This window comes from Phyllobates terribilis, unplaced genomic scaffold (assembly GCF_046119375.1).
Source record: "Phyllobates terribilis strain yellow unplaced genomic scaffold, ASM4611937v1 Scaffold_13__5_contigs__length_258822181, whole genome shotgun sequence".
NCBI classification, from domain to species: Eukaryota; Metazoa; Chordata; class Amphibia; order Anura; family Dendrobatidae; genus Phyllobates; species Phyllobates terribilis.
This window is the reverse complement of record NW_027362773.1, coordinates 105,629,235-105,773,413: the sequence shown is the minus strand read 5'-3', so window position 1 is coordinate 105,773,413 and position 144,179 is coordinate 105,629,235. Positions and strand designations below refer to the sequence as shown.

The 144,179-nt window shown below is 45.4% G+C and overlaps 1 protein-coding gene across 3 annotated transcripts; it reads right to left on the bottom strand.

Annotated features, from left to right (window-relative positions):
• Positions 1-42,927: 42,927 nt before the first annotated feature.
• On the bottom strand, positions 42,928-122,422 carry LOC141173864 (protein-glutamine gamma-glutamyltransferase 5-like). Of its 3 annotated transcripts, none has more exons than XM_073658380.1 (13): positions 122,292-122,422; positions 96,778-96,954; positions 86,772-87,014; positions 86,047-86,165; positions 83,475-83,603; positions 82,099-82,276; positions 75,886-76,024; positions 72,199-72,302; positions 66,766-67,011; positions 63,197-63,505; positions 59,720-59,880; positions 57,223-57,356; positions 42,928-45,561 (listed from the first exon to the last, which is right to left on the bottom strand). In XM_073658380.1, exons 1-13 carry the CDS (start codon positions 122,299-122,301, stop codon positions 45,387-45,389), a joined length of 2,124 nt encoding a protein of 707 aa, XP_073514481.1. In that variant the 5' UTR covers positions 122,302-122,422; the 3' UTR covers positions 42,928-45,386. The 3 variants fall into 3 exon arrangements, with proteins under 3 accessions (XP_073514481.1, XP_073514480.1, XP_073514482.1); XM_073658379.1 differs by lacking the exon at positions 122,292-122,422 and adding an exon at positions 105,880-106,035; XM_073658381.1 differs by lacking the exons at positions 57,223-57,356; positions 122,292-122,422 and adding an exon at positions 105,880-106,035 and having other exon boundaries at positions 45,385-45,561.
• Between the last annotated feature and the right edge of the window lie 21,757 nt (positions 122,423-144,179).

Genomic DNA, 144,179 nt, shown 5'->3' with positions numbered 1-144,179 from the left:
TTCCTTCATGTAGTCTGATGCGTTCATCATCACTATTGCACCACCCTTGTCAACAGGTTTAATGATGATTTCTTTGTTGGTTTTCAAAGATTGTATGGCCTTTCAGTTGTTCTCACAAATGTTCTTCTGTGTGATCCAAACACCTCAAACTTTGATTCGTCTGTCCATAAAACTTTTTTCCAATTTTACTCTGTCCAATGTCTGTGTCTTCATTTCTAAGAACAAGAATAGACTGTCGAGTTTCACATGAAAGTTCTCTTTTTCTGGCCATTTTGAGAGTTTCATAGAACAAACAAATGTAATTCTCTAGATTCTCAACTAGCTCAAAGGAAGGTCAATTTTATAGCTTCTCAAATCAGCCAAACCGTTTTCAGCTGGGCTAACATACTTGTGCAAGGGTTTTCTAGGGTTTTCTAAACATCCATTAGCCTTCTTACACAGTTAGCAAACACAATGTACCATTAAAACACTGGAATGGTGGTTGTTGGAAATGGGCCTCTATACACCTATGAATTGTATATATATATATATATATATATATATATATATATATATATATACAGTATATATATGTATATATATATATATATATATATATATATACACTACCGTTCAAAAGTTTGGGGTCATTTAGAAATTTCATTATTTTTGAAAGAAAAGCACATTTTTTTTCAATGAACCTAACATTAAATGAATCAAAAGTACACGCTATACATTGTTAATGTGGTAAATGACTATTGTGGCTGCAAACATCTTGTTTTTTTTGCAATATCTACATAGATACAGTTATATGAAAAAGTTTGGGCACCCCTATTAATCTTAAGCTTATTGTTTTATAAAAATTGGTGTTTTTGCAACAGCTATTTCAGTTTGATATATGATATATAATTCCACATGTGTTAATTCATAGTTTTGATGCCTTCAGTGTGAATGTACAATTTTCATAGTCAGGAAAATACAGAAAAATCTTTAAATGAGAAGATGTGTCCAAACTTTTTGTCTGTACTGTATATACACACTGTATATACATACAGTATTTAATTCAAATAGTAGTTCTTTATATAGTTATACTGTATATAGTTACTTTTTTCAGTAATATTCAATATTCTTTTCAGTTAGGTCATTTGATCAGTGATCTGCTGCAAATTACATGCCTTTATGATCTCTAAGAGGAGTCACCACCCCAGTAATCAGAGGTTCATTGGAGGAAATTGCGTGTACTGTACAAATAAAGTTCCCTACAGAGGAAAAGACAGAAGCTCCTATCACAGATTATGATGATTACTGCACAGCTCCTGTCACAGAATTTTGATGTAGGAAATCACAGTTTAATCTTCGTGTGCTGTCCCCCAGATATAATTGCTATTCGGCAGTTCAGTTTGTATAATTGATAGTAAAGTTTGCATTGCTTGTCTTTAGTTACTTGTAATATTATTGTTAGTCATAATGCTATGCTACCACCTGCTGGCCAATATGTGTTACTTATTGTATCTATAATTTAAATTATTCATAATGCGTGTGTTTTCACTGCTGTTCATGGGTCACTTCCTCTCAGCAGCCATCTTTTTTCCTTTTCTCATGCTTTTTTTTTATTCAAAATTTTTTTATTAAATTTTTAAGTAGAATGAAAAAAAATATATATATAGATTTCATACAAACAGTACATATATAGAGAAATAGAGGTACACAAGTAAACAAGGTGAATACCGTCGTAAACCTGAAATTATTCGGTTGGTGATATGATTCATAGCTTTAGATACGTAAGCTATATCTTATAGGTGCATTTTATAGACGGGTAACTTGGTTGATTCGTTCATAACATAAGTTGCCGAGGTATACAAAGATAACTAGTTACATATTTGGAAGTACACAGAAATGTTTCAGGAAAACCAGAGAGAAGGGAAAATCGGATGGTGATATTAAGACACGATATGCCCGCTATGACTATCCAGTAAGTTAGATACAATTAGATGAATGAGGATGATGAGTCGCGTTACATTGAGAAGACTAATATAGTCTTAAACAACGCTAAGGTCTCTACGGTGAATGTTTTGGAATCATAATAGAGTTCCAATCCTCCCATTTTCTGAAGTATTTTTTTTAAAGATTGTTTCTAAGGGCGTATGTATATTCATACGTGTTGTGGCATGCTAATTTTTCTATAGTTTTTTCCACAGTTGGGGAAGAGGGTCTTTCCAAAGGGCGGCAATATTGCTTTTTGCTGTAAGGAGTATATGAGTGATGACAGGTCTGTATCTGCATGGGAGGGTTTCAGGGCCCAAAAGGAGGAGCACCAGTTCTGGTGAAAGATGTATGTTTAAACCTGTGATGTTGTTAATTAAGCATTCAATTCCAGACCAGTATGATTTGAGAGCTTTACAGCTCCAAAAGATGTGTCAGACTGCCAGTAGCATTACAATTCCTCCAGCAAAGGGGGGAGTTAGTGTTCTGAATTTTATGAAGTTTAAGCGGAGTAAAATACCAGCGTGTGTAGATCTTGTAGTGGGTTTCTACAAGGGATGAGCAGGGAATGTCAGTATAGATAGATTCGAAGACTTTGTGCAGAAGATCGGTCGTAATTTCTATACTTAATTCTTTTTTCCATGCTTCTATATTTGTTGTATGTGGAAAGTGAGCGCCTTGGTTGAAGTTCTGATATATGTGACCAGTTTTCCAGAAAAGGGACGTTTGTGGGTATTTGAACATCTGAGCTAGATTTTGAGAGAGAAAAAAGTTTAGGTTGTGAGAGTTGAGGATGTTTTGAATCTTCTTCCATGTCTTTTCTTCTAGAATGTTGAGTTTGAATTTATCTCTACGAGATTGAAAAGGTATGAGTTGTTTCTTCTCATCCATTATATCTGAGATAAATTTAATGCCTAACTTCTTCCATGAATCTAGTTTGATTCTTGAGGATAACAGTTCAAGAATATCTACAACTATCCAGGTTGGAGAAACTGTGGGGTAGCTTTTGTGAGATAGATTTAGCAGTAATCTCCAAGAGAGAATTGCAGATTTAACTGTGATTTCTTCTGGAAGTCTCTTAGTTTTGTCCCATAAGTAGGAGAGGGTGATTAGGCTAAGTCTGCCACTGGGTTTCAAAGGTTCTTCTAGGGCTATCCAGGTCGGCTTTTCTTTTTCTGCCCACCAATTCTGGCTAAGTTTGATTAAGGTGGCGTGGTAGTAGGCAGTTAAGTTGGGCAAGGCGAGTCCACCTCTTCTTTTGTTCTTTTCTAGGACAGACCTAGCTACCCTAGGTTTCTTTTTAGCCCAGGTAAAGGTGACCAGCTGTGTGTGAAATTTTTGTAGCCACTTCTTCGGGATTTTTAAAAAGGGGATAGATTTAACGATGTACAGGAGTTTTGGTAAAAGGCTCATTTTGTAGGCATTAATTTTGCCAAGCCAGGAGACTTCTAGTTTAGCTATATGCATATGACGCGCCCCCTGGGCCATATTCAGGGGATACCCGGAGCCGGATCTGGATAGGGGTAGTAGTCCTTGTGGCGGTGACCCGGTCCGTGCCCAGGGAGTCAGACTAAGTGGCGGTCTATGGCAGTAGATGTTAACTTGATCGACTACGCCACCCGTTGAGTGCGGCTTTGAAGCCGCCGCTGCAGAACAGTCCACTGAGGCCAGGTGTATGAGGATGTGCAGCGTGGTGGTATAACCCCCAACGGGAGGGGTATGGCCTCAGGGCAGCAGGGATGGATGATGGGGGTGATGGTGGTACACGAGCGCAACAAAGACAACTCGGAGTCTTGGTGGTGCAGTTCAGGGTCTTTACTCACGGTTACTCGGTTACTGCTCCAGGCCACCGCTGCAGAGGTGGCCGCCTGTGTCGCGCTGTGCTCACCAGGTGAGGGGCTCGGTTAACTCCCAGGTCTTTCTGGAGTGCTTTGCAGGACCCCCTTTATGTCCCCTGTCTCTGGTCTTCAACCCCACGAGTGACCACGCTTATGTCCAGCTGCCTCGGACCTTCTTGGTGGGCAAACGTTGGCCTGCGTTTCCCAGGTCCTATGTGGTGCCTTTCTAGCGGGTGTGGTGAGGGGCTGCTCCACATGTAATGTCGCAGCCTCCGGTTCTTAGTTGAGGGTAGTTTCTCTTTCTCCACTAATTTGGGATCCGGTACCCATCTTCTTGACCTGACCCCCCTACTCAGGTAGCGGCGGGCGTGTGGTGGCTACCAGCCAGTCCACACCCCTGGGGTCCCCTCTGTCCTTCCTGGAGCCCAGTCTGCTCCTCTTCCTCCTTCTTCCCTCCTCCAGGCTCAGGCCTCCTGACAGGGCCTGCCTGTGGAGCAGAGCCCATAAAGCAGCTCTGCTCCCTGTCTTCTCCTCTCTCAACTCACTCCCTTTCCAAGATGGTGCCTCCCTTTATACTCCTGTACAGAGTGCACCCAGGATCTACTTCCCCCACGCACACACTACCGGGTTCCCTTCTCTAGGTGTTCCCTCCCCCCACTCCAGCCAGGGACATGCTCACTCGTGCCTGCATAACTAATGGGAGCACCGTCGAGCTGTCCCCCGGAAATGTGGTGTAGTGCATGTGGGTGTTAGGGTCCTGAGCCACACTCCATCCTTACCTGGAAGTGAGATATCGCACATCTGGGTGAGATGCAATACCTCTGTAGCAACCGAACCCTCGGGGTGCTACATTCCCCCCTGGCAAAACCCAGCACGTCCGCGGGCTGGAACTGAGCAAAAGACAGGGTATACATTAGAACATGCAAATTTTTCATAAACAACAAGTATAACAGGTATCAACATTCAGTTTCCCTTTATGGGAACGGCTCTCTCTTAAACGGTATAAGTGCATGTGTACTGTTCTGGAACTCTTTTTCATAGTAACACATTCTAGCATATAAATTTTTCATATAAAACATTTCTAGCAGCAGATCCACGAAGAAGTCTCTTTATAACAGGTCACAGTTTATTCTGCAACCAGGTGTCCATTTTCCTAAAACAGGGAGACGTAACCAGGTAGGGGTCTGTCCTGCCCCGAGTCCTTAACAGTCTTTTAGTCCATCCTGGGTTACGCTCCACTAACTGTACAAAGGATTCCCGGTAAATCCACCAAGGACTCCTATACATTACTAGAAACACATAATTATTTACAGGATATGGCCGCTCTCAGTCCTCGGCCAGGTAGGGGTGGCTGTTCTCAGTCCCCAGCCAGTTAGAGGGAAAAAGGGGTGGCTGTTCTCAGTCCCCAGCCAGGTAGGGGGTAAGGGAAACAGTTCTCTTTCTGTCCCAACGGGGACCACACTCTTAGTGGAAACAGTCCCACAACAGTCCTTATACCCGGTCGGGTAACTATTTACATCTCCTCTTTTACCGTTTACGATTAACGGTGTGCTCCACACGCTCCTTTCTCTTTCTCAGGTTCAGACCCGTCCGGGCCCTCTTGGTACTCGGGGTCTGAGTGGTACTGTTAATGACGCCCGGGGTCAGGGGGTGCGACTTTGGGCCTGGGCGCGGGCTGGTGGTGGCAGTGCCCAGGTCTGGAGGGCTCGGCTGCAGGGCTTGTTGCGGGGTCCGGAGCAGGTCTGCGTCTGCAGCGCCCGGGATCGGCGGCTCCACCGGGTGGCCCGGGAGCAGGCTGACGCTGGCAGCGTCCGGGACAGGGAGACTCCTCTTACCTGCTCCCGCGACCGCTCCTGCGTCACGCGTCTTCTCCTGGTGCTGGTCGGGGCCCGCGACGGCTGGGGCGCTGCCGATGCTGGGCAGCTTAGTCTGCTGCCGGTCCGCCATCTTGCTGTCCGTTCCTGGTGTCCTCCTCCCCCCTGGTGGACCGTGGCCTACCTGGCGATGATCCTCTTCCGTAGGCCGCGGCTCCGCAGTTGATCATCAGGGTCGAGGACCTTCCGTCGCGCTCCAGTGACGTCGGCGTCTGCTGGGCTCCTTCCAGGACCTTACGCAACGTCCGGACGTGAGGCGGGGCGTCAGTTCTCGCGCGCTTTCGGAGTCCACGCCCCTCTTCTTCCCGCGCGGTGTCCTCAAGATGGCGCCCAATGGCGGGAAAACTCCACAGATGGCGGGAAGAAAGCTGAAGATGGCGCCGGATGGCGGGAATCTTCACGGATGGCGGGAAGAAGGCTGAAGATGGCGCCGGATGGCGGGAAAACTTCACGGATGGTAAGTTTTAAAAGTCTCTTTTTCAGGCACGCAGTACCCGGTAGTTGCGGGCACGAAATCCTGCCGACTACGCCAAAAGTTGACGCGCCCCCTGGGCCATATTCAGGGGATACCCGGAGCCGGATCTGGATAGGGGTAGTAGTCCTTGTGGCGGTGACCCGGTCCGTGCCCAGGGAGTCAGACTAAGTGGCGGTCTATGGCAGTAGATGTTAACTTGATCGACTACGCCACCCGTTGAGTGCGGCTTTGAAGCCGCCGCTGCAGAACAGTCCACTGAGGCCAGGTGTATGAGGATGTGCAGCGTGGTGGTATAACCCCCAACGGGAGGGGTATGGCCTCAGGGCAGCAGGGATGGATGATGGGGGTGATGGTGGTACACGAGCGCAACAAAGACAACTCGGAGTCTTGGTGGTGCAGTTCAGGGTCTTTACTCACGGTTACTCGGTTACTGCTCCAGGCCACCGCTGCAGAGGTGGCCGCCTGTGTCGCGCTGTGCTCACCAGGTGAGGGGCTCGGTTAACTCCCAGGTCTTTCTGGAGTGCTTTGCAGGACCCCCTTTATGTCCCCTGTCTCTGGTCTTCAACCCCACGAGTGACCACGCTTATGTCCAGCTGCCTCGGACCTTCTTGGTGGGCAAACGTTGGCCTGCGTTTCCCAGGTCCTATGTGGTGCCTTTCTAGCGGGTGTGGTGAGGGGCTGCTCCACATGTAATGTCGCAGCCTCCGGTTCTTAGTTGAGGGTAGTTTCTCTTTCTCCACTAATTTGGGATCCGGTACCCATCTTCTTGACCTGACCCCCCTACTCAGGTAGCGGCGGGCGTGTGGTGGCTACCAGCCAGTCCACACCCCTGGGGTCCCCTCTGTCCTTCCTGGAGCCCAGTCTGCTCCTCTTCCTCCTTCTTCCCTCCTCCAGGCTCAGGCCTCCTGACAGGGCCTGCCTGTGGAGCAGAGCCCATAAAGCAGCTCTGCTCCCTGTCTTCTCCTCTCTCAACTCACTCCCTTTCCAAGATGGTGCCTCCCTTTATACTCCTGTACAGAGTGCACCCAGGATCTACTTCCCCCACGCACACACTACCGGGTTCCCTTCTCTAGGTGTTCCCTCCCCCCACTCCAGCCAGGGACATGCTCACTCGTGCCTGCATAACTAATGGGAGCACCGTCGAGCTGTCCCCCGGAAATGTGGTGTAGTGCATGTGGGTGTTAGGGTCCTGAGCCACACTCCATCCTTACCTGGAAGTGAGATATCGCACATCTGGGTGAGATGCAATACCTCTGTAGCAACCGAACCCTCGGGGTGCTACACATAATGTCGATCTGTATGGTTTTGTAAAAATCATTTAAATTTGTGTTTATGATTGATGTTAATGGTTTGGTGAGTTTTATTCCAAGATAGCTGATATTATTATTTTCCCAGGACAGTTCAAACTCCATTTTAAGAGTTTCCAAGATTTGTGGATCAAGGTTTAGGTGGAGGACTTGGGTTTTAGTCAAATTTATTTTGTAATATTAAATTTTGGAGAAGTGTTTAATTGTGTCCAGTAGATTTCTAATTGAGTTAAGTGGGTTTGAAAGAGTTATAAGAATATCATCTGCGAACAATGAAATTTTGTATTGTCTCTGATGTATCTGGATACCACTTATTAGGGGATTTGCTCGAATTTTCTCAGCCAGAGGTTCTATATAGAGATCGAAAAGGGTGGGAGAAAGGGGACAACCTTGCCTCGTGCCATTGGTAAGTGCAATTCCATCTGATAGAACATTGTTGGTCAGAATTTTTGCTGAGGGGCAAGAATAGAGAGATGTGATAGCATTTAGGATATTTCCCTCAAATCCAAATTTTTTTACAGTTTGAAAGAGGAAGCCCCAGTGGACTCTGTCAAACGCTTTTTCTGCGTCGACAGCGACCACCAGGGTGGGAGTTTTAGTTTTTTCAATATAGGATAGCAGATTAATGGCACGTCTAGTAGCATCAGACGTTCCCCTTCCAGGGATAAATCCCACTTGATCTTTTGATCTTTTTGAAGAAGCCAAGGGGAGATTTTTTGAAGTCTTGAGGTAATAGTTTTAGCGATGATTTTTAGGTCTGTATTTAGAAGTGAGATATGGCAGTAGTTGCTGACATTCTCGGTGTCACCCTTGTTTTTGGATGTCACCGTGATTATTGTCTCCTGCATTTCTGCTGGGAAGGCGTCATGGCATGTAGTGGAGGAGTTGATAAGTTTAGTAAGGAAGGGAGCAAGAGAGTATTTAAAGTTTAGGTAATATTCGTTCTGTAGGCCGTCTGGACCGGGAGATTTGCATTTTGCTAATGAATTGATTGTCGCCAAAATTTCTGTTTCAGTAAAGGGGGAATTGAGAAAGTTCAAGTCTTCGTTTGAAAGAGAGGGGAGTTGGATAGAGTCTAGGAATTTGTCTATGTCAGATTTTGAGGGAGAGATTTCTGTTGGGTCTTCTTTCAGATTATAGAGCTTTCTATAGAAACTGGCAAAAACATTTGAGATGTCTTTCGGGTTTTTATGTATTGAGTTTTGCTTATCTTTGATTTTGAGGATTCTAGTTTTGTGTTTATGAATCTTAATTTTGTTGGCAAAGAGTTTAGATGGTTTGTCCATGCAGTTGTGGAAATTGCTTTTGATAGTACGGATGTATTTGTCATATTCAGATGTTAGCAGATTCTTTAGTTGAACTCGCAGTTGAAGGATTTCTGTGTGAGTTTTCTCATTAGGGGACATTTCTAGTTGGATCTCTAAGTTTTTGATTTTTTTAATAATGTTTTCAGAATTTTTAATGTTGTCGCGTTTTAGTCTAGAGTTGAGTTGAATTAGGTGGCCTCTTATTACCTCTTTATGAGGGGCCCAGAGGGTTGAAATTGCGATGTTTTCTAAATCGTTCTCCTGAAAATAAAGATTTATAGAATTTTGTATTGCTTCTCTATATTGTGGGTGGTGGAATAGGTAAGAGTTTGCTCGCCAGAGCTTTTTTGCAGAGTGGGTGGGGCCATGGGTGACTTCGAAAATGATCGGCGAGTGGTCAGACCACGACCTGGAAAGGATATTAACAGATTTAATGTTTTGAAGTGTACGGATATCAGTTAAGAGTAGGTCAATTCGGGCAAATGATTTATGGGTATCAGAGTAGTGGGTGTACTCAATTGAGGAAGAATTAATGCAGCGAAAGGCGTCAAAAAGTTCCTCTCTATTTAACCAGGGATCGAGTGAAGTGTTTAAATTCCTAGATTTGTTGGAAGAATCCAAGGAAGGGTTAGGTACTGCATTAAAGTCTCCGAATAGCATGCATCATTAATTTTGCAGATAAGAATTAGAAAGCGGCCATCTTCATCTTTAATTAAGTTGATTTTTTCAAATTTAACAGTGTCTTTGACAATGATAGCTACCCCTGCCCTTTTCTTTTTATTAGAATATAAAAAAATATTTAGGTGGATTATCAATTGAAAACTTAGTTTCCTGTATGCCTGTCAATATTTAATTTTGTAAGTTCTTTCCATATTAGGAATCGTTTCTGGGGTGAATTTAGACCTTTAACGTTGTAGGATAAGAATTTGTTAGCCATAGTCTGAGTCAGGTGCTTGGGTAGCAATGTGGAATTTTTGGTAAGATAGAGTGCATAGGGGCATAGGGGTAACATTTTGAGATAGTAATTCTGTGACTTCCATTTTCAAGAGGGGTTAACTGTAAATGAACGGTGAATGAACAACCGGGTTCAGAGGCACCAGTAAATTTTAAGGGACTCGTAGGTCACTAAAGAGCAGGTAGAGCGGAAGGGTCAAAGCAAATGTAAAACTTCCGAGGAGACTAAAGTTTTAGCCTTTGTGCCTAGCCTGGACCTTAGGTAGAGAGAAATGGGTTAAGTGCTTAGGTGTGATATGAAGCTTCATGTATTGGATATATGGAGATCCTTAAGAGTTTTTAATCCCGCTGCTGTCTCGTCAATTGTAATCATCTTTTGTTTAAAAGAGAAGATGACATTAGTGGTTGGTCGTCCCCATCTGTACGGAATTTTTTTCTCTTGGAGGATATCATTGATCGGTTTCAGTGGCTTGCGTCTAGTCATAGTCTCTTTTGATATGTCTGTGAAGACTTTAATTTTCTCGAATGGAGAGGGCAATGTTTTATTGATCCTTAAGAAGTTGGTGATCTGGTCCCTCGTCTGATAAAATGAAAATTTTACTATGACATCTCTAGGGATATCATTGGGTAGATGGGATGGCTTGGGTAGTCTATGTGCTCTTTCAAATGAATATTGGATATCCGATAAGGTGGGAATTGTTGTTTTAATCAGGTCTTTCATGAAGGACATGAGTTCGGGGTTTTTGACTAGTTCCGGAATTTCTCTAAATTTGAGGTTGTTGCGGCGGTCTCGATCCTCTCTATCCGCTAGTTTCTCTTTCAGAAACTTTATTTCTTCTCTCATCTGGTCTTGTCCTTTTTTGAATTCTTTACTTTCCTTCTTCAGGTCAAGTACTGCTCTCTCATTGTTTTCTGTTCTGGAGGCAACTGTCGCTTGTGTGTATCGCATGTCATCAAACTGTTCTGTGAGGTCTTCCTTTAGAGACTGCTTGAAAGCAGAGAAGAGTTTGTGAAAAAAGTCTCTATCCATAGGTTGACCCACGTTGAAGTTCAGTAAAGGGTCATCTTCAGAGTTATCCTTTCTTGATCTTCGTCGAACTGGGCTTTTGAATTTAGTGTCATCTTCAGAGTCAGTATCACCTGGAAGACTGTAATTTAGGTGAGGTTTGGTCTGTATTTCTCTTTCTTTACATTTAGTGATGAGTTGTGAATTTTCGTATGCCATCAAGTCTTCAAGGGATGATCTTTGATTTTCTGGATGAGTTTCAATTATTTCTGAGTTGCCTTCAGGTTTTAGGTGAGTGATACTTTGAACCGTAGAACCGTAGAGGTTGATTTGAGTTTTTGTTGATCTTTACCTGAATCGGTTGTTTGGTCGTTATTAGCTGGTTTATTATTAAGATTGGATTTTGTTTTTGAAGGCATTTTATTTGGATTAGTGTTAGGGAGATCGCTTTAATCGGGATCGATATTTGGAGTTACAGATCTTGGACCGGAAGTAGTGAGAAACAGTTGAATGATTTAGAAGGAGATCAAGAGTACGTTATGTCTAGTTATAGAAATATGTGTGTAATATTGAGTAGCTTATTACAAGAAAGTAGCGTTAGATGATGGCTAGGTTGTAATATGTAAGATTTTTTGTGTGGGGAGGAAGGAGAGGTGAAGGTGGACAGTAGTAGGGAGGGTTTGTAATTGTCGTAGCTTATATATGTGAGGTTTTGGGTTTGCGCTGGGTGTCTTGGCTCTGTAGAGGTGGCAGAGCTCTCAGTAGCATTAATAGGTACTTAACAGTACAATTTACTTTACAATAATAGTTATTTCAGTAACAATGTAAAGAAGAGGAACGGCACTTATACAAGTAGTAGTAGTAGAAGTAGGATATACAATCAGCAGATAATACACATAAACATAGTTAGTATTGCTGTCCAGAGATTTGACAGTAGCTATAAAACACTAGTGAAGCAGACCTGTAAGAGGCAAAGTTACCACCATTAATATAATAAAGGAAATGTTGGGGTGTCCTATGGTCTCTTCTGTCTGCGTAGCTTGGGCACGAAGGAGGCCTCTCAGCCTCACTTGCTAGTAGAGTCGATCTAATCTGGACGAGGGATCAGCTGCTTGACCCAACAGAAACAGTCTGTCTGCAGGATCCAGCACTTGTGGTCTTCAATGTTACCCGTGCTTTTGGCCAGCACTGAGGGAGTTAATTGCAGAGTCTGCTACCTGGGAAGCTGTTTGAGCTCACCCTGCACTTAGTTAAAATTACTGTGCTCTCCTGCTTGTGTGCTGAAGTGCTACACTGATGATATATGTACAGAGAGCTGAGATCTGGTCTGTGTGGCTTGTGTATGGTGCAGACTCCCAGGTCTATTTTCTATGTCTAATGGCCTTGTGTGACCATGCATTTACATTTTGCATGCACATCAATTTACGTTTCAGTTCAGACCTCCAGCTATTTTCTATGGAAGTTGCTGCAGGAGCTGTTCCATAGAGACCTCTGCTGACATCACCAGTGCGCACGTCAGCTAGCTGCAGAACTTCTTTGTGGCTGTAGATCCCTCCACCAACACTTCTTGTTAAGTGTTTCAGGAGCCGGAAAAATAGTTCCTCAACGGGGGGGGGGGGCGACAAGGAATATATCAGAAGGAGATGACAGAAATTCTCCTTAAGGTCAGCAAGGTATTCTCCCATAAGGGGAAGATACATAACAGATGGCACTGATCCTCCACTTCAGTCTGATCTCCTGCTGTGCTTTGTCACAATGATTTATTGATGCAGGCACTAGTGTTACCAGTTGGAAACCGGAGAATGTACAGTGGGCTCACCTGGATAAGCTTGGGAGTCCTGTGCTTGTAATAAGTTCATTTCTGCCTCTCTTGTTAGGAGAAGAGTGGGAGACATGGAGATGTTGCAGCCAGTAATGGCGTCTGTGGGTCTTGTCCCGCAGCAGGCTTGAGCTTCAGAGGAGCTGTTTTGTTATGAATATTTCTCCAAGATAGGTCAGAAGTGGATCAAAATGATCCCTGAGGTTTCCTAGATCGGTCAAGTAGCTTTGATAAGGTACTTTTGCCTTCAAAAAGGCAATTTCCCCCAGTTGCTTTGTATACAGCACAGGAGCACACAAATCTTACATTAGGCTGCAGGCCACTCTCATGCTTTGAAAAAGACATCTACTGGCTTGTGAAAGCAACAGTTTCTGACTACCAAAACACACATCAACCTGTGTCAGCGACTTTAGAGAAAGTTACTACATTGTACCCACAAGTATAGTGCTGTATCTGGGTTCTAATAAACCAAGATTTGGATAGAAACAACGCTGTGGTTTACATTGAAGTCTATGGACTCTGAGCATAGATGTAATGGTCCTGTCTGCTTCACTTCAATGATACGAATGTAATAACTCTCACAGCCTCTTATCACCCAGGCTCACCTTCATTCGCCTTATGTGGAGACAGAACACTTCAGACTTTTTGCTTATAACAGCTTATTTAGGAGAATATAGAAGGAAGGACCCCAGCATGCATGCATAATACTCATATAGATGGTACTGACTCTTGATGGTCATGTGATAAAGTACTGCTGACGTATCATGGGATTGATAGGACAATGTGATAAAAGGCAGGATGTGGGCTTGGAATCAAGATGGAAATTGTAGGAAAGAAAACAGACGGCTGAACTGCATGGAACTAAGTACACTATACATAAACGAAGTATGGAGTATGATAAAAAATCAGGTGTGGGTGCATTTATAGAAAAATAAAACTCTGTGTCCTTTCTGCCAGTCTCTTCACTGGATATCCACTGCTTAGAGAATTAAAGTTAAAATACTGGGCCTAGTAGTGGCTTCACATCCCAACCTAGCGTGAAGATTCTTGGAGTTTCAGCTTGTGGCGGCGGTAAGAAGAGTAGCTGAGGACTGGGCAGTGGACAGCAAACAGCCGAGGTGGTTGGAGAGGTGAATCGGGAAGTGAGTATTACTTTTGTTTGTTTTCTTGATAACCTTTTTGCCTGACCTCAATAGTTCAGCACAATGGCACAAGCCACCATTTTTGCTGAATATACGTGGAGTATATTACAGAGAACTCCACTCAAATTTGCCCATATCTACTTACAATGCCATCCATAGAATTGTCCCTTTCATAAATTACCGATGTAATCTTCCTTCACCTCTCAATATGTGATATTCGGACTGCCTTCTTTTGTCTTCCCTGGTTTGCTCTTTCCGCAGCCGTCTTCGAGATTTTTCCCACGCTTTCCCCAAATTTCCCCAAAATCTGGAACGTACTACCCCTAACAAGTTATACTTTCTAACACATTTGAAACCTTCAAACACAACCTGAATTCTCACTTCTTCAAGATTGTATATGCAATTGCCTCTTCAGAGAAAAAGAGGACTTGTACTCTATAGCGCCACCTATTGGAAGTAGCGATCCTACAAGTCACAATCAACCCTTTAACGCAGGGGTCTCAAACTCGGCTGGGTATATGGGCCGCACATGGAAAAAATTTGAATTTGGGGGGCCGCATTCTTTGTTCAATGTGACATTTTTAGTGATACCATTTTTTTTGTATACACCTTTTGAACATTTTTGCCGTGTTTATTTTTTTATGGCTTGGGTCGTTATGGATGTGGCGATAATAAACGTGCACTTTTTTGTGTTTACTTTAGTTTACATATAAAACAGCATTTTTAGTGCCCAATATTTTTTCATGCTTTATTTTATTTTTTATTTTTTTTACAATTTTATTTCCCCCAATTGGCCACATACAGTAATATTGTCTTACAATTAGCATCATATAGTAATAATGGAAAACATCTTGTAGTAATGTTCCCCATCCAAGTCCCCATCTTGTACTAATGTGCCCCATCCAGGTCCCCATCCTGTGGCTATGTGCCCCATCCAGGTCCCCATCCTGTGGCAACGTTCCCCATCCTGGCGCCCATCTTGTACTAATGTGCCTCATCCAGGTCCCCATCTTGGGGCTATGTGCCCCATCCAGGTCCCCATCCTGTGGCAATGTGCCCCATCCAGGTCCCCATCTTGTGGCTATGTGCCCCATCCAGGTCCCCATCTTGTGGCTATGTGCCCCATCCAGGTCCCCATCCTGTGGCTATGTGCCCCATCCAGGTCCCCATCCTGTGGCAATGTGCCCCATCCAGGTCCCCTCTTGTGGCTATGTGCCCCATCCAGGTCCCCATCTTGTGGCTATGTGCCCCATCCAGGTCCCCATCCTGTGGCTATGTGCCCCATCCAGGTCCCCATCCTGTGGCTATGTGCCCCATCCAGGTCCCCTCTTGTGGCTATGTGCCCCATCCAGGTCCCCTCTTGTGGCTATGTGCCCCATCCAGGTCCACATCTTGAGGCTATGTGCCCCATCCATGTCCCCTCTTGTGGCTCTGTGCCCCATCCAGGTCCCCTCTTGTGGCTATGTGCCCCATCCAGGTCCCCTCTTGTGGCTATGTGCCCCATCCAGGTCCCCTCTTGTGGCTATGTGCCCCATCCAGGTCCCCATCCTGTGGCTATGTGCCCCATCCAGGTCCCCTCTTGTGGCTATGTGCCCCATCCAGGTCCCCATCTTGTGGCTATGTGCCCCATCCAGGTCCCCTCTTGTGGCTATGTGCCCCATCCAGGTCCACATCTTGAGGCTCTGTGCCCCATCCAGGTCCCCTCTTGTGGCTCTGTGCCCCATCCAGGTCCCCTCTTGTGGCTATGTGCCCCATCCAGGTCCCCTCTTGTGGCTATGTGCCCCATCCAGGTCCCCTCTTGTGGCTATGTGCCCCATCCAGGTCCCCTCTTGTGGCTATGTGCCCCATCCAGGTCCCCTCTTGTGGCTATGTGCCCCATCCAGGTCCCCTCTTGTGGCTATGTGCCCCATCCAGGTCCACATCTTGAGGCTCTGTGCCCCATCCAGGTCCCCTCTTGTGGCTCTGTGCCCCATCCAGGTCCCCTCTTGTGGCTATGTGCCCCATCCAGGTCCCCTCTTGTGGCTATGTGCCCCATCCAGGTCCCCTCTTGTGGCTATGTGCCCCATCCAGGTCCCCTCTTGTGGCTATGTGCCCCATCCAGGTCCCCTCTTGTGGCTATGTGCCCCATCCAGGTCCCCTCTTTTGGCTCTGTGCCCCCTGTGCTGTTCTTCACACACATAAAATAGAAAAAAAAAAAGATGATTCTCACCTGTCCTCCGTTCCCTCGGCGGCCTTCCTGCAGATGTGGCCCGCAGGCACCACAGAGTCCGACCCCTTGACGATCCCGACCTGGTCCAGGAGGAGCCGCCGACAGCAGCGCTGCATTGCCGCACAGAGACTGTCTCCCAGCACAGCATTTTCAATGTCAGCCGCCGGCCAATCAGAGGCCAGCAGCTGACATCTGCATATGGCAATGACGTTATACTCGCCGCGCCGACACGCAGATATCAGCTGCTGGCCTCTGATTGGCCGGCGGCTGGCATTGGAAATGCAGTGCTGGGAAACAGTCTCTGTGCGGCAATGCAGCGCTGCTGTCGGCGGCTCCTCCTGGACCAGGTCGGGATCATCAAGGGGTCTGTGCCTGCGGGCCGCATAAAGCAGCCTCAGGGGCCGCATGCGGCCCGCGGGCCGCGTGTTTGAGACCCCTGCTTTAACGAGTCGTGCAATGTGACTTAGGATAAAAGCCAAATCAGAATCTCAATTTGCAGGCGCTACAAGTCCTCTTTTTCTCCGAAGAGGCAATTTGCATATTAAATTTCCCAGAGGAGCATTGCATGGCGAATAAGCTTCCTTACCTTGACATGCCAGAGCTGGTGTGTTACTCTCCATAAGGAGAAACGCTACCCCTTATTCTTCAAGATTACAACCTTCAATACTCCTGCAGCTACCTCACTGCCATATTAGCAGCTTCTGCTCTCACGTACTGTCTCTGTTCCCCTCTTCCTCTAGATTGTAAGCCATTGTGGGTTGGATTTCCCCTATTGCAGATACAGTCCCAGTCAACCAACACCGTTTCACATGAACACACGCTTTCTCAAGGCCCCTTGAGAAAGCGTGTGCTTTTGCGAAACAAAGTTGACCAACTGGGACTGTCTGCCCGGCCTATCTGACTGATGTTTTTATAAGGCTGTGTGCCCACGATGCGTTTTTTAACCGTTTCCGCAGTGGCAATTCCGCTGCAGAAACTCTTAAAAAACGCTTGGTAGAATGTCTGCAATGTTCCCCAATGATAATCTGCATGTGCTGTGCATATGCTTCGGAAATTTCCGCTGCGGATTATCATTGCGGAAAAATCCGCAGCACTACCAATTATTTTGCGGAATCGCTGCGTTTTCGCCGCCATTGACTTGCATTGAAACGCATGGAATCCGCATCATTGCAATTGTACATGCGGAATCCAAGCGTTTCAATATGCGGATGGTACCCGGGTCTGCAGAAGAGGAGACTCTCCTCCGGACCCGGGTACCATAGTACCTGTAAAAAAAAGAATAAAATAAAAAATAAATATTATACTTACCTTCTGATGGCCCCTGGTGTCTTTGTCTTGGCTTGCCAGCAGATCGCGGTGGACTCAAGGACCTGCGGTGATGTCATTTAGTCATGTGATGGGTCACTTGACCGCTGACGTCGGCAGGTCCTTAGTGTACCGCCAGCTGCCGGCAAGCCGAGACGCATCGGATAAAGACACCGGGGGCCATCAGAAGGCAAGTATAATATTTATTTTTTAACATTCTTTCGGACACACTATATAAATCCATGCCGGTTGCATGGATTTATATAGTGTGACCAAGTTGTCAAGCACTTTCCAAGTGATGCTCAAATCGCTTGGAAAAGCGCTTGATAACCCGCATGCAGAAATGCATGTGAAGAACGCTTCACTTACGCTTGTCCCTGGCAGGAAAACGCATGTACAATCCACATGTACAATCCGCATGTACAATCCGCATGTACAATCCGCATGTACAATCCGCATGCTTTTTTTTCTGCCAGGGAGATGCATAAACGCTCAGGAAAAAATCCGGAGCATTTCCGCATCGTGGGCACATAGCCTAAAAGTTTAGCAATTCACATTGGTATGGAGTGGCGCTAATTTCTGGCTTGGATTATATTCAATAATAGATTTCACGCACCAATTCCATCTGCACCACTCGCTAAAACACATAATTGCATGTGGAGAGATTTGTACTTTTTGTTTTTGCAATGATAGTTAGTGATGAGGGAGTATGTTATATTAACCCTTTCGCCGAGTATGCTCGGGCCGAGCTCCGAGTATTTACAGCTGATCGGTGATGAGGTTAAATCGCTCCCGTGTGCATGATTTGCGACTGTTTGACAGCTTTAATACATGTGAGGAATGTCTATTTCTTACACATTCCTCACATGTATTAAAGCTGTCAAACAGTTGCAAATCATGCACACGGGAGCGATTCAAACATAACACCGAGCAGCTGTAACTACTCGGTTCTCGCCCGAGCATACTCGGCGAAAGGGTTAACAAAACATACTCGCTCATCACTAATGATAGGTACTGCTAATAATATAAATCTATTCCTTCTGATCATTCCACCATTATTCCTGAATCTAGTTATAAACCTGCTTTCATCTTTTATAATAAATTCTACATGAACACCGTGCGAGTCAGCGTTTAATTGTGTCCAATGCGATATATAGACTTTCTTTTTTTATGGTTTCTGCAGTCTATAAGAAGTTTGCAATGGCCGTAGTATTTTCTGTAGTTTTGTCAATAAGACATTTCCATGCATCTAATGGGCTGTGAAACCGAATGGATATTCTGATTATACAATTCTAATGGGAAAGCAAAAATCAAACAGCAGTTTAAATTGTAATGATGGATTCATAGACAAATGAATTAAGGTTATTTATGACTTGGGGAGTCCTGAACATACTTATTTACAAAGTAGCTCACCGGAGACTTCTCATTGTCGAAGACTTTTCTCTATGGTTTTAGTTATCTGAAGTACAAAGATCTTTGTAGACAGAATTAAAATGTATTTTATACAAACCAGACTGTTTTATTTGCTCTCGTCTCTTTGAATAAATTTAGAGATAATTTAGCTGCTTCTAAATCTGTCAGATCTTAGACTTTCACCAGGGATGGACATAGCGCGATTTTTGGTTCCTCTGTATACTAGACCATGGTAGTCAAAGGATGTGTACTGTGTAGTTTTTGCACACTGATGAGTTTTCTCACCTTTGTAGGTTCTCATCCATGGTAACAAAACAATGGGGAAGGGCTCCTTTGACATCCGACGGTGCTCAGGGGATATATTTTGATATTAAAGTGGTTGTCCTGGATGTTAACCTTAATGCCTAGCCTTAGGATAGGTCATCAATATTTGGTTGGGGGTTCGGCACCTGGCACCCCCTCCGATCAGCTGTTCTAGTGGTCTCCGGCGGCCAGAACTGCTCAGTTATGGAACTGAACAGCACAGCTCTGTCATCTGTACAGTGCCCAAATACTACACATCCACCCCCTATTCAAATCAATAGGGGTTAGGTGGGTAGTACTCAGCCACGACCATTATTTTGTCAATGGAGCTGTGCTGTGCAGCTCCGCAACTGAGCAGTACCGACCGCCGCCGACACCTGGAACAGCTAATCGCCTTGAGTGCCGGGTGTCGCACCCCCATCGATCAGACATTGATGACCTGTTCTAAGGATAAGACATAAATGTTAAAGTCCTGGACAACCCCTTTCAATTAATTATCTCCTTTAAAAAATTAAAAAATATATTTTCAAGGATTCAAACTTAGCACCTGTAAACCTGTGATATGGAAGGCAACACGGAGTTCACCAGAGTGACCCGGTCCCAAACCCAACCCCGCTGGTGGTAAATATTTCTTCTAAGACTCTAACCACTACCCAGCTGTCTGTATTACAAAGGGGCCTATCTTTTTGTCCAACAGGGAGATATAACACTTTTCAACCGCTCCATGAGACTTAAGACTCTTTTCATGGGGACAGAATTCCCCTCAACAAAAGACCCGACCACCACGGCAGCTAAGTCTGATGTAGTAATCACATCCCAGAGCCTAGGCTTGTTTAACAGAAGCACATATAGGCCTCCTCATGGCTCACATGCCCTAAAAACCTTCATTGGGTTTGTCGATACAGCCTTTAGAGACGTACGTTCCAGAATAGACAGAGGGAAACTTCACTATGAGCCCAACCTATCTGCACTTGACCAACAGGCACTTACCAGCCTCAAAGATGACAAAGACCTATAAAACCAGCAGACAAAGGAGGGGCCATAGTGATCATGGACAGAGACCTATACATCTGAGAGGTAGAACGCCAACTAAGTGACACTACCACCTATCGACAACTCTCACAGGACCCCACCATCCAATTCAGTAATCATATAAGGACCATAGTTAGTCGGCACATTGAAGCAGGCACCATTGACGGAAAAACAGGCGAGTTTCTCAACAAAACACACCCCATCACTCCGGTATTCTATGTACTACCGAAAATACATAAAGACTTGACAAATCCACCCGGACGACCTATAGTGGCTTCAACCGACTCTATCTTTTCCCCATTATCCAGATTTCTTGAAAAAATCATTACACCCTTGACTCAAAAAAGCCCATCCTTCCTGTTAGACACAGGCGCATTTCTAAAACACTGTCTGACTTGCAACAGGCCCCCCCATTTCTTTACTAGTATCATTTGACGTAAAAAATCTTTACACTTCAATACCGCATGACCAGGGCATTCATACAGTGAAGGCCCTCCTCATTGAATCTAACATCGACCCAAGACTCACTGAACTAACAATTGACCTACTGACCATAGTGCTCAACAAAAATTACTTTTTATTCCAGGACAAGTATTATCTTCAGGTCAAAGGCACTGTCATGGGCTCGAACGTAGCACCACCTTACGCTAATTGCTACATGGCAGCCTTCGAGAACCTGATAGTCTACACTAGCCCTCTCTTCCAGACGCATTCTATACTCTGGAAGAGATATATAGATGACATTTTCTGTATCTGGAATGGTACTCCAGAGACACTGGACACTTTCTTTAATCATCTAAATTCAGCGTGGCCCGATTTAGGCTTTACTGTTACTCATGACCATCAGAGAGTGAGTTTTTTGGACACTGTTGTTAGTAAGGACGAGAAGGGCTTCCTCACTACGGATTTATATTCTAAACCCACGGACCGCAATGGACTATTACATTACTCCAGTAATCACCCAACATATATCAAAAAATCCATTCCAAAATCCCAATTCAAGAGAGTAGAAAGGATAGTGTCAGACCCTGTCATCCGCCAACAAAGGTTACAAGAAATGAGCTCCAAGTTCATTACAAGAGGTTATCCTCCATCCGCATTACAAACCTAACAAGTAGAGTCCCTTAGGCCTCGCACTGACAATTCCGACCGAATCCCATTTGTCCACACCTGTCACCCGTTTGCCTATACTCTACACAAAATAATCCGCAAACACTGGAATATCCTACGCACAGGATATCCATCCATCACCAGTTTCCAAAAACCCTTCATGCCCTACTTCAAGCGTGCTTGCAACCTCAGAGATTCTCTAGTTCGAGCAGACATTGGTAGCACAAAACAAGGACCCGTTCAACGGTTCCTTCAGAATCCAAAAATGGGAACATTCCCATGCCTCCAATGTAGGCAGTGTAACAATGTCCTGAAAGGTAGCACTATCCACCATCCCTACACGGGAAAGAAATTCTGCATCAAGGGCTATTTTACCTGTGAGAGTTCATTCGTAGTTTACCTGATCAAATGCCCGTGCGGTATGATATATATGATATATATAGGGGAGACCACCCAACCCATCAGGGACAGAATCTCAAAACATAAGTCCACAATTCGGTGTAAGAATCTACTACTTCCCATCCCCCACCACTTCATCAACAGTGGAGACAGCATATCTCAGCTAAGGTTCCAGGTTCTAGAACAGATTCAACAACCGCGACGTGGAGGTGACTGTATCCGCCTCCTCAAACAGAGGGAGGCATATTGGATCCACAAACTAGAGTCTCTTTCCCCTAAAGGACTCAACCGCGAATATGATCTCCTCTCTTTTACTTGATAAGGGTCTAACCATAAACTAGGCAGTCATTTCATCTAATCATTCCCTAGTTTACAAATGGTCTCTAATCTGTACATCCAGGTGTATTTATATGTATTGTTATACACATATATGTATGAATATGCATATGTATATTCTATTATTTCTCAGAGGGAAACACTATTAAGGTTACATTTCAGAAAAGGTATTTGGTGTTTACTGTCTCTGTTTATATTATAAGAGTATCATATTGCAGCACTCCTATTGAACTGCTATTACTGTTGTGCTATTTACAAATCATTTAATGACACTGTTTACCATTATCTCTGTTACAGATCCTCCCTCTCCTTGGTCCCTTCCTCAACCATCTCTCCTCACCACTCCGTTGCCTGTCTTAGCGATACCTTTTTCCAGGAAAGCGCCCCATCACCCTCAATAGCGCTTACAACTCCTTCCTGTTTGCTGGTACGCAAGCACACCAACCGTGGAACGCAAACGTCGCGGAGATACGCCACTTCCGGTGACGTCATCCAGCGACTTCCTGTCTCGCGCTCCCAGCCACCACACAGCGTCTGCGCGCATGGCAATCGCCCCCTATAAAAAGATCCCTCCACACACATATGGCCACTACAACAAGCGGTGGATACCGCGTCATGGAGCCTGCCAGGTCTCAGAAATATTAAGGTAACGTCCTCAGCTACTACTAGTTTGTTCCATATGCTCCATAGATGCCATATAGTATGCTCATATGTCCCCTTACCCATAGGTGGTCCTTACCATTGCCTGCTTAACTGATTGAACATCAGTATTCCTAGTCACATTTCGACATTGGTAGGTGTACTCTGCCTAAACCTATTTGAGCATAGATAGCCATCCGCTTTTCTGCCCAAACAACCCCTTTTCCTCTCCCCTTCCCAGTCACAATCCTTATGTTTTACCCCTGTTAAGTTTTCCCTCCCTTGTATCCATGCAATTGAAATTGTAATTGTATTTGTTACCAACTGTTATATTCATGTACTCACATTGTTCTACATCTTGCAGTTAACTGATGAAGGTCATTACGACCGAAACGTTTTATATTTACTTTTGGACTGCAATAAAATTTTCACTGCTTCGAAAAATATTTTGAGCGTCAAGGTTATTTTTACATAGCAACGGGTTCGGCCCCTACTTGAGCACCATTTGGCAGCAGTGCAGCGATTCTTTTGTACTGTTCTAAGGATAAGACATAAATGTTAAAGTCCTGGACAACCCCTTTCAATTAATTATCTCCTTTAAAAAAATAAAAAATATATTTTCAAGGATTCAAACTTAGTACCTGTAAACCAATGATATGGAAGGCAGAAACTCCTAACAGTGAGCCACAGGCTGTACTACCTGTGTGAGAAGATCTACCCTGCCTAAAAACATAACTACTAGTCTTCTTCTTCTTTACAGGTATAATGTACTGGTAAATAGAAAAATCGTTATAGAGATACATCTTCAAATATCAATATATTATTTGTAAAAAAAATGGAAAAGCCAAAAAATGTTTCCCAGAAATACACTAAAAAGTAATTTTGCAAAAACAATTATAATTCATACATTTATGTATGCTTTTTGTTCAAAAAATGTGATACATCTTTGTAATACTGAGAACTCATACGATACAGTCAACATACGCTTCATTGTGACTTCATAAGTGGCATAAATCAAAATGGTGCAATTTATTTTTTTTCCATATTGGTTTAAAGCTAAAATATGAGAAACGCTTGAGGTGGTTTACCACTACGTTTTAATTGTACATCATTATCTGGTCGGTGGAGGTTCAAAACCCGCCAATTAGTTATTACGAGCAGTGACTGGAAGTTATCAATTACTGTCGGAACACAACAGCTCCATCATTTCTATGGTGGTCGCGGGTGGGTACTGCAGATCCAACCCCTTATTCAAATGGCTACCAATAACTTCTGGCCACCAGCGGCAGGGGTGTCGAGTGTTGTACTCCCACACTAATCTGATATAGATGGCATATCCTAAGGATAGGACATCAATAAAATGTAGTTGCCAACCCTTTAATATATGAATAGTAAAATGATACCTAGAAAAACTACAGCTCGTCTCTATTCAAATCCACCTTTATAATGTTGCAAGGAGACCTCTGTTCAGACTGCATCTTATAATGCTTGTGACCTGATGGAAAACGTTCAGAGGAGTAACTCGAAGCTCCTGGGCCCTAATATGTATCTGTAACATGGGCCCAAAATATTATACTCTACAGTACTGATGACCATTTTATTGCCATTATAGGTTCTTGGACCTTGGTACAACAACTAGATCTACACCAATTATAGCTGTACCATTGACAACAACTTGTAGGATAAGTTCACACGTTGCATATTTTGGGCACATTTTTTGACAAGGCATTTATCTGAAGCAAAAAAACTGTTCCTGTTTTGCTTCAAATTTGGTGCAGATTTCACCTGTTCCAATGCAAATCATAAAATCCATGCAGACCTCACAATAAAAATCTGAACCCTGGGTCAATTTATACACAGAAAATATTCGCAATGTGTAGATGAGATTATGCTGCAGATTTTCTGTATTCAAATCTCCGGGGAACATCCACCCCAAATATGCAATGTGTGAACTTAACCTTAACATTTTTGTGTGATCAAATAAAAAAAAAAAAAGTGTGCTCAACATAAATCCAAAAATAATTGGATTCCAATTGGAATTCAGATCCTGGGAGTGTTAACCATTCCCTCTTTGGCCATTTTTTTTCTACTATGGTTATTTTTTTCAAGATCCATACATTTTTTCACCAACATGGGCTTGTTTTATGTAGGATGAGTTGAAATTTTCAATACCATTCACAATTTAATGGCTGAAAATGGGAAAATAATTACCAAAAAAATTTAGATGGTTAGACCTCGGCGAATAACTGCTTAGATGCTGATGTTCCAATTGACCATGGCATCTAAGGGGCTAAACTGCAGTTATTAGAACAGTCAAAACCAACAAAAAGACGAGAAAATAGTCCAAAATGATGAAAAAAAATGTGAAACTTTATTTCTGCGTCTATTGGTCTGTGGCTCCTTTTTAAACACTGCACATGCACTTCCATCATGCACCCTGACAAAGGCTTTTCCGAAACGCGCGTCGAGGCGGACTTGCGGTACCTGCATTTGACATTAAAGGTATTTGTCTAAATTCTGGGCTGGGCACATTGGCAAAGCTGCTTCATGATATTTCATTAGTTTAATGCCCTGATAGATCCAATTATTCATATAACAGCAGGACTATGTATATGATATGACATTTTCTGCGTGCTTGCTGCATAATTGCTTCACATGTTTCATAGGACTACCAGGTGGTTTTTGACCTAATTCTATTTATTTAAAATGTTGATACTTTTCATAAGCTACTACTACTAGTAGTTATTAGAACAGCTAGCACCCGTGGTGTACGGAATGTTCTTAGCTCATAATACATGGGCTACCGACAGGTGACATCAATGTTGGGAAGTTTGCTAGAGAAACTTGTAACGGGTCTGGGAGGTGGAACCTCTGAGCAACTATACAAGGGGGCGGTCCTTGTAAGGAAGCGGGTGGCTCCCAGGGAAGACGGGCAGGTAGTCATGGCAAGTGACAGGGACAGTCTCTGGGTAGAAGGGCAGGTAGTCACGGCAAGTGACAGGGACAGTCTCTGGGTAGAAGGACAGCAGGCAGGTGGCTTGTGAGCGCTCCCAGGTGAGCGGGCGAGAGTTTTTGGACAGGCAGGTGGTCACGGCAAGTGACGGCAGAACCTCCAGGTAGACTAGCAGACAGGTAGCAGGTGGATGCTCCCAGGTGAGCGTGCAAGAGTCTCTGGACAGGCAGGTGGTCACGGCAAGTGACGGCAGAGCCTTCAGGTAGACTAGCAGACAGGTAGCAGGTGGACGCTCCCAGGTGAGCGGGCAAGAGTCTCTGGACAGGCAGGTGGTCACGGCAAGTGACGGCAGAGCCTCCAGGTAGGCTAGCAGGCAGGTAGCAGGTGAGCGCTCCCAGGTGAGCGGGCAAGAGTCTCTGGACAGGCAGGTGGTCACAGCAAGTGACGGCAGAGCCTCCAGGTAGGCTAGCAGGCAGGTAGCAGGTGAGCGCTCCCAGGTGAGCGGGCAAGAGTCTCTGGACAGGCAGGTGGTCACAGCAAGTGACGGCAGAGCCTCCAGGTAGGCTAGCAGGCAGGTAGCAGGTGAGCGCTCCCAGGTGAGCGGGCAAGAGTCTCTGGACAGGCAGGTGGTCACGGCAAGTGACGGCAGAGCCTCCAGGTAGGCTAGCAGGCAGGTAGCAGGTGAGCGCTCCCAGGTGAGCGGGCAGGCTGGTCCATAGACAGACTGACTGGTGTCGGAGGGCAGACCATCGGACAGCAGGCTTGCAAGCAGGTAAGCGGATATCAGGCAGGTATCAAGCAGGAATCTGGCAGGTGACTGGCAGGTAACAGGCAGGAATCTGGCAGGTGACTGGCAGGTAACTGGTAACGGGACCTGAGGGCTGAAGCAGAGTGAAGGCTTTGCAACAACATTGCTCGGGCACCTCCATTTTGGAGGAGGTGCCTTATATATTGTGAAGTCCTCCGGCCATTGGCCGGGGACTCCTTAGGACGGCGCGCGCGGCCCCTTTAAGAGAGGGGGAGCGCTCGCGCGCGCGCCCTAAGCACCGTGGCCGGGAAGCAGCGCGCGCTGCCAGCAGAGCGGGAGGAAGACGCCGGGCACAGAGCGGAGAGGTGAGGGGAACAGCGTCCCTGCCTAGCAGGAGGCAGGGACGCCGACGCTACAGTACCCCCCCTTTAGGCCCCCCCTTTTTTAGGCCAGACAGAAATTTATCAAGGATGAGAGGGGCATGGATGTTCTCCCGGGGCTCCCACGTTCTCTCCTCAGGACCAAACCCCTTCCAATCTACCAGAAAAAAGGTTTTTCCTCTTACCCTTTTGGTGGCCAGAATGTTCTTTACCTCAAACTCGTTCTCAGCGGAAACCGGAGCAGGGGGCGTACCTGTAGACTTGGAAAAAGAGTTAAGTACCACGGGTTTGAGGAGAGATACATGGAAGGAGTTAGGGATCCGTAAGTTGGCCGGGAGTTTCAATTTATAGGCCACCGGATTGATTTGTTTGATAACTTCCAGTGGGCCGATGAACCGAGGCCCTAACTTGTAGGAGGGAATCTTGAGCCGGACATACTTGGACGAGAGCCAGACTTTATCTCCAGGACGGAATTGTGGAGGATCCAGGCGTTTTTTGTCAGCGTGTTTTTTCATCCGCTCGGACGACTGAAGGAGTGCGGATCGGGTACTCTCCCAAATGGAGGAGAATTCGCTAATGAGAGATTCCGCAGCCGGATTGTCCACCGAGGTGGAGACGGGAAATGGGATCCGAGGATGCTGACCGAAGACTACAAAAAACGGGGATTTGGAGGAAGATTCGCTCTCGTGATTATTATAAGAGAATTCGGCCCATGGTAGGAGATCCACCCAGTCCGAATGGTGGGCATTAACGAAGTGCCGGAGGTAACTGGTCAGGATCTGATTGATCCGCTCCACTTGACCATTGGACTGTGGGTGGTAAGCGGAGGAGAAGTCCAGGGTGACGTCAAGCAGCTTACATGTGGCTCTCCAGAAGCGTGAGGTGAACTGAACCCCACGATCCGACACGATGTGGAGGGGCAGGCCATGGAGACGGAAGATGTGGTGGATAAAGTCTTTAGCCAGTTCGGGTGCAGACGGGAGACCCGGCAGGGGAATGAAGTGCGCCATCTTGGAAAAGCGGTCAGTGACCACCCAAATGACCGTACAACCGGCAGAGACAGGGAGATCCGTTATAAAGTCCATAGCTATATGCTGCCACGGGGCAGCAGGTATAGGAAGAGGAAGGAGGCGACCGGCTGGCAGGTGTCTCGGAACTTTGTTGCGGGCGCAGGACACACAGGCTGAAACAAAGTCTATTACATCCTTGTGCAGGGTAGGCCACCAGTAATGCCGGGTAATAAGCTGGAGGGTCTTTTTCTGACCGGCGTGGCCAGCTAGCTTAGACGAGTGACCCCAGAGTAGGACCTTCTTCCGATCAGGTACTGTTACGAACGTCTTACCGGGAGGGAGACGATTTAGATTCACGGGAGCCACCTGCATTACTCTGGCGGGATCAATGATGTGCTTCGGTTCCTCCTCTAGATCAGACACCAGGAAGGATCGGGACAAGGCGTCAGCTTTGATGTTTTTGTCTGCCGGGCGAAAATGAAGAACGAAATCAAAGCGGGCAAAAAACAAGGACCACCGGGCTTGGCGCGGGTTAAGTCTCTGGGCGCTCTGGAGGTAAGCCAAGTTCTTGTGGTCCATGTAAATTATTACCGGGTGAAGAGCCTCCTCGAGCAGGTAACGCCACTCCTCCAGTGCCAGCTTAATGGCCAATAACTCTCGATCTCCTATAGAATAATTGCGCTCAGAAGAGGAGAAGAGTTTGGAGAAGAAGCCGCAAGTTACCATTCTTCCGGAAGGCGACTTTTGGGTAAGTACACTCCGGCTCCAGAGGAGGAGGCGTCAACTTCCAGGAAGAATTGTTTGTTGCCGTCCGGACGATGCAGCACCGGGGCGGAAGAGAAAGCCTGTTTTAAGGAAAGAAAGGCTTCCTCTGCTTCGGGCGGCCATTCTCTGGGATTAGTGCCCTTACGGGTGAGCGCAGAGATTGGGGCAGTCCAGGAAGAGAAGTGCGGTATGAAGAGGCGGTAGTAGTTGGCGAAACCCAGGAACTGCTGAATAGCTTTCAACCCCTCTGGTCGGGGCCACTTCTGGATGGCAGACAGTTTCTCAGGATCCATTCGTAGGCCGGTCTGAGAGATTATGTAGCCCAGAAACGGAAGCGAGGTCTGCTCAAAGAGGCACTTCTCATATTTAGCGTAGAGGTGGTTCTGCCTGAGCCTGAGCAGAACCTGACGAACATCCCTCCGGTGTGTGGGGAGATCCGGAGAGAAGACCAAGATGTTGTCCAGGTACACCACTATGCAGGAGTAGAGAAGGTCCCGGAAGATGTCATTGACCAACTCTTGAAAGACGGCGGGAGCGTTACAGAGACCGAAGGGCATTACCAGGTATTCATAGTGGTATTCATAGTGGCCGTCCCGGGTGTTGAATGCCGTTTTCCATTCATCCCCCTGACGGATACGGACCAGGTTATACGCCCCACGGAGGTCCAGCTTGGTGAAGATTCTAGCCCCCCTCAGACGGTCAAATAATTCCGGAATGAGCGGAAGGGGGTATTTATTCTTCACCGTGATCTGGTTAAGACCTCTATAGTCTATACAGGGACGGAGTGAGCCGTCCTTCTTTTTGACGAAGAAGAAGCCTGCTCCCGCCGGGGAAGTAGATTTCCGGATGAATCCCCGGGCCAGATTCTCCTCAATATATTCTGTCAAGGATCGGGTCTCAGCAGCGGACAAAGGGTAAATGCGCCCACGGGGAGGAGTAGCGCCGGGCATCAGGTCGATTGGGCAGTCGTATGGTCTATGAGGGGGTAATGTCTCTGCCTCCTTTTTATTAAAGACGTCCGCATACGACCAATAAGGAGCCGGAAGACCAGGTAGATTGACTGGAGTAGGAGAAGGACGGACAGGATGGACGGGAACTAAACAAGTCTTATGGCAGTCCTGTCCCCAGCGAAGGACTTCTCCGGTCTGCCAATCAAGCACGGGTGCATGTCTCTGAAGCCAAGGTAGGCCTAGCAAGAGGGCGTGAGAGAGTCCAGGCAGAACATGGAAGAAGATGCTCTCAGAGTGCAGCATTCCCACCTGCAGGGTTATGGATTCGGTGATGAGTTGGATGGGATGTGGTAAGAGGCCCCCATCCACGGCAGCGACAGATAAGGGAACAGCTAGAGGTTTGGTGGGAATGCGGTATTTCTCTACCAGGGACTGAGAAATGAGATTTCCGGCAGCTCCAGAGTCAAGTTGGGCTAGTTCAAAATAACGGTTCTCCCCGCAGATGATAGAGACCGACAGCAACAGAGATGGAGAGGGTTTGCTCTTGTCTAGGATGACCTCTCTGAGCGATCCTAGACACAGGCGTTTCCCGACCTCTCCGGGCAGGAACGGATCCGGTGCTCCTTACTGCCACAGTAGAAGCTCCCCTCGGCTCGGCGTAACTCTTGACGGGTTTTGACCATCTTGGTCTGGTCAACCTGCATAGGCTCAGATGAGTGCGCCTGGGTAGTAACGGGAGAAGTGACAGGTTTCTGGAAGGTAGGGGCTAGACGTGGAAACCTCCTCTCACAGGTGACCTCTTTGGTACGCTCCTGGAACCGGATGTCAATCCGGGTGGCAAGTGTTATTAAGTCGTCGAGAGTGGTAGGAATGTCCCGACCGGCGAGTTCATCTTTAATACGGCCGGACAGACCCTCCCAAAAGACAGACACCAGGGCGTCGTTATCCCAGGCTAGCTCCGAAGCAAGGGTACGGAACCGTATGGCGTATTGGCCCACGGAGAGATTTCCTTGACGGAGGCGTAGCAGAGATGATGCCGATGAGGTCTTCCGTCCTGGTTCGTCGAAGACTTTCCGGAAGGCCGTGAGAAAGGCTGGCAGGTTGGACACCAGGGGGTCTCCTCTCTCCCATAGAGGATTTAGCCAAGCCAGTGCCTCTCCCGTGAGATGGGACATGATGAAGGCTACTCTGGCTCGGTCGCTGGAAAACTGGTGTGTCAACAGTTCGAAGTGCAGAGTGCACTGGTTAATGAAGCCCCGTGCCTGGCTGGGATCTCCGCCAAAACGAGGAGGGGCGGAGAGGCGGGGACCGGGAAGAGATGCCATGGTGTTGATGGGCTGCGGCGGTGCCGGGGTAGTAAGTGTGCGAGTGGAGGCAGCTCCCGAAGAGGTAGTCAATGTGTCCAGGCGGGAGTTAACACCACGCAGGTGACTCAGGATGGACTCCTGTTGGGCCCTCTGACGGGAAAGTTCATGACATAGGTCCGAGAGCGAGAGAGCGAGGGAGCTTGGGTGCCACCAGGTTCCATGGCACGAGCAAACTGTAACGGGTCTGGGAGGTGGAACCTCTGAGCAACTATACAAGGGGGCGGTCCTTGTAAGGAAGCGGGTGGCTCCCAGGGAAGACGGGCAGGTAGTCACGGCAAGTGACAGGGACAGTCTCTGAGTAGAAGGGCAGGTAGTCTCGGCAAGTGACAGGGACAGTCTCTGGGTAGAAGGGCAGGTAGTCACGGCAAGTGACAGGGACAGTCTCTGGGTAGAAGGACAGCAGGCAGGTGGCTGGTGAGCGCTCCCAGGTGAGCGGGCGAGAGTCTCTGGACAGGCAGGTGGTCACGGCAAGTGACGGCAGAACCTCCAGGTAGACTAGCAGACAGGTAGCAGGTGGATGCTCCCAGGTGAGCGGGCAAGAGTCTCTGGACAGGCAGGTGGTCACGGCAAGTGACGGCAGAGCCTCCAGGTAGGCTAGCAGGCAGGTAGCAGGTGAGCGCTCCCAGGTGAGCGGGCAAGAGTCTCTGGACAGGCAGGTGGTCACGGCAAGTGACGGCAGAGCCTCCAGGTAGGCTAGCAGGCAGGTAGCAGGTGAGCGCTAAAAGGTGAGCGGGCAAGAGTCTCTGGACAGGCAGGTGGTCACGGCAAGTGACGGCAGAGCCTCCAGGTAGGCTAGCAGGCAGGTAGCAGGTGAGCGCTCCCAGCTGAGCGGGCAGGCTGGTCCATAGACAGACTGACAGGAGGGCAGACCGTCGGACCGCAGGCTTGCAAGCAGGTAAGCGGATATCAGGCAGGTATCAAGCAGGAATCTAGCAGGTGACTGGCAGGTAACAGGCAGGAATCTGGCAGGTGACTGGCAGGTAACTGGTAACGGGACCTGAGGGCTGAAGCAGAGTGAAGGCTTTGCAACAACATTGCTTGGGCACCTCCATTTTGGAGGAGGTGCCTTATATATGGTGAAGTCCTCCGGCCATTGGCCGGAGACTCCTTAGGACGGCGCGCGCGGCCCCTTTAAGAGAGGGGGAGCGCGCGCGCGCGCCCTAAGCACCGTGGCCGGGAAGCAGCGCGCGCTGCCAGCAGAGCGGGAGGAAGACGCCGGGCACGGAGCGGAGAGGTGAGGGGAACAGCGTCCCTGCCTAGCAGGAGGCAGGGACGCCGACGCTACAAAACTTATTATAACTTTACTCTGATTTTCAGTAACTTTTGGTTTTTTGATTAGCAGCATAAATAAGATTCATAAAGTGGAGCTCATGAATGAGATATTACTTTAAAGGAAAGGAAATGAGATATTGACGTACATGTCAGGAATCCTCTGCCGAGCACAAGATGTACTTAATAATCACAGACTTACCAGGGGAAAAGATTATACATCTGGAATCTATTAAGCACCAAATCCTAAGAGGAGTTGCTAGATGGAAGAACAGATTTCACATCCAGTTTTTCTGTAAAACTGAAAATCTGACATTACAAAATTGGAATTGTTCAGAAGGAAAGTTAAATACGAGGCATCTGTGCACAATCGTGCTACCGTTACTTAAGAGCTACATATGGGGAACAGACATATTAAATCACATCTTTCAAAGTGTCCAAAGCGGGGGTTGTTCACGTCTTCCACTATTAGAGAAAATGCTTGTAGGATGAACTGAAAGGAAGGGACTGCATCTAAACGGTTGATATTTCAAATGTCTCATCATCGAAACATCTGCCCATGACAACTCTTCATAAGAGGACCAATTTGCCATCTATAAAAAGTACCGAAAGCAGCAGATTGAATGTCATATTTGTTTAGAGCAATGTTCTTCCCTGTGCATATGAGATATAGAGAGCAGGAAATGTGTTCTGGATGGTAGCGCGGATTCCCGTTAGAGGATTTCATTTGCTTTCGTAAAGAAAACGGTGATGAAAATGATTCTGCTGTTGACTTTTACATCTTGTGCTTTTATGCTATGCATTATATTTAAAGGGGTTGTCCACTACTCGAACAACCCTTTCTCACTCCCTATGTTTCTCCCAGTAAAATAGTAACACTTATACTCGCCTCCGATGTCAATGCTGTTCCAGCGGTGTTGGCACTGGCTCTCCTGGGGATCACTTGACATTATGACACGCAATACCTACGGCCAAAGAGTGGCTGATTCACTCTCCCCGCCTTAGGACAAATCACATACATCTGGAAGAAGTGAGGAAGTATGACCTCTGGATGTGATTTGGCCAAAAGTGGGGAGAGAAAGCAGCGCTGATTGGCCCCAGGGATTGTGTGACATAACAATGTCATGCGATTCCCGGGAGAGCCAGCATTGACACCGCTGGAACAGTGCCGGCAGCGGAGGCAAGTATAAGTGTTATTATTTTACTGGGGGGAAACAGGGGGTTATCTGAGTAATGGACAAGCCCTTTAAAGAGTTTTTTTTGCTTTCAGAAACCCCTGTCCTCTGGCACAGTTTGGTTTAAAAACAAACAAACTGCCCTTTACTCAACTACTCAAACTCCCCAGGTCCAGTGCTGAGTCTCCACCGAGGCTTCTGGGGTCTGTAATTGTCTGCAACATTGAACTCACATCAACAGTGCTGCAGCCAATCATTGAACTCAGTAGCTTGGAGCATCTTGTACCTTCTATTCAGGCAGAACCATTGAGCTCACTTGTTGGCTGTAGGATTGTCCTAATGACGTCAGCGCTGCAGACAATCACGGATATAGGGAGCAGTGGTGGAGACTCAGAGTTGGACCTAGAGAAGGTGAGTAAATAATTTTGTTATTTAAAAATAAATTGTTCTTTGGAAAGGGGTTTTCTGACAACAGAAAATGCCTAACCTCTTCATATATTAAACAACACAAGTAAAGTTGCAGTCAAAATTATTCAAATATAATTCCATTGCAAATTAGGTTTATTAGTAAAAGTTTATAAGCTTAATTGTTTACTATAAACCAATCAAACAAGAACAATTTAAATAGCTCACTATCAACATAACTAATGTAACAAGTGGTTTCTCCAAATTAATCCAAAATGGCCATGTGAGGGCTTATTTTTTGCGGGACGAGTTGTACTTTTCAACGCCATTACTAGTTTTACCATATCATGTAAGGGAAAACGGGAAAAAAATTCCAAGTGCGGTAAAATTGCAAAAAAAGTGCAATACCACAGTTGTTTTTTATTTATTTTTTTTACCACGTTCACTGAATGCTAAAACTGACCTGCCATTCTTATTCTACAGGTCATTACGAGTTCATAGACACCAAGCATGTATAGGCTCTTTTATATTTAAGTGGTGAAAAAAAATTCCAAAATTTGGTAAAAAAGAAAATAGCGCCATTTTCCGAGACCTGTAGCGTCTCCATTTTTCGTGATCTGGGGCAGGGTGAGGGCTTATTTTTTGCGCGCCGGGCTGATGTTTTTATTTATAACATTTTGGGGTAGATCCGATGTTTTGATCGCCCGTTATTGCATTTTATTGCAATTTTGCGGCGACCAAAAAACGTAATTCTGTCGTTTCTAATTTTTTTCTCGTTACGCCGTTTACCGATCTGATTAATTCTTTTTTTTATATTTATAGATCGGGCGATTCTGAACGCGGCGATACCAAATATGTGTATGTGGCGTTTATTTTTTATTATTTTATTTTGAATGGGGCAAAAGGGGGGGTGATTTAAACTTTTTTATTTTTTTTATTTTTTTAAAAACTTTTTTTTTTTCACTTACTGCATGCTTCAATAGTGTCCTTAGGAGACTAGAAGCAGCAGTTGTCTGATCGGCTCTGCTACATACAGGGGACGAGCAGATCCCCTGCATGCAGCAGAAATGGTCCTGTGCTATGAGCGCCGACCACTAGGTGGCGCTCATAGCGACCAGATCATGACAACCACAGGCGTCTGCTGCAGACCCTGGGTTGTCATGCACGCCCATCGGCGACCCGCGATCACGTGACGGGGTCGCCGGTGGGCAGGGCTTAGGACGCGCTTCCAGGAAGCGTGTGTTAAATGCCGCTGTCGGAGATTGACAGCAGCATTTAACAGGTTAACAGCCGCGGGAGGATCGCGATTCCACCCGCGGCTGTTGCGGGCACATGTCAGCTGTAAGAATCAGCTGACATGTGCTCGGTTCAGTGAGGGCTCAGCGCAGCAGCCCTCACTGAACGGGCAGTACGCAAATGTGCGTACTAAGACGTCATGGGCTCTAAAGGGGTTAAGATAGATCATCAATGTCTGATCGGCCAGGGTCTGACAACCGGGAATCCCACCGATCAGCTGTTATTGTGGCGGTGGCAGGCGCCGGCTGGAAGTACTTACTTGTCGAGCTGGCCATCTACTTGTAGTGGCTGGGGCTTGGTACTGCACATTCGCCTCCTATTGCTTTGAATTTCAAGCCCGGCCACTACAAGTAGATGGCCAAGCTCCGCAAGCAAGTACTTCCGGCCGGCTGCCTCCTCCACTGAAAACAACTGATCAACGGAGGTGCCGGATGTCAGACCCTGGCCGATCAGATATTGATGCCCTATCCCAAGGATAGGGCATCAATGTAAAAGTAGTGGACAACCTCTTTAAGTTCTCAGGCCAATTTGAGTAAATCTATATAAGGATGTGAGCAAATTTGTCGAAATTTGCAAAAGTCCTTCCAAGTCTTCTAAGTAAACAAAAAAACAGGTACAACTTTCTTTCTATGGGATCTTACAAATTGCCATGGCTCTTTGAAACTTATGATAGTATGGAGCTATATTACATCACCTACAGAGTAGGTGTATTTACTAGTGATGAACGAGCACTAAAATGCTCGGGTACTCATTGCTCTTGTCGAGCAAATTGGAATACTCAGGTGCTCGACCCGAGCAACGAGTCCAATGTAAGTTTATGGGAAACTCGAGCATTTTTCAGGCGGCTCCCCCCGGCGGTCTGCAGAGGGCCTAAAAATTGCCCAAATCGATGGGAACAGTGCTCAAATGACATGGGAAGAGCATGGGGAAGACCCCTGGAAGCATTTCTGACTCCCAGATCACTGCTGTCAGCAACGTGGTCAGAGTATTACACCACTTTTACGGACTCACAATAAAACATACAAAAACTAGACCAAAATGGATTTTCCTGGAAAATATGTTAAGGACCATCCTTTCCAGGGTAATGACTTGTATATAAGGCAAAATAAATAACCAAAAGCAAAAATACTCCTCCACAACTTGGGCTATGTTCACACGTAGCATTTTTGATGCGTTTCTGCATTTTTGCATTGCTTTCAACCAAGACAAATGCATTCACCAGGAAATGTCATTTTAACATTTTACAACCTTATCTGGCCATGTGGTGTCTGACACATCATCAGACACATGCATACAGTGCTGAAAAGACATGGGAACAGCATGGGGAAGACCTCTGGAAGCATCTCTGACTCCCAGGTCACTGCCTAAAAGTGTGCCCATCATAAGTGATCCCTGGCGCATGCGAAGATGCCTCCCGCCATGCACCTGTCGTTGCAGACTTGAAACAATCACCGTCCACGTCCTTGTCCTACTGCAGCATTCAGTTGTCCCTACCCCATTCCTTGGAATGCAAGCGCAAGTATGCAGGCAGCCACTCACCCACAGGCTGCAATACTATACTGCCAAATTTTGGACAGCTGCTTGCACTTGCAATGTGGCCTTTTAGGCTCGTGGAGGCGGAAGCTTTTCACAACCTCATGCCGGCGGTGGCCGGGTGTCCATACTCGATCCCCAGCCGCCACTACACTGTGTTCCAAATTATTATGCAAATAATATTTTCTCAGATTTTCCCAAATTACCTATATGAATTGCAGTCATTGTAATTTTCCAGTCAAATAACTATTAAAGTACAATTGAAAGGTTTTTGTACAAACTGCCTATGATAACAGTATATTTAAAAAAAAAATAAAAAACTCAAACTGCATTCAAAATGCATGTTCCAAATTATTATGCACAGCAGAGTTTTCAACCTTTTCATTTTATTAAAGAACAAAAAAATGGTCATTTTTGAAATTATAAGCATTAGCAAGTTATTGCAAACTGAAATCAAACAGTTTTCAACTCAAAACTTTATTCTAGGTGATGTTACATTTGCACATAGAACCGCTTGTTCGAAAGGAGCTTCTGAACTCTCTCGTCCATTGAATTTGTCAGGTTTTGGATGGTTTCTGCTTTAATTGTTTTGCATGAGGACAGAATACCCTCACAGAGCTGTTGCTTAGATGTGAACTGCCTCCTGCCATCATAGACACTCCTTTTGATGATGCTCCAGAGGTTCTCAATGGGGTTGAGGTCAGGGGAGCATGGGTGCCACACCATAAGTTTGTCCCCTTTTATGCCCATAGCAGCCAGAGATGCAGATGTGTTATGTGCAGCATGAGACGGGGCATTATCATGCATGAAATTATCTCGATGGTCCAGATGGATGGAGTGGAGGATGGCTAGTTGATGGACACCCCATGCAAACACGGCTACGGCGCTAACAAGGAGGAGGTGGAGTAATGTTTTGGGCTGGAATCATGGGGAGAGAGATTGTAAGCCCTTTTAGGATCCCTGAAGGGGTAAAGATGAACTCCATAATGTATGTTGAGTTTCTCAAACAGCACTTCCTTCCATGGTTCAAGAAGAAGAACCGTGCATTCCGCAGCAAGATAATTTTCATGCATGATAATGCCCCGTCTCATGCTGCACATAACACATCTGCATCTCTGGCTGCTAAGGGCATAAAAGGGGACAAACTTATGGTGTGGCACCCATGCTCCCCTGACCTCAACCCCATTGAGAACCTCTGGAGCATCATCAAAAGGAGTGTCTATGATGGCGGGAGGCAGTTCACATCTAAGCAACAGCTCTGTGAGGGTATTCTGCCCTCATGCAAAACAATTGGAAGCAGAAGCCATCCAAAACCTGACAAATTCAATGGACGAGAGAGTTCAGAATCTCCTTTCGAACAAGCGGTCCTATGTGCAAATGTAACATCACCTAGAATAAAGTTTTGAGTTGAAAACTGTTTGATTTCAGTTTGTAATAACCTGCTAATGCTTATAATTTCAAAAATGACCATTTTTTTGGTCTTTATTAAAATGAAAAGGTTGAAAACTCTGCTGTGCATAATAATTTGGAACATGCATTTTGAGTGCAGTTTGAGTTTTTATTTTTTTTAAAATATACTGTTATCATAGGCAGTTTGTACAAAAATCTTTCAATTGTACTCTAATAGTTATTTGACTGGAAAATTACAATGACCGCAATTCATATAGGTAATTTGGGAAAATCTGAGAAAATATTATTTGCATAATAATTTGGAACACAGTGTATATTTCTCGGTATCGCCTCCGCCTTCCACAAGCACGGGTCCCACAACATTACCCATGCCCTCCCCAGTGCAGTTACTGGGAAGGACCACCTAACCACAAATACGTGGACAGGTGAATGTGTCCAGGGACAGTACGGAGCCAGTTCACAACTTTTTTTGCTGAGAGTTGTATTTAGCTCAGTGAAAGGACTGGCATAGAGGGAAACCGTATGTACCCTGCGTGTCATTTTTCCCAGGAAGTCCTCTAAAACTGCTTGCACTTGAAATGTGGCCTGAACATTACTGCTGGTACTTTTCTGTGGAAATTTGCTTGCCTCCTACCAGCCTGGAATATTTCCAGCAAACTATGGTACAACGCCATGGTATTAGCACTGCCCCCAGTACCAGTAGCAAAGCCATCCCCAATTTCCTTCTCAAGAATATTATTTGGTAGACTGAGTGGCTGCCCAAATACATTTTCTCACAAAGGAGCTGAAGATAGCGTGGCAGTAGGTGCAAGTTTCTCCAGCCTGTTAGATATTAGAGGGTGAACGGCAGCACATTGGATCAGTGGTTAGCACTGAAGCCTTGCAGCGCTGGGATCCTGGGTTCAAATCCCACAAGGACAACATCTGCAAGGACTTTGTATGTTCTCCCCATGTTTGCGTGTGTTTCCTCCTCAGTAAAAAAGCAGCCATAAAGTGTCCAGGAACCTTCGCACACACTTTTCTTAGCAAGGACTGCTTCTCGGCAGGGTTGAATGGTCCCACCAGAGAATCCTCTAGTGTGCCTTGGCTTCTACCTCAGGAAAGTTCATGATAGCGCTAACTTTGCAGCTGCTATGGGGCTCTTGAGTGGGTGAGAAAGGTTAGCCCTCAGAATCAAATCCTCTGGTGGGCACAATGTTTTTCAATTTGAAAGAGCTTCTAAGTTGGAGTTGTATTTCACCACAGCCATATTCTTTAGCTCGGAGAAAGGACTGGCGTAGAGGGAAACCGTATCTACCCTGGCTGTCATTTCTTCATCACCAGGTTCCACCCATTGTCACACATGACCATGCCTGGCTGTATGTTCAGCGGTGAGAGCCACAGATGAGGCTGCTGTGTTACAGCTTTCAACAACTCTGCAGCGCTGGGCAGTTTGTCAATTAAGCATTAAGCATGTCATCTTCAGCACAGCCTGTTGCCGCTTGGCCAAGGCAGTGCTGCAGTGCTGTCAGCTTGTGACTGATGTGATCATTTCGGAGATGGAGGAGGAGGTGCCTGAGCTGAACAATGTGATTACATTGAGGTTAAATTGGTGATGCTGTTTTTTATACTAAAGAAAAATCCTATTGTTTTGGGTTTTTTACGTTATTTTTTAAGTCAAATGCATTCACAGGGAAATGTCATTTTAACATTTTACAACCTTATCTGACAATGTGGTGTGTGACACATCATCAGACACATCCTTTTTTCTCTATGATGGAGGGACTCTGAAAGTCATAAAGCCTATTTTTATAGGGTCATCAGACGGCCCTTACTATTCTTAAAAGGCCAGCAGTCAGCCCTCGCTATTGTTAGAGAGCCATCAGCCGGCTATGCTTTGTGGTTCTCATTATTAACAAGTGGGTCTCCTATACTGTTATTGCATATACAGTGACTGCAAGGGCTGCCCAAAAAAACCCTTTGAAGAGACATAGAGGTGGGTCTCAGTAAAAAAAAATTTCCCATTATAAAGGATCGTGGTTATGCCCATGCTGTGACTGCAAGGGCTGCCAAAATTTGGGAAAAACCCCACTAAGAATTTAAAGACACATAGAGCAGGGCCACAGTAATGACAAATTCCATTTAGAAAGGAGAGGGTCTGCTATACAGTTATAGGGTATGCAGTGAGTCCAACGGCTGACCAATTTTAGGAAAAACCCCACTAAGAATTTAAAGACACATAGAGCAGGGCCACAGTAATGACAAATTCCATTTAGAAAGGAGAGGGTCTGCTATACAGTTATAGGGTATGCAGTGAGTCCAACGGCTGACCAATTTTAGAAAAAACCCCACTAAGAATTTAAAGACACATAGAGCAGGGTCACAGTAGCAAGGTACGACATGTTCCCATTAGAAAGGAGAGGGTCTATTATACAGTTATAGGGTATGCAGTGAGTCCAACGACTGACCAATTTTAGGAAAAACCCCACTAAGATTTTAAAGACACACTGAGCAGGGCCACAGTAACAAGGTACGGCATGTTCCCATTAGAAAGGAGAGGGTCTGCTATACAGTTATAGGGTATGCAGTGAGTCCAACGACTGACCAATTTTAGGAAAAAACCCACTAAGAATTTAAAGACACATAGAGCAGGGCCACAGTAATGACAAATTCCCATTAGAAAGGAGAGAGTCTCCCATAGTGTTGGCCTATGCAGTGAATGCAAGGGCTGCCAAAAATTTGGAGGCACTTCAATGACCCTTGGAAGAGACATGGAGGAGGGCCTCATTAAATAAATGCTCCCATTAGAAAGGAGCGGGCCTCCTATACTTGTAATGCCCATGCACTAAGTGTAGGGGCTGACAAACATTTACCCCTGGGGGGTATACATGAACATACTGTATAAAAAAATTTTTTACGGGCTTCATAAACAACCTTTAAAAAAATTATGTGGGTGTTGCATCACGGACCACGGTCACCCTGGTGATATGGTGGTGTAGGATGAGGAGAAGGAGGAGGTCAAGAGCAAATAGCCAAAATCAGGAAGAGTATACCCATGTGTGGGTGTGAAAAGGTGCATGGGAATACACTTCCCAAGAAAAGACACTGGATTGGAGTTTATGTTACGCTGCAATCATTCGGTGGTGTTGAGAAGTCTGGCCCAATCCAGCCCTTGTTCATTTTTATAAGAGTCAGCCTGTCAACATTTTCAGTTGACAGGCAGATGCGCTTATCAGTTATAATTCCACCAGCAGCACTAAAAACCCGCTCTGATAAAACGCTGGTGGAAGGGCAGGACAGGACCTCCAAGGCATAGAGAGCCAGTTCATTCCACGTATCCAGCTTGGATACCCAATAAATATAAGGCACAGCAGAATCACGGAGGACTTTGGTACGGTCAGCAAGATACTCCCTCAGCATTTTCCCAAACTTTGCACTCCTTGTGAGAGTACCCCGCGCCTCAGGGCCTGTGCGATGGGAGGGTCTGAGAAAACCCTCCTAGAACTTTGACAGTGTTCCCCTGCCTCTGCTGGATTGAAGTTGTGTCTCTCTCGCCTATACTCCTTGGTTGTGCAACGAAGTGTGCCCTCTGCCGCCAGCATTTTCAGATGGGAATTTCTTTAATAGTTCCGCAACAGGGGCCTTCTGGTACAGCCCCATTTTTGTAGACCTGTCCACCTCAGGAATAAGAGATAGAAAGTTCTCCTTGTAGAGTGGGTCTAGAAGTGTCACAAACCAGTAATGACTGTCACCCAAAATTTTGAGAACGCAAGGGTCATGGAAAAAGCAGCGGAACATAAACTCAGCCATGCGTGCCAGACTACCAACAGGCAAAACTTCTGTGTCCTCACCAAGAGGATGACTGACCATGCTCTCCTCCTCCTGCTCCTCTCTGTCCTCTGGCCATCCACGCTGAACAGACAGTATGACAGCTGTGCAGGTAGTACCGTCTATAGTGCATGAAACTAGCTCCTGTCCTTACTCCTCCTCCTCCTCTTCCTCATTGTCACCCAATCCACATTGGGATGAGATGAGGCTTGTCTGTGTGTAATCACCCTGTTTGGTTCCTTGCTCCATCTCATCATGCTCCGCCTGCAATGCATCCTCTTTGATTGTGAGCAGAGAGCGTTTCAGAAGACAGAGAAGCGGGATGGTGACGCTAATTATGGCGTCATCGCCGCTCACCATCTTGGTGGAGTCCTCAAAGATTTGAAGGATGGTGCATATGTCTGACATCCATGTCCACTCCTGAGGTCTTATGTGTGGAGTCTCAAACTGAATACCAACGGCATTGTTGATGCTGGTACTCAAGAACTGCCCTCTTCTGCTCACAAATCCTTCCCAACATCTGCAGTGTAGAGTTCCAATGCGGAACATCACACACCAGTCTGTGAGCCGGAAGCTGCAAGGGCGGCAGAAGCTGTAGCTGACTTTCTAAAATGGGCACACAGGCGGCGTACTTTAACACGCAGATCCGGCAGCTCCGGGTAGGATTTGAGGAACCATGAGGTTAAGCACATGGGCCAGGCATGGTACGTGTGTGAGATTGCCTAGCCTCACAGCCGCCACCAGGTTACGGCCATTGTCACACACGACCATGCCTGGCTATAGGTTCAGCGGTGTGAGCCACAGATCTGCCTGCTCTTTCAGAGCTGTCCACAACTCTTCAGCATTGTGCAGTTTTTCACCTAAGTATATTAGCTTCAGCACAGCCTGTTGCCGCTTGGCCGAGGCAGTGCTGCAGTGCTTCCAGCTTGTGACTGATGTGGTCATTTCGGAGATGGAGGCTGAAGAGGAGGAGGAGGTTGAGGAGGATGAGGTGCAGGAGCTGTAGACCGTGGGGGCAACCCTGATTAACCTAGGGCCCGCAATCCTTGGCGTTGGGAGGACGCGTTCCGTCCCAAGGTCCGACTGGGTCCCGGCTTCCACTATGTTAACCCAGTGTGCCGTCAGCGAGATGTACCATCCCTGCCCACAAGCACTTGTCCACGTGTCCGTGGTTAGGTGGACTTTACCGGTAACTGCGTTGTTGAGAGCACGGCTAATGTTTTGGGACACGTGCTTGTGTAATGCGGGGACGGCACACCGGGAGAAATAGTAGCGGCTGGGGACCGAGTACCGAGGGACGGCCGCCGCCATCAGGTTGCAGAATGCTTCCATCTCCACAAGCCTAAAAGGCAACATTTCGAGCGCAAGCAGTCGTGAAAGTGAGAATTTAGTAGTGTGGCCTGTGGGGCGTTGGCTCCACATTTGCGCTTGCGTTCCAAGGACTGGGGTATGGACAACTGAACGCTGCGCTGGGACAAGGACATGGACGTGCTTCCTGATGCTTCTACTTGAGAGTGTGCAACGACAGGTGCAGGGCAGGAGGCGTCTTTGCATGCACCATGGACAGGTGATTGGCTTGCATGCACAACAGCGGAAGAAGCAATGGTGCCACCCGCAGACACTGTTCCTGGACCCTGGAGTTCGGCCCACAAAGTTAGGTGCTTTGCTGCCATGTGCCTGATCATGCTGGTGATGGTCAGGCTGGTCGTTTTGCCACCCCTGCTGATGCTGGCCTGGCAGGTGGTGCAAATGGCCTTTTTGGGGTTATCGGCAGAGTCTTTAAGAAACAACGAGACTCGGGAAGACCTAACGGTTGGTTGTACTGGCAACTTCCTTTGTGTTGGTGTTACGGGGAACAGTTGCCTGCCTTCTGTCTGCGGCCACCACACTGCTTCTTCCTGCCTGTTGGGGTGCTCTGCCTCCCTCCCCCTGTGTGCTGCTGTCCTCGCTCTGCATGTCCTCCTGCCAGGTTGGGTCAGTTACTATACCATCCACCACCTCGCCTTCCACTTCCGCACCCTGGTCCTCCTCCTGACTTTCTGGCAATTGTGTCTCATCATCGTCCTCCTCTTGTGACACCTTTCCCACTGTCGCCTTCGTGTGACCGTGGCTGCTCAAATATTTGGGCATCGCTATACACGATCTCCTCTTGCCCCGCTTCAAGTGGACCGGGCGAGAGGCCCGAATCTATAAATGAAAAAGTGAACAGCTCTTCAGAGTGTCCAAGTGTGGGATCAGTTGTCTCTGGGTACTCAGCATGGTGGGAGGAAGGAGGATCAGGGTGAGGAATATGCGGTCCAGACTCACGGCTACTGAGACTTGACCCTGTGGAAGACAGGGTGGTGGTGGTGGCTACGTGACTGGAAGCATTATCCGCTATCCAACCAACAACCTTTTGACACTGCTCTGGGTTCAATAGTGGTGTGCTGCGGTCCCCTAGAAATTGGGAAAGGAAGGTCAGGCGAGAAGATGTGGGTGTTTGTTGTGGCACAATTTCGGCTTGCCCACGGCCTTGTCCTCGGCCTCTGCATACACCATTACCATCACATCCAGTTCCCCGTCCCTTTCCATGCGCCTTGCCCATTTTAAATGGAGGACAGTATCTTCCACACCCACTACAAATGACTGAGTTTGTAGCGAACGTATATATGATCCGTGTGATGGACAAAACAGAATTTTAAATACCTGGCCTGTAGCTAAGTAGTTTGAACAGCAAACTGGTGTGAATTGCTTCAATGACACACTGAAGGAAATTTTTAATGGAGGCCAGAAATAGCAGTATTTTTAAGCAAATAATGAGGATTAAGATCCAAAGAAAAGTATTCCTGGCCCCTGAGACCTGGGCCTTTGTATAGAAATATCTAACAGCAGCAGAAGGCAGAATTGGAATGGAGCCTCTTGTGCTATATGCACTGCAGTCTGCTATATACACCGCCTGCCTATACACCCGGCCTGTCTGATATCTCTGCAGATGGATTAGTCCTCAGAAGGATTGTTTGTTAAGATGGATATGTGTAACGTACGTTTTTTCTCCCTACACTACCTAATACACGATCAAATCTCTCCCTGACACAGCAGCAGCTCTCCCTACACTGTCTGATCCGGAGTGACTGTGACGAGCATGGCGGCGCCAGGTCTGATATAGACCTGATGACGCTGTGCGGCCAGCCAATCACTGTAATGCCCATAACCAACATGGCTACGGCATTACAGTGCATGGCAGGCAATCCCTGCATGTTCATTGGCTCTCTAAAGAGCGGAAAACATGCAGGGAGGGGACCCGAGTTCCCGTCCGAGCAACCCGGAAATACTTGGCAAGAGCCAAGCATCTCGAGCAGTGAGATGCTCGGGCGAGCACCGAGCAGTAGCGAGCATGCTCGCTCATCACTAGTACTTACCTGTTAAATCCCTGCTCGGATTCTTTGGTAATGCCCTGCCAGTCTATACTCACTGACCTTGGTGGTGATGCCAGTATGTGGTGCTTATACAATATCTACAGTAGGATGCTTTCTCCATAACTTGTTTGCCTCTGTCCCATCTAATTTATTTTAAAAGACGCCACATAGAAATATAAGGAGCAAAATCAAAATCAACATTATTTATCTAACATTTTTATGATATAGTAAAAAAAAAACCACAGGAAATCTCAAATCCAAAACCCACTAGAACCTTTAGGTACAAATCAAAACCTAAAAAAAAAATTACAAAGAACCAAGACCTATGGACCTACACACTTCTCTACTAACATTCAGTCATTTTACAATATCTTTTCGATCCATTAGTAAAAAGAATAACAAAAACAATCAACATATTACAAATGTCTGCTTCCCAACTTCAACCCCATTTCATATTAAATCAGATGATAAATGTAGCAACATTGTGCAGTTTTTAGAAGTTGGGCAGATCGACTCTTCGAGGTGATGAAACTTCGATATCTACATTTTCTCTGATGTATTTGATCTTGTCACTGGTAAAAAGCACTTGTAGTGTCTTCTTCCCTCCTTTGTATGGAATCATCTCAACATGGATTGTAAGTCCACTTCCAGGCTTCAAGAATCCCAAACTGTAAAATAGAACATTGGGTGAAATTTACAAAGCAAAACTGCACCAAAGATATATTGCAAAATGCACCAAAGTATGTTGTACACACAGTGGACTAAAGTTATTACCTTCTTTAATATAAATAATCCTGACAGTCATCTACTCAGGGCCGGCGTCAGCACCCGGCGCACCCGGGCAAATGCCGGGGCCCTGAGCAGGCAGAGGGGCCCACTGGCGGTCGCGCACCCCGCTGGGCTATGGGCGGAGGAGAGCGGTGTCAGCGCCCGCCCTTCTCCGCCGCTTGCTCAGGGCCCCGGCAGGCGGATACTTACCTCTCCCCGTGCCTCCGCAGATCAGCTGTCTTCCTGCTCTGCGCTCCCTGTGACGTCTCAGGTCAGAGGGCGCGGTGACGTCTTTACACCGCGTCCTCCCCTGAGCCGTCACAGGGAGTGCTGAGCGGGAAGACGCCGACAACGCTGGAGTTCGGACCCGAGCAGCGAGCAGCGGGCAGCGGGCAGCAGGTAGCAGGTGAGGAGACGGGAGGTGAGTATTTGATTTTTTTTTTTAATGTATGGAGGCATGGGGCAGTATAAAGAGAAGGGGGGACATCCTGCATGGGGTATTATAAAGAGGGGGGGGGGCATCCTGCATGGGGCATTATAAAGAGGAGGGGGGCCATCCTGCATGGGGCATTATAAAGAGAAGGGGGGACATCCTGCATGGGGTATTATAAAGAGGGGGGGCATCCTGCATGGGGCATTATAAAGAGGGGGGGGTGACATCCTGCATGGGGCATTATAAAGAGAGGGGGGGACATCCTGCATGGGGCATTATAAAGAGAAGGGGGGACATCCTGCATGGGGTATTATAAAGAGGGGGGGGCATCCTGCATGGGGCATTATAAAGAGGGGGGTGACATCCTACATGGGGCATTATAAAGAGAGGGGGGGACATCCTGCACGGGGCATTATAAAGAGAGGGGGGGACATCCTGCATGGGGCATTATAAAGAGAGGGGGGGACATCCTGCATGGGGCATTATAAAGAGGGGGATGGTGACATCCTGCATGGGGCATTATAAAGAGAGGTGGGGACATCCTGCATGGGGCATTATAAAGAGAGGGGGGACATCCTGCATGGGGCATTATAAAGAGAGGGGGGACATCCTGCATGGGGTATTATAAAGAGGGGGGGGCATCCTGCATGGGGCATTATAAAGAGGGGGGGTGACATCCTGCATGGGGCATTATAAAGAGAGGGGGGGACATCCTGCACGGGGCATTATAAAGAGAGGGGGGGACATCCTGCACGGGGCATTATAAAGAGAGGGGGGAACATCCTGCATGGGGCATTATAAAGAGGGGGGTGTGACATCCTGCATGGGGCATTATAAAGAGAGGGGGGGACATCCTGCACGGGGCATTATAAAGAGAGGGGGGGACATCCTGCACGGGGCATTATAAAGAGAGGGGGGGACATCCTGCATGGGGCATTATAAAGAGAGGGGGGGGACATCCTGCATGGGGCATTATAAAGAGGGGGGGGGTGACATCTTTCATGGGGCATTATAAGGTGGGGAACAGCCTGCATGGGGCATTATAAAGTGGGGGGGCAGCCTGCATAGTGCATTATGTGGGGGGGAACAGCCTGCATGGAGCATTAAAAGGGGGGGGCCTGTATGGGGCTTTATGTGGGGGGTAACGGCCTGCATGGAGCATTATAAGGGGGGGGACAGCCTGTATGGGGCATTATGTGGGGGGTAACAGCCTGCATGCAGCATTATATGGGAGCAAGTATCCTGTATGGAGCGTTATAAGGGGACCGGTATCCTGTATGGAGCGTTATATGGGGGCAAGTATCCTGTATGGAGTTTTATAAGGGGACCAGTATCCTGTATGGAGCGTTATATGGGGGCCAGTATCCTGTATGGAGCTTTATAAGGGGACCAGTGTCCTGTATGGAGCGTTATATGGGGGCCAGTATTCTGTATGGAGCCTTATATGGGGGCCAGTATTCCGTATGGAGCCTTATATGGGGGCCAGTATTCCGTATGGGGCCTTATATGGGGGCCAGTATTCCGTATGGAGCCTTATATGGGGGCCAGTATTCCGTATGGAGCCTTATATGGGGGTCAGTATTCCGTATGGAGCCTTATATGGGGGTCAGTATTCCGCATGGAGCCTTATATGGGGGCCAGTATTCCGTATGGGGCCTTATATGGGGGCCAGTATTCCTTATGGGGCCTTATATGGGGGCCAGTATTCCGTATGAAGCGTTATATGAGGGCCAGTATTCCGTATGGAGCCTTATATGGGGGCCAGTATTCCGTATGGAGCCTTATATGGGGGCCAGTATTCCGTATGGAGCCTTATATGGGGGCCAGTATTCTGTGTGGAGCGATTCACCGGTTTCTGAGCTATTGTGGAATTTACAATAGATATCACTCATGTAATGTAAGAAGTGAAATCTTTGCATTGTACTATATATATATATATATATATATATTTCTCCGCCGTATCTCTGCATCATGAATCGTGGTATGTGTTAAAGGGGCCCACTGAGACTCTTCCGCCCGGGGCCCAGAAAAACCTGGAGCCGGCCCTGCATCTACTCATGCAATGTTATGAGAGCAGTGCACCTTCGGAAGCGGAAGTGAGAGCACTTTTACTTTACCATATTGTAGCTCAAAGTATTTATGCACACATAACAGACATAAGGTGAATTATTGAAATGTGTCCATGCCAAGTGAGTTGCCAAAGGAGTGTATAAACCACATATCCAAGCCCTTTCCACTTTCTGCCAACTCCAACTCACAAATATTTCCCAGATCCGCACATTCCTCAATCACGAATCTGCAAAAACACCAGTGCATGCCCTCATTATCTCCCACCTCGACTACTGCAATCTCCTGCTTTGTGGCCTTCCCTCTAACACTCTCACATCCCTCCAATCTGTCCAAAACTCTGCTGCCCAACTAATCCACCTGTCCCCCCGCTATTCCCCGGCCTCTCCTCTCTGTCAATCTCATCACTGGCTCCCCATTACCCAGAGACTCCAGTTCAAAACCCTAACCATGACATACAAAGCCATCCACAACCTGTCTCCTCCATATATCTGTGACCTAGTCTCCCGGTAATTACCTGCACGCAACCTCCGATCCTCACAAGATCTCCTTCTCTACTCCACTCTTATCTCCTCTTCACACAATCACATACAAGATTTCTCCCGTGCATCCCCCATACTCTGGAACTCTCTACCCCAAAGCATCTGACTCTCGCCTAATGTAGACAGCGGAGCGGAGGTCGCTCTTCTATAATATTGAGTTGCACAATTAGACACAGTACAGCAAGATATTACAAATATGAATCAGCATAATGGTTCAATTCTCCCATGACTTGATCAACTTGCCAGTTACATGCGGTAATGAGGCACAGAGCTTGGTGGTTACATTACATGAGAAAATGGTAATACAAGGTTTTTACTGATAACAGTAGGAACAGTCTCTTGTATTTTGTAGCAGGTGATTTCCACTAGGAGCAGACATAGCCCAACAGCTTTGGACTCAAGGCAAATAACATGACCCACTTCGAATTATATACTGCTCAAAAAAATAAAGAGAACACTCAAATAACACATCCTAGATCTGAATGAATGAAATATTCTCATTGAATACTTTGTTCTGTACAAAGTTGAATGTGCTGACAACAAAATCACACAAAAATCATCAATGGAAATCAAATTTATTAACCAATGGAGGCCTGGATTTGGAGTCACCCCCAAAATTAAAGTGGAAAAACACACTACAGGCTGATCCAACTTTGATGCAATGTCCTTAAAATAAGTCAAAATGAGGCTCAGTATTGTGTGTGGCCTCCACGTGCCTGTATGACCTCCCTACAACGCCTGGGCATGCTCCTGATGAGGTTGCGGATGGTCTGTGGGATCTCCTCCCAGACCTGGTCTAAAGCATCCGCCAACTCCTGGACAGTCTGTGGTGCAACGTGACGTTGGTGGACGGAGTGAGACATGATGCCCCAGATGTGCTCAATTGGATTCAGGTCTGGGGAACGGGCGGGCCAGTCCATATTTTCAATGCCTTCATCTTGCAGGAAGTGCTGACACACTCCAGCCACATGAGGTCTGGCATTGTCCTGCAATAGGAGGAACCCAGGGCCAATCGCACCAGCATATGGTCTCACAAGATATCTGAGGATCTCATCTCGGTACCTAATGGCAGTCAGGCTACCTCTGGCGAGCACATGAAGGGCTGTGCAGCCCTCCAAAGAAATGCCACCCCACACCATTACTGACCCACTGCCAAATCAGTCATGCTGAAGGATGTTGCAGGCAGCAGATCGCTCTCCATGGCGTCTCCAGACTCTGTCACGTCTGTCACATATGCTCAGTTTGCAGGGCTCTGGCAGTGCTCCTCCTGTTCCTCCTTGCACAAAGGCGGAGGTAGCGGTCCTGCTGCTGGGTTGTTGCCCTCCTATAGCTCCCTCCACGTCTCCTGGTGTACTGGCCTGTCTCCTGGTAGCGCCTCCAGCCTCTGGACACTACGCTGACAGAGACAGCAAACCTTCTTGCCACAGCTCGCATTGATGTGTCATCCTGGAAGAGCTACACTACCTGAGCAACTTCTGTGGGTTGTAGAGTCCGACTCATGCTACCACGAGTGTGAAAGCACAACCAACATTCAAAAGTGACCAAAACATCAGCCAGAAAGCATTGGTACTGAGATGTGGTCTGTGGTCCCCACCTGCAGAATCACTCCTTTATTGAGTGTGTCTTGATAATTGCCAATACTTTCCATCTATTGTCTATTCCATTTGCACAACAGCATGTGAAATTGATTGTCAATCAGTGTTGCTTCCTAAGTGGACAGCTTGATTTCACAGAAGTTTGATTTACTTGGAGTTATATTCTGTTGTTTAAGTGTTCCCTTTATTTTTTTGAGCAGTGTATATACATTTTTAATGGTCGGAACACTAGTATGTCGATGTTAGTGCTCAATTGTAAGAAATATATATAAAGGTATATAGTGAATTAACCACAAAGCTATAACTGCATTTAGAATTTAATAATCCACAACAGGATAAGTGAAAAATATATCAGAATACTCAAAATGATATGTCAGTCCTCCCAGACGTTGTTCACATTAATATTCTGAGTAGAAATGCGACAAGACGAGCAAAGCAAGTAATAGGCCAACGGCGCCAGACGTCCTATTCTGCACTCATTCACACATGTCACTCACCGGTTCACTTGCTCTAGTCATTTGACCACAGTTCCTTCAACCATTAAAAAAGCCTAATAAAGTAGTCTGAATTATACTCTTCTATTCTAGCCTGATAGAACAGTCCACATGCTGTGCAAAGTTCTGTCAGCCACACCCATGACTTGACCTGTGTCCTTAGCCAACCTGCACAACTGTAAGGAGATGGACATATTGCCTACGTTCCCCCTTGAAGAACAAGTGTAATGTGAATAGTGATATGCGTTAATAATGTTTGTTTGTGTAATAATCTGTATTGTTAGTGATGAAGCTCTGCTTTGCCAATCAACAGCTTGTTAACAGGGACAGTTAGAGTTAAGATTAGGACTAGCCCAGAGGGGGAGAGGCTAAGCTGGAGAGACAGAGGCAGTTTCCTGTCAGAACGTCAGATAGGGCGCAGTGTGGGTAGAAAGAAGGCCTAAAGTCTGAAGTAAGCAGTGCCACATGATGTCGGTGTCCCCAACATGAAAAGAGACCGAGACAGAGGATATCCTAGTGGAAAGTAGGAGAGAAGTGACCGAAAGAACAGAGTGATCAATTAGAGATGGAGATGGGTCATGGGTCAGGACGTCTTGCGGTATGGCCCAGAGTTTACAACTCAGAGAGGTAACGGGCCAAGACGGGACAGAATACGCTAGATGAAGAGAGTGCCCTGGGCAGGAGTTTCAGAGCATCAGGAACAGAGAAGATAAGCACCCACCATACTGGCAATATAGTTCCCTAGAGGGGAAAGAAGATGCGGAACCGTGTGTTGAGAATAGGACTCTAGCTAATTGGACTGTAGTACTGAGCTGAGCTGTGGTGAACTAGAGAGGAACGGTAAAGATAGAGAGTAAGCGAGTAAAGAGCAAGGAATTGCAACTGTGTGTGGAAAATGCTATGAAGCGCCCCCTGGGCCATGTTCAGGGGATACCCGGAGCCGGATCTCGATGGGGGTAGTAGTCCTTGTGGCGGTGACCCGGTCCGTGCCCAGGGTGTCAAACTAAGTGGCAGTCTATGGCAGTAGATGTTAATTTGATTGTCGACTACGCCACCCGTTGAGTGCGGCTTTGACGCCGCCGCTGCAGAGCAGTCCGCTGAGGCCGGTGGTATATGTGCAGCAGTGATGGTATAACCCCCAACGGGAGGGGTATGGCCTCAGGGCAGCAGGTGTGGATGATGGGGGTTGTGATGATGCAGAAAGAAGACTCAGAGTCAGGAGATGCAGTTCAGGGTTTTTACTTACTGGTGTTCTTTTGGTCACTCTGGCCTTGAGTGACCACCCGAGCCGTGCCGTGTCCACCAGGTCCTGGACTCGGCCAACCCCCAGGCGATTCCGGAGCGTGGTCCTGAGCTCCCTTCTGACCCTCTCTCTCTGGCCGTTCCCACCAGGGATCCACCTGTGTCCGGCTCCCTCGGGTCTCTTGTTGGTTGAACCTTCCCTGGCTTCCCTGACCCTATGCTCGGTGTGCCATTCTGGTGGATTTGGTGAGGGTCGTGGCAGATCCTGCCCACGACCTCCGGTTCCTGGCTAAGGTTTGTTTTGGCCTCTGCCAGCTTGGGATCCGGTACCCTTGTCCGCCAACCCTTCACCCTTTTGTCTTTATTCTGGGGTCTTGGGGTTCCCTTCTTGTCTTTCTCTCTGGGTCCTTCTTTTCTCCTCTCTCCTCTGCAGGCTTGGCTCTGGAGCTGGGCCCAGCCGGAGCCACAGCTCCCTGTCAGCCCTCCTGGCTGAGCTCCTCTGCTCTGCTTCTCAGGCTAAAAAGACCCTGTCCTAAGATGGTGCCCACCATATATACTCCCTCTATGTGTGAGCCCAGGTGACTAGCACCCAATGAGCTCCTAGCTTTACCCAGACTACTCCCCCTATCTGCCCCTACACTACTGGGATGTTCCACCCCCCTCCCACTCCAGCCAGGGACAGACGCTGTCGTACCTGCACATATACTGGTGGGAGTACCGTTGATCTGTCCCCCGGAAATGGGATGTATGTAGTGCATGCAGCCTACTGAGCTCAGTCCCACACTCCATCCTTACCCGGGAGTGGAATACCACACCTCTGGAGTGAGGTGCAATACCCCTGTAGCAGCCGAATCCTCAGGGTGCTACATTCCCCCCTGGTAAATCACAGCACGTCCTCGGGCTGTAAAAGAGCAAAAACATAAAACATACAAGCTTTTTAAAGTGCACTACATATAAAATATATAAACAGTAACCTTCAATCATCCCTTTATGGGAGGTACTTCTCTTTTAAAATGTTACGGACACATCATAAAATAATATTAACTCTTTCATCCTAATAAAACTTTTCATATAAAACATTTTTGTCCTCTGGCCACTTGTGCAAATTGTGACCAGGTAAGTGCCACAGTCTCTGGTAGAAAAAACAGTTTCCTATAAAACCGGTAGGGGGCGCTTTAGGAAGCGCAACTATGTACAAGGGAAGGTGGCCGCTCTCAGTCCTCGGCCAGTGGGATTAGGGATGGCTGCTCACAGTCCTCAGCCTGTTAAGGGATATGGGACACACTGGAACAGTTCACTGGTCCCAACGGGGACTATAATGGTAACAGTTATTGTACCTTCATGGGTAACTATTTTACAGTTCCATCTACCGTACTTTAGTAGCGGCGTCCTCCTGATGCTTCCTCCCTGTATTCTTCAGACCCGTCCGGGTCCTCTTGCTCCTCCTAACACCTCAGCTCTTTCTCTGTCAGTCGGTGTACATGAAGGGCATAGGGTCCTTTGGCACATTGGTGCCGGGTGAAGGTGACCTCATCACCCAGGTAAAGGTCACGACCTCTGTGTCCCTCCGGTAGGTGGGACTCGACATCTCTTCTGGTCACGAAGACGTCGCCGGGGGTGTGATGATCTCTGATGAAGCCCCAACCGTGCTGCAGTTGGAATTTGATTACAGTCCCGGTGGCACGGGGACCGTGGGCTGCACGGGGGTTCCGTCGGGTCCGGCTCTTCTGTTCTGCACTCCTTACTTGCAGCCGCTCCTCGCGGACCCGTCTCTCTCTCCGTTCTCGCTCAAAGACTTCCAACTGCTGGCGGCAGCACTCTGCACGCTCCGCTGCAGCCGCCCGGGTCTCTTGAGTGAACCCGATGAGGTCTCCTCCTGCGGGGTCCCACGCAAACTGCGCTTCCTCCAGCGAGAGCGGGGTCATCTTGACGGGCGCCGGAACCGGGATTAGGGGCTCATCCAGGGGTCTTTCTTTCCGGAGTCGGGGATGGTGGTACTCCGGCGGCCACACAAAGGGCTGCCCATCCGGGCAAGTGTGCTGGGCAAACAAGTCCTCACCCAGGTGCGGCACAGTGGAAGTTGAGGGCGCGGTGGTGGCAGCGGCGCCCGGGATCACTAGGCCTTGCGACCAGGCTTGGGGTACCCTGAAGGTAAAGGGCACCGTGAAGACGGCGGCGCCCGGGGGCACTCGGCCTTGCGACCAGGCCAGTGGCATCTCCTGCTTGGCCGCGCTCAGGGTTGAGGCGCGTGACGTCACAGGGGGCGTGGTCGCGGCTCCTGCTTGGGGCCTAGTCTGGAGCGGTAGCGGTGCGGCAACGGGCACGATCAGTGGGACTTCGGGCTCTGCGACAGGGAGCGGGGGTAGGCTTACGGTGGCCGGGCTCGGGGTAGTAACGTCCCCTTTACTTGCCTCCGTCTCTTCAGCTCCCTCTGCGGCGTCGTCTCCGGCCTCCGTCCCTTCTGCATCCTCTTCAGGGGCAGGCGTGCTCCTCGTTGCGGGTGGTGTGCTCCGCTGGCGGGTTCCAGCCTGCTGGGCCATCTCCCTGCTCCACTCCATCAGCGTTTCTCGCTGCACCTGGGCCATCCTCCGTGCGAGGCCCTCCAGCGCGGTCTGTGCACGCTCCCGGTCTCGGGGAAGCTGTGCCAGGATCTCCACCAGGTCTTGTGGGGTGGTTGCTTGCATCAGGCTCCTGACCACAGGGTCGGTGCTGCCTGCCTCTCCCTCCATCTCCGGGTACGGCTCCTCTAGACTCCTCCAAGCTGCTCCCATCTTCTCTCTTTTGTTCTGTCTCCGCCCCCATTGAGGGCGGTCCTGGGGCAACTTGGTGATTGACAGCTCCAGGGGCAGTTCTCTCACACTGATGGACATCGCTAGCATCGCAGCCTCTGCTGGTGGGGGCGGTCTTCGTTTTTGGCGCCATTCTTGGTCCTGGCCCACGATGGGAGGTCGTCTCTTACCGCCCTCTGGCACGCCCATAATGGCGTCCGCTCTGCCAGGGCGGGAAATCTTCTCAGATGGCGGGAACCGCTTCCCAATGGCGGGAAACTCTGTGGATGGCGGGAAAAGACTGCAGATGGCGGGCAAACGGCGGGAAACGATCCGTGATGGCGTCCGATGGCGGGGACCCTCCGGAATTGGCGGGAGACTTCTTTTTGAGGTAAATGTGAACTTTTCTTCAGGCACGCAGTACCCGGTGGTTGCGGGCACGTTATCCTGCCGACTACGCCAAAGTTGAAGCGCCCCCTGGGCCATGTTCAGGGGATACCCGGAGCCGGATCTCGATGGGGGTAGTAGTCCTTGTGGCGGTGACCCGGTCCGTGCCCAGGGTGTCAAACTAAGTGGCAGTCTATGGCAGTAGATGTTAATTTGATTGTCGACTACGCCACCCGTTGAGTGCGGCTTTGACGCCGCCGCTGCAGAGCAGTCCGCTGAGGCAGCTGGTATATGTGCAGCAGTGATGGTATAACCCCCAACGGGAGGGGTATGGCCTCAGGGCAGCAGGTGTGGATGATGGGGGTTGTGATGATGCAGAAAGAAGACTCAGAGTCAGGAGATGCAGTTCAGGGTTTTTACTTACTGGTGTTCTTTTGGTCACTCTGGCCTTGAGTGACCACCCGAGCCGTGCCGTGTCCACCAGGTCCTGGACTCGACCAACCCCCAGGCGATTCCGGAGCGTGGTCCTGAGCTCCCTTCTGACCCTCTCTCTCTCTCTGGCCGTTCCCACCAGGGATCCACCTGTGTCCGGCTCCCTCGGGTCTCTTGTTGGTTGAACCTTCCCTGGCTTCCCTGACCCTATGCTCGGTGTGCCATTCTGGTGGATTTGGTGAGGGTCGTGGCAGATCCTGCCCACGACCTCCGGTTCCTGGCTAAGGTTTGTTTTGGCCTCTGCCAGCTTGGGATCCGGTACCCTTGTCCGCCAACCCTTCACCCTTTTGTCTTTATTCTGGGGTCTTGGGGTTCCCTTCTTGTCTTTCTCTCTGGGTCCTTCTTTTCTCCTCTCTCCTCTGCAGGCTTGGCTCTGGAGCTGGGCCCAGCCGGAGCCACAGCTCCCTGTCAGCCCTCCTGGCTGAGCTCCTCTGCTCTGCTTCTCAGGCTAAAAAGACCCTGTCCTAAGATGGTGCCCACCATATATACTCCCTCTATGTGTGAGCCCAGGTGACTAGCACCCAATGAGCTCCTAACTTTACCCAGACTACTCCCCCTATCTGCCCCTACACTACTGGGATGTTCCACCCCCCTCCCACTCCAGCCAGGGACAGACGCTGTCGTACCTGCACATATACTGGTGGGAGTACCGTTGATCTGTCCCCCGGAAATGGGATGTATGTAGTGCATGCAGCCTACTGAGCTCAGTCCCACACTCCATCCTTACCCGGGAGTGGAATACCACACCTCTGGAGTGAGGTGCAATACCCCTGTAGCAGCCGAATCCTCAGGGTGCTACAGCTACGTATTGTGAAGGAAACGTTCATCAAGTTGTGTACCTGCTATCTACTGTATATAATCCTCCCCCAAGCTGTCGTTGAGTAAAAATTCTCGTTCTGTCCAACCAAAGTCATCGGTTACATGCAGCCTGCACGGGTGTAGCGCCTCCACAGCACAAGTCCACACACCCAGCCAGGACACCCACCTTCATGTAACATGCCGAGGCGCAAGAGATGAGTACCCAGTTACCGCGCCACGTTACACATCCACCATCTGTAAGGCTGGTAGTGGTTAATAGTCATGTGCAATAACTACACAGGGAGGCAAAGAATTTGATGGTATCAACAATTTCACAAGAGGCAACAGGTCAACTTGAACAGAGGTAGATAATTGGTGTTGACCACTGTATATTTACATTTGTGACTTGTGCTGAAATTTTCGACAGTCTGCTGGCAATCTCCTCAGCAGCCTCTCCTTCATTCTGTAACAGTCTCTATATCAATGTCCTAGCAGTTCCAGCACACACTCTCTCTGGCTGTCTGAACACCTCTCATGGATTGGTCACCTCTCTTTGCAGCAATATCCTGCAATATTTTGCCTAGAACTTTGCAGCCTACCCTTTAGAGTTAACCAGTTACCTGCCCTCACTCACTAACACCAGTCTCCATTTGAAGATTTATTTTTAATGCTGAGAAAGATAAAACTCTACGTGGTTTACTTTGTGAATGTGTTAAAAAAAAAATTAATAAAGATTGACTTACTCTTTTTGTATGGTTCCCGCCACCAGTCCATTGCCTTCCATAAGCAGTTCACATTCTCTCAGTTCCTCAGTCAGTGGATTGACAAATCTAATTGTAACCCTGCACGGGACTAACAGCATTGCATTTTCTGGCTTCTGCAAAGTGAATGAACTTCATTGTCAGAGGAACTATGTAACATAAAGTTGACGGTTCAAATGTATTTAGTATGTTTCTTAAGTGACGGGATTGTAATCATTACAGTGTTCGCCATGACTAACTTTCTGAACCTGTCTCTTTCTGACATGTCCACTTTTGGACTCTTAAAATGCATCTTAATATTTAGAATTATAGGTCCATTCGGGCACTGAATTTCAGAGTAAATACACCAGCCTTATTAGGTCTACGAGACCTATTTAATAATGTATACACATAATACTGAGAAATCTGCTGACAGATCTGTTTTAAAGGAGTTTCCTCAGGAAAAAAAAAGATAAGGAACTCTGTGTCCTGACGCCTTTTTTTCATAATCAGTAGCAGATTTTTTTAGCTATTTGTACTTTTGTAGCTTTTCTGTGGATCAGACCAGACAGATTAGCTTTGTTTCCCTCACCCACAAAGTGAGCATTAGATGCCCATGACTTACTGTATATCTAATTAATTATCCTTCTTTCTTGGACAACTTTTAGTAAGGTCTAACCATTGCATCCTAAAAAGGTTACACAGAATCTATTTTTTGGAACATGCTCTGACCTAGATATCCCATTATCATATTTTGACCCAAGTCAGTCACCCAGTTCCTAATGCTTGCTAATTTTTACTGCTTCCATGGAAAAGTAAGGGCATGTGCACACATTAAGTATTAACTGCAGACATTTCTACATCAAAAATAAACCTCTTAACAGGAAAAAATGCTGCATAAAAATACACATTTTAGTTGCAGTTTTTTTATGTTTCATAAATGCTTCATCAGGGATGATGTTTATGTTTCACAAATGCTTCATCAGGGGTGATGTTTCTGTTTCACAAATGCTTCATCAGGGGCGATGTTGATCTTTCACAAATGCTTCATCAGTGGTGATGTTTATGTTTCACAAATGCTTCATCGGGGGTGATGTTTCTGTTTCACAAATGCTTCATCAGGGGTGATGTTTCTTTTTCACAAATGCTTCATCAGGGGTGATGTTTATGTTTCACAAGTGCTTCATCAGGGGTGATGTTTCTGTTTCACAAATGCTTCATCAGGGGTGATGTTTATGTTTCACAAATGCTTCATCAGGGGTGATGTTTCTGCTTCACAAATGCTTCATCAGGGGTGATGTTTATGTTTCACAAATGCTTCATCAGGGGTGATGTTTCTGTTTCACAAATGCTTCCTCAGGGGTGATGTTTATGTTTCACAAATGCTTCATCAGGGATGATGTTTCTGTTTCACAAATGCTTCATTAGGGGTTATGTTTATGTTTCACAAATGCTTCATCGGGGTGATGTTTATATTTCCCAAATGCTTCATCGGGGGTGATGTTTATGTTTCACAAATGCTTCATCGGGGGTGATGTTTCTGTTTCACAAATGCTTCATCAGGGGTGATGTTTCTTTTTTACAAATGCTTCATCAGGGGTGATGTTTATGTTTCACAAATGTTTCATCAGGGGTGATGTTTCTGTTTCACAAATGCTTCATCAGGGGTGATGTTTCTGTTTCACAAATGCTTCATCAGGGGTGATGTTTCTGTTTCACAAATGCTTCATCAGGGGTGATGTTTATGTTTCACAAATGCTTCATCAGGGGTGATGTTTATGTTTCACAAATGCTTCATCAGGGGTGATGTTTATGTTTCACAAATGCTTCATCAGGGGTGATGTTTCTGTTTCACAAATGCTTCATTAGGGGTTATGTTTATGTTTCACAAATGCTTCATCGGGGTGATGTTTATATTTCCCAAATGCTTCATCAGGGGTGATGTTTTTGTTTCACAAATGCTTCATCAGGGGTGATGTTTATGTTTATGCTTCACAAATGCTTCTTTCCACTTAATTCTCTTACTATGCCTATCTGACTTTGCAAATGTTAATTAATTTTATGGTATGTGCTTATATTTAATATATCTAGTTACATACATAGGTTGAAAAAGACTTAGATCCATCAAGTTCAACCTTTCTCCACCAATTATATTTTGTCTCTTCTCTTTCTGTGTCAATCCTACTGTAGAGATTTCCCTGTGTGTTTGTTGTGTTGATTACAATTATGCTTTTAATTTATATATAATAAAAGTTAATTCTTATTCAGTTGTAATTACCTTGGTGCTTGAACATTTTTGCGTTATCGGTTTTTGTATTTTGATTCCAAGAGAATCGTTTTTTCTCAGTACTGTTATTTCGATGCTCAGAGTATAACATATATTGCTCGGAATTTAGTACTAAAACCCCCTATCCTACTGTGTCATCATTAATAGATTTTCTGTTTTGCATCCCATAATCTCATATATCCAACCGAGAGACAAGTCTGGTAAAATTCTTACTTCAATCTTTAGAGTTGGGGAATCTAATGTGATATTTCTTTCAGCCAACAGCTTCTCTTTTGTGTCCGTCAGTTCTCCCACCGCAGAGACTTTTAGGAGATTACTCTCAATAAGGCTCGTCTTGTACAGTGAATAGGGAACCAGGTAAATGGCAGAGTGCTCTGTGGGTAAGAAGTGAACGCGTGCAGAGTAATTAATTATGCAATACACTTGGAGGAAATTTATGCAATACGGGTTGATTTATTTTTGTAATAACACTTGTTTACGGCATATAAATGATACAAATTCTGGCTCTTGAGCAAAACATCCTACACATTCTGCCATATGTTTGACACATCCAAATAGGTTGTAATAAGTGACTCTGTTCCTATATTAATATGATTCCTCCAATACAATGTTTAAACATGCAAAACCCAATGAATAAGCTACGAGTTTAGTAATTAGCAAAATTAGATTTGTTCCATGCAGAAAACTGTTCTTAGCATTAAAAAGTATCCACTGGTTTCCGAAAACTTCTTAAAGCGGTTGTCCACTACTAGGACAACCCCTTACCAATCCCTATGTTTCTCCCCTCAGTAAAATAATAGCACCAATACTCACCTCCGGTGCCGACGCTGTCCCAGCACTTACTGTCCCGGGGATTGTGTGACATTATGTCATGCGATCCCTGAAGCTAATCAGCACTGGCTTCACTCTCTTCACCTATGGACCAATAACATACATTCTGAGGCAGTTAGAGAGCAGCAGCTCTGACTTTCTTCCGAAGTATATGATTAGTGCAGAGACAAAGAGAGTGAAAACAGTGCTGAGTGGCATAATTACAATGTCACACGATCCCCGGGAAAGCCAGTGCCAACATCGCTGGGAAGGCACCGACACTGGAGCTGAGTTAAGCTTTTATTATTTTACAAGGGGGAAACATAGGGATTGAGAATGTGTTGTCTGAGTAGTGCACAACCCTTTTAAGTGTCAAAAGTTTTGCTGACTGTAAGTGAAAATGTACTAGTGAGTCATACTGACAGAGTTTGCAATTTTTTGTCTATCTTTTTCTGAGCTCCTCTGTTTTGACCACATCAGTTCATCTGAACTTTGATGTGATTTGTGGTCATAAATCCTTAAAAAAAAGACATATAAAACAGGTATAAACTCCCCATCAAAACGAGCTCACTAACGAATTCTCAGCTAACTCATTCTGCAGCCTGCTACTCAGGGAAACAAAGAGCCTGTAAAAGTCAGTGTTACATTTTTTAATTAAACCCAAATGCAAAAAATATATATATTTAGCCCAATATTCATGCATAGAAGTAAAAAAAAAATGTGCCCAAAGTGTTAATGTCCTTTAGCAGCAAATCAGTGTAAGGTGATTTAACATCTTTTTAACATCTAGTTTTCAGGTGTTTTTACCCATATGGTGTTTTAGAGTTACTTTAATGCAGAAACGACACTAGTTGCAACACTACACTACTGTTTCATCTCATAGCGTGGTCTTATGTTTCTTTTATGCATTAACTTCACAATATGATGTCATGCCAAGGGTCATTTATTAATTGCTAAAACAAGACTTAATAGTTCTCAGGAACAATAACTTATTACTATTGCATAATGTTGATTACTATTTCAATCAAACAAAGACCTTGACTTTAGTAACCTCTATTGAATGGTCTATGTGTGCACAGAAGCTTGGTAGATAAGAAATGAAAGAAGCCAAAAGTATATTATCTATTAATATGTAACCAAAGAAACAATATAATTGCCATACTTCTTAGACACAGGCAGCTCTCCATGGCACAATGTGGCAGAAGCCTCTGTGAGCATTACTTAAAGGGAACCTTTCAAGAACTTTAGGGTCACCAAACTAGTAAAATATTAGGTAGGGTAGTAAATAACAAGCTCGCTTATACCTTCCTGGCCACAAATGGACATCCCTTCACGGAGAGGATCAACTTTGAAACTTTATGTAAATTAGGCTGCAAGTTCACCCAGGACATTATTACTGGAAGTGGCCCAGGATGGGGGACATTATACCAGGAAGGAGACATGATAGGGACATTATTACAAGAAGTGGCTCAGGATAGGGGACACTATATTAGGGTGGGGACAGGATAGGGGCATTATTACAGGAAGTGGCCAATGATGGGGGACATTATAGTAGGAAAGGGACAGGATAGGGATAGTATTACAGGAAGTGGCTAAGGATGGGGGACATTATACCGGGAAGGAGATAGGTTAGGGATATCATTACAGGAAGGGGCACAGGATGGGGGACATTATACCGGGAAGGGGATAGGTTGGGACGTTATTACAGAAAGGGGCTGAGGATGGGGATATTATACCAGGAAGGGGACAGGAAAGGCACATTATTACAGGAAGTGGCCCAGGATGGGGGACATTATACTAGGAAAGGGACAGGATAGGGATACTAATACAGGAAGTGGCCAAGGATGGGGGACATTATACCGGGAAGGGGTCGAGGATATAGCAGAGCTAAACAGTCATCATTCTAGCCAAAGGAATTACACTAGGCATTAAATATTGCACAGAATTAATGTTCTTTCTGGGAATGGACCCAACCTTGGTGCATCTACAGCCTCATTTACATACAGATTTAAAGCTGATTTTCCCAACACAGGAATATCAATTTGCAGCCAGGACCGTATGTGGGAAATTTGTCTTTTACTATCTCAGCCAGCAATGTTATTAGTTTGGTGCCCCTAAATCTTCTTACAGGTATGCCTTAATGAGAATTTATCACCAGATTTAATATAAACAGACTGCATATGTTAAACGTTAAATAGATCTCTGATGCGGCTGGTGTACTTACTTCGAAAATCATTGTGAGAATAAGTTTACACTGGACCATATACTAACATTTTTCATGGATTTTCAATATTGGTACATCAGTCTCATCATGTCTATTTAATAATGTGTAAGCAACAAACAAGTGTCAATGTTTAATACCCTATAGAGGGTGTAATCCAGGAAACAAAGAAGTTAAAATTAGAAAAACAAAGTTGCAAATAAAGTGATAATCCAATAAAATGTAGTCACCCAAACCCTAGTTTAGAGAAGAGTCCCAATCATAGGAGCCTTTGGAGTAACACCACACATAGCAGCTCAACTGAAGCCTCTTCAGGGCTGGCCATTAGAGAAGAGCGCATATGTCAAAATTGGAATTTGGGCAGGAAATGTAATTTCCATCAAAGTCCCACAACATAGAGGCTGTCAGTCAAGCAGGAGAAGGCAGCACTTGGCTGGCAATAGAGCTGGAGTGACAGAGGTTTCAGATCTACAGCATTATTTGCATATCAGTTCAAACCTTGATTTCTCAGTAACAAAAAAACAGACCCGCCATGTAAAGGTATTCCTGAACTTTTCTTTGAAAGGGCTACATGTACATAGAAATAGTTTGGGGTGTGAAACCCTGCTGACAGATTCCCTTTAAGGATATGTATGTGACTCGGAATATTCAGAACCTACCTGCTTTGGGTTTCAGCTCCAAAGAATCGGATTTTTGACAAACCACATTCATTTGTGCCCCATTATTCTGTATGGCTTGGACATTGATGTTAATATTAACTTGTTTAAGTGAAGTGGTCAGATTTGTTAGGAAAGCAATGAGTTGAACATCTTGACCATAAACTGGAGACTCCTTCAACTTGATCCTCAACTTTACGCCAAGTTTAGAAGGATTTGGTGCTGGTTTATCATGCTGGCCATTGCTTCCAGCATTTGGCTTATTCCTCATCTCCAAGGCTTTTGTAAATACAAGTCGTTCTTTTTCCGATCCTTGTAGGGAACAAAGGAAAGAGTCGTACATCATTCCACATCTTTACAAACATGATGCCTAAATGAAAAATAGTAGATAAAAGCAACAATCCCGACCTATTACTGTATTTATAGATTTTAAGCTTTACTACCCGTTCTGGATTTTCTGTACATCTCAGAAGCATCGAGACCCAGGTTGACAAACACTTTGGACTCTGTCACCAAGTTTTTGCTACCCCATCTGCTCTACACTTATTCACATTGACGTCACTTTGACACATGGTAAGGATTTAATACTAGTGATCAAGATAGTCCCGATTTGGGTCACCTTGACGCTGGTGGGATGGCTTTTACGCTTTTTTTTATCAAAAACGGTGTTTACTAAGTATACCCTATGTAATTTATATGCACTATTGCTTTTACTTATTTGCTTACAGCAGGGTATATGTTCATTTTGTTTTTGTCTTGGGTTTTGAGAACAGCGTAAAGTAGGGGCAAACAGCAATATAGCATGGCGGTGGCTACAGAGGCGGTTGCTCTGTGAACCAAATTTTATTGGTGCACCAAATTTAGGGTTAGAGCTGGGGTGATAAAATAGTTACGTAAAAAATGCAAAAAAAGTAAAAGAAAAAGTAAAGACAAAATATAGCAATGTGGAAATATGTACACTGCTCAAAAAAATAAGGGGAACACTTAAACAACAGAATATAACTCCAAGTAAATCAAACTTCTGTGCAATCAAATTGTCCACTTAGGAAGCAACACTGATTGACAATCAATTTCACATGTTGTTGTGCAAATGGATTAAACAATAGATGGAAATTATTGGCAATTATCAAGACACACTCAATAAAGGAGTGGTTCTGCAGGTGGGGACCACAGACCACATCTCAGTACCAATGCTTTCTGGCTGATGTTTTGGTAACTTTTGAATGTTGGTTGTGCTTTCACACTCGTGGTAGCATGAGACGGACTCTACAACCCACAGAAGTTGCTCAGGTAGTGCAGCTCATCCAGGATGGCACATCAATGCGAGCTGTGGCAAGAAGGTTTGCTGTGTCTGTCAGCGTAGTGTCCAGAGGCTGGAGGTGCTACCAGGAGAGAGGCCAGTACACCAGGAGACGTGGAGGGGGCCATAGGAGGGCAACAACCCAGCATCAGGACCGCTACCCCCGCCTTTGTGCAAGGAGGAACAGGAGGAGCACTGCCAGAGCCCTGCAAAATGACCTCCAGCAGGCCACAAATGTGTATGTGTCTGCACAAACGGTTAGAAACCGACTCCATGAGGGTGGTATGAGGGCCCGACATCCACAGATGGGGGTTGTGCTCACAGCCCAACACCGTGCAGGACGCTTGGCATTTGCCACAGAACACCAGGATTGGCAAAGTCGCCACTCGCGCCCTGTGCTTTTCACAGATGAAAGCAGGTTCACACTGAGCACATGTGACAGACGTGACAGAGTCTGGAGACGCCGTGGAGAGCGATCTGCTACCTGCAACATTCTTCAGCATGACCGGTTTGGCAGTGGGTCAGTAATGGTGTGGGGTGGCATTTCTTTGGAGGGCCGCACAGCCCTCCATGTGCTCGCCAGAGGTAGCCTGACTGCCATTAGGTACCGAGATGAGATCCTCAGACTCTTTGTGAGACCACATGCTGGTGCAGTTGGCCCTGGGTTCCTCCTAATGCAGGGCAATGCCAGACCTCATGTGGCTGGAGTGTGTCAGCAGTTCCTGCAAGATGAAGGCATTGAAGCTATGGACTGGCCCGCCCGTTCCCCAGACCTGAATCCAATTGAGCACATCTGGGACATCATGTCTTGCTCTATCCACCAACGTCACGTTGCACCACAGACTGTCCAGGAGTTGGCGGATGCTTTAGTCCAGGTCTGGGAGGAGATCCCACAGGAGACCATCCGCAACCTCATCAGGAGCATGCCCAGGCGTTGTAGGGAGGTCATACAGGCATGTGGAGGCCACACACAATACTGAGACTCATTTTGACTTGTTTTAAGGACATTACATCAAAGTTGGATCAGCCTGTAGTGTGTTTTTCCACTTTAATTTTGCCGGTGACTCCAAATCCAGGCCTCCATTGGTTAATAAATTTGATTTCCATTGATGATTTTTGTGTGATTTTGTTGTCAGCGCATTCAACTTTGTACAGAACAAAGTATTCAATGAGAATATTTCATTCATTCAGATCTAGGATGTGTTATTTGAGTGTTCCCTTTATTTTTTTGAGTAGTGTATTTTTCAAATTGTTACACAGGTTGAAAAATGACCTCGATCCATCACGTTCAACCTTTCTTTCTCCACCAATTATACTTTCTTTGTCACTAAATTATCTATAACCCAACATGCCATTAGTACTGAGGAAAGCATCTACTGGATTTCCTCAAAAAGTAAAAAAAAAACTAGAAAATCAAAGGGAAAACTATAATCCCATGGGTATTTTCTTAAAATACAATACATTTGTTTGAGGGATACATGGTTCAACATTTTATTGGTGAATGGGGCTCAGAGAGTGCCAATTGTCCATGGCTTAGAGGGCACAAAATATTTGCCTAGATTTAGCGATGGTAACCCGAGCTACACCATTATCGGAAAAGGTCCTGATTGTGTCATTTATAAAGCTTCTTGTTGTCTTGTCATCTGCAGCTCTGCTAGTCTTCTCAGTCATGAGCTCCTACAAAATAGTTCTCAGTATTCATGATCTATGGCTATCTCCGCCCCCGCCAATGATTAACAGCTTTTTGCCTATGCACAGCATAGGCAGAAAGCTGCCAATCAATGGTGTGGACTGGTTAATACAGAACTCATCATTGAGAGAACTACTTTCACTCACAAGGAAGTTGTGCCGATGTCAATTTTTGCAGGAGGTAGCTGTAATGTACAGCTGAGCTTCTGCTGTAATCGATGGAATGGATCTAGCTCCGATCACAGCGGTTTAACCCCTCTGAAAACAGTCAATATCAACCATGGCAACTAATTAGTCTGACAGAGGGAGAAGGCTTCCTCTGTCAACCATTTCCTCCCACTGCTGGGTTTGTATGGAAACCAGAGGTCTAACAATGGGTTCCTGGTATGGTAGTATGGAAGCTTATTAGACCCTTACAGAGGCGACGCCAAAGGAAAAATAAAACAATGATATGACTTATATGTGACAATGAAAAAACAAAAAATCCTTTTATCCAAAAGGCCAATAAAAGGCTTCTCTGAAGGGACTAATTGATATTACTGGTATCTGTAGGCAAATCATATGTCAAACATTTGTAATTTACCTTCATCATACTTGTAATTGCTGGAAATATCCATTCTACCGCTTGTGCCAACCTGCTTAGTGCTGATTAGTTTTCCAATTTTGCTACTGTCTTGGTAAACCCTTTCTGGTGCCGACATTTTATCTGGCACAATCCATTTTATAACGTCCGCATTGACCTCCGCGAATATAAAAGGACAATCATACTTCAGATGAATGTCTCCTTCTTTAATGGCTTTTACAGGAGCCGGTCCACAGCAAAATATTCCTAAAACAAGAAAGTACATCAGTGGAGATTGCCCACAACTGTATATTTGGATGGCAATGGGTGGTCCAATGTTCATCTTAGAGGGGTGTAATTTAGATAAGTGATTGAAATACTATTTTGTAAAATGAAAATCTTACAGCATCTTATAGCATGTATTACTATTATTTCACAACTTTGAGCAGATAGGTATTATTTTACTAAACCGTATACCACAAAACATGTGGGATTGCCCATGTATGTCAGGCAACCCCTGTGCACAGTGGGTGCGGAAAGTATTCAGACCCCTTTACATTTTTCACTCTTTGTTTCATTGCAGCCATTTTGTAAATTCTAAAGTTCTTTTTTTTTCTCATTAAAGTACACTGTGCACCCCATCTTGACTGAAAAAAACAGAAATGTAGAAATTTTTGCAAATTTATTAAAAAAGAAAAACTGAAATATCACATGGTCATAAGTATTCAGACCCTTTGCTCAGACACTCATATTTAAGTCAAATGCTGTCCATTTCCTTGTGATCCTCCTTGAGATGGTTCTACTGCTTCATTGGAGTCCAGTTGACTTTAATTAAACTGATAGGACTTGATTTGGAAAGGCACACACCTGTCTATATAAGACCTCACAGCTCACAGTGCATGTCAGACCAAATGAGAATCATGAGCTCAAAGGAACTGCCCAAGGAGCTCAGAGACAGAATTGAGGCAAGGCATAGATCTGGCCAAGGTCATAAAAGAATTTCTGCATTACTCAAGGTTCCTAAAAGCACAGTGGCCGCCATAATCATTAAATGGAAGAAGTTTTGGACCATCAGAAGTCTTCCTAGACCTGGCCGTGCAGCCAAACTGAGCAATGGTCGGAGAAGAGCCTTGGTGAGAGAGGTAAAGAAGAACCCAAGATCACTGTGGCTAAGCTCCAGAGATGCAATAGGGAGGTGGGAGAAAGTTCCACAAAGTCAACTATCACTGCAGCCCTCCACCAATCAGGCCTTTATGGCAGAGTGCCCTGACGGAAGCCTCTCCTCAGTGCAAGACATATGAAAGCCCGCATAGAGTTTGCTCAAAAACACATGAAGGACTCTCAGACTATGAGAAATAAGATTCTCTGGTCTGATGAGATGAAGATAGAACTTTTTGGTGATAATTCTAAGCGGTATGTGTGGAGAAAACAGGCACTGCTTTTCACCTGCCCAATACAATTCCAACAGTTAAACATGGTGGTGGCAGCATCATGCTATGGGGTGTTTTTCAGCTGCAGGGAAGGACGACTGGTTGCAATTGAAGGAAACATGAATGCAGCCAAGTATAGAGATATCCTGGATGAAAACCTCTTCCAGAGTGCTCTGGACCTCAGACTTGGCCAAAGGTTCACCTTCTAACAAGACAATGACCCTAAGCACACAGCTAAAATAACAAAGGATTTGCTTCAGAACAACTCTGTGACCATTCTTGACAGGCCCAACCAGAGCCCTGATCTAAACCCAATTGAGCATCTCTGGAGAGACCTGAAAATGGCTGTCCACCAACGTTCACCATCCAACGTGACGGAACTGGAGAGAATCTGTAAGGAAGAATGGCAGAGGATTCCCAAATCCAGGTGTGAAAAACTTGTTGCATCATTCCCAAGAAGACTCATGGCTGTACTAGCTCAAAAGGGGGCTTCTACTCAATACTGAGCAAAGGGTCTGAATACTTATGACCATGTGATATTTCAGTTTTTCTTGTGTAATAAATTTGCAAAAAATTTCTACATTTCTGTTTTTTTCAGTCAAGATGTGGTGCAGAGTGTACGTTAATGAGAAAAAAATAACGTTTTAGAATTTACCAAATGGCTGCAATGAAACAAAGAGTGAAAAATTTAAAGGGGTCTGAATACTTTCCTCTACCCACTGTATGTCAGGCTATCACTGTGTATGTCAGGCAATCACTGTGTATGTCAGGCAATTCTCGTGTATATGAGGCAATCCCCATGTATGTCAGGCAATCCCCGTGTATGTCAGGCAATCCTCCTGTATGTCAGGCAATCCCCCTGTATGTCAGGCAATCCCCCTGTATGGCAGGCAATCCCAGTGTATGTCAGGCAATCCCCTCATGTTTTGTGGTTGTCTAATATGTCACTCGAGCACCCGTCATACTCTGTGCATACCCGAGCACCCTAGGCAAACTCGAGTAACGAGCATTTGTGCTCATCACTAGATATTATTTATTCTTCATTAAATGGTTAATCCCAAAATCAAAAGTCATCTCCTACCAATAGTATAGGGGACAACTTACTGATTGCTGAAGGGGTCTGACTGCAAAGACCATCGATGATCCCAAGAGAAGTGATGTGGATTTCAGATCTGCAGAGACCCATCTTCAATGGTGCACAGTTCAGCCTACACTCTACTTGTTGTCTATGGTGGACTGTAGTCGTTCTCTCCTGTAGTCACATTAACAATGAATGGATTGCAAGCTGAGCATGTGCACTGCTGTTACATTCAGGATGGGGCTTTGCAGAGTCTGATTCCCAAAATCTTGAGCTCCATTCTCAAGATTGCTGGGGGTACCAGCAGTAAGCACACCCGCAATCAGTAAGTTATACCCTAATCTATGCACAGAGGATAACTTTGATTCTGGGAATATCCCTCTTAGCCATTTCTCTAATCGAGTACAATTCCTGAGCAAGCAATTCTAATCCTGGCCAGTCAGTATTTACTGTATATTCATGAGATATTCTCAGCATTAGGCCATGTTCACATGTTCAGTATTTGGTCAGTATTTTACAACAGTATTTGTATGCCAAGACCAAGAGTGGATGAAAAATACAGAAGTGGTGACATGTTTCTATAATACTTTTCCTCTGATTGTTCCACTCATGATTTTGGCTTACAAATACTGATGTAAAATACTGACCAAATTCTGAATGTGTGAACATGGCCTTATATCTACAATAGAATATCTCCTAGATAACCTTTGTGATACACGGGGCAATATTTCTGAGTATCCTGAGTTCTGCTTGTGGATCTGACCTGCTCACCAGCTGCATGGAGTTTGCATGATCTTATTATGTATGTTTCGGGTTCCTTTTGATATTCTCAGTTTCTCCCAAATCCCAATAACTGGCTGAAGAGTTAAATTCCTTCTGATTCAATTTTGCCACATTTGAGGCTTAGGCTGTGGTCACCCAACTGTATTCTCTCGCAGAGAATTGGGTCAAATATGCTCATCACCCTCTGATCAGATGTCTTCGGATGACAAGTAAATGGAAAAAAAACAATTTCTCAATCTTCTCCATTCTGTAAGCCAGTGAAAATCGGACTGCACTCAGATGTCATCCGAGTGCAATCCGATTTTCTTGACAGACCCATTGACTTACATGGCTGAGTGTGAACTGATTTACAGGTGAAAATAGTGCATGTGTGGCGCCCCTGAGGGTTCGGTCGCCACAGAGGTATTGCATCTCATCCAGAGGTGTGGTATCTCACTCTCAGGTAAGGAAGGAGTATGGCTGAAGACCCTAACACCTGCATTCACTACACCACATTTCCGGGGGACAGGGCGAGATTGCTCCTACGGGAGAGCACAGTCCCTGATCCCTGGCTGGAGTGGGGAAGAACCACTTAGAGAGGGGGAACTATGTAGTGGATGGGGTGGAGGACGTAGATCCTGGGAGCACTGGAGTAGGAGGTATAAAAGGAAGGAACCATCTTGGTTCAGGGTGGTTGTTGGAGAAGGAGTTGGAGTTGAGAGGAGAAGTGACAGGAGCAGAGGCTCTGCACGAGCTCTGCTCCAGAGGCGGGCCTAGCACTGAGGCCCAAGTCTGAGAGGAGAGGGAGCAGGACGGCTCCAGGAATGAAGAGTGAAGGGACCCTAGGGATACAGGCCGTGCAGAAGGCCACCCATACGCCCGCTGCTACCAGGAGGTAGAGGGGTCAGGCCAGAAGAAGGGAACCGGTCCCTCAACTAGCACAGGGCTACATGGCCCAACTAGGAAACCGGAGGCTGCAGCATTTCAAGTACTGCAGGCCGCAAGTCCACACCAGTACACTAAGAAGGTAGCCGCATAGGACCCAGGGGACGGAACACATGTCGCCCGCCAAGGCCCGAGAACACCGGATAAAAGTGCCACTGGGTGTGAGGTGCAGGGAGCAGGCGAGAAAGAGGACACACAGAAGGAGGTCCTACAAAATACTCCGGAGTTACCTGAGGGTCGACCGAGCCCCTCACTGCGTGAACACAGGACGCCGTGGGCCTCTACACTGGCCCTGTATCTGCAACTGCTACAATTGTGAGTAAAAGACCTGGGACTGCACTATCTGACTCCGTGTCATTACTGACTACCTGCACTATCACCACCATCATCTATACACGCTGCCCTGAAGCTCCACTCTTCCCGTGGGGAGTTACATCATCTTGTTGCTATACCACCAGCTTCAGCGGACAGCTCCGCAGCGGCGGTTCCCAACAACCGCATTCCACAGGTGGCGTAGTTGGACTATACATAACAGATATACATAAACTACCCCTGGTTTGACCACCCTGGGTCACGGACCGGGTCACCGCCACGGTGACTACAACCCCCAGCATCTACAGGCTGGGCTTCGGGTACCCCACGGCCCAGGGGGCGCGTCACATTCTGTGAAAAATTGTGCTCGGCCTCATAGAATAACATTGGTCTGAGTGCAATACAATATTTTGCCAGATTGGACTTGGACCGAGAGTACGGTTGTCTGCAAGAGCCCTTAGGGTAAGGATTTTAAATTGTAAGGCCTTGTTCACACGTTGCGTTTCATTTTTCAAGGGTAAAAAAATGCTGTACTTTCCAGTATCAGCAAAGTGAATACGATTTCTAAAATCTCATGCACACGCTGCTTATTTTTTCATCGTGGATTTCAACCATCAAAGTGTTTTTTTTTTTTAACCTACAGCATGTCGATTCTTTTAGCGTTTTTGCAGATTAAATGAATGAGGGAAAAAAATGCAAGTAAAACATACGTATTTCATGCAGCATTTTTCCTGACAAGACTCTGGATTTTGGTGCAGAAAAATCTGCTGCAAAAATACTCATCGTGTGCACATCCCCCTAAGTCCCATCGAGGACTGGCTGAAATCTTGCTACTTTATTATTTCTGTAATGGTGAAAAGAAATGTAAATAAATAAACAAACGGCTTTCTATATAAATACATAAATATATAAGGCATAAATATTGACCATTGCTTGTTTCTTGTGGTGTTGCATCTAGTGCTTGCCAGCCATTGTATCCTGCAGGTAAGTCTCTACGTTCCATCCAGCATTCATTCCACACATGGAAATTCCTGTACAAACCAAAAACCATAGAATAAATTTATGCACCAAGAAAAATATGCAATAGATAAATAGAAAGATAGATCGACTGATCAATTGAGATAGATTGATCTTTTTTTTTGCCTGTCTGCTTTGACTTTTTAAGGCACAATTTTGAGAGTTATGTTCCACAAGATGGCACTCCAACATAAGAATTTCTTTTTTCCAACTAGATTCCTACGAAACATGTATGAAAACCAAGCATAAAGCACAAGAACGAGGCCACGTTATAAGAAGGGCACAAGAAGCCGTCACCCGTAGCCTCCACCAACTAGGAGATTCTATCTACCATTTCCAATTCCCACAAGATTCTCCCAGCAGCAAAAAGACATTAATTAATGGTCTGAATTTTCTGTTTTTTTTATAGCTCCAATATGTATTCACAAAGGAGAGGATTTGCTGATATTCAATAAACCCAGCGTTGCTTACTATTACAGGTCCAAAACTATTAACCCATTTTCTACTGGAAAGCTTAACCATTTCTTAACCAGGCCTATTTTGACATTTTGTTTTCTTGTTTTTGCATTGCCAACTTTTATTTTTTCATTACTGTATATGACGACTTGTGTTATTGTTTATTTCCAATGAACATTTGGGGATAAATAGAATTTATAGGTCAACTTTCATCAACATTTTGGGAGGAATACTAGAAACCAACAATTTTGCCATTAAATTAAAGTGTCAAATCATAATATGTATTATTACTACTGCTGAAATCACATATGTCTTTTTTTTTTACCATGGTTAACAAGCCAGGAATCATTCTTGGCCACTAGGCTGTCTTGGTTGGGCATGATTACCTTTTGCTGTTGCTGCAGCCATATCCTGGCTATTATTGACACGAAGCACCATGGAATCAATGGTGCTCTATAAATAAACAATAATAACAATATGTGTTACCATCTACATTTGATTCACTCCTGTTCTGTATGTCACGATACTGTTGCCAGGGGCAATTGGCTCCTTCCCTCCTCAAACTAGGAGGACCCTAGGCTATCCCTCTACCCCAGATTACCCCTGAAGGTGGAGATGCTGGGGTCTCGTACTTTGCTATGCTCCTATATGCACGCTTATCTGTATCCTCCCCCACCCAGGAAGGCATGGAACAGAAGTATATAGGAAAACACAAACCTGACAGACAAGGGAAACAGACAGGGATAAAAGAAACCTACAATCATACAAAAGCACTCACCAAACAACTGAGTGGAAATCAAGGGAATAGTAGGAGGTGTAAACCAAATGGGAAAGAGGATTAGGATAACACACAATACCAAATCCTCCCAGATATCTCCTGAAACATCACCAACCGACTGCTACTAATTCAGAACTCTCCTTCATCACCAAACCAGGATGGGAGTGGCCAACACAGAACAGCTGAGAAAATTCAGGACAGAGAGCTCCAGGAGATCAACTAAACTGATTAATTCTTTCAATGACAGAGCAAGGAAGACCTGGACTGCTGATAGGAAGGTGAAGCAGATCTAATAAGTGCAGGAGTTAGTGTTATCAGATGCTCCTTCTGGCCCCTCTCTGTCACAGTATCCCCGTGTCACTATCATCATTCATCAGTAGGGATGAGCTTATATAACAAGCTTGACCTTGTTTCATCCAATATCAGACATCAGGGGACAGTAACTGTGCCCACACATATCAGATTGTAAATCCAAAGAATTAGGCACTCGTAGACAGGAAATTTATTTTCAATCCAAAGGTGAGTGTACAATGTTTCGATAATTGAATGAGCTTCATCAAGTGCGCAGATGATTTGTGCAGACAGACATGGATCAAAATGTGATAAAGCGCTGGAAAACCCAGGATATCTTAAATGGTGAGAACATTCTGCATAAACCATCTGTGTACCCGATGACATTCAGAGTCAATAATTTAAATGTTGTACACTTACTTTTGGAATGCAAATAAATTTCCTGTCTCATATCTATGAGTGCCTAGTTCTTTTGATTTTCAGTATACAAAGGTCGGGTCCCCTTCTACCGATCCCATCTGTAGTGCCGTACTCTAAACAGAAATTGCATACATATCAGACTGTCAGCTGATCATCACAACTCCAGAGGGGTCTGCAAATATGCAGCTGGCATGGCTGGCTCAGTTTAGCCACACATAATATGGTTATTAGCACAGTGACCTCCATCCAACAACATTGATGCGCCCTGACCCGAAATCCACAGTAGCCGTGCATCCGGAAAATACATTAATGTAATACTTGTCACGTTGGTTTATTGAAACACATACATTTTATAAAGGGGATCAGATTTGCCTTATCAAAGTCTAAAAGTTATTATTAACCTCACTTTTGTCCTTTCTTGGCAGACTTCCCTGATATGCTGCAACAACAGCTAAAACAAATCAGAGAAGGGTTCTGCAGTCCCATTGTCAATAAAGGTTAACTGATGTAATGTCAGCAAATGGAACATTAATCAGTTAAACAGACAGAACTTAAAGAGGACCTGTCACCAGGTCAAAAGTAGGCAGTTGTTGCTCTTAGTTTATTCCCGCTGCTCCCTGAGTACTTTTTTTTTGCTTTTTTTTTTAATCTACCATAACGTTCCAGAGATATCAGTCTCTGTATTTAGTGATCATTTTTATGGTCTTTACCAAAAGGGCGTAGCTCACAGAGGAGTCAAGCAGAGTAGCCTAAAGACACGCCCCAGAGGATCCTGAGAGCCACGACCCCTAACTAATTTCTCTGTTCTTTCCTGCAAATGGTCATAGGAGAACATAGGTGGTATCGCCAACATAGATGTGTCCAGAATATGAGAGAGTCTGACATGGACACAGGAGCAGTAATATGGAGCTGAGATCTTCACTATGGCACTGCCCCAGAGGATCCTGAGAGCCATGACCTCTGATTTCTCTGTTCTGTCCCGCAAATGGTCATAGGAGAACATAGGTGGTGCCACCAACATAGATGTGTCCAGAATATGAGAGACAATGTATGAGAAGAACAAAAACGGTCTATGGAGTGCTGGAGTGATCACTAGGAATCAGAATTAGGGCTAAAACCATTTAATGAGCCCTCCCACTACAGGCAACAAGGGGGGCAAACAAGGGAAAATTGCTTAGCTTTAGACGACTCCAGACAAATGCACACACGTCCTCTAGAAACCAGAGAGGAAGAAGTACTGCTCTTGCTCAAGCCTTCACAAGGGATAATGTGAATATCGCTGGTACCTCCCTCTAGCACACAGCAGGTATTTATACACCCAGACCTGTGTGTTAATTAGCCAGAGGAAGGTAGCCACTGGGTCCTAGAGAGACAGCTTAAAGAAGGTGTCTGTAATGCCAAATTAACAGATCTCCTGCAACCAACTGCAGGGTGATTGACTCACCCGTGACATCAGATTGAGAGGTCACAAGACAAGGTGAAGTTTCACCACTGCAGTCATGTTGTGTGACATCCATAAGAACAACATGTCATTTCATCCAAATCAGAACAGAGTGAAAGGATCGATCAAAACTTTAAAGAATATAGCAAGAGAATACTGAAATGAGATTGCAGTAATTTTAATACAGTTATTTATATGAGCAGCAACTCACCAAACACTGTCACGATTGTTAGTTGAAATCCTTTTTCCAGTGATGTCATAGTATTCATCAATAGTAAGGTTTCTATCCGTGTCATGGGCAGAGTCAAAGTTAGTTACTACTCTTGCTGGGATTCCCAAACATCGAAGTGCTGAGGGTACATAAAAGTATAATATTTGAAATTTAATAAATAGGATTATTCATCAAATTACACTTTTGTCTTTCTGCTGAACATGGTGTGTAACTATACTACGAACTAAAATAATATTGGTAAGATTGTTTATAAGCCTTGAAAAATAATACTTTACATCTATCATTAAAAAGCTCCTATTGTTGAACTCAAGATTTCATGTGAAAGTTTAGTCGTCATTTCAAAAAGTTTTTGACATGCTGTAGAGACTTCTCAAAAAGTTTGTTGAAGGTTCGGGAGTGGAACCCTAAAAACAAAGAGTAGAAGCCCTCAGCCTAGCATTTTCTTCTGATGCCAGGCTCAATAGGAAGTCAAGACCTTGCCTGAGCACTTCTATGGCCTGAGTTTAGGCATCGGTGGGGTCTTAGAACCCAGATCTTATAAAAAAAAAAAAAAATTAATGTACTTATGACATGTCAAAAGTTTTTGGAAAAAATGATAATTCCACTTTAGAATATTTTTAGAAGACTTTTTATTTGTTGTAATGTCACTCTATTGAGAAAATTGCAGTATTTTCACAGATAGCACTTGTACCTACTATAGCGTTGGGGCTGGTCACACGTCTGTGATTTTTCGCCAAATCGCGGAGACATGTCCTATATTGATCCGAGTGTTGAATCAAAATCAGCAATGCAAGTCTACGGGTCGTGAAAAAAACTCAGATGCCAGGTGGGGAGACTTTTATTTTTCATGTGTGAAAAAAACTGAAGAAACTTGGACCAAACTTGGACTGAAATCACTGATAAAACGCAGTCAGTTTTTCTCAAGATCATACTATTGACTATAGATCATAGTGACAAACCACATCACTCTCTATGAGAGTATTCCCACAATATGATATTTTAGGAGTTTTTTTTCCTAGCTGAGGTTCCTTATCTCCGTGTGCATGCTGGAAAGACCATTGTACAAGGTTGTTCATAGAAAATAAAATAAAAAAATATATACAATAATATAATAAAAATAAAAGATAAGGTGAACATAAATCATCACAATGATCCTTTTATGCCCAGTTACCACTGCTACCGATTATGGTCTTATTGGACTATCTTCGTGTATTGTTTTCAGTATAATTATTTACTATGTGTCTCTTGACTTTGTGTTATGTGATCCTATTCCTGTGAACTTGTGCTGACATTCAGTATTTGCTTACTTTTCTTTTACCCTGTTTCCTCTTTTCTAGTCATGACTTTAGTGTAACCTTCCCCATCACAAGCAACGTTTTTATTTCAGCATCAGATGATTCATATCAATGGTGGGTGAAAATCATGCTCCAGCCTTCACGACACTGTTATTTTTGATTCTGATTCATTATGCTATTTAAAGGGAATCTGTCACCAGGTTTTTGCTACCTCATCTGAGAGCAGCATAATGTAGGAGAAGAGACCCTGATTCCAGCGATGTATCACTTAGATTACTGGGTGCAGCAGTTGTGACACAATCATAGTGTCACACAAGGTGTGGGAAGGACTTAGGGCGACATAAAGGGAAGAGGGAAAGGAAGCCCAGACTCTAGGGAAATGGGGGAAGTGGAGACCTCCTGGCTGATAGAATATCACCCTGTCTCCCCTAATGTCCCTATATTGGCTCATCACCAATTCCCGCATGCGTTCCTCACCCTGTCTATCCCTGGCATTTGGCCCTGGCTAGGGAAGGGAGGAGATGAACACTAGTCGATCCCCACTGCACACTAAAGACAACAAGTGAGGACAAACAAGGGAAAATTGCTTAGCTTTAGACAACTTCAGACAAATGCGCACACGTCCTCAAGCACCAGAGAGGAAGAAGTGCTGCTCTTGCTGAAGCCTTCACAAGGAGTAATGAATATCACCGGCACCTCCCTCTGTCACACAGCAGGTATTTATACAACCAGGCCAGGGTGTCAATTAGCCAGAGGAAGGTAGCCGCTGCTTCCTAGAGACATCCTCTAAGAAGGTGTCTGTAATGCCAAACATAAAGATCTCCTGCAACCAACTGCAGGGCGACTGTCTGTCACTTCTGACACACCCGTGACACAGAGTTTTTAGCTGTAGCATAGTGTGGCACCCCTGCAGGTTCATTCGCCACAGAGGTACTGCATCACACCCAGAGGTGTGGTACTCCACTCTCAGGTGAGGAGGGAGTACTGCCCGGGACCCACCCACCTGCATCCAACACTACACCATTCCAGACCAGCAGGCGGGGCAAGATGCATGCGTACAGTGCTGAGCCCTGTCCCTGGTTGGAAGGGGGGGAACCGAGAGAGGGGGAAGCATGTAGTGGGTGGGGGTGGAGGAAGTAGCTAAGGGGAGCACCGTCAGAAGGAGTATAAGAAGGGAACCATCTTGAAGGAAGTCAGTCAGTCAGAGGAGAGAGGGAGTTGGGAGCAGGAGCTCTGGAGGAGCTCTGCTCAGGAGGAGTGGAGAAAGGAGTAAGGCCCAGTCTGAGAGGCCCAGGAGGAAAGACTGAAAGAGGACGGGACAGAGGGAAGGCTCCAGAGACAGAGGGGATCCCAGGGGCACGGTGAGTACGGATGCCACCCGTGCGCCCGAATCTACACGGATGTGGAGGAATCAGGCCGCAGAGGGGACTGGCCCTTAAAGTAGTGGAGAAGAATCAGGCTCAGCTAGATAACCGGAGGCTACTGTACTTTCAAGGTGCAGCTGCCCACTACCACAATTACATCGCCGAAAAGGTGGCTGCATAGGGTCCAGGGGACTGCACGTTGCCGGACAAGACCCGAGGCTACCGGCTTGGGACACTGATTGTGAGGCGCAGGGCAGGAGGGCGAGAGCCAGCGCAGGAAGACAACCGATAAAGGAATATAGAACGGGGTCCTATTTAAGTACTCCTGAAATACTTGAGAGCTGCAGAACCCCTTCCTTGGTGAACGCAGGACGACGTGGGTGGTTATAAGCTGGCAGTTGTAACCTGGAGCAGCGTGATAACTGTGAGTAAAACCCTGAAGACTTCACCCCACTGTGTCCTAAAATTATTGCTGCACCATCACCAGCCCTGCACTACACAGCACCAGCAACATCTACCTCATCAAATCATCATATACTGCCCTGGAGCTAAGCTCTGCCTGTGGAGAGCTGAACCAACTCTGCTGCGTCACTACCAGCTCCAGAGGATCTGCACCGCAGCGGCGGCCCTATATAGCTGCATACCACAGGTGGCGTCACAAACATTCTCTATAAAAACTTTATTCCCTTTTACTTTTCCCCTTTAATTGACCGCCCTGTGTCACGGACAAGGTCACTGCCACCGTGACTACCCCAATACAGGACCGGCCTGGCTGCCGAGTACCCCACCGCCCAGGGGGGGCATCAATAGCTCAGAAAGCAGCCCCCACCCACACCACAGCTGTCTGTATATATTGTCTATTGACAGTGCGCTGCTTATCAGAAAAGGGGGAGTGGTCAGACTAGGGCTCACATGAGCTGTAGTCCAGGCAGTGATAATCTCCTAATGATAAAACCTTCATTGTAAGTGAGCAACAACACACAGCCTAGTAAGTGACACATCTCTGAAATATGTATTTCAGCCCCATATCTCCTACTGTTCTCATATTAGATAGCAAAAACCTGCTGACAGATTCCCTTTCAGGAATGCAAGTAGCTGTTTCAGAGAGAAGGAAGACAGGAAGTCTATTGCCACCTATACAAATTTCCAGGGAAGCATTGCATGGCCTATAAGTCTCCCTACGTTGGTGCTCTCTACAAGAAACTTTACCACTTAATGTAAGGTTAAATATGTGTGAGGAATGACTAATTTGCTAAGTGCTTAGTGATTTCACAAGGACATGGGTCATGTTCAAACCGACAGAAATTAGCGTTTTACTGGTAAATAATAAATATTGATATTTTTTCTCTATAAAATTTATATCTGTTTCATTACAACGAATAGCATGTATAAGAAATAAAAAGAAAGTTACTGGAGGGGTTTATCATTCCCAATACACCAGTTTTCTGGAATTAAAAAATGAATACAAGTCAATTCCAGTTTTCTGGAATAAAAAAAAGCAATTTATGGAGCTAATAATAATATTAGCAAATACTTTCAATTACAAATGTAGTATAGTTCTTCTGATTCGCTATGTCTCTTTCCTCATGTGCAGGGCATTGTAGTAACTTAGGTATCCATGGTTACAACCACTAAGAACTAATTCTCCCTATGAGTGATTGCAACCATGGACACCTAAGCTATTGCAATGCCCCGCACATGGGGTAAGGGACACAGCGAATCAGAAGAACTATAGTACATTTGTAATTGGAGGTATTTGCTAATATTATGATTATTACACCTACTAAATATTGGCATAGAATTTTAGAGATGGGAATACCCCTTTAAGTTATTTCACCGGTAAACTTTGTAGAGCAAAAAAAAAAATTGATACTCTAGAATTGATTTATTTTGGTTTCACCATAACTCTGTAAAAAATGTATTCTAAAATGGTACCAATAAAAACTACAGCTTGCTACAGAAGAACAAGCCCTTACGTAGCTCAATTGACAGAAAAAATTAAAAGTTACGGTTCTCAGAAAATGGCGTCACAAACCAAAATTCAGAATTCAAAAATCCAACCTTGGTCTCGTCGTAATCATTGTGAATGGCTATTTTTTTTCTCACTTTTACCATATTGTAAGGTGGCTAACGAGCATATAGTTGATGTAAGCATGAATGTTGCTCTAGTGCACGTAAGCACTAAGAGGACTGTTTGGTGTACCTGGGACCGGGTTAAGGGTAGTTGGAGAAATGGGCGGATCTTGCTACCCACATAGCTCACCTCTGGGTGTGGTTAAGATATAAAATGGAGGCCATTGTTTGCCACATGTTCTGTGTGTTTGGAGGGAGAAGGCCTCCTGTGTGTTGTGGTCTCCCGACTGAGCCAGTGTACTGTATGCTATCCAGCCTGTGTGCCCACAGGACTGGCTAACCAGAGATTTTGCCTTAAGGACGCTTTACTTTGTTTTTGCCTGAACTAAAGGCTCTTTGTATATTTTGCTTTTACCTGGTTTATGAAGTAATAAACCAGGCAAAGGACATTTAAAGGAACATGCTTCCTGTTCGCCTCCCAACGCACCCAAGTGAGTAGAAACCCCACAATATATTGAATAAAGTAAAATTAAAAATCAAAAAGCAATAATGGAATTTTTATTTTTTTCCATTTGGTTTTCTTTTGCAGATTTTAGTAAATTATATGGAAAAGTGAATGATGTCATTTACAACTACAAAAAAAACCATCGTATGGTTGTGATGATGGAAAGATATATAAAAAAAAAGAAAGTTTTGTTTGTTGAGTTAAGAAAAAGAAGAAAAACGAAAGCTCAAAAATTTAAAAAGTTGGCTTTGGCAGGAAGGGTGTTAAGAAATTCTCCCATTAAATCTTTTCCTTATCTGTCACGGGGAATGTTCATTGACTTTTCATTGACATTTCTTTTTTCTGTTCATTTTACCTTGTTTCCTCTTTTCTGGCGATGACTTTTGTGTAACCTTCCCCATCATTTCCAAAAGTTGCTAAAATGCTTTTATTCGTCATTTGCTGATTCATACCACTGGAGGGTAAAAACAGGCTAAGTCCCTTTTACCGCATTTTTTTTTCTAGTTTTGATTTCTAGCACTACTATTAAAGGGAATCTGTCATAAAAATGAACTATTTTTTTTAAATCATTTGACTTTGATAAATGTATTTAAAAAAAATAATTAATATATGTTTTATATTATTAATTTTTATATCTATATTAAAAAAACAAATTCTTACGATTTTCACAACGGTCCTCGGATTAGGCTCCTAATGTCTGTTCTTCGCATGAACATTAGCAGCAATTGACTGACTCTGATCCTATTTGTTTGTATAGAAGAATAAACTGAGCATGCTCTAATCTGGCGCATAGGTCATTGTGAAGGGAGGGGGAGGAGGTGAGCTGTGACATCAACTATTATGAATGGTTGATCTACTTCATATTGAGGTGTAATGGAGAAAAAAAATATATAAAAATATATCTATCATTTAAGGTAAAAGATTACATTCATATGTTTGTTGTATTTTTAATTACCTGTACACAAGACTGCTGCAAATACCCAACACTGGCCATATCTCACTGGCTGGAAACCAGATGAGTACCATTGACGTAAGATGGAGCAGCTCCCACTCCACTTTGCAGGACTTGTTCCATCATCATATTGTCCATTCCATCTGCCTAACATTACACCATTGTCATCATTGCAATTGATCTGCGGGATAAGATCATAATGTTACTTGAATAAATATTCAAATTTATATTATCAGGATTGCAATATTACTACCATGATTTTGTATTGATTGGTCATCAGAAAATAACTTACTGTTTAAATCTGTTTTTACGCAAAAAAAAAATATATATATTTTTTTCATATCATGATCCGTAATAATAATAATAAAAAATCTTGTAATTTTTACACTGGACACTAAGGATATGTCACATGTACATGAGCAGCAATAGATTGACTATAATGCTATATTTTTGTCACGGTTTCATCAAGTACTGTGGCCTAGGGACTCTGTGAGTAACAGCTCAGCCGCCCTATGGGATCTGGAGTGTTCTGGACTGTGGGTTTTGTGAGTGACAGTCCAATCATTCAATCTTATCCTGGGGCATGTTGGGCTGTCAGCATTTTGATTGACAGCTCTGCTGCTCAATCTGGTCTAGTCTGCGGGTGTTTCCCCAGGTGCCTCCCGTCCTCAAATTATTTGCTAGGTATTTAGCTGGTTTGCTGTGAGCTACAGATTGTCAGTTGTAGTATTGTGTGCTTGCAAATGTGTCACCAATTGTGAATAGTGGATCATTATCAGCTGTGTATAGAGGTGTTAAAATTGTACAGGAGATGTATTATGTGAGCTGTGACGTCAACTATTGTGAATGGTGGATCCTGTGTTATCTACTGTATATAGAGGTGTTATCAGTCATTATACAGGAGGAGGAGGTGAGCTGTGACATCACCTATTGTGAAAGGTGGATCCTGCGTTATCTACTATATATAGAGGTGTTATCAGTCATTATACTGGAGGAGGAGAAGGTGAGCTGTGACATCACCTATTGTGAATCGTGGTTCCTGTGTTATATACTATATATACAATTTCCCAATGTCTACTATATCTCTCTAGATTCAATACAAATAACATGTTTACAAAATTAAAAATTCATAGAAGACAACTACAGTGTTTACTAGCCTAATAAATCCCACATAATTTGCCACTTTAAATGGAGATTTGTTCCTATATTCCAATTCTACAGGGACTGGTCAAAATATTTGTCCTCTCCTATCACTTGTGTATATTCTATCTATGACAGATTTTTATAAAAATTACACTAATGGTAAAATGATTCATCCATATCTATCTCTAGGTATAAGTTATGAATGATGTATTATTTCCACAGTGATTATTACCTACCATTGCGCTAAGCACTCTGCTGATATATACTGCATCATTCCTCATGGTATAGTCCTTTAGTGCATTTTTATGGCTTTCCAAACTTTCATCTAGTAACTTCAAGCAAATGTCTATGATATCTTCATCAAACTTGACATTTTATGGTGAGAGGAGATAGAATAAAATATTTTTTTTAGTAACTATTAGTTTGTACAGGTTCCTATTCGATAAATTGCAGTTGTATGGATAGTACTAAAAATTGCAGAAAAAGAAATAAAATATTTGTGTGTAACAATATATATATATATATATATATATATATATATATATATATACAGTACAGACCGAAAGTTTGGACACACCTTCTTATTTAAAGATTTTTCTGTATTTTCATGACTTTGAAAATTGTACATTCACACTGAAGGCATCAAAACTATGAATTAACACATGTGGAATTATATACTTAACAAAAAAGTGTGAAACAACTGAAAATATGTCTTATATTCTAGGTTCTTCAAAGTAGCCACCTTTTGCTTTGATGACTGCTTTGTACACTCTTGGCATTCTCTTGATGAGCTTCAAGAGGTAGTCTCCGGAAATGGTTTTCACTTCACAGGTGTGCCCTGTCAGGTTTAATAAGTGGGATTTCTTGCCTTATAAATGGGGTTGGGACCATCAGTTTTGTTGTGCAGAAGTCAGTTGGATACACAGCTGATAGTCCTACTGAATAGACTGTTAGAATTAGTATTATGGCAAGAAAAAAACAGCTAAGTAAAGAAAAACGAGTGGCCATCATTACTTTAAGAAATGAAGGTCGGTCAATCCGAAAAATTGGGCAAACTTTGAATGTGTCCCCAAGTGCAATTGCAAAAACCATCAAGCTCTACAAAGAAACTTGCTCACATGAGGACCACCCCAGGAAAGGAAGACCAAGAGTCACCTCTGCTTCTGAGGATAAGTTTATCCGAGTCACCAGCCTCAGAAATCGCAGGTTAACAGCAGCTCAGATTAGATCAATGCCACACAGACACATCTCTACAACAACTGTTAAGAGGAGACTTTGTGCAGCAGGCCTTCATGGTAAAATAGCTGCTAGGAAACCACTGCTAAGGACAGGCAACAAGCAGAAGAGACAAGTTTGGACTAAAGAACACAAGGAATGGACGTTAGACCAGTTGAAATCTGTGCTTTGGTCTGATGAGTCCAAATTTGAGATCTTTGGTTCCAACCATCGTGTCTTTGTGCGACGCAGAAAAGGTGAACGGATGGACTCTACATGCCTGGTTCCCACCGTGAAGCATGGAGGAGGAGGTGTGATGGTGTGGGGGTGCTTTGCTGGTGACACTGTTGGGGATTTATTCAAAATTGAAGGCATACTGAACCAGCATGGCTACCACAGCATCTTGCAGCGGCATGCTATTCTATCCGGTTTGCGTTTAGTTGGACCATCAATTATTTTTCAACAGGACAATGACCCCAAACACACCTCCAGGCTGTGTAAGGGCTATTTAACCAAGAAAGAGAGTGATGGGGTCCTACGCCAGATGACCTGGCCTCCACAGTCACCAGACCTGAACCCAATCGAGATGGTTTGGGGTGAGCTGGACCGCAGAGTGAAGGCAAAAGGGCCAACAAGTGCTAAGCATCTCTGGGAACTCCTTCAAGATTGTTCGAAGACCATTTCCAGTGACTACCTCTTGAAGCTCATCAAGAGAATGCCAAGAGTGTGCAAAGCAGTCATCAAAGCAAGAGGTGGCTACTTTGAAGAACCTAGAATATAAGACATATTTTCAGTTGTTTCACACTTTTTTGTTAAGTATATAATTCCACATGTGTTAATTCATAGTTTTGATGCCTTCAGTGTGAATGTACAATTTTCATAGTCATGAAAATACAGAAAAATATTTAAATGAGAAGGTGTGTCCAAACTTTTGGTCTGTACTGTATATATATATATATATATATATATATATATATATATATATATATATACACATATATACAGTATGTGTGTGTGTGTGTGTGTGTTTATTTCTGCCCTGCCTCAGTCAATGCTCTATGAATGACCGATGCTGGCGCGGTGGTGGATCCTGGGAACCTCATAGATGCTGGGACCAATGGCAACTTTTTCATCTACAGTAAGTTGTTAAACAGAAGGAAAAAAATCCCTCTATCACTCCATCACCCCCTCTGCAATGCAATGACAGGGTGCCGAACTAACATGGTGTAATAGAGAGCCCTTTAGTATCAGGGCAGGGGCAAAAGACTGTTTTCTCCACATCTGAGAAAATCGATCTCATTACGCTTATCAGAGGTTGATCAGAATGTGATCGATTTTCTCAGAAGTGGAGAAAAAAAAAGAAAAAAACACTTCTTCACTTTCTCTGTAATGTCAGTCCGTGAAAGTCGGACCACACTCGGATGTCTTCCGAGTGCGGTCTGATTTTTTTCCATGGACCCATACATTTAAATGGGCGAGAGCCATTTGATTCTTGGAAGCAATTCGTGCATGCTGCAATTTTTTTCTCTTTTCACAAGCTAGACCTCCTCCTATCTATGGTGCAACGAGTTAGTGTATAATGGTTATATTTACCTGTCCAAAGTTCCAGGAACATTTAGAGATATAGTCTGCATTGCCAACAAAGATAAAGCCATTCTCATTCATAACATACTCTTTCCTCTCTTCTTGATCTCGCAGGAAAACCACATCATCTACAATAATATAAATAATTAGGAGAATTACAGTGTATAGAGATTATTTCAAGAAAATTTCATTTCATGGCTTGACCTTTCCTATAGTTTATTTCAGTAGTAGACAAGTTTACCAGGGCCTTAAATGCAGCTATTAACTTAATGGGTGTCTATCGGAATAAAATGACTGTTCAAAGCAAGCTTAGGTGCTCAGCATGGCCAAACAGTTCGTGCATTCCCACTTACTTGTTTTCTCTAAATCTTCACCCATCTCTGATTCCTATAAAGTCAGAGCTGCCCATCAAGAAAAAGGAGGGTGGAGATAAATCAAAAAGGTGCAGTACCATTCATGGCCACTATGCAATGTATAAAGCTGTGCTGCCTCTGGTGTTCAGTCAGCAGATCAGTAGGAGTGCCAGGGTTGGAGACCACTGAGGTATACTTGCCATGATGACCCTTGGCGCCAAACATCTATGATTGCTACATTGAGCAATTCATGTTCAGAAAATTGCTGTTAGCTAAACACTGTTTTGACTAAGAGATATTTCTCCCGACTCCTCCATAAACATACATATTTTTTGGGACCAGTTTGGGACCAAAGGATCGGCATTTAATTATGAACATTACCTGGACACCAAGCATTAAAAAGTATTACGAATTCACCAAGACTAAAGTTTCTGGTCTGTTGGACATTAGATATTTGCAAATTTAAGGTGTGAAGTCCAATGATGGCGTCAGCTGGAGGGAAGATCTTTATTTCTAAGGAAGCATTATCTTCATGAAGAACTGATGCATTCCAGTCATTCTTAATGTTACTGCTTGATAAGCCAAAGACTTTCTTCTTCCCATATTGTCGGAGCTTTGGGGTTCCTAAGAGAAAAGAAAATCCATATTAAAAGAAACCTAAAAAATATTATTTTCACAAAAATTACTTTGAGTATGTGCTTGCTTCCCCCCAACAGGATATTCATTTTTAATTCATAAGGAAAATCTTTAAAATCTCATCTACAAAGTGGATCTGTCTTGGGGAACGTAACCTACGGTAGGGTGACTGTTGCTCAGATCTGTTGTCCTTACAGATTCCAAATTAGTAACTGCTACTCTTTCCATTACCCCTATAGTTCTATATGATGTACATGTTTTTGATACATTGAAGCAGTTAGAGACAACTAACTAGTCTACTAACTAGTCTAACAAGTATAGGATACTCGGCTGGAGCAAAGACTAGGCAGTCACCTAAGACAGGAAATTCCTGCATGTGTCACGGCTGTCTAACATCCGTGACACATGCCACCGCCGTGACACTAACATCGATGCCGAGCACGCCGCACATACTTGGTGAGCATCCGAGCGTGCTCGCCAAAAGGGTTAACAATTCATGCTCGTTCATCACTAATTGTGAGTGACAGTCCAGTCATCCAATCTGAGGTTGGGGTGTGCTGGGCTGTCAGCCTTGCTGCTCAATCTGGCCTAGCCTGTGGGCTTTCCTCCAGGTATCTCCCATTCTTGTTAATTTGCTAGCTATTTAGCTGGCTAGATATGAGCAGACCATTGTCAGCTGTAGCTTTGCTCAGTGACGTGTGTGCTTCGCTCTGTGTCTGATTTCCTGATCTTGTTGTCAGACCTTGTATTTGTTGTGAATATTTGTGTGGATTATCCCTTTTGCTCTTGACGCTCCCTGACCTCAGGTACCTGATCCCGGGCTTGGCCTCTGACTATCTGTTTCTCTTATCCCCTTGTCTTGACATACCCTCCTGGCATTTGACTCCAGACTGTTAGCTGATCACGCCTTTGTTTTGCCCCTCTGTACTACAAGCCCTCCTGGTACCTGACAAAGTTTACCTTTAATCTCTTTAGAAGTTATCCTGGGCTCTTTTGTTACCATTTGTATTATCCGTCTCTTTGATTTGTCATCAATTTTTCTCCTGCAGTCACGTCCAGGGAGGTTGGCTACAGTCCCATGGGTTTTAAATTTCTGAATAATATGTGCAACTGTCGTCACATGAACATCAAGCTGCTTGGAGATGGTCTTATAGCCTTTACCTTTAACATGCTTGTCTATAATTTTCTTTCTAATCTCCTGAGACAACTCTTTCCTTTGCTTCCACTGGTCCATGTTGAGTGTGGTACACACCATGTCACTGTGACACCCCAGGGGTCTGGTTGCCACAGTGATAGAGATATTACGTCTGAGAGCAGGTGGGAGGTCTCTTGGTCAGGGATCCTATGCATGCCACACCTCCTGCCCAGTCCTGGGAGGGGAAGAACTTCCCCTATATAAACCTAGGGCTGAGGCAGGGTTAGTGAGTAGAGAAGAGGTAGAGAAGAGAAGCAGCATAGGAAGAAACTACAGGAGCTCTGTAGGAGCAGTGCAACAAGGAGTCAGGGGCTGGCAGCTGCAGAGCTCGCCCTGACTGAGAAGATTTCTCACCGGACCCGGAGTCCGAGGCTGTGGGGACTAACTCCTATCCAGCAGCAGAAACCGACCGGCAGGGGATTGCAGGTCCTCTGGCCCAGAAACCCGAAGGCACGGTCACACGCGTGGGACCAGCACCGCCGTCGTGGAGCGGAAGCTACTAAAAGGCCCCGAGTCACCGGCCATACGGGTGAGCACCACACGGTACACTCAGGGACGTGGGCTACTTATACCCGCCTCTAGCAAGGTAGCCAGAAGAGTACAGTCAGTTTGGGAGGCCTACAACTACGCCTGGCCAGGGGAGATCCCATCTGCTCAAGGACTGACAAGGCCCCAATCGCTAGCCAGTACTCCGGGAGGGTCTATCTTTGTCACCAGTAAAGACCCTGAACTACACCGTACCGTCTCCGAGTGGTTCCTGCTACCCCCATCGTCCACGTCGGCTGCCCTGAGGCCATACCCCTCCCGTTGGGGGTTATGCTATCACGCTGCACAATCCTACCACCGGCCTCAGCGGTCTGCCCTGCAGCAGCAGCTCCTTAGCTGTGCTCAACGGGTGGCGTAGTCGTCCAACATCTACCGCTGATACAGCGCCACTTAGTCTGACTCCCTGGGCACGGACCGGATCACCGCCACGAGACTACAACCCTCAAGAGATCCGGCTCCGGGTAAGCTCCCGCGTGCGCAACGCAGCGCGACACAGGCCCAGGGGCGCGTCAACTTTTGGCGTAGTCGGCAGGATCTCGTGCCCGCAACCACCGGGTACTGCGTGCCTGAAAAAGACTGTTCAAACTTACCTGTGGTGAAGAATCCCGCCATCCGGCGCCATCTCCCGCTTCCTTCCCGCCATCGGTGGAGTTTTCCCGCCATCCGGCGCCATCTTCAGCCTTCTTCCCGCCATACGTGGAGTTTTCCCGCCATTGGACGCCATCTTGAGGACGCCGCGCGGGAAAAAGTGGGGCGTGGACTCCGAAAGCGCGCGAGAACTGAAGCCCCGCCTCACGTCCGGACGTTGCGTAAGGTCCTGGAAGGAGCCCAGCAGACGCCGACGTCACAGGAGCGCGACGGAAGGTCCTCAACCCTGATGATCCACTGCGGAGCCGCGGCCTACGGAAGAGGATCATCGCAAGGTAGGCCACGGTCCACTAGGGGGGAGAAGGATGTCGGATACGGAGGAGAGCTTCACCGCTTCAACCCCCACCAGCGCCACCGTTGTGGCGGTCATGCCTTTCACCATGCCCTATATCCCGGGGACAGCCTGGCTACCCCAGTACTCGGGGGAGTCACATACCCTGCATGACTTTAGAGAAAAGCTGGATAGCCTCTTCCAGGTGTACCCCCTCACAGAGGAGCAAAAAGTGAGCATCCTGGTGGCCCAATTAACCGGGGCAGCCCAAAGGGAGGTAAAGTCCTGGCCACCTGGGGGGAGGACTGTCGCAGGGATACTAACCCGGCTGAGGGACACCTTTGATACCCGCACCTCAGCCGAGATTAAGCTTAGATTCTATGGGTGCAAACAGCGGGCACATGAGAGTATAAGGGACTATGCCCTAAACCTACAAGAGGCCCTGAGAGCCATTAAGCAGACCGACCCTGACGGCGTGGGAGACGAGGACAGGCTGTTGACTGAACAATTTATAGAGGGTTTATATTGCAATGCCCACCGAACCCAGTTGCGGGCAATGGCCTTACAGGACCCTCATCTGGGATTTGCACAGTTCAAGGACAGAGCCATCCGGGTGCTTCGAGAACCGGCACCAGGTGGCGTTGTGACCCACAGACGCCCCACTACCACTTACCACCAGGAGGCGGCGCCCTTGTCGGCAGGGCCTGTGGGAGCTGATGCGCAGGCTTTGAACAATGACCCGGCTCCAGACCTGCACCATCAGGTCCAAGAGCTAGCTAAAAGCGTTGCTGCGCTAACCCGAACTGTGCAGTCTTTACAGGTTTCCACTCCAGGGAAGATCCAGCTGGCATCCGGACCGGAGGACATCCCGTGGCGTCGACCAAGGAGGACCCCACCGGCCAGAGGAAGACCCAGCGACCGATACAACGAGGACGGACGACCCATCTGCCGCCGCTGCAATCAACCCGGACATATGGCAAGGTACTGTCCTTTAAACTGGCACAACCTGGGGTAGAGGGCCAACCCCCAGGAAAAAGATCACCAGGCCCATCGAACTGGCGCGACAAATATGTGGGAGGACGTCCAGTCTTACCCGTGGTACTGGATGGCATTCCTATGAGTGCCCTGCTGGACACCGGGTCACAGGTCACCACCATCCCGTACGTGCTCTTCAAGCAGTACTGGAATGACTCGGATATCACCCGCTACCCTGACGACGACTTGAGTATCATCGCCAGCAATGGTCAGCCCGTGCCACAGATTGGATTTAAAGAGGTGACCATTAAAATCGGTAGAGTCGAATTGGCAGCACAGGGACTGATCATTGTAGACATTGACAAACACGAGAGTCACCCAAAGATAACTCTAGGAACTAATGTAATTGAAAATTGTCTTGCAGAGGTGATTTTCCTTTTACAGCAGGTTGCCAAGAACGCCAGCTCCGGCCAGCAGCGAGTGCTCCAGAAAGAGATCCGGGCACTGATGCGACGGCGACAGCTAGAACTCTCCGGTGGTGAGATTGGTAGCGTGCGAATGTGTGACCCTTTCCCTATTGCCATGCCCCCAAAAAGTGAAATGATGATTTGGTGCCGGGCAGCTATTGGTCTGAGAGGTAGAGATTACCAGGCAATGGTAGAACCAGTTTACTCAGACAGTAGGCCCACCATTTTGACAGCACGGGGGGTGGTCAATGTACGCCATGGGAGGGTGCCCGTTCGCATAATAAATATCGGGAAGAGGGAAGTGTACCTGCCCCGGTATGCCACGCTAGCCAAATTGTATACCATCAATCAAGATTCCATACAGTCCGTAGAACCCTTGCCTCCATCTTCCCCGGAGGAAGGTAACGGCTCTAAGAAAACGATGGAGGACTGGTGTCAGCAACTACATTTGGGTACTGACTCCACTCCCTCACACCAGAAACAGGGAGTCTATCGGGTGGTTCAAGAGTACGAGAGAGTGTTTAGTAAACACCCGTTAGACTTCGGGCGAGTCAAGGGGGTAGAACACCACATCCCCACGGGAGACCATCCTCCCATAAAAGAGAGGTATCGACCCGTACCCCCTGCACACTACCAACACGCCAAGGGGATGCTTAGAGACATGAAGGAGGCTGGGGTGATCAGGGATAGCTGTAGCCCCTGGGCAGCTCCACTAGTCTTAGTCAAAAAGAAAGACAACACCATGAGGATGTGTGTAGATTACCGGAAAATCAACCGTATCACACACAAGGATGCGTACCCCTTACCAAGGATAGAGGAGTCTTTGGCTGCTTTAAGATCTGCTAACTTCTTCTCTACCTTGGATCTCACTAGTGGGTACTGGCAGGTTCCTGTAGCAGAGGCGGACCGGGAGAAGACCGCATTCACCACCCTGATGGGACTTAGCGAGTTTACCTGCATGCCGTTCGGACTCTGCAACGCACCAGGAACCTTCCAACGATTAATGGAGTGCTGTCTGGGCCACAGAAACTTCGAGACGGTCTTGTTGTACCTGGACGATGTCATCGTATATTCCAAGACGTATGAGGACCACCTGAAACACCTGGCGGAAGTGTTCGAAGCTCTGGCAAGCTACGGCCTAAAGGTGAAACCCTCCAAGTGTCACCTCCTGAAACCAAAGGTGCAGTACCTGGGACACGTGGTGAGCGCTGACGGAGTGGCTCCCGACCCTGATAAGATCACCGCAATTAAGGAATGGCCAAGTCCCTCCAGTGTAAAAGAAGTGCGGCAGTTCCTCGGGTTGGTAGGCTATTACCGCAGATTCATCCCCGGTTTCACCAAAAAGGCAGCTCCTATGCAGGACCTCCTGATAGGCCAGTCCCGGAAGGCCAAGAACCAGAAGCTACCCTTCAGATGGGAGAAGTTAGAAGAAGAGTCCTTCCGCCAGCTGAAGATGGCCCTCACGGGGGATGAAATCCTGGCGTACCCTGATTACAGCCAGCCCTTTATCCTCTACACCGACACAAGTAACATCGGGCTAGGAGCCGTGCTGTCCCAGATCCAGCAGGGGAAAGAACGAGTAATCGCTTACGCCAGCCGAAAACTGCGACCCACCGAGAGAAACCCTGAGAATTACAGCTCATTTAAGCTAGAGTTCCTGGCAGTGGTGTGGGCAGTCACCGAACGCTTTATGCACTACCTCGCTTCTTCCCGGTTCATCGTGTACACGGATAACAACCCGTTGACACACCTGGACACGGCAAGACTCGGTGCCCTAGAGCAGAGATGGATGGCCCGTCTGTCCAACTACGAGTTCACAATCAAATACCGGGCAGGACGCTCCAATACCAACGCGGACGCCCTGTCCAGGATGCCAAACCTACCGGACGTAGGAGAAGATCCAGAGGGACTGGAAGAAGTTGAACTCCCCGCGTTCCACCGTCATGGGACTATCCAGTATTCCCATCGGGTAAAGAGTAAGCAAGCCGCTACGTTTAACCCCTTGCCTCACTACAACTGGGAGGAAACGCAAGACAGTGACCCTGCCGTCCGACTGGTGAAGGAGATGCTGACTCGGCCAGAGGCTCGCCTTGACCCAGACGCTCCGGAGGAAGCCAAGCAACTATGGGCTGAGAAGAGTCGACTGTTCCTTTACAAGGGGAAGTTGTGCCACAGAATGGTTAACTCCCGGACGCATGAACTAATCTGGCAAGTAGTGGTGCCACGAAGAGACGCAGCCATGGTGATGGAGGCATACCACGACGGGGCTGGACACTTCAGATGGAAGAAGCTGGAGTTCCTGCTGCGCGAGCGGTTCCACTGGGTAGGCATGAGGGGAACCATCGAGAGGTGGTGCAGAGACTGTGGCCCGTGCAACCTAAGAAGGAAGGACCGTGCCAGCCAGAAGACTCCCCTGCAGTCCATCGTCACCCGGCAGCCGTTGGAACTGGTAGCCTTGGATCATGTAAAACTGACCCCAAGCAGAAGTGGCTACGTCTACGCACTAACCATCGTGGATCACTACTCCCGGTTCTTGGTTGTCATCCCCGTCAAGGACTTAACAGCTCGAACAGCAGCTAGAGCCTTCCAGCAGCATTTCTGCCGTCCACACGGGTACCCGGACCAAGTGTTGACAGACCAGGGACCTGCCTTTGAAGCGGAGGTCTTCCAAGAATTCTGCACTCTATATGGCTGCCGGAAGATAAGGACAACACCCTATCATCCGCAAACTAATGGACTTTGTGAGAAAATGAACCAGGTGGTAATGGATCTTCTGAAAACGTTGCCCCTGGAAGAACGCAGTCTGTGGCCTGAGAAGCTGCCCGATCTGGTGGACCTATACAACCACATCCCGGTAGGTTCCACCAACTGTACCCCGGCTTACCTAATGAGGGCGAGACCTGGTAAGTTACCTGTTGACCTGGAAATGGGAGTCCTGACACCCGAGGACACTTCACCAGAAGCAGACTGGGACACAGAGAGGCAGCAGCAGTACCGGAGAGTACAGGAGAGTGTGGAGCGAAGTCTCTGTCAGGCTAGGGAAAGACAAGAGAAAACTTACAACCAGTATGCTCCCGCTGTTCCCCTGGTACCCGGAGAGCAGGTCTTGAAGAGAAAAAGACGGCTCCACAAGTTGGACGACCAGTGGGAGAAGGACCCGTACACCGTACTGCCCTCAAGCCACGACAACCCAAAGGTCTGTACCATCAGTAAAGACGGAGGGGAAACCACGACCATTGTATCCCGGGATCACCTGAAGAAGTGTCCCGAACAGCTACGGAACCCTGAAGAGGAACAAGAAGACCCTCGACCCGTAGAGGAAAGGGAAGACATGGTTAGTACTGTGCTCGGAGACTTCCCTCGGTCTTGGACTCAAGTCAATGGCGCAGTTGTGGTACCCGTACTCACCTTCCTCCAACCAGCATCCCAAGCACCTACGGAGCGACAGGTAGAGCTGGAAGAGCAGCCGGTCCAGGAGGCAGAAGACTCCACACAAGCAGAACAGGAGGATCAACCCTCTGCTTATAGTGAGCCTGCCGTACCCCTAGTGAGCCAAGGAGCCGGTAGACAGCTGCCCAGTTTACCCTTGACAGCTCCTACACCCTGTAGTTCAGGGCTAGACAGTCAGCTCCGTAGGTCCACTAGGGCCACTAGAGGCCAGTTACCCGCACGTTGGAGGATTTGAAGTGTATAAATTGTTTTATTTGTGGTTACCTGTTTTTCTTGTTGCTTGTGTATAATTATGTGTTTCTAGTTGTTTATAGGAGTCTTTGGTGGATTTACCGGGAATCCTGTGTACATAGTTGGAGCGTAACCCAGGACGGACTAAAGACTGTTAAGGACTCGGGGCAGGACAGACCCCTACCTGGTTACGTCTCCCTGTTTTGGTGAAATGGACACCTTGCTTTTCTTCAAAGACTGCACCCGGTTACGGACATGCCGTGACCACCTTTATGTGTTTTTCTTATTGTATCATTATTGTTATACCTTGTTATGTTTTTCCAAAAATATGTTTAGTCCCGGAGTACTAAATTTCACTAGGGGGGAATGTGACACCCCAGGGGTCTGGTTGCCACAGTGATAGAGATATTACGTCTGAGAGCAGGTGGGAGGTCTCTTGGTCAGGGATCCTATGCATGCCACACCTCCTGCCCAGTCCTGGGAGGGGAAGAACTTCCCCTATATAAACCTAGGGCTGAGGCAGGGTTAGTGAGTAGAGAAGAGGTAGAGAAGAAAAGCAGCATAGGAAGAAACTACAGGAGCTCTGTAGGAGCAGTGCAACAAGGAGTCAGGGGCTGGCAGCTGCAGAGCTCGCCCTGACTGAGAAGATTTCTCACCGGACCCGGAGTCCGAGGCTGTGGGGACTAACTCCTATCCAGCAGCAGAAACCGACCGGCAGGGGATTGCAGGTCCTCTGGCCCAGAAACCCGAAGGCACGGTCACACACGTGGGACCAGCACCGCCGTCGTGGAGCGGAAGCTACTAAAAGGCCCCGAGTCACCGGCCATACGGGTGAGCACCACACGGTACACTCAGGGACGTGGGCTACTTATACCCGCCTCTAGCAAGGTAGCCAGAAGAGTACAGTCAGTTTGGGAGGCCTACAACTCCGCCTGGCCAGGGGAGATCCCATCTGCTCAAGGACTGACCAGGCCCCAATCGCTAGCCAGTACTCCGGGAGGGTCTATCTTTGTCACCAGTAAAGACCCTGAACTGCACCGTACCGTCTCCGAGTGGTTCCTGCTACCCCCATCGTCCACGTCGGCTGCCCTGAGGCCATACCCCTCCCGTTGGGGGTTATGCTATCACGCTGCACAATCCTACCACCGGCCTCAGCGGTCTGCCCTGCAGCAGCAGCTCCTTAGCTGTACTCAACGGGTGGCGTAGTCGTCCAACATCTACCGCTGATACAGCGCCACTTAGTCTGACTCCCTGGGCACGGACCGGATCACCGCCACGAGACTACAACCCTCAAGAGATCCGGCTCCGGGTAAGCTCCCGCGTGCGCAACGCAGCGCGACACAGGCCCAGGGGCGCGTCATCACCAAACAGCACAGTGAGTATCTGTAGCCCTATATACAGGCCCACTGACTGATTACAAGATTGTAGATACCTATGATGCTAATTAGTGGACACAACTTGATTTAACATGTCCCTTTTGTCACATTATTTTCAGGGGTACCATCAATTCTGTTCAAGCCTATTTCATGAGTTTAATTGTTTTTTAAATTCTGTGGAAGCCGGGTTGAAAAGCAATGACTGACTTTCATTTGTTCATTTTCATAGATTTTTAATTTATTATTACTTTTGTCAGATTCAAGTTATTTCTGTGACCATTGTGGGTTTTTCTTTCATTAAACGAGGGAGGGGTACCAACAATTTTGACCACGTGTGTAGTAGAATTATCTTTGAAGAATAAATTAAATTGAATCCAATCATGTGAGAATATCCTGGACAGCGCTTTATAGGATATTTGGATTTCATTGGTGTCCCTGGTCTAGTGTTGTGGCTTTTGCTTTAAGATGAAGAATAAACCACACACAATAATTATATCAAACATAACTTGATGTAAATCTTACCCAGGTGTAACATGCCAATGGTTGCATTACATTCATGATCTTCATAATTTCCAGGGGTTCACTAACTTACCTGGTTCAGTTACAAAGATTATACTTTCTCTCTTCAGTTCCGAAACTCCATTGATTGATTTCCGTAACCAGATTCTGAAGTCTTGTCCGCGTCTGACTATTAGACGTTTTGTGGTGATTTCATCTGTCTGGTGGTTTCTATTATTGGCTTCGATACACAAGTCGAAATGTTGGTGATCTGTGAAGGGGAATTCGAAAGAATATTTGTAAATATTGATTTGAAAGAAAAAATTTATTATTGTGACACCGTGATAGGCGCAACAGATTTGCATTAGACAATTTTTTATTTTAGTAATTATGAACAGATTAGATTACCATGACTAAAAAATCCACTTAGAAATATTATACAAGAAAAAATTTTTTCTTTTTAGAGAAAATGATCAAACCTCTAATCTCCTGTAGATAAGTGAATTTTGATTTTTTTTTGTGTTTAGCTTTAATGCAAATCCAATAAAATGGAGGCCATTTTCTTGGATTGTAGAGAGTCGAGAAAGGGGTTAAATTTTTTAAAAAATTATACTCACCTCCCTGCCCATCTGTTTCACCCTCTCAGATTCCCAAACAGTCTTCCTTTGGCCACCTCCCTCTCCAGTTTCTTCTAGTCTTTCTTTATTCTGCGCCAACTCTTTCTGCGTTAACTAGTCCTTGGGGGAGGCGCAATTTGATGTCATGATGTCACAATGTCAGGAACGTCATGAAGTACATCGCCCAAAACCTAATCAGTTCAGGACGTGCCAATCCATACTAAAGAAAGACCAGAAGAGTCTGGTGGGAGCCAGCTGAGGACCAAGCAGAGAGCTGCGGTGCCAAGAAAGATTAGCAATTAATTGAATATACTGTTTTTTCGGTTTGTTTTTTATTTTGCTCTTGGTTCATTATCCTCTGGGATCTGTATGGAATCGAATTTCCTGGCCAAATTCAAAAGAATTTCCTAATCATCTGATTTTCTCATCTCGATAGTCTACGCCATTGGTTGAACTTGACGGTCCTACGTTTTGTTTCAATTATAGCATGTGATTGTGCACTTGCCACATATTTTCTTTAAAGAGTAGAATAAGTTGATGCTTTATGTACATCTGGTCATGTCACCATGTTATAACTGTAGAAAAAAAAGATATCGATGGCACATCCAAAACTCATACATCTATTGCGGCTTAGGGACTTGTTAAGGTTCGCTGCAAACATCTTAGTAGATCCCTAACATTAAACGTGCAGTGACTAGCTCTAAAATAATACCGCTCCAGATGGGGAGCAATACAGATGGCCCGCAGCGCCCATGCAAAACCCCCACGTCTACAGGTCACACCACCCCACAGGCACAGCATCACAGCAACAATGGCCACCATACAGCAAGGTTAAAGTCCTACTAAGAGACTCACCACGATATGGCAGTTGCCTTCATACAATCTGATGATAATTTTGTAAATTTTTTCTTAGCCGCAATAGATAAATGTACGAGTTTTGGATGTGGGGTCCATGTCTTTTAGATCTAAAGCTATCACAGTCATGTCACCATGTTTCTGTTCCACTCTTCACATTTCTGTCCTGAATTTCCTGCTGCGCCCAATTTCAAAACTGGTGACCTTTCTGCAGAGATGTCCATACCTCCTTGCTGGGGTTAAGGGTGTCCTGGGGAAACCTAAGGATGAATTCAGACATCCATATATCACTGTTTGAGAGGGGACCCAGATTTTAGGGCTGATTGCGCGGGTTTCTTGACCCAAACTCAACAGCTTCAAAAGACTCATGGTTCATACTTAGATCACGTTTCAAAGACATTTGAATTCAGCCTTAGCCCCAGAAAAAGTTGTAGCTACGTAGATCCACCATCAACATGACAAGAAAAGTAACAGCTTGTTTTTCTACAACCTTAGTCATGACAAGGTTATTATTAGAGATGAGCGGTGTTCGACTAGAACTGTTCGCCAATCTCAAATTCGAGCTGTTTTGAGCAGTGTTCGAGTCGTTCGACAAACGCGAACGATTTGCAAAACATTCGGCTGTTCGAAGTTATGTTCGATTACTGCTCGTGCACCAAAAGCGTGTCCTGCATGTCTGGCGCTATTTAGAGCACCAATCATGCAGGGATTGTCTGCCACTCACTGTAATGCCACAGCCATGGTGGTTGTGGCATTACAGTGGTTGCCCAAATCGATGGGAACAGTGCTCAAAGTGAAACATGAAAAGCCGGCAGTTCAGCAGCGGCATACACCGGTACCCGACAATTTAGAACAGAAAGAATAGAGTATCACACATAGATTAGATAGATAGAAACATGTCAGTCACAAATATAAGAAGTACAGTGACAGTGTTGGTTACTGTACTTGTCATTTAGTGTTAAAGGATTTATTAAAAAAATATTAGTGTTTTCATGCACCGTCTCTTTAAAAAAGCCGGCCGGCAATTCAGCATCGGTACCTGACAATTTATAACAGAAAGAATAGAGCATCACACATAGATTAGATAGATAGAAACATGTCAGTCACATATATAATAAGTACAGTGATAGTGTTGATTACTGTACTTGTCATTTAGTGTTAAAATAAAGGATTTATTAAAAAAAAAATTGGCGTGGGGTTCCCCATAATTCTAGTCTCTAGCGGAGGTTAAGCAGACGGCTGGGGCAGATGTTTGAAGCCCAGGAAGGGTGCCATGAATATTGGCCCCCTCCCAGGCTAGAAACACCAGCCGTCAGCCGCCCCAGAAATGGCGCATCCATAGGATGCGCCAATTCTGGCACTTAGTCTCGCTCTTCCCACTGCCCTGTAGCGGTGGCAGTGGGGTAATAGGGCTGGGGTTGATGTCAGCTTATAATGCCAGCTGACATCAAGCCCAGGTTAGTAATGGAGAGGCGTCTATAAGACACCCCCATTACTAACCCCATAGTCAAAGTTAAAAAAAAACACAAACACCCAGAATAAAGTCCTTTAATTGAAATAAACACACAATTCTTTATTGTTCTAAATTAAACCATACTTACCATCACGTCCATTCCAGCTGAAGCCAACGATCTCCTGCAATAAAAGTAAAATAATAAAGCAACATCATCCTTACCTTTCCTTGGTTCCCAGGACAGCTTCATCTCTTCTACATTCACATGACAGGCTGGACCGCAGCAGAACGCTGCCATCCAGCTTGCCATGCCGCAGACACTGAGAAGCGCAGGCATGCTTGCGCTCCTCAGTGTCTGGCTGTGACGGCATAAAGATGAGCCGAGATAATGTACAATGAACTCAGCTCACCTCATGCACGTCACTGACAGCGTGGGAAAATTCTCAGCGCTCAGCGCTTCAGCAGGAGAATTCTCCCACGCTGGGATGGCATTGAGATGACAGGCTGGATGGCAGCTGAGCGCTGACATCCAGCATGCCATCCTTCATAGACACTGCAGAGCGCAGGCATGCTTACGCTCTGCAGTGTCTCTGAAGGATGACAAGCTGGATGTCAGCGCTCAGCTGTGATCCAGCCTGTCATCTCAATGCCATCGCAGCGTGGGAGAATTCTCCTGCTGAAGCGCTGAGCGCTGAGAATTTTCCCATGCTGTCAATGACGTCCATGAAGTGAACTGAGTTCATTGAACATGAGCTCACCTCATGCACGTCACTGACAGCGTGGGGAAATTCTCCTGCACTCACCGCATGTGCAGGAGAATTTTCCCACGCTGTCAGTGACGTGCATGAGGTGAGCCGAGTTCATTGGACATGACCTCGGCTCATCTTTATGCCTTCACAGCGAGACACTGAGGAGCGCAAGCATGCCTGCGCTTCTCAGGGTCTGCCACATGGCAAGCTGGATGGCAGCTTTCGGCTGCGGTACAGCCTGTCATGTGAATGTAGCAGAGCTGAAGCTGTCGTGGGAACCATGGAAAGGTAAGGATGATGTTGCTTTATTATTTTACTTTTATTGCAGGAGATCGTTGGCTTCAGCTGGAATGGGCGTGATGGTAAGTATGGTTTAATTTAGAACAATAAAGAATTGTGTGTTTATTTCAATTAATCCCTTAACAACATTAGACGTACTAATACGCGTCTGTGCCCTGGGACTTAAGAGCCAGACCCGTATTAGTACGTCATCGCGATCGCGCGTGCACACAGGCTGTGCGGGCGCGTTCGCCGCCGAGTGTCAGCTGATTGTCACAGCTGACACCCGGTACTATGTGCAGGGAGCGGTCCCGCACCGCTCCCAGCACATTAACCCCCGCAATGCTGCGATCGAAGTCGATCGCAGTTGATCGCAGCATTGCGGTGGCAAGGGGAGGTGATCGCAGATACTCACCTCCTCTTCCGGCCTCCAGCGCTGTCTGCCGTGGCTTCCAGGATGTTGCCATGACGACCCGATGTCATCATGACAACATCCGGGTCACCAGACAGCAGGAGGATTTTTTGGACATGCGCAGTGCATCTCCAAACTATCTTCTCCCTGTCCAGCGCTGACAGCCTGCATGGCACAGGGATGGTGCTCCATTCCTATGCCATGCAGGCGATCAGAATAAAAAAAGTGGAAATCCCATAGTGGGACAAAGTAAAAAAGTATAAAAGCTGTCAGAAAGTGGAAAAAAAAAATAAAAATTGTAAAAATATAAAAAAAAATAATAATAAAATAATCCACCAAAAATAAAAATATAATGTACCCATCAATAAATATTATTGTAAAAAAAAAACAATAAAAGTACACATATTTGGTATCGCCGCGTCCAGAACGACCTGACCTATAAAACTGTCCCACTAGTTAACCCCTTCAGTGAACACGGTAAAAAAAAAAAAAAAAAAAAAAAAAACGAAGCAAAAAACAATGCTTTATCACCATACCGCAAAACAAAAAATGGAATAACACGCGATCAAAAAGACGAATATAAATAAAAATGGTACCGCTGAAAACGTCATCTTGTCCCGCAAAAAACAAGCTGCCATACAGCTCCATCAGCTGAAAAATAAAAAAGTTATAGCTCTCAGAATAAAGCTATGCTAAAAAATATTTTTTTCTATAAAATTGCTTTTATTATGTAAAAGTGCAAAACATAGAAAAACTATATAAATGTGGTACCACTGTAAACGTACTGACCCGAAGAATAAAGCTGCCTTATCAATTTTACCACACGCGGAACAGAATAAAAAAAAACAAAAAAAACAATTCCTGAATTGTTGGTTTTTGTTTATTCTGCCTCCCAAAAATCGGAATAGAAAGCGATCAAAAAATGTCACGTGCCTGAAAATGGCACCAATAACAACGTCAACTCATCCCGCAAAAATCAAGCCGTCACATGACTGTCTGCCAAAATCTGGAAAAATTATAGCTCTCAAAATATGGCGATGCAAAAACTAGATTTTACAAAAAATGCGTCTTTTAGTGTGTGACAGCTGTCAGTCATAAAAACCCCATATGATTCTGGTATCGCTGTAGTCTCACCGACCCGAAGAATAAGGTTGTCTAATCACTTATACTGCATGAGGAACGGCGTAAAAAATAAACTCTCAGGTTAGGGTTGGGCTAGGGTTAGGGCTAGGGTTAGGGCTGGGTTTGGGGTTAGGGTTGTGATGGGGTTGGGATTTTTTTCAAAAGTAAGAAAAAAAGATGACGATATGGCGACTAGTGTTGAGTGCAAGAGCTCGCTACTTGAGTTTGCATCAGGTGCTCTGGTATGCATTGAGTATCGTGGGTATTTGAGCGACATGCTCGAGTCTCCGCCCCATATGCTTCGCGGCCAAAAGAACTTTGCGGGGATTGCCTGCCATGCACGAGCGATCCCCGCATGTTTTTTTTTTTGGGTGTCTAATAACCGTGAAACATGCAGGGCAGGGACTCGAGCATGTCACTCGAGCACACGCAGTACATGGTGCATACCTGAGTACCCGATGCACACTCAAGTAGCGAGCACTTGCGCTCAAGACTAATGACAACTTATTCAATATGATGACCTAATGTTATCAAATTCTGTGTCGTACCTCTGGGATCAAAAATGTTCACTATACCCCTTAATAAAATCCTTGAGGGGTATAGTTTCCAAAATGGGGTCACTTGTGGGGGAGCTCCACTGTTTAGGCACATCAGGGGCTCTCCAAACGCGACATGGTGTCCGCTAACAAATTGTATTGAAAATCGGCTCAAATTGTTAGCGGACGCCATGTTGCGTTTGGAGAGCCCCTGCGTGCCTAAACATTGGAGCTCCCCCACAAGTGACCACATTTTGGAAGCTAGACCCCCCCAAGGCACCTATCTAGATGCATAGTGAGCACTTGGAACCCCCAGGTGCTTGACAAATTGATTCGTAAAAATGAAAAAGTGTTTTTTTTTCCACTTTTTCATTTTTACGAATCAATTTGTGAAGCACCTGGGGGTTCCAAGTGCTCACTATGCATCTAGATAGGTGCCTTGGGTGGCCTAGCTTCCAAAATTGGGTCACTTGTGGGGGAGCTCCAATGTTTAGGCACACAGGAGCTCTCCAAACGCGACATGGTGTCCGCTAACAAATTAGAACCATGTCGCGTTTGGAGAGCCCCTGTGTGCCTAAACATTGGAGCTCCCCCACAAGTGACCCCATTTTGGAAACTAGACCACCCAAGGCACCTATCTAGATGCATAGTAAGCACTTGGAACCCCCAGGTGCTTCACAAATTGATTCGTAAAAATGAAAAAGTGTTTTTTTTTTCACTTTTTCATTTTTATGAATCAATTTGTCAAGCACCTGGGGGTTCCAAGTCCTCACTATGCATCTAGATAGGTGCCTTTGGGGGTCACTTGTGGGGGAGCTCCAATGTTTGGGCACATCAGGGGCTCTCCAAACGCAACATGGTGTCCGCTAATTATTCAAGCAAATTTTACAATCAAAAAGTCAAATGGCGCTCCTTCCCTTCCGAGCCCTGCCGTGCGCCCAAACAGTGGTTTTTCCCCACATATGGGGTATCTGCGTGCCTAGGGGAAATTGCACAACAAATTTTGGTGTCCATTTTTTCTTGTTACCCCTGTGAAAATAAAAAAAATTGGGTCTAAAGTAACATTTTTGTGAAAAAAGTTAAATGTTCATTTTTTTCTTCCACATTCAAAAAATTCCTGTGAAGCACCTGAAGGGTTAATAAAGTTCTTGAATGTGGTTTTGAGCACCTTGAGGGGTGCAGTTTTTAGAATGGTGTCACTTTTGGGTATTTTCTGTCATAAAGACCTCTCAAAGTGACTTCAAATGTGATGTGGTCCCTAAAACAATGGTTTTGTAAATTTTGTTGGAAAAATTAGAAATTGCTGGTCAACTTTTAACCCTTATAGCTCCATAACAAAAAAAATTTTGGATCCAAAATTGTGCTGATGTAAAGTACACATGTGGGAAATGTTATTTATTAAGTATTTTGTGTGACATATCTCTCTGATTTAAGGGCATAAAAATTCAGATTTTGAAAATTGCAAAATTTTCTAAATTTTCGCCAAATTTCCATTTTTTTCACAAATAAACGCAAGTGATATCGAAGAAATTTTACCAAAATCATGAAGTACAATATGTCATGAACAAACAATCTCAGAATCAGGGGGATCCGTTGAAGCGTTCCAGAGTAATTACCTCATAAATTGACAGTGGTCAGAATTGTAAAAATTGGCCTGGTCATTAACGTGCAAACCACCCTCGGGGGTTAAGGGGTTAAAGGACTTTATTCTGGGTGTTTGTGGTTTTTTTTAACTTTGACTATGGGGTTACTAATGGGGGTGTCTTATAGACGCCTCTCCATTACTAACCTGGGCTTGATGTCAGCTGGCATTATAAGCTGACATCAACCCCAGCCCTATTACCCCACTGCCACCACTACAGGGCAGTGGGAAGAGCAAGGCTAAGTGCCAGAATTGGCGCATCCTATGGATGCGCCATTTCTGGGGTGGCTGACGGCTGGTGTTTCTAGCCTGGAAGGGGGCCAATATTCATGGCACCCTTCCTGGGCTATTAATATCAGCCCCAGCTGTCTGCCTAGCCTTTGCTAGCTATTAAAATAGGGGGGACCCCACGTCATTTTTTGGGGGGTACCCATTTTAATATCTAGTAAAGGCTAGGTATTCAGCTGGGGGCTGATATTAGTAGCCTGGGAAGCTCCGTGGGTATTACCCCCTTCCCAGGCTTCAAACATCTGCCCCAGCCGTCTGCTTAAACTCCGCTAGAGACTAAAATTACGGGGAACCCCACGCCAATTATTTTTTTTAATAAATCCTTTATTTTAACACTAAATGACAAGTACAGTAATCAACACTATCACTGTACTTATTATATATGTGACTGACATGTTTCTATCTTTCTAATCTATGTGTGATGCTCTATTCTTTCTATTATAAATTGTCGGGTACCGATGCTGAATTGCAGGCCGGCTTTTTTAAAGAGACGGTGCATGAAAACACTATTTTTTTTTTAATAAATCCTTTAACACTAAATGACAAGTACAGTAACCAACACTGTCACTGTATTTCTTATATATGTGACTGACATGTTTCTATCTATCTAATCTATGTGTGATGCTCTATTCCTTCTTGTCTAAATTGTCGGGTACCGGTGTATGCCGCTGCTGAATTGCCGGCCGGCTTTTTCAAAGAGAGTGTCTTCTGAGCAGTTTGTCAGCTTTTGAACACCTTTGAAGGTGTTTTCTATGTGTTTCTATGTGTTTTTGTTTGCCTGCCATTGGTTTTAACGGTGTTCGACGGTGTTCTAAGGTGTTCGACGAACAGCTCCACGAACATCCAGGTGTTCGACGAACCGAACCGAACCCGAATACTACGGGGGTGGCTCAACACTAGTTATTATACCTGTTAAACGTCCACGTACTGTGTCTGGTCATTAAAGTGGAAAAGAGCCTGGTACTTAAGTGGTTAATCATGAACAAAAAAGAAAAATGTATGGAATGTAACCAAGCACCTTTAAATACTTGCTTAGCAGATTTTTGATCAAGAGTCAATGCAAATCTATGTTGCGATTATATTCATATAGTAGAATACTATATAGCATCATTATACTTTGCACATATACTGTAATACCGTATTCTTTCTATGGTTACTAATTAATACAAAAAAGGAAAATGGTATCATATGGTTATGACCATGTAAATCACACACAAACACACATATAACTCCACTACTGTACCTTGCTGTGTGTTTGCCATTCTCTTCTCCCTATACAATCTGCAGCTTTAAGCTTTACGTGCAGCAGACAGGGTCACTGACGATGAATGACAGTAGAGATTAACACTTTTATACTCATGTTATCGCCTCTTTGAACTCTTGGGTGTAACCTTTTACCAACTTTGTCAAACTCATCACTAAATTCCTTGTAACTGATTTGCTAATTCAGATCTTACTATCTACATCAGTACTTCTCTATAAATTACAGTGAAAAGCAAAGACAAATTTAAATTTCTTAATAAGTAGAAAATCTACTTAAAGTTGAATTTCCTGATATTCGCAGGTCCCAGTTAATTAGAAAAGAATGCGATTTTGATTCAAGAGGAATTAAACTTCATATACTTTCATTAACCCCTTAACTTGTTTTCACTGGACTGCCCCTTAATCACTTATCTTCAGAATAGGTGATCACTTCCCCATTCCGCAAATCAGTACACCCACCGACCAGAAAGTTTTTTACTTTTCTGACAGGGAACTTTTATCCCTGTTACAAAATGGAGCAGCAGATCGTACACCTCACGGCTTCTCCATTCATTCTCTAAAGCGCTGCCGGAAAAAAGCCAAGCATAGCACTTGGAGGTCCCATTGGAAATGAATGGAGGGGCAGTTGAGCACTCGCAATGTCGCTCCATTCTAAAGCGAACAAAGGTTGAACAAAAGTTGCCCCTTCTGCCAATTGCTGCAGGTCCCAATGGTCAGACCTCCACCATAAGGTCAAATGGAGCAAGATAGATGGTAGCTCCACCATATCACTGATCAATCACTGCTGCTGATACCTCTTCTGTCTCTCTCTCCCCTTACAAAGTGAATATCTGTATGTTACACGCACGCCGCTAGGTTCAGATAGATAGGTTCAGAGGTTGAGGTGCTGTGCTGCTGTATTTTTCCAGACACTTTTCCTCTTCTCCCTCTACACGCTAATTCCTGCTCAGGATTCCCTGTACGGGCTACCAATGTTACATGCACGCCGCCTAAGTTTAGATAGGGGCGTGACAGGTTTCATGAATTCGTTGGAATTCTGGGGGAATGGTTACTCAGGGCAACCATAGGCTGCAGCTTCTCTCAGGCACACGATAGATTCGGTTGCTGACCTTACACATCTGACAAGAGTCTTTTTCAACAGTTTAACAGTGGAATTTAATCTGAAGCACGGCCAGTGCAATTCAGGGATATTACAGCAGCAATCTTCATTACAGTACATTCTAATAAAGCAGGCACAGTGACGTCAGTTTCTTCAGTAGCATAATTCAGCACAGATTAGATCTCTTAGCCGCACACTTCTATGCATACACAACCACAGGCTTTTCATTCACAAGGACTCAATAGTACACAGCAATCTTTATCCTGCATGGAGATGGAGGGGGGGAGGGTTTGATGAGGGAGATGATCCCTATGACATGATTCCTTCCAGTCCATATCTTTCTGCCTGATAATACTCTGCACTGTTTGCTCAGGGAGTCTATCTGACCTTTGTTTAGCTTCCCTCTTGACCTGAATTCTGTTCTCTTGCCTTCTGTGATATACAGATCACACACCACCTTTCTCTTCGGCTCCAGCCAGACAGTAAACAACTTCCCCACAATCCCCCTGGGGCTCTGCTAAAGCACTCCCTGTCTCCTGTGACTGTGTTAACCCCTCTAGTTGCTGGATGCTTCTGGAGCACAACACTTCCTGTCTCCTGTTCTTTTGTTACTTCTAATAGTTGCTGGATGCTTTTGAAGCAACACCACTACTTCAGCATGTCACATGTATTTATTCCCAAGTGGTAAGTATTCTACTACTCTCATCTACGTCACTGCCGCAGTAGTACAACACATTGATATCTGGAGAATTTGTCCAATGTTTTAGGGCTTTCTCTTCCTATTTCTATGGCAGAGCTGCCATCATTCTGATGTCCTATCACTATCCTAAAATCACCCTAAAATGGCTGCAACATTCAATGCCTTGGCTTTAATGAAGGCTACGATAGTTCCTCTTGATTGGCTGCTCTATTGTCATGCTAGGTATGAGAAGAACCCAGCGTACAATGATGGGAAAAAGGGGGAAAGCCCAGCAACTAGGGAAAGGGGGAGTGGAGACCCCTAAGCAGATCTGACAACACCCTGACTCCCCTATTGTCTCTAAATAGGTTCCGCACCTATCGCCGAGCAGGATACCTTAGCCCTGGCTGTCCCTAGAGCTAGGCCTTAGGAAGGGAGGGGGAGGGGTGAGCATTAGTCAGCCCCACTAGTCAGCCCCTTGAAACTGATAAGGGGATACACTTAGCTTTGAGAAGACACCAGAGAGATCACGACTACAATCTACAAAGAAACTCCAAGAAGAATCTAGCTGATTACTAGAACTCCAGACCTGAACAGAAGAATTTACTCTATCACCAGCGATTCTCTGGAGAAACTGGGGGTATTTAAAGATCCAGCAAGGGTGTGTTAATTAGCAGCAGAAGATGGAGATCATCGCTGGGTCCTAGAGATGGAGGGATGATGAAAAGATCAAGAAGGGGTCTGCAAGGCCAAACGCAGCGACCTTCTACAGCCGGATCCACAATGACTGTCTGTCAAACCTGATACACTCGTGACATCTATACCATGTGATGTGATAGCTGCAAAACAAATTGTATAGTATACATGTATTTACTTGGTAGGTATAGTAAATATAAATGTAATTTTTCCAATGTATTATTACTTTTAATCATGATTTTACTTTTGCTATCCTGCTTTCAATTACATTTTTTAATATTTTAGTTTTATTTAGGCCACACATATTCATTATTAACTCATATATCAGAGATATTATAAATAGTATTATAATAATCTTTACTCTTACAGCTTTTATATGTGGGATATATGTATAAAAGGAATAAACATAATTTTATCAATAATTTTCAATTCTCCATTATGATTCCAGGGACATTTATATTACTTTTGGTAATTTGTTTTACCATTATTTCAGTCTTATTATAATCAAAATTAGTATAGTATTTAAATGTCTGTTAAAAATACGGTTATTTATTTTATACACAAGTTTCTTACTTGCATCCGATCACATCACTGACCTATCACGTGCTAACGGACGTGTCACTTTAAATTAGGACATCATGTGAAAAGGCTGTGATTATTAACCCCCTGGATCATGGTCCAGGGGCTCCCACTGTCTAGCAGTGTTCAAATCCCTTGACTAGAAAAGATATAACACAAGGTATTGACCACTGTTAGGGTTTGCAGTCACTTTCAGAGTTCTTCCCAGATAGCTACATTGTCTGATTTTATTGTAGATTTGTTTGCATTCTTCCAAGAGGAAATTATTTTCACAAGAGTTTCTTCTTGCCATAGGAATTATCCATCTGGAATATTTCTTCTAAGATCTGAAGGGTGGTAGCCATCCAGACTACTAAGTTAATAGTTGGTTTGGCTCTTACAACATCTTCATCTGGACCTCTAAATTTTCAGCAATCCAGATTGTTAGAAATGAGAAGTTTACACTTTGTCTGCTGACCTCCTATTATGCAACGTAAAATAATTTGTGATTTAAAAAAGTACTCAAAAGAAGTGTTGTTCTCCTTCCTGCAAAATCAAAACCTAGTCTCTATAATAGCCCAATATAAATACCTCTATAAATTTTATCAGTGAAGGCTTTTTTGCCCTCCCGGCAACTAAGAGAGATATTGGCATAGGACAGGGTATATACAATCCCCATTGCGGTTCCCCTGAGATGGTGGCAGAACTTGCTGCCAAACAAAACTATAGCACCTGTAGAATGTCGGAACTCCAATGGCTAAATATTCATATAAAGAAGGGAAAAACTGTAAAAACAAATCTGGTTATACTTTTAGATAAGTGGCATTATATGCGGTAATTTAGTCTATCAGCTGCATCGAAGGCCAGGGGGGTGTTACTGTTTTTATTAAGAAAGGCATGGACTGATGGAACATGGATATTTATGTATATATTTACTTCATTTATCCAGAATATGAAGTTACGTTCTGGACATCAATGCCACGGAGTTAGAATAAAATCAAAGAAGAACAACAAATTAAAGTTGCTAATAAAGTTAAACAAATGATATGATATTTTATCTCCCCTTCCCTTCACCCATATCCCTGTCCCCCCTAGCCTAAATGGACATAAGTCTGTCTTAAAGATTATATTAATGTGTATAACTATGCATACTGTGAATAACCAATAATTACGTAACTATTAGTGTTGAGCGAGCATGCTCGACACTGCTCGTTACTCGCCAGAGCATCTCACTACTCGAGATGTTCGGCGAGCACCGAGCATTTCCGGGTTACTCAGGCGGGGGTTCGGGTCTCCGCCCTGCACGTTTGGCACTCTTTACAGAACCAATGAACATGCAGGGATTGCCAGCCAGTCACTGTAATGCCGCAGCCATGTTGTTTGTGGGCATTACAGTGATTGGCTGGCCGCACAGCGTCACCTCGAGTATTTAAAACCGGGCGCCGCCATCTTGGACACAGTCGCTCCGGATCAGACAGTGTAGGGACAGCGCTGCAGAGCTAGGGAGAGATTTATACTGCAAAATAGTTAGTGTAGGGTCTCTAAAGCCTGCCAAATCAAACAAACAGTCCTTCTCAGGAATAATATCCATCCCAGATATCAGGCAGGCAGGCAGGCTGTATAGGAGATGCAGTGGTTATACCAACAAGCATTGCATTACAGTCCTGTGTGCTCCTGCTGGTCAAATTTCTAGACTTTGCCCCAGGTCTCAGGGGCCAGGAAAAATCCTTTTTTTTCATCTAAATCCTGCTTTTGTTTTTTTTTTCCTCAGTCTGACTGTACAATACCCTCCTCACCCTGATGCTCCTTCCTCCCACCATGCTGAGTGTCGTCAGACAGCAACTGATCCCACACTTGGACACTCTGAAGAGCTGTTCACTGGTCCATTTCCATATTTGTGCCCCTCGCCTGCTCCACTTGAAGTGGTGGAAGAGGAGATCCCATGTAGCGATGCCCAAATATTTGAACAGCCACGGCCACAGGAAGGCGACGCTGGCAATTTGTCACAAGAGGTGGACGATGACGAGACACAATTGCCACAAAGTGAGGAGGAGGACCGTGGTGCGAAAGTGGAAGAGGAGGAGGTGGTGGATGATCTAGTAACTGACCCAACGTGGCAGGAGGACACGCAGAGCGAGGCCAGCAGCACACAGGGGGAGGGAGGCAGAGTACCCCAACAGGCAGGAAGAAACAGTGGGGTGGCCGCAGACAGAAGGCGGGCAACCGTTCCCCGTAACACCAACACGATAGACATTGCCAGTACAACCGGTAGGTCTTCCAGATTCTGGAATTTTTTTAAAGACTCTGCTGATAACCCCAAAAAGGGCCATTTGTACCACCTGCCAGGCCAGCATCAGCAGGGGTGACAAAACTACCAGCCTGACCATCACCAGCATGATCAGGCACATGTCAGCAAAGCACCCGACTTTGTGGGGCGAACCCCAGGGTCCACGACCAGTGTCAGCGGGTGTCACCACTGCTTCTTCCGCTGTTGTGCGTGTAAGAGAACCCCCTGCTGTGCGTGCAAAGCAATCCCCTGTCCATACTGCATGCAAAGATGCCTCCTCCTCTCAGTCTTCACTTGTTATGGCAGTTTCTCAAGAAACAGCATCAACGTCCACGTCCACGTCCCACCGCAGCATTCAATTGTTCATATCCCAGACCTTTGAATGAAAGCGCAAATTCGCAGCCAACGCCCCACAGGCCACAGTCCTAAATTCGCACATTTCGTGACTGCTTGCATTGGAAATGCTGCCTTTTAGGCTGGTGGAGATGGAATCCTTCTGCAACCTTATGGCGGTGGCCGTCCCTCGGTACTCGGTCCCCAGCCGACACTATTTTGCTCGGTGTGCCATCCCCTCACTACACAAGCACGTGTCCCAAAACATCTGCCGTGGCCTCAACAACGCAGTTACTGGGAGAGTCCACCTGCCAACGGACATGTGGACAAGTGCTTGTGGCTAGGGACGGTACATCTCCCTGACGGCACACTGGGTAAACATAGTGGAACCGGGACCCAGTCGGACCTTGGGACAAAACACATCCTCCCCACACCGAGGATTGCGGGCCCTATGTCAGTCAGAGTTGCCCCCACAGTGTACAGCTCCTGCGCATCCTCCTCCTCCTCCTCATGTTCAGCCTCCATCTCAGATATCACCACATCAGTTACAAGCTGGAAGCACTGCAGTACTGCCTCAACCAAGCGGCAACAGGCTGTGCTGAAACTCATAAGCTTAGGTGATAAACCTCACACTGCTTGTGAGTTGTGGACAGCTGTGAAAGAGCAGGCAGATCTGTGGCTGAGACCGCTGAACCTACATCCAGACATGGTCGTGTGTGACAATGGCCGTAACCTGGTGGCGGCTCTGAGGCGAGGCGAGATCACACACGTACCATGCCTGGCTCATGTGCTTAACCTCGTGGCTCAGCGGTTTCTTAAATCGTACCCCAAGTTGCCAGATCTGCTCGTCAAAGTATGCCGCCTGTCAGCTCATTTTCAGAAGTCGGCTACAGCTTCCGCCACCCTTGCTGTGTTGCAGCAGCCTTTGCAGCTTCCAGCACACCGACTTGTGTGTGATATCCCCACACTTTGGAACTCTACCCTCCACATGTTGCAAAGGATTTGTGAGCAGAAGAGAGCAGTTGTGGAGTACCAGCTGCAACAAGGTCATCGATATTCAGGTGTAGATGACAACTGAATGGCATATAATCAGGATAATACCATGTGTTAAATGATTCTGGCCATTCAAGTGTTAAATGCACCCGCGGGGTGCCACTCACTCACACTGCCCAGTGTACAGGTATACGACTCTTTTACCACTTGATTTTTTGTGGTTAGCTGTGGTATGCAGCATTAGCTGTCCGGATGCATTTAACACATGAATGGCCAGAATCATTTAACACATGGTATTATCCCGATTATATGTATTTGCATTGTCTGGCCATTCAGTTGTCATCTACACCGGACTGCTAGATGACTTTCACCATATGTGACATATATCTATTATCATTGTTTTGAGGTATGTACCTGTTTTCTCATTCTAGTACTGTTCACTGTGCAGCATAATATGTATTCACTGTGATGCTATATGCTATTGTGTTTGGTCACTTCAGTGCGGCTTCCCTTCTGCATGTAGTGCCACTTTTTGTACCACAACACCAATAAAGGCTATTTATTCAATTCCTTTGTTTCCTTGGACCTATCATTCGGTGGTTCTCCAGTTTTTCATCCGTTACCAGTCTGGCACGCATGGCTGACTTTATGTTACGCTGCCTTAACCATGACCCTCGCGTTGTCAAAATGTTGGGTGACAGTCATTACTGGTTTGTGACACTTTTGAGGTGGAGAGGTCTACAAAAATGGGGCAGTACCAGAAGGCCCTTGCTGCAGAACTGTTAAAAAAACTCCCATCTGAACACGCTAGCGGCAGAGGTCACAGTTCGTTGATCAACCAAGGCGTACAGGCGAGAGAGACGCAACTCCAATCCAACAGAGGCAGGGGAACACTGTCAACATTCTGGGACAGTTTTCTGAGACCCTCCCAGCTTACAGGCCCTGAGGCGTGGGGTACTCTCACAAGGAGTGGAAAGTTTCAAAAGATGGTGAGGGAGTACCTTGCCGACCGTACCAGCGTCCTCTGTGATTCCTCTGTGCCTTTTAATTATTGGGTATCCAAGCTGGACACTTGGAATGAACTCGCTCTGTACGCCTTGGAGGTCTTGGCCTGCCCTGCTGCTAGCGTGTTATAGGGGCGTGTTTTTAGTGCCACTGGGGGAATTATAACTGATAAGCGCACTCGCCTGTCAACTGACAATGCTGACAAGCTGACCCTTATCAAAATGAACAAGGGCTGGATTGGGCCAGACTTCTCATCACCACCAAATGACAGCAGAGTAACATAAAATCAAATCCATTGTGTTATTTCGGGAGGTGAATTCCCATGCACCGCTTCACACCCACACATGGGTATACGCTTCCTCATTTAGGCTGTTTTTTGCTCTTCTCCTTATTCTCAGCCTCCACCACCACTATACCACCAGGGTGACCATGGTCTGTGTTGCCAGCATTACAAGTTCCTCCGTCCTAATTTTTGGCAGCTTTTGCTTGGAAGGCATAGGCAAAGACTATGGGAGACCCACTCCCCAATAATGGAAATAATGTTTTTAATATGCTGTACTGCATGGCTCTTGTAAGGGGCATTAAAATCGTCTTGTTAAGCTACTGTGACCTCCACGTCTCTTCCACGGGGCATTGTTATTGTCTTTTTATTCCACTGCGACCTCCACCACTCTTCCAAGGGGCATTAAAACCGTCTTGTTAAGCTACTGCGACCTCCACCACTCTTCCAAGGGGCATTGACATTGTCTTTTTATTCCACTGCGACCTCCACCACTCTTCCAAGGGGCATTAAAACCATCTTGTTAAGCTACTGCGACCTCCACGTCTCTTCCAAGGGGCATTGATATTGTCTTTTTATTCCACTGCGACCTCCACCACTCTTCCAAGGGGCATTAAAACCGTCTTGTTAAGCTACTGCGACCTCCACCACTCTTCCAAGGGGCATTGACATTGTCTTTTTATTCCACTGCGACCTCCACCACTCTTCCAAGGGGCATTAAAACCATTTTGTTAAGTTACTGTGACCTCCACGTCTTTTCCAAGGGGCATTAAAACCATCTTGTTAAGCTACTGCGACCTCCCGTCTCTTCCAAGGGGCATTAAAACCATCTTGTTAAGCTACTGCGACCTCCACCACTCTTCCAAGGGGCATTGATATTGTCTTTTTATTCCACTGCGACCTCCACCACTCTTCCAAGGGGCATTAAAACCGTCTTGTTAAGCTACTGTGACCTCCACGTCTCTTCCACGGGGCATTGATTTTGTCTTTTTATTCCACTGCGACCTCCACGTCTCTTCCAAGGGGCATTAAAACTGTCTTGTTAAGCTACTGTGACCTCCACGTCTCTTCCAAGGGGCATTTAAACCGTCTTGTTAAGCTACTGTGACCTCCACGTCTCTTCCAAGGGGCATTTAAACCGTCTTGTTAAGCTACTGTGACCTCCACCACTCTTCCAAGGGGCATTGATATTGTCTTTTTATTCCACTGTGACCTCCACGTCTCTTCCAAGGGGCATTTAAACCATCTTGTTAAGCTACTGTGACCTCCACGTGTCTTCCAAGGGGCATTTAAACTGTCTTGTTAAGCTACTGTGACCTCCACCACTCTTCCAAGGGGCATTGATATTGTCTTTTTATTCCACTGTGACCTCCACCACTCTTCCAAGGGGCATTAAAACCGTCTTGTTAAGCTACTGCGACATCCACCACTCTTCCAAAGGGCATTGATATTGTCTTTTTATTCTACTGTGACCTCCACGTCTCTTTCAAGGGGCATTTAAACCATCTTGTTAAGCTACTGTGACCTCCACGTCTCTTCCAAGGGGCATTAAAACAGTCTTGCTAAGCTATCGTGACCTCCGCGTCTCTTCCGAGGGGCATTGATATTGACTTTTTATTCCACTGTGACCTCCACTACTCTTCCAAGGGCCATTAAAACTGTCTTGTTAAGCTACTGCGACCTCCACCACTCTTCCAAGGGGCATTGATATTGTCTTTTTATTCCACTGTGACCTCCGCGTCTCTTCCAAGGGGCATTAAAACCGTCTTGTTAAACCACTCTGAACTCCACAGCTCTTCCAAGGGGCATTGAAATGTTGTTTTTAATAACTCTAACCTCCACGACTCTTCCAACGGGCATTGCATTTCCTCCTAATTTTAGTCAGCTTTTGCTTTTCAATGCATAGGCGAACACTAAGGGAGACCCACTCCGCAATAATGGGTAGAAGATTTTTAGTACGCTGTAATCCACGTCTGTTTCAAGGGGCATTGCAGTTCCTCATAATTTTTGGAAAGCCTTCCATTCACTGCTTAGGCCAACAGTGTACAGGAGACCCAGTTGGTATAAATGGAAAAAACGGTTTAGTGAAAGGCCCTCTGACCTCCATGTCACTTCCAAGGGGCATTGGAGTGCCTCAAAAATTTTGGTAGGCATTGCACTCACTGTATGCCCTATAACTGTGTAGCCGAACCGCTCCTTTTGGTACAGAAACATATCCAACAAGACATGTGTGGTTGACTGGCCTGATATTGATGTGAATGGTCTCGGTTCCTCCTGCTCTTTCTCCTTTGCCACCACCTCATCCATCATTCATCACCTGAAGCTTTGTTTTAACGGGAGTCATAGAACTGGGATAGTAGCAGGAAAACATCCAGCAATCCTCGGAGGAGGTAGGATATGCGCCAAAACGCTGACCACCTCAGGCCTAGCCAATACTACATACATGCGCTTGCATTCCAAGGAACAGAAAGCTAAGGAGATGGATGGCCTCATGATCATGAATAATTTACTCGTTGTGTTGGAGGCCGACCACTGCTGCTGTCTACCTTCTGAACTTTGTGTTGAAGCCTGATTGACCCGCAATCCTCTATGTCTGGAGGACGTGTTGCATCCCAGTGTCCAACTGTGTCCCGGCTTCCACAATGTTAACCTAGTGTGAAGGCGTCAGTGAGATGGACTATCCCTGGCCACATTCACTTGTCCACGTGTTTGTGGTTAGGCTGTCCTTCAAATAGGGGCGGCTGGGGACCATTTATGGACACCCGGCCGCCCCCAGGCGGCTGGGGACCGTGTGTGGGCACCTGGCCGCGGGGCAGCTGGGGATCGAGTATGGACACCCGGCCGCCCCCTGGCAGCTGGGGATCAAGCGTGGACACCCGGCCGCCGGGCGGCTGGGGACTGAGTATGGTTACCAGGCCGCCAATGCAGCCATGACGTGGTGGCCAGATTCCGCCTCCACATGCCTAAAAGGCCCAATTTCAAGTGCAAGCAAGCTAGCAGTATGGCATTGCAGCCTGGGGGTGGGTGGGTGGCAGGCTGCACACTTACGCTTGCATTTCAAGAAAGCAAAGCAGATGCTAACTTCTAGCATCATCATCATGCTCCTCACCTTGGCACTCTCAACTCCCCTGATGGAGAAGCCAGGGCCCACCGGAGGAGTCTGGTTGTCTGGTGGGCTTGGCCAATGCTGCCCTAAAGCAGGCCAGGCTAAGAAAATTGTGGGGAAGGTTACCGGGACAAATAGGGGCGGCTGGGGACCGAGTATGGACACCCGGCCACCCCCTGGCTGCTGGGGACCGAGTGTGGACACCCGGCCACCGGGCGGCTGGGGACTAAGTATGGATACCAGGCCACTGACGCAGCCATGACGTGGTGGCCGGCGTCTGCCCCCACAAGCCTAAAAGGCCTCATTTCAAGTGCAAGCAAGCTAGCAGTATGGTATTGCAGCCTGGGGTGGGTGGGTGGGTGGCAGGCTGCACACTTACTCTTGCATTTCAAGAAAACAAAGCAGATGCTAACTTCTATCATCATCATGCTCCTCACCTTGGCACTCTCAACTCCCCTGATGGAGAAGCCAGGGCCCACCGAAGGAGTCTCGCTGTCTTGTGGGCTCGTCCAATGCTGCCCTAAAGCAGGCCAGGCTAAGAAAAGTGTGGGGAAGGTTACTGGGACAAATAGGGGCGGCTGGGGACCAAGTATGGACACCCGGCTGCCCACCTGGCGGCTGGGGACCAAGCGTGGACACCCGGCCGCTGGGCGGCTGGGGACTGAGTATGGATACCAGGCCGCCGACGCAGCCATGACGTGGTGGCCAGATTCCGCCTCCACATGCCTAAAAGGCCCAATTTCAAGTGCAAGCAAGCAAGCAGTATGGTATTGCAGCCTGGGAGTGGGTGGATGGCAGGCTGCATGCTTACGCTTGCACTGCAAGGAATGGGGGAGATACAATGGAACACTGCCCTGGGACAAGGACTTGCAAGTCTGATGCGGCAAGAATCACTTCTGATGGGCACACTTTTAGGCAGTGACCTGGGTGTCAGAGATGCTTTCAGGGGTCTTCCCAATGCTGTTCCCATGTCTTTTCAGCACTGTATGCATGTGTGTGTCACACCGCACATGGGCAGATAAGGTTGTAAAATGTTAAAATGACATTTAACCGTGAATGCATTTGTCACGGTTGAAAGCAATACAAAAGTGCAAAAACGCATACAAAATGCTACTTGTGAACATAGCCCAAGGGGTGGAAGAATATTTTGGTTTTTGGTTATTTATTTTACCTTATACACAAGTCTTTACCCTGGAAAGGATGTTCCTTAACATATTTCACAGGAAAGCACTTTCAGTTTCGTTTTTGAACGTTTTATTGTGAGCCCATAAAAGTGGCTTAATACCTCTGACCACATTGTTGACAGCAGTAACCTGGGGGTCAGAAATGCTTCCTGGGGCGATGCCCATGCTGTCCCCATGTCATTTGAGCACTGTTACTATCGTTTTGGGCACTTTTTAGGCTTTCTACAGACTGCCGGGGGTGCCGCCGCAAAAATGCTCGGGTCTCCCATAGACTAACATTGGGCTCGTTGCTCTGGTCGAGCACCCGAGTATCACGGTGAGCTCGGCCCGAGCTTCGAGCACCCGAGCATTTTAGTGCTCGCTCAACACTAGTAACTATGCATAAAGTAGAACACCATACTCATTCATACCAAATTGAAAGACAACATGGAAGCATTCATTAAATGAATGCTTGATGCACCAATTCCTACTGACCTGAGCACTCCTACACTCAGCAGCCTAAGGCGGTTTTAATAAGCTGGATCCTCCTTGTCCCATACACTGTAGGGCTTTCAGCCCAGGAGAGGCATCATAATCAGGTTAGGTCCCCAACAATAAGGTACACCTTGTCGATGGCTCTTGGGCTCTAATGAATTGGCCAATTTATGCGCTAATTACCTTTATTTTTTGTGTAGCAATTTTTTTTGTAGCAATATTGCAGTTCCATTTTTCTATATTTCATATGTACATATTATAGCATTCACCTATTTTATATGACAGTAATACAGTTCCAATTTTCTAGATTCAATATTTTGCATTTCAGAGTGCAGCTATTTTTCTTAGTTTTATTGACTTAGTTGTCCTAGCTTGTACCTGTACACATTAGTTTGGATGTGACGGTCATTTTTTTTCTGTTTGATGCACCATGAACGCAAGTTTGTTGCCGTTAACTGGGCAGTGTGGGCACCCCATTAAGATGTTAATTTGTGGCCATGCTAGATAAATGGTTTGGTCCAACTTTACAACATCTATAGATGGTCAACTGGTGACTATAACAATATAAGAAGAGAAAGTTGCTTAATGCACAAATTTTAGCGTCTTCTGTTCCTAAGACTTAATGAAGTTTACAGCTAACTTACTGAATGTATACTAGGAAGAAGTGAATGTAATACTTTACTTGTAGAATTATTTTTGGAGCCGTTTCACCAAAAGTTAATTCTAAAATTATTCATAAAAATCTACTATGTAAAGAATTTAAGGGTTTTAACTTCAGATTTAATTATCCAGTAGAGGTGAGAGCAGTAGTAGTGCTCTATAATAGTGAATCTTTCTCACCCCCACTGGGAGCTATCAATAGCGCTATGCTTATTTGAACACTACTGTATATGTGGCAAGTGGGGGTGAGTAGCACTTGCCACATACAGTGCTCAGATGGGCACAGTGCTATTGATAGCGCGCAGTGGGGGTGAGAAAGATTCACTTATTATAGAATACTACTGCTCCTCTCACCTTTACTGAAAGGAAAAAGGAACCTTTTATGCTCTATATCACTTCCAGGGATATGGTTACGCATTTTAATGCCAGCCCCTTGCTGCCCTCTGCCCTTTGTGTCATCAGGAACTCAATACATTAACCATTAACCAAGACAGTGCAGCTCTTACTGCTAATGAACTGCACCTCAGATCTTCTAACTGCTAGCAGTGGCATCTCATTGGGCATTATGTGACTGGGGCAATTTTCAGAATAAATATTCATAAACTCACATAATTGATGCTATGTTCCTGTTGTTATGATGTCACAAGCACACAGGTAGTGAAGAAACCAAGGGGACAAAAACCTGAACCTGATAGATCCCTGTTCAGACCCTGCTCTGCCCTACTCTGACCCCGGTCTGTCCCTTTCTGACCGCGGAGGTTGGCACCCTAAGATAATGCAATGGTGCACCCACTTGACGCCAGTTCAGCCTGAATTCCCCTAACAGCTTCTAGAATAGTTATGCCTGTGTAGCAACTCACTAGGGAAAATAGGTATACACTAAAAACTGCAACTGACCCTATCGGGGTTCCAGTATAAACTAGATATCCCGACACTGCAGTTCCTAGGGGAGCCTGCGGGTGCAGAGATTAACCTAACTACAGACCAAGAGATGGCAACTCTTGCTTAAACTGCCTAAAAGTAATCTCCGGTCCTCCCAAGACCTCCTTCTCTCCTCCACACTTATTCGTTTCTCACCCAATCGCCTCCAAGATTTCTCCCGAATATCCCCCGTCCTATGGAATTCTGTGCCTCAACACGACCGATTAGCCACCACATTCGGATCCTTCAGACAGAGCATGAAAACCCATTTCTTCAAGAAAACTTACAACCTGCAATGACCACGCGGCCTCCTCACCACCACCAGTGCTACCACAACCCCGTCAACCTACTGTCTCCTTCCCCATCATCCTGTAGAATTTAAGCCCACAAGGGCAGGGTCCTCTTCCCTCTGTACCAGTCTATCATTGTTAATTTGTTTATTTTAAGTGATATCTGTATTTTGTATGTAACTTCTTTCGCATTTACAGCACCATGGAATCAATGATGCTATATAAATAAATAATAATAATAAAAGGCCCACGAGTTGCTTCACATTCCTCCTAAAGAACCAGAGGGCAGAGCAGAGTGTGGGAGAAGTGTGCTGAACAAAGGAAAGATCCCAGAGGGAGTAAAGTAAATGACGAAATAACAAACAAAGAATAAAGTAAGTAGTGTTAACAAATATACTGCCTACTTCCTAATGATAAAAAGAAGATAGGTGCAAAGAAACAGCAAAGTGAAAATCCTTTGCTGAAATCTCACAGACTGGCTCCAAACATCAACAGAAAGTCCTAACATCCAAATTAATCTATCACCAACAGGAAACACCAGTAAGGGGACATATAAAGCTGCACCCAAAAGGTGATAGGATGAGAAATGAAAACACCTGTGATAAACTGGGCAGACTGCAGCCAGAAAAGCAGAACTCAAACACCCAGAGAAAGGCATCAAAGCCAGGAGCATGACACCTATTTATTGGTATATGTTGCATATCTGTTGCACTTATATTGCAACAACACACTTCACTAAGAAACATGTACTTAACACAGCTGGCAATACACAAGATAGCACAAAGCACAACAAAACATATGTATAAAATGGCCTTGTATTAACAAGTCAACTTAGACAACAAGATATAATCCCCACCACAAGAGAATGAATAACTCATAACAAAAATATGGCATTCCTTGATAGCTCCGAAACGTAGTAGGGTTTTTGTGGCATAAGCCCTTAATTTTAAAGTACATAATGATGGCTATGCTAAAAGAAGGTCTCTGAACACACTGCATTATACCCTACTGCTTTTGGGGTTGCGAAACCAGTTATAATGTCCATGCTGATGCCTGCTTTATACAGAAATGGCCATGATGGGTATTTGGGCATCATAACTGAAAAAGCAAAGAAAAAAGAGGAGGCCAAGCTGGTTCTCTTAAATAATGTATTGTTTCGGAATCTTTTGGTCCTGACAATTGTATAGATACTATGTTGACATGTACCACGTAGATAAGTACAACCCTTGATGATAATTATATTTTTTAATGGCTGTGCCTACTAATGGTCCTGTCACACTGCAAAAAGTCTTCGGGAATGGTTTGCTGAAAATGACAAATTTCAAGGTATTTACTTTGCTATAAAAGTCAAGAATCTGTGGGCTGTGCTGGAAAAACAAGTCCTATCCATGAAGACCCTTTTAAAGAATTTACCACTAATGTCTTGGGTGCCAGATACCAAGGACACCTTCGAAAGTCATGTAGAGTCTAATCCTCGGAGCTGGTTTGGCAGTACAAGAAGGATCTGCACATTAGACAAATGGATTTCATGTTTCTGTATGTTTTGGACGTAGAGACAGGTGAGAAGAGCTGACAACACATTAGTAAATATGAGTTCCTTATAAGAGCATTTAATAATGGGTGATCTATTTAATGTTTCACAAAATTTCATAAGAAATAACATGCATGGGCTTGTAATGGGACATTGATGTGGCATATGGTGGTTATTCTCATAACAAATGTGATGTGTATGTTGTAAGAAAAAACAAGCTTACAAGCATGAACAATGTTCTGATAATTCTTCAGAAAATATATTATATTAATATAAAGATACAGGGGTTAACTTACGAATACTCATGTCTTCTACCGAGGATGTCTCTCTGCCTCTGTAAACGTGCAGTTAGGAATTGACAAACCATGTAAAGGTACAATCTCAAAGTTCAACGACATTGTAAAAATGCAGAAGGGAAATGTATCTTTGGAATGTCAGTATTTGTGATTGTCAGTATTGTTTGCTTTTCTCTGATCCGCTGAAAACTGAAATCAATCTTATCTAATCTAACCAGTCTTATCTATCTATCTATCTATCTATCTATCTATCTATCTATCTATCTATCTATTTATCTATCTATCTATTTATCTATCTATAGGCTTTTTTTAATATAGGCATTGAGCTTCGGGGTTACACAGTTCTACATAAGGCAATAAGCTTGATGGTTTCAATAATTGTTAGCAATCTCTTCAGCATTTTCTGGGTCAATCTGTATACTTCTCAGCACATACTACCAGTATTTGTCACAACCCCTCTAACTATCACTGACTGGTGTGTGAATGTGGCATAAGACTGTATGTAACCAGGAAGCTCTTTGCCTCCCTGTGAATAAAGTTGTTGAACTCTCATCTGTATAAACCTGCATTTCTTATAAAAAAAAAATGAAGAAATATCCAGCTCCTACAATCCAATAAAATGCAAGAGAGCTTTATTAAGCATTCAATAAAAATATTCACAAGGCACTGGTGTAGAAATGCATTGCGTTTCAGTTCATTTGTGATTAGAGATGAGCAAACCCGAACTTAAAAGTTTGGGTTCCTACTGAACAGTCAGTGTTTGGTGCTAAACGGCGAACACGGACTTCTCCTGGAAGTCCATTGCAATGTTTGGAGTTCCAGAGGCAGTCTGTTACAGAGAATGAGAGAGAAATTTTCCAGCTCAAAAGTTCAGGTCCTCATTATTTTCAATGGGGTTCAACTTCGGATAAAGTTCTAATACCAGAACCAAACTTTGGAATAAAGTTTGGGTAAGGTACCTGAACCCGAGCTTCCAGGAGTCCGCTCATCCCTACTTGTGATCCTTTTTCTTTGCTATGAAGAAGGATCATAAGTGATCAGGAACGTGTTGCATTTATATACCAGTGTGGAGACTCACTCTGTTACCCATGACCACTACATCCTAAATTTTATTTAAAGGAGCGTACCACCCTATCAACAAACTGGTACTCACACACAATTACCGAGACCCTATCTACTAGTCACCAGGCCAGAGATCATTTAAAAAAAGGCTATTTCTTGGATCTAGCCATGTATTGCATTGTCACCCATGCATTTCACTCAACATTATGTAATGCTGTATTTATCTGGTAGCTGTAGGACTGGCCCAAAGGGAAAAATTACAGTAAATAAGGAAATAATGCTAAGACAGGGCATAGGACATGTGTCCAATTAGTGAACACATCCATGCCTAGAGGGAATCCCTTGTGTAGACACAGGGCCGAGTGGGAGATATAGGAGATCCGGAGTGACAAGAGAAAGAAGCAGCTCTTGTCATGGCTGGGATCTGCTGACAGTGGCCTGAGGAAAATACAGAAGGCAATATCCTTAGAGACAGTGCATATGTGTGGAGACACCATGACCAAAGGTTCTTGTTCCAGTGAGAGAAGCACAGAGAATGTATGAGGTTGGCAAAGGTCTGATCGAGGAACTCCTGATATTTGCATGAGACAATGTCTAAATTGCAAGGCTCTAGAGTGTTGTGAACTGTACAAGGAGGGCCATAACAATCCTGTCAGAGCAACCCTCTGGTTCTAGAAGACAACTATCATTACTGACATCTACCCAGGTGGAGACTTTTTCATTATTGGTTAGCTGGTAAAAAATATGATACCTTCATCTGATTATAGAGAGTAAATTTTGCACTTTATAAAGAGCTGTGACCACTAAGCATCGCACTTCCTCATGATTGAGAAAACAAGACTTAGATATTGCACCAGGTATGGCACATCTACCTATACAAGAGCTCAGAAAACCTGTCTTCCTATTACTCAAGAAGCCCATCCAACCCTATCTCATGGTCTCTATGTGAAAGGGTTCGGTAAACTTGGGTCCTGTTATGATAGTATAGCAACTCACTCAGGAAAATAGGTAACTCACTAAAAACCATAACTGCCCTGTTCCTGTACAGTCTATAAATCCGGACCAGCAGTAACAGGTGGTTTCTACATAATCTGAGATAGTGCTAACCACAGACTAAACAATGGCAACTCGGACCTATGCTGCCTGAAAAGCCATTGAGCGCTTCACGTTCCTCCTAAAGAATTGGAGGGCAGAGCAGAGTGCAAAATACCTACAGAAGGGAAAGTGTGCTGAAATATAAAGATCCCAGAGTGAGTAAAACAAACCACAAAAGACAAAATAAAGATTAAGTACGTACTGTTAAAAAATATGCCGCCTACTTATTAAAAAGAAACAGAAGATAGGTGCAGGGTAAAGAACATAAACAGCAAAGAGATAAACCCTAGCTGGTCTTTCACTGACTGGCTTAAACTACAACAGTATGGCTGGACATCCAAATGAGACTATCACCAGCAGGAAATACGAGCAGGGAAAAAGTATATAAAGCCGCACACGAAAGGTGATAAGGCACACAAATAAGTAAATTAAAACACCTGTTCCCTAAAAATACTGAAGCAAGGATAACAGAAACTGTGGCTCGGCAGACAGAGAAGCCGACCACAAAGCACAGGCTCAACGGTTCAAACCCAGTCACATGACAGGTCCATAAGGACATAATGTATTTTTACAAGGAATGCAAAGTTCCTGCTGGTGGACAAAATGTACGTATATACAGTTATTAATCATTTATGTATGTATTTATTTAAATCTAACTGCCATATTGGAGATATGATGCATAAAACTTTTTTCATATGCTGGTTTCCAATTCCAGTTATTCTTATGTTGTGCTATAAAGTTTATGACCTACATTATATCGTTTCGAGCAGAGCTTTACTAATTTTGGACCTTGATCATAGGCGTGCACAACACATTACATTTAAGGGTGTGTCTCTAGTAATGCAGTCCTAACTTTACAGCATGTAAGATCCCTGAAAAGTTAGGTATGAAGCATGATGATATGGTAATATAATGAAGTCTAATGTATATGTAAAAGTAGTCTGTTTTAGGCATCACTAATCAATTGATTTGTGGAAGAATGATGGTGGGCAAGCAAAAACACAGCATTGTGGTAAACTCCAAGCACTAATTAGGATTTGGCCCAGAAGTCTTGAAAAATAAGGGTCAACCCTTTAAATATTGCTTGATGGATTTGATAATAATAGTGTAAAAACTTATAAAATGCTGATAATTGCACATCAATAACCACAGGAGCATCTAATTACAAGATCTAAAAACACAGAAGCAGCAAACTTTGTGAAAACTAAAATTTGTGACAATCTCAAAACTTTTGGCCACGATTATTAATAAGAACCTTATAGCATTTCACTGGGGTGCACGATTTACATTCCAAGTTAACCAACTTACAGACATTAATTTAGGATAAATTATCTGAAGCTGTTTCTGTATTCGCCTATAAGGGAGTTGTCTCCATTTGTGTTGTGTATGGGTGAAACAGCTTTATAATAAGAGATTAAATATAATAGGATGTAGTGGACCTTAATAGTGTACCTTAATGGTAGAGTTGTTCTCCACTTAGGGAATGTGGAAGGATGTAAGGCTACACAGTAGTCAATTGAAAAGCTTTGTTTATGAAGAGGCACAAATTGTGGTACCGTCTTACATAAGGCAAGCAGCTTAATGATATCAACAAACTCACATGTAGTTTAATCAATTGTCCTATGTATTATACACCTTTTCTGGATGTGGACTTTGCTCCCCTCACCCCAGTTGGATGAACCCTGCTGTGCGCTACGTCTGATTTTGCAGATGGTCCGGCATGATCCCATGTGATCATCTGCTTGGACCTGTTAAAACTTTCTATTTAGACGTTCTAGTTGCTCTGGAGTTCTGTCTGCTACCTGTTTCCGATCTTCCAGGACTTCTGCTACCTGTTCCTGGTCTTACAAGGCTTCTGCTACCTGTTTCTGGTCTTCCAGGACCTCTGTTTTCTGTTACTGGTCTTCCAAGGCTTCTGCTACCTGCTCCCGGTCTTCCAGGACCTCTGCTAGCTGTTCCAGTCTTCCTGGACCTCTGCTGCCTGTTCCCAGTCTTCCAGGACCTCTGATATCTGTTCCTGGTGTTCCAGGACCTCTTCTACCTGTTCCCAGTTTTCCAGGACCTCTTCTACCTGTTTCCAGTCTTACAGGACCTCTGCTACCTGTTAACTGTCTTCCAGGACCTCTGCTGCCTGTTCACAGTCTTCCAGGACCTCTGGTGCCTGTCTGCGGCCTTACAGGACCTCTGCTACCTGTTCCCAGTCTTCCAGGACCTCTGCTACCTGTCTCCTGTCTTCCAGGACCTCTTCTATCTGTTCCTAGTCTTCCAGGACCTCTGCTGCCTGTCTGCGGTCATCCAGGACCTCTGCTACCTGTTACCGGTCTTCCAAGACCTCTGCTACCTGTTCCCAGTCTTCCAGGACCTCTGATGCCTGTCTGCGGCCTTCCAGGAACTCTGCTACCTGTTCCCGGTTTTACAGGACTTCTGCTGCCTGTTTCTGGTCTTCCAGGACCCCTTTTACCTGTTTCCCACATGCCTCAATTGCCTGTTGCACCGATGTCATGATGCCCATGTAGAGCCACCTCACCCAGAGAGAGAGCTTGACAATATGAATGCAAAATACCGCTGACCATAGTGATTGGGGCACAAGAAAAAAGACCCGGAAGAAAAAGCCCCATGTGTCAGGACCTACAGATGGTAAAAATCCAAAGGATTATTATTATTTATTTTTTATTTTTCTGAGAAACAACAAATGTATAAATAGATAGAAAAAATATTTTCATTGAAAAAAGCAGAACTATTCCAAATCACAAGAACACATAATATTCATTGCCCTGGTGAGCAACACAAGGCAAATTAAACTATGCTGAAATGAAGTTGAGCAAGATAATCTTCATGGATAAAATATAATTTTCCAACCTTTGGGTAAGACAAATGGGGAACTAATTTAAACTTTTACATAATAAATGAACAATAGGGTCTAACATATGGATGCCCTATAGAGCTTACCATAGGCATGGTTTATTTTTCTAGAACTTTTCCTTAATTCCTTCTTATTATTAGTATAATTTGCACCAACCAGCAAGAACTCTGGCACACATAATTAAATTGCATTTTATTGTATGAAATAAGTATTTGATCACTTACCAACCAGCAAGAATTCTGGCTCTCATAGACCTATTAGTCTTTCTTTAAGAAGCCCTCCTACTCTGCACTCATTACCTGGATTAATTGCACCTGTTTGAACTAATTACCTGCATAAAAGACACCTGTCCACACAATTAATCACACTCCAACCTCTCCACCATGGCCAAGACCAAAGAGTTGTCTAAGGGCACCAGGGACATAATTGTAGACCTGGACAAGGCTGGGATGGGCTACAGGACAATAGGCAATCAGCTTGTTGAGAAGGTAACAACTGTTGGCACAATTATTAGAAAATGAAAGAAACAGAAGATGACTGTCAATCTTCCTCATCTGGGGCTCTATGCAAGATCTCGCCTCGTGGAGTAAAGATGATTCTGAGAAAGGTCAGGAATCAAGTCAGAACTACAGTACATGGGAGGACCTGATCAGTGACCTGAAGAGAGCTGGGACCACAGTCTCAACCATTACCATTAGGAACACACTATGCCATCATGGATTAAAATCCTGCAGGGCACGCAAAGTCTCCCTGCTCAGGTCAGCACATGTCCAGGCCTGTTTGAAGTTTGTCAATGACCACCTGTATAATCCAGAGGAGGCATGGGAGAAGGTCATGTAGTCAGATGAGCCCAAAATAGAACTTTTTGGTATCAACTCCACTCACCGTGTTTGGAGGAAGAAGAAGGATGAGTACAACCTCAAGAACACCGTCCCAACCGTGAAGCATGGTGGGGGAAACATCATACTTTGGGGGTACTTTTCTGCAAAGGGGACAGGAAAACAACACCGTATTGAAGGGAGGATGGATGGGGTCATGTATCGCAAGATTTTGGCCAACAACCTCCTTTCCTCAGTAAGAGCATTGAAGATGGATCGTGGCTGGGTCTTCCAGCATGACAATGACCCAAAACACACAGCCAGGGCAACTAAGAAGTGGCCCCATAAGAAGCATTTCAAGGTCCTGGAGTGGCCTAGACAGTCTCCTGAACTGAATAGAAAATGAACTGAATAGGCCTGAACTCAATAGAAAATAATTGGAGGGAGCTGAAACTCAATGTTGCCCCAAAACCTGAATGATCTGTAGAAGACCTGTATGGAGGAGTGGGCCAAAATCCCTGCTGCAGTGCATGCAAACTTGGTCAAGAACTACAGGAAATCTCTGACCCTTGTAATTGCAAACAAAGGTTTCTGTACCAAATATTAAGTTCTGTTTTTCTGTATCAAATACTTATTTCATGCAATAAAATGCAAATTAATTCTGTAAAAATCATACAATGTGATTTTCTGGATTTTTTTTAAGATTGTGTCTCGCACAGTTGAAGTGTACCTACGATAAAAATTATAGACCTCTCCATTCTTTGCAGGTGGGAAAACTTGCAAAATCGACAGTGTATCAAATACTTATTTTTCCCACTGTACATCACAGTTCCACAGTAACTTACCTGAGCAGAATGGATGCATCAAATAACCGGATGCATTAAGGGACACGTGATGAGAACATAGTTTTGCCTCTATACAAGTCACTAGTGCGGCCACACTTAACATTCAGTCCCATTCTCATCTAGAAAAGTGGTATGATTTTTCCACACTCATCCATATGCAATCCGTTTTTTTTTGCAATGCAGTGCAGTCTTCCTGTCCCTTTTGCAGAAAAGCACCCCCAAAATATGATGTTCCCCCCACCATGCTTCACGGTTGGGACGGTGTTCTTGGGATTGTACTCATTCTGCTTCCTCCAAACAGGCGAGTGGCGCTGATGCCAAAACGTTCTATTTTGGTCTCATCTGACCACATGACCTTCTCCCATGCCTCCTCTGGATCATACAGGTGGTTATTGGCGAACTTCAAACGTGCCTGGACATGTGCTGGCGTGAGCAGGTGAACCTTACGTGCCCTGCAGGATTTTAATCCATGATGGCGTAGTTTGTTACTAATGGCAATGTTTGAGACTGTGGTCCCAGATTTCTTCAGGTCATTGACCAGGGCCTCCCTTGTAGTTCTGGGCTGATTCCTGACCTTTCTCAGAATCATCCCTACCCCAAGAGGCGAGATCTTGCGTGAAGCCTCAGACCGAAGAAGATTGACAGTCATCTTGTGCTTCTTCCATTGTCTAATAATTGTGAGAACAGTTGTTGCCTTCTCACCAAGCTGCTGGCCTATTGTCTTGTAGCCCATCCCAGCCTTGTGCAGGTCTACAATTTTGTCCCTGGTGTCCTTAGACACCTCTTTAGTCTTGGCCATGGCGGAGAGGTTGGAGTGTGATTGATTGTGTGGACAGGTGTCTTTTATACAGGTAACGAGTTTAAACAGGTGCAATTAATCCAGGTAATGAGTGCAGAGTAGGAGGGCTTCTTAAAGAAAATCTAACAGGTCCGTGAGAGCCAGAATTCTTGCTGGTTGGTAAGGTGCAATTAATCCAGGTAATGAGTGCAGAGTAGGAGGGCTTCTTAAAGAAAATCTAACAGGTCCGTGAGAGCCAGAATTCTTGCTGGTTGGTAGGTGATCAAATACTTATTTCTTGCAATAAAATGCAATTTAATTATGTAAAAATCATACAATGTGATTTTCTGGATTTTTTTTATGATTCTGTCTCTCACAGGTGAAGTGTACCTATGAGAAAATTACAGACCTCTCCATTCTTTGTAGGTGGGAAAACTTTCAAAATCGGCAGTGTATCAAATACTTATTTTCCCCACTGCACGGCTATCTCTATGCTACTTTAATAAATTGTCCTATCAATGCAAAATACAACTGATCATAGCAATCGTGCCTGGGAAAATAGGAAAACCGCTGGATGAAAAAAACCAATTTTTTTGTGTAAATAAAAAATACAATTAATATTTGTATTGCAAAAAAAGCAGAAGTGGTTCACAACTCTTATCATTTATTTCACTTGTGGCCAACAATATGCAAATGAAAATGTTGAAATGAAGTTGAATAAAGCAGTCATCTTTGATAAAATATATCTTTTTTAAGACAAAGTGAGAAGTAATTTAAACGTTTAACCTTTTCTGCACAACACCCCAAACTACAAGTACAGAGAAAAATGAACAAAGCGGGATGACATACATATGGCCTTCTAGAATTTACCATAAATGTGAGATATATTTTAGATTTTTTTTTAGAATTTCTTTTTATTGGTATATAATCAGGGGACAGGGGTGAAAGGGTAAATAACAGGATGCCCTGGGAATCTGATAAGTAGGGTGACTTGCCCTCAAGGCTAACCATGGTAGCTTTTTTTGAGTTGACAGAATCGATACAGGCTGCCATTTATTTGCCCATGTACTTAAAAAAAAAATTCTAAAAAGAAATAGTATCAATCACAAATTTTAGTATTACAGTTTTTTGTGGGATTTTAATGGTTTTTATATTAACCCCTGATAATTCAATGATCCTTCTGCACTGAAACAGGATGCACTGCACACTCCTACTGCAAATTCATCAGTGTGAAAAGTGCAATTTTGCTGATGTTAAAGAAAAGTTTGTTCCCTTAAAAGTTGGACTGAACTCTGACTGTCCTCCATTTACTGTCTGTTCCCTGTAATGATAGATTTTGTGCATTATTTCACAGTGGTCAGCAGTTATTGTATCATCTTGTAACAGAAGAAGACTGAAATCAGAGGAAGTGAGCCACAATTGTGTCAACCCTGTTGAGAAATGTTCTCTTGCATTATTGACAGTTGTTCTCTCCTAATATGTTAATGAATGGGGATTGTTTGTTTTTTCTTAAACATCTATTCCTAAAGAAAGATTCAAAATGTAAAGGAAAGTAGTAAAGAATTCCATTACCGTAGTACAGCCAGCGTTACAATAATTCTAGATAAGACTGAGCATACGTGTGCACCTCTGGATGCTGCTGAAGGATCTGCACTGATAAGTTCATGTGACAAATGTCTGAATGTCTGGGGTCTATATATAGGAGGTCTTTTTTAATGATTTGTTTTACAGGGTCTGGTCAGGGATATGTATTGTTCCTTCTATTCCTCTCACCATGATGTCCTTCTCCAGTGATTGCTCACTTCGTATTTTCTGTCCAAAGTAGGCAAGTCGTAGCTTAGTGATCTTTGCTTCCAGTGACATGTCTGGCTTGATTTGTTCTAAAATTGATTTGTTTGTTCTTCTTGCCATCCATGGTAATGATAACATCCTTCTCCAGCACCACATTTAGAAGGCGTTGATTCTTCTTCTGTTTTGTTTCTATACCAATAATGCTTCTTAAGTGCCCACTTAACATTTAATAATGTCCCCTAAGTACCCCATGTATAGCTTCCCTATACACAGTTTAATGCCCCCACAGCTCCCCTATACACAGTATGTATGAAGTATAGCTTCCATATAGACAGTATTATGGGCCCACAGCTTCTCTATGCACAGTATGATGGGTCCACAGCTCCCCTATGCACAGTATGATGGACCCACAGCTTCCCTATGCACAGTATGATGGGCCCACAGCTCCCCTATGCACAGTATGAGGGGCCGCAGCCTCTCTTTACCCAGTATGATGGGCCCACAGCTCCCGTATGCACAGTATGAGGGGCCACAGCTTCCCTATACACAGTATGAGGGTCCGCAGCTTCCCTATATACACTCTGATGGGCACACAGCTTCCCTATACACAGTATGATGGGTTCGACAGCTCCCCTATGCACAGTATGAGGGGCCCGCAGCTTCACTATGCACAGTGTTATGGGCCCACAGCTTCCATATACACAGTATAATGGGTCCACAGCTTCCCTATGCACAGTATGATGGACCCATTGCTCCCTCAAAACACAATATAATGACCTCCACAGTAGTCCTCATACTGTATAATGCCACCCCACATTAACACCCACACTATGTAATGGCCCCCACACTGTTTAATAGTTCTCACAGTAGCCCCCACGCTGTATAATTTCTCCCACATTAGCGCCAATACTATATAATGGCCAATACACTATATAATGTCCCTCATACTTTATATTAGCCTCCACAGTAGTCCCCACTAGTGTTGAGCCACCCCCGTAGTGTTCGGGTTCGGTTCGGTTCGTCGAACACCGGGATGTTCGAGGAACTGTTCGTCGAACACCTTAGAACACCGTCGAACACCGTTAAAACCAATGGCAGGCAAACAAAAACACATAGAAACACATAGAAAACACCTTCAAAGGTGTCCAAAAGCTGACAAACTGCTCAGAAGACGCTTTCTTTAAAAAAGCCGGCCGGCAATTCAGCAGCGGCATACACCGGTACCCGACAATTTAGACAAGAAGGAATAGAGCCTCACACATAGATTAGATAGATAGAAACATGTCAGTCACATATATATGAAGTACAGTGACAGTGTTGCTTACTGTACTTGTCATTTAGTGTAAAGGATTTATTAAAAAATATAATAGTGTTTTCATGCACTGTCTCTTTAAAAAAGCCGGCCGGCAATTCAGCATCTGTACCCGACAATTTATAACAGACAGAATAGAGCTTCACACATAGATTAGATAGATAGAAACATGTCAGTCACATATATATGAAGTACAGTGATAGTGTTGGTTATTGTACTTGTCATTTAGTATTAAAATAAAGGATTTATTATTAAAAAAAATTGGCGTGGGGTTCCCCTTAATTTTAGTCTCTAGCGGAGGTTAAGCAGACAGCTGGGGCAGATGTTTGAAGCCTGGGAAGGGGGTAATACCCACGGAGCTTCCCAGGCTACTAATATCAGCCCCCAGCTGAATACATAGCCTTTACTAGCTATTAAAATGGGGGACCCCCCCAAAAAAATGACGTGGGGTCCCCCCTAATTTAATAGCTAGCAAAGGCTAGGCAGACAGCTGGGGGCTGATATTAATAGCCCAGGAAGGGAGCCATGAATATTGGCCCCCTCCCAGGCTAGAAACACCAGCCGTCAGCCGCCCCAGAAATGGCGCATTCATAGGATGCGCCAATTCTGGCACTTAGCCTCGCTCTTCCACGCTGCCCTGTAGCGGTGGCAGGGGGTAATAGGGCTGGGGTTGATGTCAGCTTATAATGCCAGCTGACATCAAGCCCAGGTTAGTAATGGAGAGGCGTCTATAAGACACCCCCATTACTAACCCCATAGTTAAAGTTAAAAGAAAACACAAACACCCAGAATAAAGTCCTTTAATTGAAATAAAGACACAATCCTTTATTGTTGTAAATTAAATCATACTTACCATCACACCCATTCCAGCTGAAGCCAACGATCTCCTGCAATAAAAGAAAAATAATAAAGCAACATCATCCTTACCTTTCCATGGTTCCCACGACAGCTTCAGCTCTGCTACATCGAGATGACAGGCTGGACCGCAGCAGAATGCTGCCATCCAGCCTGTCATCCCGCAGACACTGAGAAGCGCAGGCATGCTTGCGCTCTGCAGTGTCTGGCTGTGACGGCATAAAGATGAGACGAGTTCATGTCCAATGAACTCGGCGCACCTCATGCACGTCACTGACAGCGTGGGAAATTTCTCACGCTGAAGCGCTGAGTGCAGGAGAATTCTCCCACGCTGTCAGTGACGTGCATAAGGTGAGTTCATGTCCAATGAACTCAGCTCACCTCCTGCACGTCACTGACAGCGTGGGAGAATTCTCCTGCACTCAGCGCTTCAGCGTGAGAATTCTCCCACGCTGAAGCGCTGAGTGCAGGAGAATTTTCCCACGCTGTCAGTGACGTGCATAAGGTGAGCTTATGTCCAATGAACTCAGCTCACCTCCTGCACGTCACTGACAGCGTGGGAGAATTCTCCTGCACTCAGCGCTTCAGTGTGAGAATTCTCCCACGCTGAAGCGCTGAGTGCAGGAGAATTTTCCCACACTGTCAGTGACGTGCATGAGGTGAGCCGAGTTCATTGGACATTAACTCGGCTCATCTGGATGCCCTCACAGAGAGACACTGTGGAGCGCAAGCAAGCCTGCGATTCTCAGTGTCTGCGGGATGACAGGCTGGATGGCAGCGTTCTGCTGCGGTCCAGCCTGTCATCTCGATGTAGCAGAGCTGAAGCTGTCATGGGAACCATGGAAAGGTAAGGATGATGTTGCTTTATTATTTTTCTTTCATTTCAGGAGATCGTTGGCTTCAGCTGGAATGGGCGTGATGGTAAGTATGGTTTAATTTAGAACAATAAAGAATTGTGTGTTTATTTCAATTAAAGGACTTTTTTCTGGGTGTTGTGTTTTTTTTAAATACTTTACTAGAAATTCATGGTGGTCATGTCTAATATTGGCGTGACCCCATGAATTTTGGGCTTAGGGCCAGCTGATAATGCCAAGCTGGCCCTAACCCCTTTATTACCCAGTGAGCCACCGCATCAGGGCCCTGGATGAGTTGGGTACAGCGCCAGAAGATGGCGCTTCTATAAACGCGCCATTTTCCGGGGTGGCTGCGGACTGCAATTTGCAGCGGGGGTGGCCCAGAAAGCTTGGGCCTCCCTGCGCTGCGGATTCCAGCCCCCAGCTGCCTAGTTGTACCTGGCTGGACACAAAAACAGGGCGAAGCCCCACGTCAATTTTCTTTAAATTATTTCATGAAATAATTAAGAAAAAAAGGGCTTCCCTATATTGTTGTGTCCGGCCAGGTACAAATAGGCAGCTGGTGGTTGGGGGCAGCCCGTTCCTGCCTGCTGCACCTGACTGGACACAAATATAGTGCGAAGCCCCACGTCAATTTTTTTTTAATTATTTCATGAATTTCATGAAATAATTAAAAAAAATTGAAGTGGGGCTTCGCACTATATTTGTGTCCAGCCAGGTACAGCAGGCAGGAACGGGCTGCCCCCAACCACCAGCTGCCTATTTGTACCTGGCCGGACACAACAATATAGGGAAGGCCTTTTTTTCTTAATTATTTCATGAATTTCATGAAATAATTAAAAAAAAAATACGTGGGGCTTCGCCCTATTTTTATGTCCAGCCAGGTACAACTAGGCAGCTGGGGGCTGGAATCTGCAGCGCAGGGAGGCCCAAGCTTTCTGGGCCCCCCCCCCGCTGCAAATTGCAGTCCGCAGCCACCCCGGAAAATGGCGCGTTCATAGAAGCGCCATCTTCTGGCGCTGTACCCAACTCATCCAGGGCCCTGGTGCGGTGGCTCACTGGGTAATAAAGGGGTTAGGGCCAGCTTGGTATTATCAGCTGGCCCCAAGCCCAAAATTCATGGGGTCACGTCAGTATTAGACATGACCGCCATGAATTTCTAGTAAAGTATTTAAAAAAAACACAACACCCAGAATAAAGTCCTTTAATTGAAATAAACACACAATTCTTTATTGTTCTAAATTAAACTATACTTACCATCACGCCCATTCCAGCTGAAGCCAACGATCTCCTGCAATACAAGAAAAATAATAAACCAACCTCATCCTTACCTTTCCATGGTTCCCACGACAGCTTCAGCTCTGCTACATCGAGATGACAGGCTGGACCGCAGCAGAACGCTGCCATCCAGCCTGTCATGCCGCAGACACTGAGAAGAGCAGGCATGCTTGCGCTCCTCAGTGTCTCGCTGTGACGGCATCCAGATGAGCCGAGGTCATGTCGAATGAACTCAGCTCACCTCATGCACCTCACTGACAGCGTGGGAAAATTCTCCTGCACTCAGCGCTTCAGTGTGAGAATTCTCCCACGCTGTAAGTGACGTGCATGAGGTGAGCCGAGTTCATTGGACATGACCTCGGCTCATCTTTATGCCGTCACAGAGAGACAATGTGGAGCGCAAGCAAGCCTGCTCTTCTCAGTGTCTGCGGGATGACAGGCTGGATGGCAGCGTTCTGCTGCGGTCCAGCCTGTCATCTCGATGTAGCAGAGCTGAAGCTGTCGTGGGAACCATGGAAAGGTAAGGATGAGGTTGCTTTATTATTTTATTTTTATTACAGGAGATCGTTGGCTTCAGCTGGAATGGGCGTGACGGTAAGTATGGTTTAATTTAGAACAATAAAGAATTGTGTCTTTATTTCAATTAAAGGACTTTATTCTGGGTGTTTGTGTTTTTTTTAACTTTGACTATGAGGTTAGTAATGGGGGTGTCTTATAGACGCCTCTCCATTACTAACCTGGGCTTGATGTCAGCTGGCATTATAAGCTGACATCAACCCCAGCCCTATTACCCCCTGCCACCGCACCAGGGCAGCGTGGAAGAGCGAGGCTAAGTGCCAGAATTGGCGCATCCTATGAATGCGCCATTTCTGGGGCGGCTGACGGCTGGTGTTTCTAGCCTGGGAGGGGGCCAATATTCATGGCTCCCTTCCTGGGCTATTAATATCAGCCCCCGGCTGTCTGCCTAGCCTTTGCTAGCTATTAAATTAGGGGGGACCCCACGTCATTTTTTTGGGGGGGTCCCCCATTTTAATAGCTAGTAAAGGCTATGTATTCAGCTGGGGGCTGATATTAGTAGCCTGGGAAGCTCCGTGGGTATTACCCCCTTCCCAGGCTTCAAACATCTGCCCCAGCTGTCTGCTTAACCTCCGCTAGAGACTAAAATTAAGGGGAACCCCACGCCAATTTTTTTAATAATAAATCCTTTATTTTAATACTAAATGACAAGTACAGTAGCCAACACTATCACTGTACTTCATATATATGTGACTGACATGTTTCTATCTATCTAATCTATGTGTGAAGCTCTATTCTGTCTGTTATAAATTGTCGGGTACAGATGCTGAATTGCCGGCCGGCTTTCTTAAAGAGACAGTGCATGAAAACACTATTATTTTTTTTAATAAATCCTTTACACTAAATGACAAGTACAGTAAGCAACACTGTCACTGTACTTCATATATATGTGACTGACATGTTTCTATCTATCTAATCTATGTGTGAAGCTCTATTCTTTCTGTTCTAAATTGTCAGGTACAGATGCTGAATTGCCGGCCGGCTTTTTTAAAGAGACGGTGCATGAAAACACTATTATTTTTTTTAATAAATCCTTTACACTAAATGACAAGTACAGTAAGCAACACTGTCACTGTACTTCATATATATGTGACTGACATGTTTCTATCTATCTAATCTATGTGTGATTCTCTATTCCTTCTATTCTAAATTGTCGGGTACCGCTGCTGAATTGCCGGCCGGCTTTTTTAAAGAGACGGTGCATGAAAACACTATTATTTTTTTTTATAAATCCTTTACGCTAAATGACAAGTACAGTAAGCAGCACTTTCACTGTACTTCGTATATATGTGGCTGACATGTTTATATCTATCTAATCTATGTGTGAAGCTCTATTCTTTCGGTTCTAAATTGTCGGGTACCGGTGTATGCCGCTGCTGAATTGCCGGCTTTTCATGTTTCACTGTTGGCACTGTTCCCATCGATTTGGGCAATCACTGTAATGCCACAACCACCATGGCTGTGGCATTACAGTGAGTGGCAGACAATCCCTGCATGATTGGTGCTCTAAATAGCACCAGACATGCAGGACACGCTTTTGGTGCACGAACAGTTATCGAACATAACCTCGAACAGCCGAATTTTTTGCAAATCGTTCGGGTTCGTCGAACAACTCGAACACCGCCCAAAACAGCTCGAATTTGAGATTGGCGAACAGTTCTAGTCGAACACCGCTCATCTCTAGTCCCCACACAGTATGATAGCCCTGAAAGTGTATAATGGCCCTCACATTAGCACCCATATTGTATAATGGCCCCACAGTAGTCCCCACACTCTGTATTGACCCCCCATACTTTATGAGGACCCCACACCCTACAATAGTCCCTACAATGTATACGCCCCCCCCCCATACTTTAAGATGCCCCCACATCACCTCACCTGGACTCTGAAGTCCTGTGTGTGCAAAGGTGCCTAGGGCAGTGCATCCCCCTGCTGTTCTGTAAACTGCAGGCTTAAAGTGACATGCAGTCTACAAAACGGAGAGCAGTCATGCAGGGAGATCATGTCGCCCTGCATTACTGCAGAGCTTAACTATATTGGTGTGCTGCGTATGCTGACAGAGTTAGGAGTGGTGGTAGCTCTGGGTGGCCGTCTCCAAGCGAGGGTCCCTGGGTGATCGTACAGTGGGTACGGAAAATATTCAGACCCCTTTAAATTTTTCACTCTTTGTTTCATTGCAGCCATTTGGTAAATTCTAAAAAGTTCCTTTTTTTTCTCATTAAAGTACACTCTGCACCCCATCTTAACTGAAAAAAAAAACAGAAATGTAGAAATTTTTGCAAATTTTTTAAAAAAGAGAAACTGAAATATCACATGGTCATAAGTATTCAGACCCTTTGCTCAGTATTGAGTAGAAGCCCCCTTTTGAGCTAGTACAGCCATGAGTCTTCTTGGGAATGATGCAACAAGTTTTTCACACCTGGATTTCGGGATCCCCTGCCATTCTTCCTTGCAGATCCTCTCCAGTTGCATCAGGTTGGATGGTGAACGTTGGTGGACAGCCATTTTCAGGTCTCTCCAGAGAGGCTCAATTCGGTTTAGGTCAGGGCTCTGGCTGGGCCAGTGAAGAATGGTCACAGAGTTGTTCTGAAGCCACTCCTTTGTTATTTTAGCTGTGTGCTTAGGGTCATTGTCTTGTTGGAAGGTGAACCTTCGGCCAAGTCTGAGGTCCAGAGCACTCTGGAAGAGATTTTTATCCAGGATAACTCTGTTCTTGGCCGCATTCATGCTTCCTTCAATTGCAACCAGTCGTCCTGTCCCTGCAGCTGAAAAACACCCCCATAGCATGATGCTGCCACCACCATGTTTCACTGTTGGGATTGAATTGGGCAGGTGATGAGAAGTGCCTCGTTTTCTCCACACATACCACTTACAATTATCACCAAAAAGTTCTATCTTCTTCTCATCAGACCAGAGAATCTTATTTCTCATAGTCTGGGAGTCCTTCATGTGTTTTTGAGCAAACTCTATGCGGGCTTTCATATGTCTTGCACTGAGGAGAGGCTTCCATCGGGCCACTCTGCCATAAAGGCCCGACTGGAGGAGGGCTGGAGTGATAGTTGACTTTGTGTAACCTTCTCCCATCACCCTACTGTATCTCTGCAGCTCAGCCACAATGGGGTTCTTCATTACCTCTCTCACCAAGGCCCACGATTGCTCAGTTTGGCTGGATGGCCAGGTCTAGGAAGACTTCTGGTGATTCCAAACTTCTTCCATTTAAGGATTATGGTGGCCACTGTGCTCCATAAGTACTGCAGAGTACTGCAGAAATTCTTTTGTAACCTTGGCCAGATCAGTGCCTTGCCAAAATTCTGTCTCTGAGCTCCTTGGGCAGTTCCTTTGAGCTCATGAATCTCATTTGGTCTGACATGCACTGTGAGCTGTGAGGTCGGGGGCGGACCTACTGCCCGTGCAGCCCGTTCATTGAACGGGGGCCCCAAGGGAGAGGGAGCCCCTCCAGCATCCAGCTGGGCCGCCATCAGGGCATGACTGTCCTCACTCCAATATGGGGCCCGGCCGATCGGGGCCCCCTCGTAGCCCCGTTGGGGCCCCCTCTTGTGCGTCTCCTCATGGGGCCCCCGCAGGGCCAGAGTCAGCACCCGGCGCACGCGGGCAAATGCCGGGGCCCTGAACAGGCGGGGGGCCCTCACCGTCGGGCACCCCGTACACTATGGGACCCGTGAGCGGAGGAGAGCGGTGTCAGCGCCCGCTTCCCCCCACTTGCTCCGGGCCCCGGCACAATACTTACCCCACCCCGAGCCTCCGCAGCAGCTCCTGCATCCACCGCGGCTGCTACACTGTGACTTCTCAGGTCAGAGGGCGCGGTGACGTCTTTACACTGCACCCTCTCCTGAGCAGTCACAGCGCAGAGCGGGATGAGGCCGGCGACGCTGGAGTCCGGAGCAGCGGCAGCAGGTGAGCTGTGAGGTGAGAATTTGATTTTTTTTTTATTTTATGGAGGCCTGTGGCAGTATAAGGGAGGGGGTGAGGTGAGGTTGTGTGACATCCTGCATGGGGCATTATAAGGGGGGGTTGACATCCTGCATGGGGCATTATAAGGGGGGTGACATCCTGCATGGGGCATTATAAGGGAGGGGGGGTGACATCCTGCATGGGGCATTATAAGGGGGGTGACATCCTGCATGGGGAATTATAAAAGTGGGGGGGTGGGTGACATCCTGCATGGGGCATTATAAGGGAGGGGGGGTGTGGCATCCAACATGGGGCATTATAAGGGAGGGGGGGTGACATCCTGCATGGGGCATTATAAGGGAGGGGGGGTATGTGACATCCTGCTTGGGGCATTATAAGGGAGGGGGTGTGTGTGACATCCTGCATGGGGCATTATAAGGAAGGGGGGGTGTCATCCTGCATGGGGCATTATAGGGGGGGTGACATCCTATATGGGGGGAACAGCCTGCGTGGGGCATTATGTGGGGGGAACAGCCTGCGTGAGGCATTATGTTTTGCGAACCGCCTGCATGGAGCGTTATATGGGGGCCAGTATTCTGTATGGGCGTTATATGGGGGCCAGTATCCTGTTTGGAGCATTATATGGGGGCCAGTATTCTGTATGGAGCATTTTATGGGGGCCAGTATTCTGTATGGAGCATTATATGGGGCCAGTATCCTGTATGGAGCGTTATATGGGGGCCAGTATTCTGTATGGAGCGTTATATGGGGGCCAGTATTCTGTATGGAGCATTATATGGGGCCCAGTATCCTGTATGGAGCGTTATATGGGAGCCAGTGTTCTGTATGAAGTGTTATATGGGGGCCAGTATCCTGTATGGAGCTTTATATGGGGACCAGTATCCTGTATGGAGCATTTTATGGGGGCCAGTATTCTGTATGGAGCATTTTATGGGGGCCAGTATCCTGTATGGAGCGTTATATGGGGACCAGTATCCTGTATGGAGCATTTTATGGGGGCCAGTATTCTGTATGGAGCATTTTATGGGGGCCAGTCTCCTGTATGAAGCATTTTATGGGGGACAGTATACTGTGTGGAGCGATTCGCTGGTTTCTGAGCTATTGCAGAATTTACAATAGATATCGCTGATGTAATGTAAGAAGTGAAATCTTTGCATTGTACTATATATATATTTCTCTGCGGTATCTGTGCAGCATGAATCGTGGTATGTGTTAAAGGGGCCCACTGAAACTCTTTCGCCCTGGGCCCACAAAAACCTGGAGCCGGCCCTGGGCCCCCGACCCCATGCTGAGCGCTAAGCGCCGGGACATCTCAGCGCTGCTTTCCTCTGTGTAGTAGTGCTGCACTGCTGCGGCAGCGCCTTCATGATTCCCCTGATTTCCGGTCATGTGACGGCGCCGTCACATGGCCGGAAGTCAGGAAAACCTGGTGGCAGCTACGTGGACGAGCTCCAGGATTCTGCAGGGATCGCATGGGGGTAAGTATAACAAGTTTTATTTTTTTTAAATACAATTAATTAGCTAGGAGTGGGGGGAATCAGAGATGCACGGGGGGATGAGAGATGCACATGGGGGGGGGTTATGTTTACATAACTTTGTTGCCCTATGAAGGGCCGGTGTGGGGGGGCAAAAATTTCTTGCACAGGGGCCCACTACAGTCTGTGTCCGCCCCTGTGTGAAGTCTTATATAGACAGGTGTGTGCCTTTCCAAATCAAGTCCTATCAGTTTAATTAAACACAGCTGGACTCCAATGAAGGAGTAGAATCATCTCAAGGAGGATCACAAGGAAATGGACAGCACGTGACTTAAATATGAGTGTCTGAGCAAAGGGTCTGAATACTTATGACCATGTGATATTTCATTTTTTCTTTTTTAATAAATCTGCAAAAATTTCTACATTTCTGCTTTTTTTCAGTGTAGATGGGATGAAGAGTGTACTTTAATGAGAAAAAAAATGAGCTTTTTAGAGTTTACCAAATGGCTGCAATGAAACAAAGAGTGAAAAATGTAAAGGGGTCTGAATACTTTCTGTACCCACTGTACCCTCTGTCACCTGCTAGCTATGCTATTGGTGCTCCTATAAAAAAATAATGCTTCTTAAGTGCTCAGTTAAAATATAATAATTAGTATACGGCACTCCGGAATTGTGAAGAGGTGCACAAGTAGGGTTCCAATCCATGATAGAAAGAAGAGTAGAACTCGGCACTCGAGAGGTCTGCAACAAGAATGACATTTAATTCACATTGGACTAATTGGATTGTGAATAAAATGTCATTCTTGTTGTATACCTCTCTTGAGTTCTAAGTTCAACTTATATTAACATTTAATAATGTCCCCTGAGTCCCCGCCCCATGTACAATAATAATGGCCCCAGTGTCGCCGATGTGAGCAGGTGGTCATCTGACCATAGATATGCAACTTGCAGTCATGTGACAACCACACTCATCTGGCTTCTCTCAATTCTCTTGTATTGAAAGATGCCAAATTTATCTAGTCGGCACGTGGAAATATCACACATGTAGTCACATGACCGCCTGATCGCATCTGATCAGACTCATGACAGCAGGCGCGCTGCAACCTGTTATGATTTGACAGTCAGCAGTCACACAGATTGACTGGAGATTTTTATCCCAAGCCTGGACAACCCCTGTAAAGGGAGCCTGACAGGTGATACATGTGCAGCATGTATCAGGCACTGGATGTAATATCCAGCTATGTATGGTTGTCTCTGTAAAGCTTCAGCATTTTAGAGATACACATACTTTTAATACTCATACAGGTGTGTCCTCGGTGGCTTCTCCCCGCCCGTTGACAGTGAGTGACAGGTCTCTGCCTATAGGAAGCTCAGCCTGTAATAAGCTCGTCAGGTTATGTCAGGATTCCTGTTGTCCTTCTACAGTTTGACCACTAGTGGCTGCTATTGTTCACCTTGATATTATGCTGCACTATCACCTCTTACCACTGGAGGCTGCTGTTGCGTCCTGCAATTGCCCTTTACTAAGATGGCAGATTCTGAACCCGTGGAATCCATCTTGTTTCCTGTTTGGGCCTACTTAAAACCACATGGATCTCTCACTCATTGCTTGAGTATTGTGTGTAGCTGTTTAGTCTAGTTCAGTCTCTAGCTCCTTGTTCTGAGAACTATCTTACCCAGGCTGTTCCCACTTCTCTACGGATTGTTGCTACAAGTCCTACTGCTACTTGCAAGAACTTCTACTTCTGCCTGCCGTTTCTTGCTCGTTTTCCTCTGGCCACTGGATTCCAGCAGTGCAATGCCAGTAGCGTAATAGTTTAGCTCCACCCTCCACCATACACTACACGGACTGAGACTCTGCGACAGTGATAGCCAGTGTGCAAAGTCTCAGTCAGATAGAGGACCAGGCATTTTGCTGTCATCTCCCTTCCCCAGTAGTTACGCTACTGGATAGAGCCATTAATTGGACATGGGACATTTTAAGGCTAGGTTGGTTCAATGCAAGGGGTCGAAGTATAAATTGCCGCACAAAAATATATTTTTATTATTTTCTACCTAATAAAAAATACCCATTATGTTTCAGGATGAAAACTGGCAGGATTTAAATCTCATGAAGAATCTGCAGAAATTACAACATTCCAGGAAACGTATTTTTATCAAAATGACATCCTAGTACAAAGGTGAAGCAACAATATGTGTCATTTTCAGCATTCCAATTTTACCGCTCTGGCTTATGTATAGTGACACATTTGTAAATGACATTTGTGACAATGTGACGATTTTAAACACAAAATGAACTTCTCAAAAAAGCTTCTATTTTTATAGCATTGTCATTTTTAGAAAATGTTAACAT

What these genes read in the sequence shown, in the direction of transcription:
- LOC141173864 (XM_073658379.1), bottom strand. An exon ending in AACAATCGTGACAGTGTTTG is followed by an intron (nt 72,303 to 75,885) that starts GTGAGTTGCTGC and finishes TGGTTTGTACAG; the next exon opens with GAATTTCCATGTGTGGAATG. An exon ending in ACCACAAGAAACAAGCAATG is followed by an intron (nt 67,012 to 72,198) that starts GTCAATATTTAT and finishes TTCTTGTTTTAG; the next exon opens with GAATATTTTGCTGTGGACCG.